This window comes from Telopea speciosissima, chromosome 7 (assembly GCF_018873765.1).
Source record: "Telopea speciosissima isolate NSW1024214 ecotype Mountain lineage chromosome 7, Tspe_v1, whole genome shotgun sequence".
Taxonomy (NCBI): domain Eukaryota; kingdom Viridiplantae; phylum Streptophyta; class Magnoliopsida; order Proteales; family Proteaceae; genus Telopea; species Telopea speciosissima.
This window is the reverse complement of record NC_057922.1, coordinates 51,413,407-51,557,585: the sequence shown is the minus strand read 5'-3', so window position 1 is coordinate 51,557,585 and position 144,179 is coordinate 51,413,407. Positions and strand designations below refer to the sequence as shown.

General features: G+C 39.8%; 5 protein-coding genes and 1 long non-coding RNA gene across 8 annotated transcripts; 2 read left to right on the top strand and 4 right to left on the bottom strand.

The window, feature by feature from the left end:
• Positions 1-1,160: 1,160 nt before the first annotated feature.
• LOC122669545 lies at positions 1,161-14,960 on the bottom strand. 2 transcript variants are annotated; one of them, XM_043866322.1, is made up of 6 exons: positions 14,825-14,960; positions 10,834-11,148; positions 9,474-9,675; positions 1,700-1,928; positions 1,338-1,507; positions 1,161-1,305 (listed from the first exon to the last, which is right to left on the bottom strand). In XM_043866322.1, exons 1-6 carry the CDS (start codon positions 14,915-14,917, stop codon positions 1,295-1,297), a joined length of 1,020 nt encoding a protein of 339 aa, XP_043722257.1. In that variant the 5' UTR covers positions 14,918-14,960; the 3' UTR covers positions 1,161-1,294. The 2 variants fall into 2 exon arrangements, with proteins under 2 accessions (XP_043722257.1, XP_043722255.1); XM_043866320.1 differs by having other exon boundaries at positions 1,161-1,507.
• A 13,083-nt stretch (positions 14,961-28,043) lies between these two features.
• On the top strand, positions 28,044-34,786 carry LOC122666543. Its single transcript, XR_006333673.1, has 3 exons — positions 28,044-28,306; positions 31,903-31,913; positions 34,610-34,786. It is a non-coding gene; the product is annotated as an uncharacterized LOC122666543 (long non-coding RNA).
• LOC122666542 (disease resistance protein RUN1-like) lies at positions 34,689-42,856 on the bottom strand. The gene is made up of 5 exons (XM_043862558.1): positions 42,286-42,856; positions 39,433-40,546; positions 36,232-36,522; positions 35,039-35,951; positions 34,689-34,824 (listed from the first exon to the last, which is right to left on the bottom strand). The coding sequence occupies exons 1-3, from the start codon at positions 42,798-42,800 to the stop codon at positions 36,463-36,465; spliced, it is 1,689 nt and encodes a 562-aa protein (XP_043718493.1). The 5' UTR covers positions 42,801-42,856; the 3' UTR covers positions 34,689-34,824; positions 35,039-35,951; positions 36,232-36,462.
• LOC122668667 (disease resistance protein RPV1-like) lies at positions 35,073-36,276 on the bottom strand. Its single transcript, XM_043865204.1, has 2 exons — positions 36,232-36,276; positions 35,073-35,951 (listed from the first exon to the last, which is right to left on the bottom strand). The coding sequence occupies exons 1-2, from the start codon at positions 36,274-36,276 to the stop codon at positions 35,073-35,075; spliced, it is 924 nt and encodes a 307-aa protein (XP_043721139.1).
• Positions 42,857-54,192: 11,336 nt separating the features above from the next.
• On the bottom strand, positions 54,193-55,119 carry LOC122669164 (remorin 4.1-like). The gene is made up of 2 exons (XM_043865851.1): positions 54,511-55,119; positions 54,193-54,439 (listed from the first exon to the last, which is right to left on the bottom strand). Exons 1-2 carry the CDS (start codon positions 55,105-55,107, stop codon positions 54,248-54,250), a joined length of 789 nt encoding a protein of 262 aa, XP_043721786.1. The 5' UTR covers positions 55,108-55,119; the 3' UTR covers positions 54,193-54,247.
• A 7,584-nt stretch (positions 55,120-62,703) lies between these two features.
• On the top strand, positions 62,704-105,443 carry LOC122667351 (putative elongation factor TypA-like SVR3, chloroplastic). Of its 2 annotated transcripts, XM_043863612.1 has the most exons (15): positions 62,704-62,711; positions 63,280-63,526; positions 64,802-64,911; positions 72,495-72,698; positions 91,035-91,211; positions 91,309-91,461; positions 92,586-92,675; positions 94,988-95,122; positions 95,260-95,376; positions 95,607-95,758; positions 95,835-95,919; positions 96,146-96,240; positions 98,916-99,081; positions 99,192-99,387; positions 104,904-105,443. In XM_043863612.1, the coding sequence occupies exons 2-15, from the start codon at positions 63,280-63,282 to the stop codon at positions 105,035-105,037; spliced, it is 2,061 nt and encodes a 686-aa protein (XP_043719547.1). In that variant the 5' UTR covers positions 62,704-62,711; the 3' UTR covers positions 105,038-105,443. The 2 variants fall into 2 exon arrangements, with proteins under 2 accessions (XP_043719547.1, XP_043719546.1); XM_043863611.1 differs by lacking the exon at positions 62,704-62,711 and having other exon boundaries at positions 63,156-63,526.
• The last annotated feature ends 38,736 nt before the right edge of the window (positions 105,444-144,179 follow it).

The window sequence follows — 144,179 nt, the reverse complement described above, 5'->3', positions numbered from 1 at the left end:
TTTCTTTTATGTCATCAATGAGGGGAAAAAAAGCTATGGATCAACTGTATTTTATTATTTATTTTTGTATGTTAGGGTAAAGTCTATGATACTTCATTTAATGACTTTCATAAGTTGATAGCAGAGTAGTCTTTTGGATTGGAATCTTACATGGTATTACAACCAAACTCATTTGTTGTTTTTCTTTAAGGGGTCATTTATTTGATAGGGACTAAGGTGGGGTGGGAGAATTGGGGTGGGAAAGTAGTGATGTGGTACTTCAAAAGACTTTGGTTATTGTTGATAGAAAAAGTAAAAATCCCATCCTTATTTCCCAGCCCACTACACTGTGGGATCTAGTCCCACAACATTCCCATCCCATCCTCCTCATCAAACAAACAACCCCTAATTATATATTCACGAGTATATTGAAGCTACAATTGGGGGGGAGTGTCGAAATGTTAGGAAATACAAGGATACAGTCCCACATCGATTATCTAGAATCATATCCATCTAATGCCTAAAGGTTTTGGGTTGAACACACACGCAATGATCATTTTTTGTCACAAAACAAAGTGGAACCAATGCCACTCTCTCCTCTATTAATCTCATATGGACAAGATGATTTGACATTTTGACCATCAGGTAGAAAATAAATTATAAGATAATATATTGCATGTGAAAATTTGATGATTTGACCTATTTAAGATGATTAAATGATGAAATGGACAACATGTTGATTGGCTTTCGACATAAATTTTAAAACGTTTTTGGTAGCCTTTCCTTGCCATCCACTTTAAAAGTTTCCTATTGGTGACATGAAGTGGATGCTTGTTTGTGGTGAAATACCTTATGTGTCATCGGTCAGCTTAAAAGCAAAGTCTTAGAGTAGGCAACTGATATCCCATCAATAAATCAACTCTGCCCGTACATTTGGGCCCAATCCAACCTGGGGGATTTTCACTGAAGTGAAAAAAAAAAAATCTCAAAATTTCAACAACAGGGGATTAGCAAGTTCAGTAGCGAAGCAAGAAATGAATCATGTGCTTGTGACACTTACTAACATGCACATTTGAGGAATGATCATGGTCTCTGTATTCCACCAGGTGCAAAGTGCAAGATTAAACCAATAAAGAAAATAGAACAGATTGAGATCAATTGCTTTATCAAGAAAAACAATCAATCAAATCTCTTAAATGCTCATATATAATTCAATTACACAATTCTACAGCCAGAAAACAGACCTACTGTCAATAATTTTATGTTGAAACACTCTGTATCTGAGGGCTTGGGGGATTATACATGCTCATCTTCTTCACTCTGAATAATTTCTACATGCTCATCTTCTTCACTCTGAATAATTTCTTCACCTTCATGTTGGTATGAACTAGTAGTCCCCCCTTCTGTTGAGTGGTTGGTCTCTGTTTCATTAACCACAGTCTGCTGCTTCTCCATCATTCCTGACAAAGCCAGTCTTGGAGACCACTCCAACACATCATCAATTATATTAGAGACCCGCTTTTGGTACCTGCAAAAGTAGTAAAGTTGGTAAGTGAGCCACAAATACATTTTGGTCCTTTTATACAGGCATTGATTAATTCCTTGAAGACCATTTGGGACTCTTTGTTTTCTTCTCTTTTTTGGGGAAACAAAAACAAATTGTCCTGAAAGTAAGGCACAAGTGCCTTAAACATGGATCTTTCAGAAGATAGGGACTGACCTGGCTCTGGCAGCCTCATCAGGAGCATGATGCCTAAGCAGTAATATGACCAGCACTCCCACTACTGCATAAAATAGCCTTGCAGTCCACTTAGGCTTTTCCTCTTCATCCTTCTTTGGCCAAAACCGGAATAATTCTTGCAATGTTGCTTCTTCTGCAAGGATATTTGGGAAAAACCAGACACGTTTTCCAAGAATGATCCACAATGTGCCAAAGATTAACGATCTAACTGTATATGACAGAAAGATCATAAGAAACAGAAACAAATCAATCGAGCATATTAAAATCTTCTCCACCCCAACACCCCAAAACAAAAATTGAACAAAGTTTCCATATACCGCAAACTAAAGATAAGAAAGCAAATGCAACTACAGATTTAAATTACTCCGAAAATAAGAAGGTAATGAAATAGAACAAGAAATTTCTTCTGAGGAGAACAATTAGGAGAGTAGGAAACAACACAACCTGAGAAAACAAATTCACCAGTGGCCAACAAGATCCAGGTTATTGACTTTAGCAGGTTCATACAAAGTAGGCAATAAAAAAGGAGGCAATTTTCTCTAAAGTAGCTTTTGTTTAACCAGATGATGCATAAGTTCTCTCGGAATGACAGATCTTCTTTGTTGACTTCTTGAAGTTCTACGCTAGAGCCCTAGAGAAGCTTAGAAACAAAAAATGATTGTGTTTATACACTTTGGGAGGGGCTGAATTCCTGTACTTGTCTATAGGCTCAAGTTTGATTCACAATATCTGAAGGGATAGCAATGTATTGCAACTTATCCACTATAGATAGATTGGATGTAGGTTGGATGAAGGACAAGCAAGTTCCAGGATTTGTCATTGGTGGTAATCCATTGCAATTTCTTGGATGTTCTTTTATGAGCTCCTTGTATATCATGCATAATTATTCATGTTACCTGTGGTTCTGTCCAGTTTCAAGGATCAGTGGATCCATTTATCAGCTGGATCGGATCAGAACAGTTAGTTTCAGCAAGGGTCAGTGATCCTTCAACGACCTTAAAGGTTGTGGATTGGCCAATCCAGATTTCATCCTGGATCCTGATCCCTCAAACCTTCCCAGCTGTACCATAGCATTTTCCAGTCTTACACTGACACCAAATCATTAAAGGGAACACTCGACTAATTTGAGTTTATAACTAGAATTAAAGATATAAAATAGAAGACAAATCATTCTCTTATAACCCATGATTTAAGCCTACTCTACTTCTCCCCAGAGTATATACAAAGCCTGGTATATGTAAAAATTCACGGATCTAGCAGAATGAAAAGAATTAAGCAAATTCGGGTATTAATACTACCTGATATTGGAACATGCCCTCTACACAGGAAGGATCAGAGGTCTGATCATGGAACCAGTCAATCCTATCTAAAGCCATAGTTTACATTAAAGCATGTCAAAAAACATTTTCCTCATCACCTCAATCCAGGGTTTTAAGGATCAATCCTTGTCTGGATTGCCCGATCCAGATCAGGATTGCTCGAGGCCAGTGAAAAAAATAGGTTAAGAAAAAAGATTTGTACAGATCTCCGACAAGAAAATCAACAGTTAAAAACAATTATTTGTTTTTTCATAGAATATGGCACATTAGAGCAGTTTTAACTATTTGCAAACATTATCATCGGAGGCCAAAAAAGGGGGTCATTGGGTTTTGTAAAGTCAAAATTGTCGACTTCCTGGAGTCCAAGGGTTTAACATAGACCTCTTTAGAAAAGCTGATCACTCTTGCAGAAAAGAACAATTCCATCCTTCACACAAATCTCAAGCTATTTAAAAAAAAGCATACTCTATGAGAAACATGTCTGACCTGATTGTGCATCCATGAAGAGTCTAGTGGCACGGTTCCAAAAGTTTGTCCTTATTAGGTGGGTTTTTTCAAATACTTCTGTACATATAGTAAGTAGAAAAACAAAGTTCCTGACCTTCTTTGTTTGCTTTTATAAATTATTCTTATAATATTAAAAGTTGTCAAACCCATTGGGTCTAACCTCCACTGATCTTAAAAAACAGTAGGAAATATATTTAAGCACAATATCAAGTAGTATGTAGTACCTATAATATAGAAGCTCAATTCAAGTAAACCTTATCTGAACTACTTGAGGTCATACGTGAATCTACTTCCCTAACCACTCCTTACAATTAATTTGAAGAAGAAATCCAATAAGTCAATCACCGATATAAGTTAAGCTATCAACAACAACATAGCCTTATCCTCTACCCAAAAAAAAAAAAACCATAGCCTTGTCCTCTACCCAAAAATAAAAAACATAGCCTTATCCAAACTAAACAGGGTTGGCATCATGGATCCTTGCTCTCCAATCAGAGCTATTCGAAGACATACATGAAACCAGGCCTAAGCTATGCATGTCTTTCCTCACTTCTCCTATGGTTAATTTAGGCCTGCCCCTGGCTCTTTTAGATCCTTCCATCTGAATCAAATCACTCCTCCAGACTGGAGCATCCCAAGGCCTCCGTTGAACATGACCGTGTCACCTAAAACAACTTTCTCGTAGCTTATCATGTATCAGGGTTACCCCCCAACTCAGCTCTAATATGGTCATTCCTTACTTTGTGTTAAAAAGGGCGTACCCAGTATACGCAGCCTTACCCCTGTTTTCACAGAGAGGCTGTTTCCAGACTCAAACCTGTGACCACTTGGTCACAATGGAGCAACCTTACCGTTGCACCAATGCCCGCCCTCTCCTTACTTTATGTGTTAAGCCATCACAATTTCTTTATTTCTAACAAAGAAAATAGAGCAGTACAGGGCCAAATGTGATAGCCAAAATAGCTATTCAAAGGGAAAGAATTCACAAATATAACCCTCCCCTATGATTACATTTATGTTTAGATGAACTTTCAAAGTTCTAAAGCTAACAGAAATCCAACCTATAACCCCACCCCCCCACCCCCACAAAAAAAAAAAAATTATATATATATATAACCTTGAAAAAAGGACTAAAGGTTCTTTGTGCCAATTGGAAGGGTGATGTGGCAACTCTGACTAGTCAGTGTAGAGATAGATAGGGGCCATACTTGGATTTCCCATGTATCAAATTTCAGAGCCAAATTCAGTTGTAAACCTTTCCATTATGGCATCTACCCTGCATTTCCATTCGTCCATTTGTCTTCAATTATGTCCCAATGCACGAGGCCCCTGCTACTGCAGGGTCTGGGAGGGGCAAACCTTACCCCCTGCTTAGCAGAATCGCAGGAGATGCTGAATCCAAGTTTTAAGTCCTTATTTTCCCATGTGGCCAATACTGTTTGGCTAAAAACTTGACATTCAAACAGGGGACACTGAACCCTATCTCCCAAAAATTTTCGGGCACCACATAATCTGTCACGCGGAAGATAATAGGACCATATAGGAAGGCCTCCTACAAGAGCTGTGTAAGAAACTACATCCCTACAATAATAGACCCAGCAAGCAAATTAAATGTAATGTGTCAAGCAACACACAGTACCCAGTCTAACCACATCACCAAGCAAGATATGTCCACCAATATGCATAACTCAACTCAATTAAGCCTCCTTTCTATTCTACCTCTCTCCCCCCCCTCCCCCACCAAAAAAAAGTCAACTAAGCTTTTCTGTCGAAATGCATCACTTTTGCAAAACACAAATCATATTCAGCTCACTGTTTTTGGTTCTAAACTTAACATGGAAAAATTATCCTCATCAACTCTGATGTTCTATCTAATTTCAGATCACATTGCAAATTTTCAATGAAAAATTCTCTTGCAAATTTTCAGAAGTGGAACAAATTCAGAAGCAAAACAAGATCAAAAGGAAAAGGTTTCTGATGTAGATAAAACATAGAATTGGACTTATTTTAATGGAAAGATAGGATACCTAATTAGTTAAGATAGTATTAGTTATAAGGGACATCTATTCCTATTATGGACGGAGTTTTCTATTTCAAATACACTTCACTTTCACTTTTACTTTCTATATATTGATGTAAAAGAAATAAAGCTCCATATGATTTTTTCTATTGAATAAAATAGGCTTTGTTGCCTCCATGTTTTGTGGGATTTAGAATATGCTCTATTGTGGGATGCAACAACAACCCTTGGTGAAATGCTAAGGTTGGCCAATGAGATGTTAACCTAGTTCTGGGGGTGAGATGTTTGGTTCATATCTTTCTTCTATTTCTCCATTCTTCTAGTCTATCTATCACTGATTCAAGTTAGTAATTTCTGATTTTCTGTTCAGTTATTCTTCATGTTCTAGTTGCTGGAAATTTCCGTCTCTTAGTGTTTATATCGCAGTTTTTTAAATCAAACTTTAGATTTGGTCATCGTACTTCGCTCTAAACCATCCTACAGTTGAAAAATCTGATCTTGCTGCTGTTATGATAGAGTCCTCCGTTATATGACTTGCTGGAATTATCTGATCTGATTCCTATTTTCAGTTAAACTTTTTCAAAAGCTAAGGTCGATATTCTGTTCCGGAACCCTATTTTATTATCCTATCCCTAATAGAGTATTATCATAACTTCAGATCAGACCATTGGATCTGAGCCAAACTTTGGAAAGTTGTTTCCCTCCATAAATCAGATCTCTGACCAGAGTTTTGCACCCTTCTAAGTTTATGATTTCAAGTTAATAACATTTTCTTGAATCCAGAGTTGTCAAGGTGTTGCCTAGGCGTCCTTTCCTGGAAGGGCACCTTGGTCGCCTAGGTGCATTTTTGGTGTTGCCTTGGTGTTTTTTTTTGCCTCCGCCACCACCTTGGATCGCCTTGCCGCTGTGACAACTATGCTTCAATCTGCTCTTTAAACAGATATCTGAAAGACTTTGCTGCCATAGAACAACAACATGATGGTTCTAATCCATCCCATTTGCCTGATATTCTTGGAAACCCAAAAACAGAGGAAGAATTGGCAACAAATTAAAATGCCAATAATACCATGAGAGAGTTCAGAGAGGAACACATAGAGTTCCTACGAACCAGCCGTCTTTTGAGGATACCTTGCATACGATATTTGAGAATGGCTTGAATAATAGGAATAATGATGATACCCAGAAGGTAAAGCTTGAATTGAAAAGTACTACAGGAAACTCAATCCCTACGTATTCTACAACTGGCTTGCTTGTCTGGATGACTACTTTGACCGGTTTACTCTGACAGAGGACATGAAAATGAGGCTTACACGAGCTATGCTGATAGGACCAGCAAGAAAGTGGTGGGGGGGGGGGGGAGAAATCACGAGAACACGATAAGGGTACGTGGTATAGTAATTACCGCACTGGCAGAGATGAAAGACGAGTTGAAGCACACATATCTAACAGAAAATATCCAAAAGAAGCTCTCTCTTCAACAAGATTACTACCAAAAGGCCTTTAATGCTGAAGATAACTTTAAGTAACCATCTATAAAATTCAATTTGCAAGTTCAAGAGTGTTGGAAGTCTGATAACAATTATTTTAAAGCACAAGCTGATCTCAAATTTGCACCTCCAAAGGAAGATAAGAGAGTACCAGTAAAAAAAAAAAGGAAAAAAGGAAACTTAGATCGAGGAGAAATTCCTTTGACTGAATAGACAAAGGAAGATCTAGCTTCCCCACTGACTGTAGATCAAACCCTTCGCAAGGTGGAAGACTTTCTTTCCTAGAGGCTACCGTGAAAGACGGTAGAAGAGGTCAAACAGAACAATGTTGAAGTAGTGGTGGAAGATGAGGCAAAAAGCGAGAACAAAGTCAAGAACATTCCACAAGAAACTATCAAGATTCATTGTGTTGTTATTGAAGCGATAGAATTGTCTTACCGCCTTGTTTTGTCGAAACGAAAGCTCCACGACATGAAGATTACATTCCTAACTACTATTGGCTTCCAGAGTATTATTATAGACCGAAGCTGGATGTACATCACACGAAGTTGATTCCTCAACTCTACAAAACTCAAAGTCGAGTTTTTTCAAACCGGAGAGAATTGATTCATAAAAAACAACAATTGGGTTTATTTTAATGGAAAGAAGCCTTAAATTAGGTTGGGCTTTAGTCCAGTGGATTTTCGTTGTAATAGGCTCCTTTTAATAGACCTAAAATATGTGTAGGACGTAGGAATATGCGATTTACTTTATTAGGTTAGTTTGAGATATAATATTTCATCAAATAATTGTTATTTCCTTTGTTGTTAAGGGATAGGATACAATATTTCCTTAATACAACTCATATTCCTACTTTGCATAGAGTTTCAATTATGTGGGACACCTATTATAACTAGTTAAGATAGAGTTTTAGTTATAACGGACATCTATTCCTAATATGGATAGAGTTTCCTATTTCTTTGTTTCCTATTTCAAGAACACTATTAGTTTCTCTATAAAAAACTCCATATGATTTTGCTGATTGAATACTATCGGCTTTTGCTGCCTCTACGTTTTGTGCGATTCAGAATGCTCTATTCTCAATCAGAAAATTTGGGGTTCATGAAAATGAATTCAATCGGCAAATTTTATGTGATAAAAATGCACTCAATTGGCAAATTTGGTGTTGGTGAAAATGCACTCAATCAGCAAAAATTCGGAGTTGGTGAACATGCACTCAATTGGCAATGGGATGTTAGCCCTAGTTCCAGGTGGGATGCTTGGTTCATATCTTTTCTTCTATGCTTGCCTTCTTAAAGTTATAGTTCGAACTCGGTCGAAACCACCAAGATTTCATGACATATTTCGGTTTCAATGAAGGGCAAAATGTAACTAGTTGCAACTTAGTAGGAATGCAGGGTTTCGACCAAATTTTCGGTTTAAACACTGGTTTCGGTACAAAACACTGTTTTGATGTGTGTCAATTACAATGCATCTATGGTGAAGATTTGCTGCATTTGAGCAAAATTTGTGTAACATTCAACTTAGAGGTAATACCCTTTTCCCCAAAAGTTTCATGCCTTCCCAGAACTCTCTGTGGTACTGACAAAGAGTTGGAGGAACGGTACATAGGGGTGCTTTAACCTTGGTTGTACACTTGTACACTTGTAGACATTGTGCAATATTACATGGGGTTTTTTTTCTCATTCCTAATGGATATCTTGGTTGTTTTCATAGAATTTTATGTGTTCCAATACTAAATTATATGTAGAATAGGCTATACTTGAGAAAGTATACAGTTGGGTATGGCATACACTACCAACCTAGGGTACAAAATCATACTACCATTTTGGGTGTGTTTTCTTACAATCCAAAGGTTTCAATATGTTTAGAAATGCTTAATTAGGATTTCCTGAAGTTTCAGGCCAAAATATGGTCATTTGACAACCCAATGGCCAGATGAAACATGCAGAGTTTCAGTCGAATTTCTATCGAAACCCTAAATATGGTCGAAATCTGAAATCTCAAACCTTGCATCTAGTCTATCTATCAGGGATTCAGGTTAGTAATTACTGGTTTTCTGTTCAGTTATTCTTCATTTTCTAGTTTCTAGAAATTTCTGTTTCTCATTATTTACATCTTAGTGCAGGTTGCAAAATCTGATCTTGCTGCTGTTATGATAGTCTTATCATTATATGATTTGCTGGAATTCTCAGATCGGATTCCTATTTTCAGTTAAAACTTGTTTATTGTTTCAGCTTGATATTTTACTGTTATTACTTGATTCCAATGCTGTTTGATCATCCTTTTAATACTGTTTTGATCCTATCATAAGTCATACAAGTACCTAGGTAAGATGGCAGAAAGTTCTCAAGGTTATGAGCTATAAAAACAAAGTCAACAACAATTTTAGGGAAATTTCTGGATACTCCAAAACTTACAAAAGAGCAAGGTGAATATAAGTAGAAGAGCCCCAGCGCAGGTGTAGAGTACTATAATCTTGCACCGATGAGGAAATACAGGAAACAAGCAAATTGCTAATGTCAAAACAGGCCACAGAAAGGAGAGAATTGTCTGCCACAGAGGCCGTCGTTTCACAAATGTCCATGCAAAGAAAGCATCATTATCGGAGAAAACTTGATCCTGCATAAACAAGAAAACAAGTTACAAATTAAAATTTGATCCACACACACACCCAACCACTCCCCCCCCCCCCCCGACCCCCCATCCCAAAAAAAAGAAAGAAAAAGGCACTTTCAATCTGCTACAGAAATGAGGAATTTATCAGACAGTCTAACACAGAAAGAGGCACATCATCGACTATGCTAGCAATAACTCAATCTGAAACCTTGGCATGTATTGCATACAATTTAGGGAGAATATGAAGTTATTGAATCGAATTAAGCTGAAAACCACTTACTATAATTATTATCATCACAATCTTATTTCATTAGTTTGTACCCATGTAAAGGCAAGAGTTTACAACACAGAGACTGCAGCAATGGGAGCCTGCACATTTTTGTTTTCCTTTTTCTTTTTCACATGGCCACTCAAGCAGTGATCTGAATTCACATGCATTGCAACCCTAACCTCTCCCATGCAAGTCTGCAACCCAGTATCCATTGGTAAAATGGAAAGCCTGACCATATTTTTGTATATCTAATAGAGGCATGTTTCCAAATTTTCCAATAGGGATGGCAAGGTCAAAGAAAGATGACTATTTTTTCTTCCATGTGGCCGAAGGCAAGAAGACAAGGGAAGAGCATGAATCAGTAAAATACATGCAGCCCTCAAATGAATACCATGTCCCCCCCCCCCCAAAAAAAAAGAAGTAGTCTATTGCCCTTGATGCTGTCCACTTAGATTGGAAATGGGAAAAAAAAATGTCAGAGAAGTTCCGATATCATCATGACCTCAAAATATTAAGGATCAAAAAACAAATCATACAATTTGTTCAGAGAAGAGCATGATTTCATTTGGAATGATGCAATAGTTAAGTCTCTTTGAAGTCGCTAAAACAAGCAAAACACATACGCCTTGTGATAAATATGTTAAGAAGAAAAAATTCATCAAGTTATGAACTTAAAGAAAAAATCAACCTATCACTTGGGTAAAAATAGGTCAAAATATTACACACTTCCTATCTGTTTATAAGCAACATAAGGCAGAACTGAACTAAGCCCCTCTAGGAAAATCCAACAAGGAGGCTGAATCAGTAACATCAGGACCTCCAGAGGTCCAGATGCTATTTGGAGGAAGAATAACTTAAACAAAGGCTGCAGTATAAAAAAGAGAACATACAGGGAATAACTCTAAATGAGCAGGCCAGGTAGATAACTTCCTCTTCCCAGGCCGTACAGTTTTCACGACACGATCACATCTCACTAAAAGATTCTTCCTCAGAAGAACATTGGCAATATCTTCCATATCCAAATTACTATCAGATTCCAGTACTTCTCTTAGCTCTGGATGGTTTTTCAAGAAGCTAACAAAACCCTTTCCTCTGAAATACTCCACTCGCGTTTCCTGTAAAACGGCCCATCTAGATTCTAGATCCTTATGGTCCCTCACCTTCTCAGCAAACAACTGAAATACATCCTTCGCAGCAGCTTGCTTCTGAAACAAGAACATCATGAAGAAATCAGAAAGGAGAAGAATTTAAATAATAAAAAAAAAATTGAGAAAATTGTTATGCCAATTGCCAAGAACATAAAACTGATGCTGTATCAAAGAACAAGACAGGGACCTGATTTCAGTCTTATCGATGGTGTTTTATTGTGCTGTTAGGAGTTCAATCACTGGTCAGATAGTGAATTAGTTATTTTTTATTGTCCTATAGCCATGACTGAATTTGAGTTAGTGTTTTCCGCTATGATTTTTTAGTCAGTTCAGTACGGTCCTAGTTGATATACTCTTAGATGGGTGATAGCAAAGTAAGCTCAGGTTTTGTTTTGGTATTGGTTTTTCTATGACTTTGGAAAAGGTTTGTCAGTCCAACTCAGTCATGGGTTCAGTTCAATGCAATATTACAAACAGATGTACAGGTATAAGCCTACCCAAGATTAATAAAATTAAGAATTTTCTATACTAAGCACTGTAGATTCAGTACTTGCTCTGAGTGGATTCCAGGGGGTTTCAGGAGGATTCCTGGCATGTTATATTTTCTATTCTATTATCTTCCCATCCTTAAATAATAGGTCACTTTATTCTAACTTTCGAACACCTGTGGCACCCCTGTTTTCTGTCAAACTTCCTGCTAGCTTGTTGTGATCACAGCTACCAGAATAGTGCTCAAATTTGTCTTAACATTTAGATAATAAGTTTCTGATTATCTATTCTGTTGGTTTCTGATTCAATCTGCTGAGGTTGAACTGTTGAAATATCAGATCTAGGTACACTTCTCTGTTTTCCTAGTAAACTAGGACTTCTCAGTGCAGTCCAAACTAGAGCTCTACTGGTTCAGTTGAGCTCTCGACTAGAAAAGAAACCGTATCTGATCACATTGCTACAAGTTATCAATTTTCTCTTGAACTGTTTTGTTCCCTCTATTTTGGTGATCCTGGTTCTGCTATTCAGTTAAAGTTCTTCTATTTGGAACCGATATTGCATAAAAAGCCATGCCAAATACAGCACATGCTTCACCATCATACAACCACAGAACCTTCGGACCAAATATCACATAAAAATTCAAGTGCAAGTACCATAACAGGAAAATATCAAGCAAGACCATTCATATTAGTGAAACTGTCGTGTGAAATAAAATCATGAAACCATAGAAAAGATAAGTGGAAGGGTAAAACCTCAGAGGCCTAGCCTCTCTAAGTTTTCCACCTTCTGGAAGCTAGGAATGTCATAATGTTTTTCATAATCCAAATTTGCAGGTGCTCCTCCTGAGATCACAAACAAATGTGAAGTTTTCAAAGTGTCCCTGTTTTCCCTACTTTCTTCTCCATATCATAATTCATAAGAGAAATCTCTCCCTTTTGAAACGAAAAGATTTCTTCATATGAGAGGGTGGCATCTTTTATACAACAAGACTCCTTTGCTGATACATGAACACCTAAATCAACCAATCCCTTCAGGCTTCACTAAAAAATGGCTCTTAGATTCTTGGTCAAAGAAATATTTCAAGAAAATATGAGTTTTGTCCATAGAAGCTCTCCCACTTCAAAACATGACATGTGTTGAGCAACTGAGTAGCCTGATCCAAAATCTATTCACATAACCTCTTTAAGTATTTTCACGTTTACCATCCATATTCTGTACATGTAGCACCCCCAGCCCCCAAGAAAAACCAAACTTTGATTTTCCCCATCATTCTTCGTATATTCTATTTAGATTGTCACCCTTCTTCCCATACATTTATTAAATATTAAGGGAAATGAATCTTAACACCAGAATAACTAAGTGAAATGCTTCAAGAACAACAAAGGGGAAAAAAAAGTAAAGGACAGAAGATCGCTGCCAGGCTTTGTGGCCCCTGCACAAGCATGGGGTCCAATGAGAGTACGCACAGGGGCATAAACGGGGATGGTATTTTTTAATTTCAAGGGGGGGGGTCCTATGTCTGGACGCAGGCTGCACGCAGCCTGGCAGGGATTTTTTTCCCAAAAGTAAAATACACAAGATACTCGATACTCAAAAATGGAAAACCAAAGAGGAAGAGGCCATGAATAGGTCATCTTGCGGTCTTCTAATTCAGAGGTTATAATTATGAACTGGCTCTTGCAAGGCGCAGGTCATGGTTTTTCTGCTTTTTTTTTATTGAAAATGGGCCCATTCATAGGAATAAAGTGTGGATAGAAACATAATTCTCAGACTTGTTCCTTATCTTTTAAAATTTCAAAAAAGAAAAAGATTCTAGATCTCCCTCTTTCCTACAAATATTTTCAAGCATGACAAATCTCACTTTTAGGAGATTTTTCGTATTGTGTTAATTATCTAGACATTTTTTCATAATCTTCAAAGTTACACTTCATAAATTTACTACCACTGTGTTATATTCTCCTTCTGCTTTCCCTTTAATGAGACCATCCTCTTTTCCCCCTCTTTTAATGCATAAACATGCTAAGGATAGCATAGTCAAGTAAGCTAATTTTAAAGCGTTTGATATTGCAATGGATAAAGATATTGGAAATAGAAAAACTCCAAAACAGACAGTCTTCGGGGGACTGAGGGAGTCTAATGCATGTTCTTCATGTTCAAATAACCTCAATTAAGTTGTTCCCTAGATTATGGCCAAGGGTTTTGAACTGGTAGTTTATGCCAATAGGCCCAATACAATCGACATTTAAATTCAAAGGCATAATCAATTCAAAATAGGCAGGCAACAGGCAGAGAACCAAATATTAAGGAGAGGATAACCATGACACAGACTGAGAAAACCAGCTCACAGGCATCAGCTTCTCGAAAGGATGCAATTCCCGATACCAATATTGGTAGAAACAAATGTGGGCTTTTCTGAGTGAAGAACCTTTTTCCTTGATATCTCAGGAACAATAGCCGATGAAAAAAAGGCAAACCTAATGCTTCCTTATAGCACAATTCGATGGACTTGCTGCCCTACATCATTGGCTCTCAATTTCTTATTGTTTGTCTTGAAAAGATTCTAGCACTACTAGCACAAAAATCTCAAAAGACCAAACTCAAATCAAAATTTTGGAAAACTTTAGACCCAAAAAAAAATTCTTTCAAGATTGCCCTCTCAACAATGTTTCTGTTCAAAGGAAACCCATTATTCTGCATTAGTTAAGCTCTTACTTCCTTACATTAATGCAACTCCTTTTGTCATGAGCCAACTACCAAGCACACACTCCTCTTGTATTAAACAGAAACAAAAAAAAAAATACACACAATGGCTGCTTTCTCTTGCATAATTCATCAGACATTTTTGCAGAAATCACCCGAGGATGAGGACGTCAAATATGACAAGAAACAAAACTACCAATTCGGTGATACAAAACATGAACTCAAAGAATCGTAATTGAAGAGTTCAGTAATTTGTGCATTTCATTTCAAAAATCTCTTTTGAAAAACAATTAGACTAATTTCAAATAGCATGCAATTAAACATGGCGTCTTCCCTATCTACCCTCTACATTTAAAATTCTATCGCAGAAACCAAACTCCATAGCGAAGAAAGATCATTAAGGCCTCTTAAGGAAACGATTCAAAACCAGTATGCATTCCATTGGCAATCGAAATGTAGAGTTAGATTGCGATTGCTTCCATGTGAAATCACAACGTAAACCTTAGATCGTTAGATCGAATGAGAGTGAGAGATAGAGACAAACCCTGGGAGGAGTACCGGTGTTGGAATCTCTAGGGCCGTTTTGGACCGCTGCAACTCGTCGGGCCCTTTTTTTTTCTGCGCCCGATTTCGTCATCGCTCGCTCTCTCTCTCTCTCTCTCTCTCTCTCTCTCTCTCTCTCTCTCTTTTCTCTGTGTCCTAAAAAGCTAAAACCTAAAAAAGACCTGTCTTTCTTTAAAACCCTTTCGCCAATTCCCCCTATAGGTAAAGAGAGTATAGAGAGCTCACACCCTGAGCACCAACATTCCCGTCCTTTCAGCCCATAAAACCGTTTTTTTCTTCTATTTTTGTTTGTTTTTTACTTCTCTGTATCATTTATTTTGCCATCTGTCTCTCTTCACTCTTTAGGCTATGTTTGGATACAAGAAAAGAAAAAAACAATTAATGATAAGATAAAGACGCAATGATTGAATTATATCTCTATGTCTCTCCTTAAATTTAAAAAATAATAATAATTTTTTTCTTTTCTTGACATCCAAACATAGCCTTAATTTCATATTATTTGGACAAGGGATTGTTGGTCTACCCGACAAATTAGGGTGTCAACTGATGGGTTCGAACCAGTTCTAGTCCTGGTTTGGATTGGTTTATTATCAGGATGACATAATGGACTTTTATCGGGTCATTATTGGGTTGCTATTGATTTGGTTTTGGTTTCTCATATATTTATAAACTAGTAATGCTTTTTTATTATTTTCAATTTTTGTTTGTTTCAATCCGGGTTTTATCGACTTCGGTTCGATCAGTGTAATTCGGTCTTGCTTTTCTACTAGTTTCATAAAGCCAAATCAAATTGGTAAGGGCTCGATTTGGATTGAACCGATAATTTCAATCAATCTAGCCAGTTTGGATTGGAATTTGACACCCCTACTGGCCATGATAGGGCATTTTGGGTGATATGTGTGTGGAGGATGCAAACTTTATTCTATTTTCATGGTCTATTGCTTCAAGCCACATATCACCTTATTTGCACTATCCACCTACAAACTATTGTCCTATTTCTTAGGGAGAGGGTTCCCTCCAACACCTGTGTACTAATTCCGACAAAGGAAGGTTCTCTCTTTCAAACTTCCCAATAAGGGTTTTTAGAGAGAGTGAGTGGGGAGACTACAACATTTTGTGTGTTGGCGTGCTAAAGTGTCCTGCACATTGTCGGTCTACGAAACCTTCTTCTCTATTTATAATTGGGGAAAAGATCGTATGAGCCGATCGTGGAGGGTACTCTCTCTCTCTCTCTCTCTCTCTCTCTCTCTCTTCACACGAAATGACCTCTCTACCACCTATGTATGAAAGTGTTGCATCGTTCCTCTACCTAGATGTTGCTTGCTCAAAGAACTATCTCCCTTCGTATTATACCTTCTTGTATTCATCCGCATGGAAAGAGGGATCCCCTCACCACTATCACCAGTCCCATCAGATTGGATTAAAAGAAGGGTTGGAATTTATTAATTTTTATCCTATACAGTTACTGCACGGTGCAGTACTGCATCGTGCGGTGACTACAGAAGCCATGTGCACCATGTGGGGCCCATTGTGCCACATGATTTTTGCTGTACCGCACGATGTAGTACTGCACCGTGCAGTTACAAGAGAGGATAACGATTCTGAAATTTATCATGGCACAAGAATCCATTCACAAGGTCAAATCACAAGCAGTGAGAGGATTCCTCCTCCATGAGCGAAGGAAGTTACCGTCCTTTCTTATTAGTTTCCTTTCTTTTCTGTTCCTTTTCTTTCTCTTCACTCTTTTGCACGTGTAGATAGATTGAGTAGTAATGTGCCATGTTAATATGGTTTTATGCTTAAAAGTTTTGGTAATGAGTAAGTGGATTGCAGGGTAAAGTCATGGGGAGTCTATTTTATTTTATTTTATTATTATTATTTTTTTATATGATGAATGATTGGGAGTCATATATTTAAGTTTGGATTTGTAGAGTTAGTTGATGGTTGCTTAGATTGTTTAGAGCTAGGAATACTTCTTTGAATAAAGGAAAATATATCAACCGGAATCGATCTTTGATTTTGAAAATTTATCGATTCTAGGGTTTCTTGACATTAAATAGTCATGTCGAATCGACCGAAATTAGGATTGCTCACGATCGATTCTAGGGTTTCTTGACATTAATCGGGCATTTTGGGTGATACATATGTAGATGATGCAAGCTTTATTCTATTTTCATGGTCTATTGCTTCAAACCACATATCGCCTTATTTGTAGTATCCACCTACAAACTTTTGTCCTATTTCTTAGGAAGAAGGTGCCCTCCAACACTTGTGTACTAAGGGTTCTCTCTTTTGAACTTCCCGATAAGGGTTTTAAGAGAGAGAGAGAGAGAGAGAGAGAGTGGGCAGACTACAATATTTTGTGTGTTGGCATGCAAAAGTGTTTTGCACACTGACCGTCTACGTAACATTCTCTCTATTTCTCTACTTACCAATTCTAGGGTTTCTTGACATTAATCAGTCATGTCAAATCGACCAAAGTTAGGATTGATCACGATCGACTCCAATCCAATTCTTGATTTTTGAAACCATGCTAATTCTACTCCTTTGAGGACTTATATCTTTACAACCTTTTTGCGAGATCTTTGTGGTTTCAACAAAAGAATCTCATTGAGGTATGTTTCACCTTGGGGTTGAACATCTAGGCAATGATGGGAATTGATCATATGTCAAATTTCCTAGTCAATTTAAATCGTTTACCCTTCTATATATGCCCATACATTCTCTTGCCATACTTTGAATAATCTCAAATTTTCAATACTTTATTTTGCCACTTGACAGACTCAATTTGGGTCAAAACTTGACATGTGAGCATAAGAATTTCAGATCTACCTATATGAAAAGTCTTAATCTTATCTGATCGATCACTTAACAGAACTCAGGGTGACAGTGAAGAAATACCCTCTGCACCTACCATTATAGAGAACCTTTGTCTCATAAATTAAGAATCATAAGAAGAATTACCCCATTTTCTTTAGAGTTGGGTGCAGATTGAAGAGGAATAGTTTACTCCACTTAGAATTCTTTCTCCCATTTAAGTTTTTCCTTCATTTTAAATAAAAAGAAAAAAAATTCCATATTTTGCTATGTGACAATGGATTAAAATCCTCTCCAATTCCTCCATGGTGTAGTGCGGTGTAGTTCGGGGTGGAGAGGTCGACACCTAGCAGGTGTGAAATCCAACGGTCCGAGCTGCACCGCCCCACTTTTTTATTATTCTTTCTTTCTTTCTTCTCGAGCTTGGCACCATTGGATGTTGCGCCTGCCAGGTGTCGATATCTCCATCCCGAACTGCACTGCACTGCACCGCACCATAGGGGAAATGGAAAGGATTTTTTTCCATGTGACAATGGTAATTATTGTCAAATGGAATTATGACATTGTTATTGGTGAAGCTTGATCTCAGTCCAGAAAGTGTTATGGTGTTCCTTTGGTAGGCCATTTTGCCTTTGAAACGCGCATAAATGGCTTAAAAGTGCATACATTAGCACTAAGGGCACATATACTTGTAGAGCTTGTCGAGATCTTCGATTTGATATGAATTTCGCCCTACTTTGGTTCAAATCTCGAATCAGACCGGATGGGTCTCTAGGGTCAGTTTTGTACTTTTTGGGTTAGGGTTTTCCTATATATTGTAACTATCTCTTTGAGACATGTGAGTGAGGATTTGTATTTACTTCACATAAATAGTGGATTCGTACTATCGCTCGGCCGTGAATGTAAATTCCTTCTTGGGGGTCACAACCCTAAGGAGATTACCCATTGTAGATTTATTAGTTAGTGTTCAATCATCGATAAGGTCATTGCTAAGTGTATGCCCAATAGATTGAAACTTTTATTGAATAGCCTAGTTAGCCCTTATCAAAGTGCATTTGTACCTTCATGGACAATCTTGGATAACATTTATGTCCTACATGAGGTGCTACACCAAATGGGCAAGAGTAAAAGTTAAAAAGGATACATATCTCTTAAATTGAATCTTAACAACACTTATGATAGATTGGTATGAAGGTTTTTTGAGAGGATTTTATCGGTATGAGATTTAATGATATTTGGTTTAAATGGGTTATGCAATGCGTGTCTACTATTGAATATCGTATAACATTAATGGTGGTGTAATTGATCAATTTAAACCCCATAAAGGTCTTTGGCAAGGGTGCCATTTTAGTTCCTATTTGTTCATACTTTGTCAAGAAGCTCTTTCGTAGGCTTTTCCATACTGAACAGACTCTCTATATTAGAAATTAAAAGAAGTAGACTTGGACCTAGAGTGTCTCACTTATTCTTTGCGGATGATTGTTTATTTTTTTCCATGACTAGAGAGTGTCAAGAAATTGTCAAATCCATTTCTGAATTTTGTATAGCTTTCAGGCAAGAGTTGAATTTGAGGAAATCTAGTATCACCTTTAGTCCTTACACCCCTTTGGATAATAGAGTGAATCTCAAATCTTTTAGGAATTTAGGAAGTGTTTGCCCATGGGAAGTATTTGGGTTTGCCATCTGAGTTTGCTAGAGCTAAAAAACTCTTGCTCTTTGGATAATAGAGTGACAATTTTTTTCTGGGTAAATTATACATCACCCCCTAGTTTTCAAATGAAACTCAGATCACCCCCTGGTTTTTGAAAAAATTCAAATCACCCCCTGATTTAGTCCCCAATATGACAAATTAGTCTCTATCGTTAGTTTTATCCTGTTAAGTGATGATGTCAGCTAGTTAAATATATTTAAATCCCTAAACTACCCTTGATCAATGTTGAAGATGAAGGAAGGGTAGTATTGTAAATTTAATTCTAATGTTTTAGTACAAGGATAAAATAGTCCTTTCACAACAATAACTAACAACAGACTAACACTGTTACTGTAGAGGAGGTGATTTGAGTTTTTTCAAAAATTGAGGGGTGATATGATTTTCATATGAAAATCAGGGGGTGATGTGTAATTTACCCAATTTTTTCTTGAAGCCTCATTAAAAAAATTCTTGCTCTTGGGCATGTCATAGTTTACTAAAGGATCGAGATTTACTGTTAAAGGGGTTTTGTAGGAGAATATGTGATGGTGCCACTACAAAAATTTATTCGGATGCTTGGGTCTCCTCCATTGCCAATAGTAAAATCTCTAGTTCACCTATTAAGAACAACCTACAACTTGTTTCTAATTTAATAGACTCTAGATTTGGTTGTTGGAAGACAAGGTTGATTAATAGCTCTTTTTTTGTTGTTGAGGCCTCTGCTATCCTTCATATTCCTTCACGCGTTACCCCATAAACTGAAAATTTTTCTGTGGAGATGTTGTTCTAATTCAATTGTTGTTAACCATTGTTTAGACACATCTCTCCTAGCCCTTTGTACCCTCTGTTTTCTCGGTTTGAGGAGACGGCTATCCATGCTTTGTTCCATTGTGGATTTGCTTCTGCCTGCTATGAGATCTTTTGTTGTATCTAAGTGTAGGATTGGTCAGAGATTTTCTGCCATTTCTATGGAAGTTGAAGTAATAAGGAATGGTATTCTACTGGCTCGGAGTTTGTTCCAAGGGAAGGAGAGAGAGAGAGAGAGAAAGACTACACCGATTCATTTTTTAGGGGAATAGGAGGTATCTGGCCTTCGGTCGACTAAATCCCTCAGGGCTTGTGTATGACCCCACAACACCACGAACTGTAAGCTATTGGGGCCCCATGTTCACCAGGGAGTTACTTCTCAGGCGGGTGGCCCCAAGGGGGGAGGCAGAGTCGAACTTAGGACCTTCAGCTTTCTTAGACTTCGTCCCTTGCCAACTGCGCTACCCCTTGGGGTTGAGACTATAGCATTTTTGTGTGTGTGGCGTGCAAAAGTGTTTTGCACATTGTCCGCCTACATAACCATTTTTTATTAGGAAAAAGGTGCATTTTGTGTGTTGGCGTGCAAAAGTGGGCACACTATCTGTTTGCGAACTGTCTCTCTATTTTTTATTAAGGAAAAGGTAGTATGAGCCGATCGTGGAGTGTACTCTCTCTCTACATGAAATGACCTCTCTACCACCTATGTATGAAAGTGTTGCTTAGTTCCTCTCCCTTTATGTTGCTTGCTCAGAGAACTATCTCCCTTCTTATTATACCTTCTTGTATTCATCTGCAGGGAAAGAGGAATCCCCTCACTACTACCACCAGCCTCATTAGATTGGATTAAAGAAGGGTGGGAATTTGTGATGGCACAAGAATCCATTCACAAAGTCAAATCACAAGCAATGACAGGATTCCTCCTTCTCCATTGGTGAAGGAAGTTACCGTCCTTTATTTTTAATTTCTTCTCTTTTCTGTTCTTTTTCTTTTTCTTTCTCTTCACTCTTTTGCATGTGTAGGTAGGGATGTAAATGAATAGCTAAAATCCATTTTCGTATCCGTGTCTGTATCCGTTTAGCACTATCCGAATCCTTCCGAAAGCTAAACGGATACGGATACGGATACGGATAGGTTATAGCTATCCGACAAGCTATATTTACATGTAAACGGATAAAATATCTGATGTATCCGTGTCCATATCCGTTTAGCACTATCCGAATTTGTCTGAAAGCTAATTGGATGCGGATGCACATATAGCACTATCCGAGCCAAATCCGATCCGTTTACATCCCTATGTGTAGGTAGGTTGAGTAGTAATGTGCCATGTTAATATGGTTTGATGCTTAAAAGTCTTGGTGATGAGAAGTGGATTGCAGGATAAAGTCATGGGGAGTCAATTTTATTTATTTATTTATTTATTTTTTTTTATGATGAATGATTGGGAGTCATTTAAGATTGGCTTTGTAGAGTTAGTTGATGGTTGCTTAGATTATTGAGAGTTAGGAATTCTTCTTCAAATAAAGGGAAAATATGTGTAAAGATAGATTGTTGCATGTTATCATGTCCCTGATCCATAAGTGTTAGAACAAACACCAACCAAAAACACGAACAAAAAACAAAACAAAGCAAGGCGACACAGAGATTTAACGTGGTTCACACACTAGTATGGTATGCTACGTCCACGGGCGAAGGCAAAGCTACTTTACTATGTAAATCAGAGAAAATTACAATGGAGATCTCTCAAGAACACCCAAAACGACGCTGCATCTCTCTCCTAGAAACCCTAAAACGAAAACCCTAAATTTTCACACTGTACAACAAAGCGGGTAAAGAACATAAATACTCCTCCAAGCCCTCCACTACCATCATAGATCTCAGATCTCAAAAAATGTTTCATTCGGATCGCCAACAAAAATGTCGGGACAGATCATTCTTCGAAACAGGTCCAGTAATTCGAGACATACAAAACAATGAGCCATAACTTGATCCAACAATGTGAGCATAGGTCCAAAACAGAATCATTGTAGTGTCTTGTAGTTTTGAAAAAACAACTATGGACATCCTTCATCTACATTCTCATTGCTCAACTCTACATTCTGTCGGGTACCATTTTCAATATGAGAAATGTGGGAATTTTTTTTTCCTTCTTCTTTTGTTTGAGGAGGGGTTGTTGGGGGCAGAGATTGCATTTGGGTGGCTGCTTTGTCCAAACCTCGCCCAACCAATTAGGCTCGGAAAAGGACCAACTTGGGTTGGTTTCCCCTTTATTTTCTACTGTTTGTTTTTGCTAATGTTTGGTTTTTATTGGGAGAACCATAATTCTTTGGTTAATAGCATGAGCATTATAGCGGTGGGTTTACCAAACCTTCTTGAGCCCGAGGAAAAAATAAAAAGGAAAGAGATGAGCATACCACAGTGGCGAATACAGTAGAACACACCATGAAAGGCTCGAACTGTGTTGGTTTTGTTTTGTGGTTGAGTTGTGAACTATTAGGGTTTAGGGTTTAAGCACAAGGTTGCTTAAAACAATACACACTGCGTATCAAGCTTGGAATAATACAGGTTGTTGCCTTCAGCTAATATGTATAGAAAAGACTAGGGTTTTTAGGTTAGATGGGTTCTATCTAGTGGGACCCACTACACCCTGATTCCTTATTCAAATAGACTTATATTAGAACATATATTAGAGTTATAGAATATACCCAACATGAACCACTGCTCATACAAATTAATGGCTCCCTTGTGCTAAAATAACCTAGTGGCATATTTCACGGCACATTACTTTGTATGGACCCAAAAATTAGATGCTAACAAATAAATCAAGTCCCATCTGTTCCAACCTCTACTAGTTGTTGTAGAATTTCAGATATCAATTGGAAAGTTCAGATTTTAAAATTGCAACTTTCATATTAGAACTAGTAACAGAACATAAATCTGAAACCAGACCTCAAAAATCAAAATAAAACAGAGAGTTTTAAGAAATCACACTTGAAACAGGAAATCTGGAACCAGACCTCAAAGATCAATATAAAACAGATAGTTTTGAGAAATCACACTTGAAACAGGAAATCTGGAACCAAACCTCAAAGATCAATATAAATCAATATAAACCAGAGAGTTTTGACAAATCACACTTGAAACAGGAAAATCTTGAACCAGACCTCAAATATCAATATAAAACAGAGAGCTGTGAGAAATCAAACTTGAAACAGGGAATCTGGAATTTGATAGAAAGATTGAATTTTGATAATATAATTTTAATTAGAATTAAAGTTGGAAATCAGAATATTGAATTGAAGATAGCCGGAATATAGAATCAATTAACTGATCTATAAACCAGCAAGCAAACAGACAAGGAAATAAGGTGTACACGAGAAAAGTTTCAAATCTGACATGTTTAATGAAAAAGAATAAAAAAGTTGCAACTATAATGTAAACTGTCCAATTAAAGAGTTGTAAATTACAGCAAAACCATTAACTGACCTATACATAAGATGGAGCTTGCAGCCCAAGCATTCTCAAATAAATAGGGGGGGGGGGGGGAATTATAGCAGAACCATTAACTGTCCTATATATAAGATGGAACTTGCTGCCCAATTATTTCTTGCGCTTCCGGTAGGCCTCATCATTCTCGTGATCGATATCCATGTAAATGTATATCTACAATAACACCTCACAAAAAGTTAAGATATAACTCAACTCAAACTGGCTTGTCCACAACTAAATGGGGTCAAGCCGACTTGGATAGAGGTACATTAACCAAATCACCCAAATCCCTAAAGAGAAAGGTATCTCTATGTACTAGTCCAATTCATGTATATACATATAAGTATTCTATAATATAAAAATTGTTGATGTAATACAATTGTATATGAACAAGTATTTAAGAATGGACCAAAGCAACATAAATAGCAAGAAGAAAAGTACTTTATACATCAATTCCCAGCAATATAAACACCTAAATATTAGGCTAGCAATAAGGTATTCAAGCTCTTACAACTCCAACAATATATAATAGTGCAAAAGATTGGGTTCTTTGAATGTCTTTGTTTAAGAAGATCATTCTTGTTTTTGTTTCTAGGAATAGGGGCTGGTTGACAACCCTTGGCAGATCTTCCATGGTCAAATTTTTGCAGTAATTTTTTATGTTTCTCGTCAAATCTTTGGCTCATATGAACAATGGCCCACATTGCATCTGTGATCTTATTGCTACTTACCTAACAAGAGAAAAGAAGAGAGGAACAGTACTTTATACATCAATTCCCAGCAAAAAAACCATAAAGGAAAAGATTTGTTAACAAATTAATCTTTTAGAGAGGAGGGAGAGGGGTATTGAATCATGAATGAAAGGATGGTTGGATACTAAAAATTAAATGAATAAATATAGTTCATTATTTTAGAGTGGAAGGTTTGTTAGTGATTTTGAGTATTGAAACATGTAAAAGGAAAAATAAGATATAAAAAAGCCGCCCACTATAGTAATGCATCAATTCAAAATGGAGATGTGAAGTAGCACATGGGCACCACACTAGCACTGGACCAAGAAGAGAAAGTACTCTCAACGGCAAATCCCTCAGTAATGCATTTGGATAAGGATTTGACACCCACAAAAACAAAAAATTTCAGTTTAATATTTATTGAATATTAGCAATGTTTGAGTTAAAATAATACTGCAAGCGTACGGGTTAATCGTAGCTACGGGTCGAACACGAGGAGATATACGCCACTCTATTTAATTAACTTAAAAGTAATGCAAAGTGGACCAAATTAAAGTGTTAAATTAAACTAATTAAACTAATGAAAATTAATGCATCCTAACTCATAAGCATCTAACAAAATTAAGGGATTAAATTGGCATCCTAACACATGAGCATCTAACCTATCAAACTAAAGCGAATTGAAAGGAATAACAAAAACATAGCCACACTTCATAATCACATAAAAAGAAATAAGAGAATAAAAGTGCATCCACATACCACAACCATATAAAAAAAATAAAAGAAATAGAGGGAGAAGAAGAAGAAGATAGAGAGAAATAGAGGAAAGGGAGAATGAGATTAAGGGTTTAGAGAATGAGATACCTTGATGTGCTTGAATACTTGAATAAACTCACCATGGCTTCCTCTTCTAAATCTTCATGTCTTGTCATCAACATAGGAACTTAGACTATGAAACTTTAAACTAAAACTATTACAACCATTAAACTAGACTTATGAAATCAAAACTAAGAACTTGAAATCAAAACTAAGAACTTAAGCCAAAAATAGGAAAAGAAGAGAAAATTTCACTAAGTGAATGAAATAAAAATTACACTAAAAAACTGAATTAAAATTGAACTAGAAACTAACTAAAAACTGAACTAAAAAACTGCTCACTCCTTACAACCCAGAGGGTAAGGGGTATTTATAAGAGGAAGAGAGGAGAAGAGAGAAGAGGGAAATGTAGGAGAAATATTCCCTAAGAAAAGAGAATATTCTCTTCTCCTTCCTCTTTTACAATGCCTTGAATCCTAAGAAAAAAGAAAAAAATAGAAAGAAGAAGAAGAGAAGATTGTTTACATAGACCTTCATTTCTAGAAAAGTAAACTTCCAATTCTAACAAGTGTTTCCTTTTCTTTGTAGATATCTTCTCCAAGCAATAAAATCAAAGCATCTTTGATTTTTCAACTTTCCATAGGTGAGAGAATATCTTTCAAAATAAATCTATCCCAAATAGAATTCCAGAAGTGCCCTTGAGAAGTTGGAGGAGAGAGAGAGTAAGGGTGATGACTAAGATTCCTTCAAGAATAAATAAAATACCCATTCTGTCCTTCAGAAAACGTGGAGCATGGGGTGCTTATATAAGCTTCACCATTGTGTTTCTTACGAAAAATCACCCAAAATAGACCCAAATTTCGTCCAATTTGGAGTTCGAGAGCCCAAGATATCTCAAGTTGAAGTTGGACTGTCCAGAGCCCTCCAAATGGAATCTTTCGGGTACAGGAAATATAACTTCTAGTTATTGCGTTAAGGCCCCTAGAATCCGAACTTTCGCTTCACTTTGTCTCCGGCCGACTGTCAATAATTGCAAATAAACTCCTACAGACCATTTTCGCGCTTCGTTACGGACGGCCGCAACTTCTTCATTTCAACTCGGAATCAAGTGTCATTTGAACCGTTACGAAGCTGGCTTGATGGGCTACACATCCAAGCCATTAACACCTTTAAACAGCTTAAAAACATTTCTTTAGCATCATCTCTTCCATTTTCTCAAGAATTCACCTAAAACCTGAAAAGCACAAGAAAGCACCGAGTAACTCTGTCCAATGTGGTAAAATGTATGCTTTATGCCCTAAAATTTCACACATAAATGTGCTCATCAAGCAACTCATACATAACCATAACATGATAATCATTATCTTTTTCATCAACTTTAGACAAATAATACATGAAATATGTAAATTTTGCTTTATTAGATCAGAAGAAGAGCAAGGAGAGTACAAAAGGCAGCAAAAGAACAGAAACAGTACAAGGAAATGAATGGAAGAAGATCAATTAGATTCCAGCAAGTTTGAAACTCCATTTTAGTCTCCAAAAATTTCAGGACTAGTAAAAGCTATTCTTGAATGCATATTCATAACTGAATTCTGAACTCTATCAATTGAATTAAGGCTTACATTTGATTGATTATAAATGGGTTTCTAGAAATTTAGTTGCATTAAGAGCTATATAAACTTTCATTTAACTCCTTAATTGGGAGAGGTTTCCAAGCCTTGGGCCTGTTGAATCGATTCAACAAGCACCCAAAATAGGATATCTATGGCTTGGGGTGCCTATGGATCAAATACTCTTGGTAGGGAATAATTTGGGAAGCGAGACTCTACGGTTGGGCTGCCTGTGGAAGGGCAATCTGTGGTCAGAAAGAAGAGAATGATGGAACAAGGGTGAGGGTGTGGGTCGATTGTACCTAAAGTGAGAGAAGAGAGCAAAAGAGAAAAGCAGATCTACCATTCTTAAGAAGAAAAACATGAGCGATCGTGAAACATGGTTCCATAAATCAAAATCTAAAATTAGGCTTTGGGAAATCTTACCACGATACCTCAGATCCGAATTCCGCAACCCCTAAAACCCTAGTTGCAAGACGAAAATCCAACTTTCTCTTCTATTTTCCCTGCAAAAATGAAATTGATAAAATTATTTTTATTTTATAAACAAAAGCCTCAACAGATTTGCAACCAAATCTGAGAGAGACAGAGAAATACAGAGAAAGAGTGATGAATTGCTTGAATTGTTGTCGACCTCTAACAACCGCTTGAATTAGTGTTGGCTCCGGAATCAACTTCTGTCTCATCATCCTTGCCAAGATAAAGTTTCTCCATAGCCCTACACAGCGCTTCATCCTCATTGTTTTCAACAATAATTCTCCCAATAGCCCTCAACAGCGCCTCATCCTCATTGTCAAGTAGATCACTCCCATCAACACTCAACCCTGCCTCTGTGTTGGAAGATGGACAAACTCCCTCATCATTCTCATCAAGAAGTGGTTTCCCAATAGCCCTCAACAACGCTTCTTCAACTTGAGAAGGACTTGCCTCATTCTTATCAACAACAACAAGTCTTTCATTAATAGCCGCCAACTCTGCCTCCTTGGGAACATTATTGCAGGGGAAAATTCCTCTAACCCCAACAACTCCACCATTAACATCGACACATGAGAAATTGAAGATATCTGCTACCATCATAGCACTTGAATGTTGATTAAGCATTTGTTGTTCACTATCCCTGCCGCTTCCCAATGACCAATTGATGAAATCTGTGTCCATCATCGTGGCACTCGAACGTTGATTAGCCTCTTGCTGGTCAGCTTCTCGGTTCCCAAATGAACAATTTTGCTGGTGAGGAGGTTCACTGTTCTTGAATGACCAATTGAAGAAATCTTCTACCATCATGGCACTTGACTGTTCATTAGGCTCTTGCTGGTAAGGTCCCCTGTTCTCGAACAGAAGCTTCCAGAGTTTAACTCTACAATTGGATCTTGACTGATAGCTATCGTAAGAAAGCTGGTGACGTAACTCGGATTGGTGAATGTGTAAATTGTCAATAGCATCCTTTCCATGCAAAGGAATCCCAAACCAGTCAAAGTCTTTGAAATAGTGAAGGTACATTATATGTGGATGAGTAGTGTTGCGTGTGAAAATCTCCGATGCTTGGTTCGCCCACGGATGAGCCTGCAAAGATCAAGTGATGAGCACAAGAGAGTCGGTGTGGCTTCGGCCTAGGACTCTCCGATGCTAAAGTTAGATCACCAGTGCAACAGCGTAACTGCTAGTAAAAGTGAGATGATGAATGGTGCTCCATACCTGGGTATTTATAGAGTGAGGATGAGATGAGGCGGTTGGGAGAGTCCTAGTATGGTAGGAGTCCTTCTTTTGGAAGGCTCTCTCGCGTAGAGCGGAGTGGAGAGCTATTTTCGGGGTCGGACTCTTATTAAGGTAAGAGTCCATGTAAATTGTGATTTCGTATTGCGCTGGGATCGTGGCTCGATCCTTATCCCGTGATTCTCGGGATGTGCTGACGTGGCCCCGTGATCCCCGGTGGGGCGCTATGGTAGCCTCTGTGGAGGAGGGCTCGGCCTAGGAGGTCGGCCTGGTAGGTCGGTCTTGGCAGTCACCTCGGCCTGGGAGGTCGGTTTGAGAGGTCGGCCTGGGAGGTCGGCCTGTTACGTCGGTCTCGGCAGTCAGCTCGGCCTAGGATGTCCTGTGTATGCTCGGTCAGGAGTTTATGGCTGACTTGTGTGAGCTCGGCCTTAGCCCCAGCTGACTTGTGTGAGCTCGGCCTCGGCTTCGGCCTCAGTGCTCGGCCTCGACTTCGGCTCTAGTGCTCGGTCTCGGCCTCGGCCTCGATCTTAGTGCTTGGCCTCAGCCCCGGATGACTTGTGCGAGCTCGACCTCGACCTCGGCTTCAGTGCTCGGCCTCGGCTTTAGTGCTCGGCCTCGGCTTTAGTGCTCGATCTCGGCCTCGGCTTCAATGCTCGGCCTCGGCCTCGGCTTCAGTGCTCGGCCTCATCTTCGACTTCAGTGCTCGGCCTCGGCCTCGGCTTCAATGCTCGGCCTCGGCTTCAGTGCTCGGCCTCGGCTTCAGTGCTCGGCCTCGGCCTCGGATTCAGTTCCAGTACGTTTACGTGGTAGCTTTTGGTTGGTTGGGGGATTTTATGACACATCACAGGCCCCCCACTCATCAAGGCTCGGCTCGTCCTTGATGAGTGTCATCTTTCGGTCCGCTTAACGGTTTTGTTCCGAGGCTAAGTCCGAGCTCTTTTCCTTTGGCGATTTGACGTTGTACTATCTATCAGTTGGGGTGTCTATGCCACAGTACTCGGCGTAATGATGATGCTCTGGATTTTGAACCGTCTTTTGATTTGGATCGTTGAATCACGCTGAACTCTTCCTCTTCTTTTTTTTTTTCTTTTTTGGTATGTACAGGGCCGAGCTACCTCTCTATGTATTGTGCCGAGCAGTCGGCTCTTTAATCAATGAAAATTTCTTTTCTCAAAATTTGTCTAACTGTTTTAGCTCGGCAATTTTAGCCTTCTTTTCCTTGTGTATGTTGTTCCATTTGATGTTGTGGCCGAGCAGCCTCCATAGTTGAGCATAATGCCTTAGCTTAGTTTTAGACTTTGTTCAGCTCGGCCATGGGGAGAGTTTGCTCTTGTTGGTTCAGACGTCGGCCAGTCTTTGTGGGTTGGTCTTATGACTTGATTGCCGATCTATGAGGGTCGGTCTTTGAAGTCGGCCAGGTCTATGAGGACCGGTCTTACGACTTGGTTGCCGACCTATGAGGGTTGGTCTTAGAGGTCGGCCAGGTCTATGAGGACCGGTCTTACGACTTGGTTGCCGACCTATGAGGGTCGGTCTTTGATGTCGGCCAGGTCTATGAGGACTGGTCTTACGACTTGGTTGCCGACCTATGAGGGTCGGTCTTTGAGGTCGGCCAGGTCTATGAGGACCGGTCTTACGACTTGATTGTCGACGACTTGGTTACCTTTCACCCTATGAGGGTCGGTCTTTGAGGTCGGCCAGGTCTATGAGGACCGGTCTTACGACTTGGTTGCCGATGACTTGGTTGTCGTCCATCCTTTGAGTGTCGGTCTTTGAGGTCGGCCAGGTCTATGAGGACCGGTCTTACGACTTGGTTGCCGATGACTTGGTTGTTGTCCGTCCTATGAGTGTCGGTCTTTAAGGTCGGCCAGGTCTATGAGGATCGGTCTTACGACTTGGTCCGCCCGACGTGTTGCAAGTACGCTAAGCAAGTGGAGAAAAGACTTTATTTCATTGAATCAAGAATGTCGAGGCCGAAGCCGAATACATAAATGCTTGTCATGAGCTGTGCCGAGCAGAATACTTAACAAAATTACTGAAAAAATTCTTCAAATTTTTTGAGTTCCAAGGCCCCGGTACCGTCTTTGTTGGGTCTTCATCACTAAGGGAGAACGGGATGAGGTCTTCCACGGGCCTTCTGCGCCTTTTGGTGAGCTCATCCCGCTAGTCTTCAGGGAGGTGCTCAACGCACATAGCCATTCCTCGGACATTTCCTTTGTTTTGCTCTACAAAGGTGGCGTAGCACTCTTGAGCTCTCTTTTTATCACCTCGGATTTCTCCGATGCCGTTCTCTGTGGGGAATTTCATCTTCAAGTGTATTGGCGAGATGATAGCTTGGAGGGCGGTGACCGATGGGCGACCAAGTATGGCGTTGAAGGCCACCACCGACCGTACCACCATGAACTTGACTTGGATCGTCGTTTGGTATGGAGCTTGCCCGAACGTGACCAGGAGGTCTATCGACCCCTTGATTGTGGCGGCGGCCCTCGAGAATCCATGGAGTGAGGTGGCTTCTGGTTTGAGCGCCTCATCCCCGAAGCCGAACTGTCGATACACGTCCAGCGACATAAGATCCACGGATGCTCCTGTATCGATCAATACCCATTGAATGAGTCTCCTCGCTATTTCTACCTGTACCACCAAAGCATCATCGTGAGGTAAACTTATACCTTCAAGGTCGGCCTCAGAGAAGGAGATCGTCGCCTTCGGCCTTTTGCTTGGCATCTCCGCCACTCCGATGAATCCTGCATTCGCCTTGGCTTTTCGGGTGGATTCATGTCCGGGCCCTCTGAGGATGGTGTATATGGGAGCTCCTTTCTCATTGCTCGGCCCGGATCCGTCATCCTTCTTTTCGGCTCAGACCTTGTCCGTTTCGCGCTCGGTCCTCCGGCTCTCAGACCTCGGCTCGGGCTTCCTTTGATCGTGGTCTTCGGGTCGTCGACTTCCATGTTCTTCTCAGCTCCCCTTGATGTATCACTTCAAGTGCCCAGCTCTGATTAGCTCTTCGATTTCTCATTTTAGCTGGTAGCACTCCTCAGTGTCGTGGCCTTCATCCTTGTGGAATAGGCAGTACTTGTTGGGGTTTCGGGATGACCCGGCTTGCATCGGTCGAGGTCGGCGTATGTACCCGTCGTCTTGAATTTGCATCAAAATTTCCTTCCGCGACCTGTTTAAGGGAGTGTACTCGGGACTCTGAGCTCGGTCTGAGCTCTCGGCTCTGCGATCAGTCTTGGTCCGCTTTTCATCCCTTCGGTCATCGGTCGCTGACCTTTTATTCTCTCCCTCGTTTTCATTCCCCTTGCGTGCTTGGAGAACGTCTTCCATGTTCGCAAACTCGTTACACCTGTTGAGGAGCTCGGCCATACTTTTGGTCGGCTTTCGAGCCAAGTCCTTGATTAGGTCTTCATGTGTAAGTCCATTGCTCATTGCGGTGTGAGCTGTGGCCTCATCCAGGTCTCTAACATCCAAGGATTCTTTATTGAACCGGGAGACGTACGATCGGATCGACTCGTTCAACCTCTGTTTCACGCTGAGGAGGTTCACCGTCGTCTTCTTATGCTTCATGCTACTTTAGAAATGCATGACGAAGGCTCGGTAAAGTTGGGCAAAGCTTGTAATAGAGTTCGGCGGTAGCCATGAGAACCAAGAAGTTGCCGCACCCTTTAGGGACGAGGGGAAAGCTCGGCAAGAAACAATCTCAGTCCCGCCGTACATGGTCAGCATTGCGTTGAAGTAGTTGATGTGGTCGGTCGGGTCGGTAGTCCCATCATACCGGTCAAAGGGAGGTGGTTTGAACCCTACTGGAAGCGATGCTGTCATGATCTCAGGCGGATAGGGGTGACGCCCGACCAGTGAGTAGGCATCCGGAGTTGCTTGTTTCTTAAGCCCTTCAACTTGCTCGGTCAGCTCCCTTAGCTTTTTCTCCATTTTAGACTCTGGAGCTCGGCCATTTTGTTCCTCAGCTCGGATGGGGTCTTGCGCTTTTTCCTGCTGAAGTAGGCCGTTATGGTCGGCCAGCTCATCCTGATGAGGTCGGCCAACCTGATCCTCTCGCTCGTGTTGACGAGCCCGACCATTATGGTCGGCTCGGCCAACATCACTTCGCCTAGTGCGCCCGTCATCTCTGTGGTCAGACTCATGTGGGCTCCTTTGTCCATCTCTCCGGCGAAGTGGGCTTCGTCGCCGAGGGCTATGGCGAGAATCCTCTTCTTCCCTTGTAGCGCGTCGCACTCGGGGCTCTTCACGTCGGTCTTGGTGTCTCCTCTGTCCTTCACCGTCACCAAGTCGTCCAGAAAAGATCAATCTCCGCGTAGCTGACCCTGCTGGCTCGATGGCCTCTGCGGCCCTCGGGCTTCGACGATGTCCTCGCTCATCTCACCGATTACTCCCACTTAGTCGTGGAGGTGGAGTTCTTCGGCCTCGGGGATGGGATGACGCGGCTCGGCTAAGCTCAGCCCTCTGTCGATCACAGTGCTGTCATGGATCTTCTATTTCACATGCAGGTGCCCGCGGGGGCACGACCGGTGGTTGACCCATTAGCCCGCCCTGAGCCATCTGGGTCATGAAGGTGCGCAACATCTCGTTAGTTTGAAGCATCTGCAATTGCAAATCCATGACCTGTCGATTATTCGTCGGCCCTTCAGGATCCAAACTCTCTGGCAAAAGTGGTGGCGGCGGCAAATTCAACCCATTCGGCTCGGCCTGAGTTTGGTCTACCGCCGCCGAGTCCAGTACACTTTCCCCATTGCCCCCGTTCACTGGTGGAGTGGGATTGACAGCGGTACCAGCATTGCGTGAAGCACCTCCCCCTCGTGGGGGTCTTCCTGCCGCCCCTTGCCGCGACGTCTCCGGGGGTGGCGATTGTCTCGCCTGCCTATTAGGTTGCAAGTCATCTCCTCGAGAGGTTGAGCCATGTTGACTTGATCTCGTGTGCACCATTATTGCTGCTCTTGAGGTTGGTAGAAACGACAACGACTTGCTGATGTCGTTCCCACAGACGGCGCCAAATCTGTTGCGTGTGAAAATCTTCGATGCTTGGTTCGCCCACGGATGAGCCTGCAAAGATCAAGTGATGAGCACAAGAGAGCCGGTGTGGCTCCGGCCTAGGACTCTCCGATGCTAAAATTAGATCACCAGTGCAATAGCGTAACTGCTAGTAAAAGTGAGATGATGAATGGTGCTCCATACCTGGGTATTTATAGAGTGAGGATGAGATGAGGCGGTTGGGAGAGTCCTAGTATGGTAGGAGTCCTTCTTTTGGAAGGCTCTCTCGCATAGAGCGGAGTGGAGAGCTATTTTTGGGGTCGGACTCTTATTAAGGTAAGAGTCCATGTAAATTGTGATTTTATATTGCGCTGGGATCGTGGCTCGATCCTTATCCCATGATTTTCGGGATGTGCTGACGTGGCCCCGCGATCCCCGGTGGGGCGCTATGGTAGCCTCTGTGGAGGAGGGCTCAACCTAGGAGGTCGGCCTGGTAGGTCAGTCTTGGCAGTCACCTCGGCCTGGGAGGTCAGTTTGAGAGGTCGGCTTGAGAGGTCGGCCTGGGAGGTCGGCCTGTTAGGTCGGTCTCGACAGTCAGCTCGGCCTAGGATGTCCTGTGTATGCTCGGTCAGGAGTTTATGGCTGACTTGTGTGAGCTCGGTCTTAGCCCCAGCTAACTTGTGGGAGCTCGGCCTCGGCTTTGGCTTCAGTGCTCGGCCTCGGCCTCGGTCTCAGTGCTCGGCCTCGGCCCCGGCTGACTTGTGCGAGCTCGGCCTCGGCCTCGACTTCAGTGCTCGGCCTCCGCTTTAGTGCTCGGTCTCGGCCTCAGCTTCAATGCTCGGCCTCGGCTTCAGTGCTCGGCCTCATCTTCGGCTTCAGTGCTCGGCCTCAGCTTCGGTCTCAGTGCTCGGCCTCATCTTCGGCTTCAGTGCTCGGCCTCGGCTTCGGTCTCAGTGCTCGGCCTCGGCCCCGGCTGACTTGTGCGAGCTCGGCCTCGGCCTCTGCTTCAGTGTTCGATCTCGGCCTCGGCTTCAATGCTCGGCCTCGGATTCAGTTCCAGTACGTTTACGTGGTAGCTTTTGGTTGGTTGGGGGATTTTATGACACATCAAGTAGTGAACTCAACGCCCTCAATTCTCAGCGTATGAACACAGCTGGTTGTTTTTTATTTTTTGGCGGATAGATGCGTAAATATAACAATAGATGGTTTGTGACCTGAAATCAGAGGGTAATTCCAAAACAAGGCACAGAATTAACTGCTTTTTATAGATCCCATCAATATCAGTCAAGGAAAAACTTCCTAATGGGTTGTCAGGTAAAAGTGTTCCCTGCAAGTTAAGAGGAAAGGAGCTGTTAATCATCAAAGAAATAAAATAATCGTTGTTTCTAAATACTTGCAAGGGCAAGAGATCACTGCCTGGTCGCGTGGCTCCTGAACAAGGTGGGACGGTAATTTCATGCGCTCCTAGAACCATGTGACTTGGTAGTGTTCTTTTTTCATAATAGTAATTAGAGTAAGGGAAAACAAGATAGAGAAAGGACCTGGCCAAGTATTTTCCTTGAAGGTACCGTCGAGTTATGGCATCCTCGGACATTGAGTTCTACCAAGTATAGTTTTCCCCCTAAGGCCTTGAATCTCTTCCAACTTTATACAACCCTCAAGACATAATATCGTCAAAGTTTTCAGCCTTGATAAATCCGGCAGTCTTACCAATGAAAAACAATCTTCACAACACAGCTGAACTAAACTTGAGAGAAGCTCTGGGAGGTATTCCAACTTCTCACACTTAAGAAGGTTTAATTGGTTCAAATATTCCAAGCGTGACAGATCTATCGGGAGGGATTGAAGCCTCACAGGCATTTTCAACTCAAATATGTTTGAATGCATTGGGAAATCTTCAGGAATTTTTGAAATACTGGTTCGTTTCAGGTTAATGTGATGCATGCACCTCATTCTCCCCATTGATCTTGGTAGCTTCACTAGTTTAGGACAACTAGAAGCATCTAATACCTCAAGCTTCTCTAATAGTCCAACACCATCAGGTAATTCCTCAATTTTTGAAACATTAGTCAATTTTAGCTTAACCAAAGATTTTAAATACCCAATGGACTCAGGCAACTTCTTGAGTGATCTGCAATCCGTAAGAACAAGTTCAACAAGAGAACTCAGCATGGAAATGTTGTCTGGGAGTTCTTCAATATTTGACCTTGACAAGTCAAGTTGGACTAGAGAGTCTAGATCACCAATAGAATCAGGCAACTTCTTTAGTGAGTCGCAACATTTAAGAATAAGATTTTTGAGTTGACTCAATTGCCCGATGGATTCGTCTAACTTATCCAAGGATATGCAGTATCCAAGATCCAATCGCTCCAAGTGAGGAAACCATGAAAAGTCTAGGCATGTAGCTAGATTGTTACTGTGACTAAGATTGAGAACTTTTAATCTTTGGAACCGCTGTCAAACAAAGAGAAAACATACTTATAGTACTATCTATAAAACTAAAGGGAAAAATTAAGCACGCTACTTGGTTGGGTGGCCACTGCGCCAGCGGCTGGGCCAATGGTAGTGGGTCCATGGGCATCAATCAGTAGAGCGGGATGGTCTTTTTGTATGCCCTTGTGAGAGGGAAGGCTTAGCGGGGCATGACTAAGCAACGTTCTTTCTCCCAAAGTTAAATAATCAATCAGAAAAAAAAAAACAAAAAAACAAAAAAACAAAGGGTTAAATTCTATACCTTATTTTCATCTAGAGCCTTTATAATCCAAGCTTGTTCAATCATGCTACATGATAGGTCGAGAGCATCCAGACTTGTATGATAAAAGTTGGCTGGTAGAATATTCAAAGGACAATTATCCCATTTGAACCACTTTAAGGTAGAAGGAAGCAATGGAAAGTCTCCCCTTAAGTGTATTGGATTAATGTGGAGAAATCTTAGATCGGGACATCTTCCCAAAGTGTTCAATATCTAAAGGAGCACTTCGTAAGCCAGGGGGGGAACGATCATGCCTTTTATTTTGTCAGTTCCCTACAATAGAAATAGCCAACCATGAGTCCATATTCTACTACGCTTGCTTGGTTCCATAAGGTTCTCTTCAAAGATAATTTTTCTTTCCATTTCTCGAATTTGATTATGCATCGTCAAGCAACAGTCACCATACTCATTATATTCAAATTTCATAAGAGACCTTTTATTTAGTCTATGTATTGCTGCTTTAGGATAATAACCACAAACTTCACATACAGACATTACAGTTTCTTTCTCCCATCCATTGAAAAAGCATGCAGCATCGAGAAATATGGATTTCTCATAACAATCTTGTAGATTATTGTAGCTTATCTTCAACCTTGTACGGAGTTTTTTATCAGGAATTTCTTTCAATTTTTTTAATGTATCTTCCCACACTTCTTTGTCATTTATGTTCGATAGGTAAGACCCAATCACCTCTAAAATTAAAGGCAACCCTCTTGAATAGCGTATCACATCTTGTGATAGTTGCATATAATCATCAGGAGGTTGGTTCATTGAAAAGACATAGGTTATTTTTTTTTAAAAGACAAAGCTACCCTTGTTATGACATGAACTGTGGATGTTTTTGTAATTTCACCTCCTTCCCCTTCTCACACTCCCTCTCTCTTTCTTCTCCGTCTCCGGCTATCATGCTCCTGCTCCGGCTCCATCCCTCTCCCCTCCAAAAATTCTGACAACCGTAGGTCATCTCTGAAAGGATTATAAGATTCCAAAGTCACAAAACTACGATTTCAATCAAGAAATGAATTCGATATCACGGAGAAACCCAAATTCTGTAGTTTTCAAATGCTCCAAAGGCACAAGAGCACCAGCTCAGGTACAAACAAACAGGGGAAAAAAAATGGCAGGGAAAGTGGGAAAAAACGAGAGAGATACCGCTAAATCCTCAGGCCTCTAGGCTGTTTTTGAAATGCAGAACGAGGTATCCGTAATACTGCTTGAATTGGTGTTGGCTCAGGAGTCAACAGTTGTGTCATCTTCCTCGTCAAGATAAAGTCTCTCCATAGCCATCCAGACTCCCTCTTCCTCATCGTTTTCAAGAACAATGCTCTCAATGGCCCTCAACAGCTCCTCATCCTTGTTGTCAAAGAGATGACTACCGTGAGCCCACATCCCTGTCTCTGTCTCTTCAACGGAAGATAGACAAGCTCCCTCATCATCCTCGTCAAGAAGTGGTTTCACAGTAGCCCTCAACAAGGGTTCTTCAACTCGAGAAGGACTTGCCTGATTCTTATCAACAAGTCTTTCAATAGCCGTCAACTCTGCCTCCTCAGGAACGTTATTGTTAGATCCTCTCACCCCAACAGTACTCGGTTTAAATGAAGGTACTCCACCATTAACATCGACACATGAGCTATTGAAGATATCTGCTAGCATCACAGCACTTGAATGTTGATTAAGCATTTGTTGTTCATTATCCCTGCTTCCTAATGACCAATTGATGGAATCTGCTTCCATCATCATGGCACTCGAACGTTGATTAGCCTCTTGCAGGTCAGTTTCTCTGCTCCCGAATGACCAATTGGAGACATATGCTCCCATTATCATGCCACTAGAATGTCGATTATGATTTTGCTGGTAAGGAGATTCACTGTTCCCTAATGACCAAATGAAGAAATGTTCTACCATCATGGCACTCGACTCTTCATTAGGTTCTTGCTGGTAAGGTCCCCTGTTCAGTGTTCCCTGCAAATCAGAGAAAAGGAGCTGTTAATCATCAAAGAAATAAAATAATCGCAGTTTGTAAATAGTTGCAAGGGCAAGAGATCGCTGTCTGATCACATGGCGCCTGAACCAACATGGGGGCCAATGAGAGGGTATAAGGGCATCAACATGGATGTGATTTTTTATTTCACAAGGAGGGTGGGGCGGTAATTTCATACGCTCCTGGCACCACGCGGACTAGGTAGTGTTCTTTTTTCATAATTGTAATTAGAGTAGGGGAAAACAAGATAGTCCAACACCATCGAGCAATTCCTCAATTTTTGAAACCTTGATCAATTTGAGCTTAACCAAAGATTTTAGATCCCCCATGGACTCGGGCAACTTCTTGAGTGATCTGCTATCTCTAAGAATAAGTTCTTAAAAAGAACTCAGCATGGAAATGTTGTCTGGGAGTTCTTCAATATTTGACCTTGACAAGTCAAGCTGGACTAGAGATTTGAGATCACCAATACAATCAGGCAACTTCTTCAGTGAGTTAAAACATTTAAGAATAAGAATTTTGATTTGACTCTCAACTGCCCAACTGACTCGTCTAACTTATTCTAGGATATGCAGTTTCCAAGATTTAATCGCTCCAAGTAAGGAAACCATGAAAAGTTTGGGGATGTAGCTAGATTTTTATCATGACTAAGATTGAGAGCTTTTAATCTTTGGAACCACTGTCAAACAAAGAGAAACATACTTATAGTACTATCTATAAAATTAAAGGAAAAAAAAACACTACTTGGTCACGTGGCCATTGCACCAATGGTAGGGCAATCATGCTAATCAAATAAGAAAAGAAAAATTCAAATACTATACCTTATTTTCATTTGGAGACTTGATAATCCGAGCTTGTTCAATCATGGTAGATGATAGGTCGAGATTAACCAGCTTCTTAAGATAAAAATTGGCAGGTTGAATATCCGAAGGACATTTATTCCAACTGAACCACCTTAACATAGAAGGAAGCAATGAAAAGTCTCCCTTCTGGAGAAATCTTAAATTGGGCATCTTTGCGAAGTCTTTAATATCTAAAGGAACACTTTGTAAGCCAGGGGGAACGATCATGCCATTTATCTTGTGAGTTTCCTGCAATAGAAATAGCCAAAGTAAATGGAAATTGGTGGACACTAAAACCCAAATAAAATAAAATAATAATGGGAAGTGATAAACACACACACACACACACATACATCTTACCTTGTGTCCTTCTAATACTTGTAGGATTTCATCATAAGACCATAATCTACTACGCTTACTTGGTTCCATAAGGTTCTCTATTATGACAATTGTCCTTCCCATGTCTCGGATTTGACCATGCATCCTCAAACAGCAGACACCATACTCATTATATTCAAATTTTAGAAGGGACCTTTTAGTTAGTCTCTGTATTGCTGCAGTAGGATACAATCCACAAGCTTCCCATATGGACATTGCAGTTTCTTTGTCCCATCCACTGAAAAAGCATGCAACATCGAGAAATATGGATTTCTCATGCTCGTCTTCTAGATTATCATAGCTTATCTTCAACATTGTTTGAATATGTTCATAAGGAATTTCTTTTAATTTTTGTAACGTTTTTTCCCACACTTCTTTGTTACTTATGTCCGATAAGCTAGACCCAATCACCTCTAAAATTAAAGGCAATCCTCCAATATGGCGTACCACAGCGTGTGAAAGTTGCATATAATCATTAGGAGGTTGGCTCATTGAAAAGGCATGCAAACTAAATACTTGAAGAGAATCCTTAAGGTTCAGCTCTTGAGGCCAGTAGATTGCGTCAACTTTAGCCATATGCAAAATGTGTTCATCTCTGGTTGTTATTATGACCCTAGTTCCTTGACCAAACCAATTGATTTCACCTACCAAAGCATCTAATTGTTCATAGGTGTCCACATCATCAAGAACAATTAGAACTTTTTTGGTACAAAGCCGTTGTTTAATCACATTTTTGCCTCTATGATAATCATCTATGTCAATGCTTATTTTGAGGACATCTTTAAGAAGTCGATTCTGCAAAGCCTGTAGAGTCATGAATTGCGTTGCTTCTCTGATGTCTCGAAGAAAACTGTGCCCTTTGAAATTCAAAAAGATACGATTGTATACAGCCTTGGCAATAGTTGTCTTTCCAATGCCACCAAGACCACAAACTCCCACGATTCGAACATCATCGGAATCACAATTTAATAAAGATAACATCTTATTAACATGGGAATCTAATCCAATAGGGTATTTGCATTCAACAAAGTGGATGCTACTTATCAATTCATCCAAAGCCCTTTTGACAACTAAGTCAACTAGTGCTGCCTGATTCCTGCAACCATTTCATATCAAGAGTACAAAATCATAACAATTACTGAGATGAAAATACCTACTAGAAAAAGACCAAATAAATTAAAAGTTTTTGAAGGAATGAAAAGCTGTGAGAACTAAACACTAACGAGAATTTAGTATGAGTACAAATTAGAAATATACATCCATGTGTACCAAGTAGGGGTGTGGCTTTTAATTTAGGCCAAGTGTTTGTACTTTTTTTATTTTTTTTTATTTTACATAAACATAGATATCATGGAGTAATAATAGAGCATCAAGACAATCTAGGTTAATTACTAGTTTATTTTAATACTAAGTGACTTATAGCTTTTAAATATTCTGCATCATAAGAGGAAAAAGAGGAAAATTGAATCTTTCTGATTAACCTAACCACCTTGAGCTTCAAACAATGTCAAGGATCCTAGATAGCATGTTTTGAAATGTCCTATTTCTTGAAAATTTTTGAAACACTTGAGATACAAGGGAAGGGTCTAAGACATAGATGACTATAACACAAAATTATGAATATGGTTTGATCAATAGGATAGCCCTAATCCAACATTGTGTGATAATAGTGATTTGTCCTCTAGGGATATCCTCTTATTAAGAGAGAAGGAATAAGGAGCCATCACCTAGATTGGGGTTTAGCATTCACATTCAAAATATTTGACTCCATACGAGTCATATCGACTTTGAGTCAAGTTGCAGACCAAAGAAGGTGTTAGATACTCCAATTAAACCAATCTTCCCATTTATTTGGGATTTTTATAAGACAATTATATTTCAAAACTAAACACAAATCGTGCCATAATTTAATAGAGCATAAAATTAAAGTACACAAGAAAATTAAATAAAAGAGAGAATGGAGACTTACCTCTACATGTGTGTGTTACAAAACAGAATTCGTATACATGATTTACAACATACAAAAATTATATATCCTATATAATATATTGCTATAAAAAAATAAAAAGGGTGGACCCAATGCACGAGGCTCTGCCACTGCAATAAAAAATAAAAAACCCAAATGGCAAACATGCAGCATTTATGACAACGCTATTCTAGAGTTGATCATGATATATTGCTAATTAATAGTTAAAAAAAATAGAGGATTTTCATATGAAAAAAGATATAAAATTTGGAATTTAACAAATATATGAAATGACTAAAATACACTTCTAATGCATGAAACCCTAAAAATGCTTCAAAAAACTGGAAAAATTAAGATAAATCAGAGAATGTCTAAGAAACGCCTAGTAATGATAATCCGATTAAAAAAAAACTCTAATTTAGATTCAAACGACGACCGAAGGATCTGTCAAGATGAAAACAAAGCGTTTTAGGACGGCATCGAATCCTCATCAAAACGAGACAATAATACAAGGAAAACAAATAAAAGCAAGCGAAATCAGAACCATTCCTTCATGCGCACTACTCATGCAAAGATGATATGCCTCAAAATGACCAAAATTCCCCTTTAAATGCATATAATCCAAAATAGTCATGCTAAAAAGTACATAAAATAAACAAAATTTCCTAAACTATCATTGAAATACAAAAAATAAAGCCGCCCTTGCACCCAGACACAGGGGTACGTGAAATGACCACCACACCCCTGGTCCTTTCCACCTTTGCAGGGGTGCGTCATTTAGCGCGCCCCTGTGTCTGGGTGGGTGCAGGGGCGACGTGCGTTGTGTGAACGGGTGGCGTTCCTTCTTCCTAATAATAATTGAGACTCACCCATTTGTGTCTTTGCTGAGAACCCATCCCTTTAGACTCCCTACCGCTGTCAAAGCTTCCCTCCAACTCTCCACGACGGGGGACTCAAAATTCTGTTCATGTTCCTGAAACGATCCTTGGAAACTTCCAGTTTGATTCCGAACATGCGATGGCTCAACGTCAAAGAATATGGGTAACACAATATGACCGTTGGATTTGTGGCAATTATGAATCTCAGAAAGTTCCTTGAGACACCACTTGCTAGAGGCATAGCCCTGAGAGAAGACAGGGATTGAGATTTTGGACCCCTCGATCGCTCTAGTGAGGGCTGGGCCGATAGCTGCTCCACTCCACAAATTTTCACTATCCATAAAGACATTGATTCCCTCTCTTTTCGGAGCTTTGTGAAGGAAACTAGTGAAGTTATTACGAGTGTCTTCACCCCTGAAATTGAGAAACACATCGTAATTATTGTAAGATGCAGATGAAGACGCTGAGGAGTAGAAGGAGGAGAAGGCTTCCATTGATTTCGCCATGAAACTGCAATTGCAACAGTTGAAGTTGCAGAGAGAGATGCTGAAGGAGCTTTCTTCTTATAAGGATAGCTATACCAGAAGGCTTGATAAGCTCTCTTGGTCTCAAAGTTGATTCCATGTGGAAAGTAACAGACAGTTTTCAACAACAAACATAGAATGTGAAAGCGCGTGGGTTCCACAGTGGATAAGAAAAAGACATGAATTAAGGAAGACAGCTTCCAAGAAACAGAGACTGTCTTTCTCTCCAAGTACCAAGCGAGCAGGTAAGTGGTAGTGATCAACGACTCAACGAGCGATAATGGGGGAGTGCATACTCGAACCCCACAAGCATTTATTTTGAAATTAACATTTTTAGCCCCAATGCAATGCTTTCATGATGAGTCAAATAAAATTCAATGGCAATAAAAAATTCAAGATATTTTCATGAATATATATATATACAAGAGATAGTTATGGCAGGCCGAGAAGGGCTAAAAAGATCCTGTCCAGCACCTTGCCCGGGCAGCATGAGGAGGCGGGGTGGGACTAACGAATTCGTCCATCATCTACAATTGTGAGTAGAATCGACCTTTTTTTTCCCACGGCCCGTAAATGCCGACTCTCTATTCTCTACGCATTGTGTTTGGTATTTAATTGATACGTCAAAAGTTCAAAAGCTGATGGAACACATTAAATCAAATCATTTAAACTATATCTTTCATATTAGGCTGATCTAATGTAATGTCCATACAATAGAGTGATCGGATCCCATTAAATACATAACACGTGGACCCATGTGACCGTGTGATTCCTTAATTCGTCTCTTCCACATCCATCCAGAAACTCCATAACCACTAGTCCGACGTCACTCTGCGTAGAAAAAACTAACTTTGAAGTCTCGATCATGATCTGATCTCACCAAGATTTTCCTGCTTTCACAACCCACACAAGCCATGCATCCCCCCATATTCATGAATGAATCTTGAAATGAAGACTACCCCCTGCTTTATTATTTTCACTTGTTTGCACGTGGGATGGGGTTATGTACAATAATTTCATGTGAAAACCCAGACTTATTTTTTCTAATGGAAAATAAAAAATTCAAGAAATTTTCTTCGAAACCTCCTCTCTTGTCTTAGGAATTGGAACTATTTCAGTATCGAATACTTAGGTTTATCCAGTGGTTTGGCTTTTTTTTTTTTTTTTTGGGAAGAATAACATCTCTCTCACCTTCTCCCATACATCTCATTATCATAGATAAAGAAGAAGAAGAGGAGAGAGAGAGAGAGAATTTTTGAAAGACTTTCTCTCTAAAAATTTATGACTCAGTGTAGGTTACTTTGGTATATGATTCAATAGGATTGCACCATTTGATACTAATAATCTTAATAAGCAAAGGAATTAAAGTTTAACTATATAATAACTTTACATGGAGTAAAGAGAACAAACATTTTACATTGCTCATAAATTTTTGAGAGAAAGAGTCTCAAAATCTGGACTCTCGCTCTCTTTCTCTCTTTCTCTCTCTATATGTATCTATATCTATCTCTCTAATAGTTGGTGATTATCATTGTTAGAGGAATGATTATGATGCATTCTTTTTTATCAAAGCGTTGAGTGAAGATCACACACACACACACACACACACACACACACACACACACACACACACACACACACACACACACACACACAGAGAGAGAGAGAGAGAGAGAGAGAGAGAGAACTTTCAAAAATTTGCCATTAAGGAGATTCTGAAGTAAGAGATGGAAACGAAGACTTGGATGCTGAGACAGAGTAAGTTGGCTGGCTTTCTATTTGCGGTATTGAAGGATGAAAACCAACCTTTAGGCTGCTAACTACAAGAACCATAAATTTCCAAGGAGGAGAGAGAGAGAGGGGAAATGTAGAATCAAGACGAAAGTTGGTGGAGGAAGAGAGTGGGTTCGATGGAGAAAACTTATTCTAGATTAAAAAAGTACCAAAACTCCAAAAAATATAAAAATAAATGAATAGAGATTAAGGATATTGAGAAAAAATGGATCTTTAAATAAGGGATTAGGGTTTAGGAGGGTTTATTTTAAGTAAAAAATTCTTTACCAAAAATTGGAAGTAAAAAATTTGCCTCATCAAAATTATTATTTATGTTTATTTTGGCACTTGATCGGCCTGGTTTATATGCAAAAATCCCTCGACTATCGAATAGGATAAGGATTCCCTCAGTTGGCCTCACAGATCCCCCGTAATCTTTTTTATTATTTCTCTTGGGTGAGCGAGTGGCTTGTTGCCCTCGCCAATATGATTTAGGACTGAGTCCCCCTTTTTTCAAAAAATAAAATAAAAAGGTGTGTGTGTGTGTGTGGAGGAAGTTTCTTAACCTGCAAAAGAATTCAACTTAAATTGCCATCCTACATTCCTACCCCTAGTAATTACTTCATATCGATATATAAAATAAAATAAAAAGAATAAAAGAATTGGTAAGTTAAAACTTTGAACAAAAATTTTCGCCTAGCCGTTGAGAAAGAGACCCAACCAAATTATAGATTCCAGTTCCACAAAGAGACACAACCAAATTATATTTCTATGTACCCAAAAAAAATTATAGCTTCGAATGAATGTATGTGGAAAAAAAAAATTCAATTCTACTAAACTGGTTGAATTGTTGTCGACCTCTAACAACTGCTTGAATTGGTGTTGGATCTGCAATCAACTTCTGTCTCATCATCCTTGCCAAGATAAAGTCTCTCCATAGCCTTCCACAGCGGTTCATCCTCATCGTTTTCAACAACAATTCTCCCAATAGCCCTCAAGCGCGCCTCATCCTCATTGTCAAGTAGATCACTCCCATTAACCCTCAACCTTGCCTTTGTCTCTGTCTTAGTCTCAGAAGATGAACAAACTCCCTCGTCATTCTCATCAAGAAGTGGTTTCCCAATAGCCCTCAACAATGCTTCTTCAACTTGAGAAGGATAGAGACAAACATTATTGTTGGATCCTCTAGCTCCCAACGTTGTGTTAAGAAACAATACCCAAAAGTAGCGATTTGCAGAAGAAAACAAAATAAGAAAGAGAAGAAGCAACACACAAAACGCACGACACAGAATTTACATATGAGTGAAAATTGAAAATATACATCCTTGTGTACCAAGTAGAGGTGTGGCTTTTAATTTAAGCGAAGTGTTTGCACTTTTTATTTTTTTACATAAACATAGATATCAGGGAGTAATAATAGAGCATCAAGACAATCTAGGTTAATTACTAGTTTATTCTAATACTAAGTGACTTATAGCTTCCTTACCAAAAAAAGAGTGACTTATAGCTTTTAAATATCCTGCTATCATAAGAGGAAAATTGAATCTTTCTGATTAACCTAACCACCTTGAGCTTGAAACAATGTCAAGGATCCTAGAGAGCATGTCAAAATGGTTTTGAAATGTCCTATTTCTTGAGAATTTTTTAAACACTTGAGATACAAGGGAAGGGTCTAAAACATAGGTGGTCATAACACAAATTATATATGGATATGATTGATCAAAAGGATAGCACTAATCCAACTTTGTGTGAGAATATAGAGTTGTCCTCAAGGGATATCCTATTGTTAGGAGAGAAGGACTAAGGAACCACCACTTAGATTAGGGTCTAGGATCCATATTCAAATATATGACTCCATACGACTTAGATCGACTTCGAATTAGGTTGCAAACCAAAGAAGGTGTTAGATACTCCAATTAAACCAATCTTCCCATTTATTTGGGATTTTTATAAGATAATAATATTTTAAAACTAAACACAAATCGTTAGGGATGTAAACGGATCGAATTCGACTCGGATACGGATCGGATGTGATTGGATCCAAATATTCCCTGACCAAATACGAATACCTCTAAACGGATTCGGATACGGATCAAATTCGGATTTTCGACCATCCGTTTAAACCTCTGCCTTGTGTAACCTGGATCTTCCTCCCCCTAACGGATATAATTCACTCTCAATCCATATCTCTTAGATCATGATTCTCTTGTCCTCATATTCTAGAACCTGTTGAATCTTAAAAAACCCTCAAGAGCATTATTTACTTAATTTTTTATTATAAAGTATTCGGATTTTTTTTCGGATATCTCTAAACGAATACGGATGTCCCTAAACAGATACAGATGCGGATCAGATTCGAATTTTTGAATATCCATTTACATCCCTACAAATCATGTCATAATTCACAAAAATAGATCATAAAAATGAAGTACACAAGAAAATTAAATAAAATTAAGAGAGAATGGAGACTTACCTCTGCGGGTATGCTACAAAACAGGATTAGTATACATGATACACAACAGAAAAAGAAAAACCTAAACTATTGCTATAAAAAAATAAAAAGGGTGTACCCAAAATAGAGACAAAATCCCAAAAGCCAGGATCTCCATAGGGCGTTCAAGAATACAATCAAATAAATAATTGAAAACAGGGATAGAACCACCAACCTTGTTTCGCATCCATGATGACGATGATCGCAGCGGAAAATAAAAACCAAAGATCTAGGTGCTTCCCTTCTATTCCCAAAGTAACTGGCTTGATGAGAATACCGAATGCACAGGGACGATGAACACTGAGTATCTCTCTATTTCAAGAATGCACTCCTCAATAGCAATTGAGAATAATTAGTTGTGATGGGTAGAGGGGGGACCTAGCTCTCTTTATATAGTAATTCCTATAGGGTCTGACTCATCACAGTCCCAATAGGAATCTAGCTGCCTACGCTAAAGCCAGTCCACATTAGACTTCTAATACAACTTAATGACCTCTCTAATTAGACCAAAACTCTAATTAGCCTGATTTAGGATAATTAATATTAGTCCATAAAATATTAGAATATTAATCCCTATAGGATTAAAATTTTAACAAGATGTACCCAAATTGCAAATATGCAGTTTCTATGACAATGCAATTCTAGATGTTAATCATGAGATATTCCTAATTAATGGATCCAAAAAAGAAATAGACAATTCTAATAATTATTCAAATATTCTAAACTAGCATCAAAACACTTAAATAGAGGATTGTATATGAAAAAATAATATAACATTTTGGAAATTAATAAATATATGAAATGAATAAAATACACTCCTAATGCATGAAACCCTCAAAATGCTTCAAAAGCAGGAAAAATTAAGATGAATCAAAAAATGTCTACGAAATTTTGCTACTACACTTGTAGCAAAAATGTTCCTGCTACAAGGCTGGCGGCCAAGGAAATGGGGTCTTAAAGGGTATTTTAGAAAATACTAAAACCTAGGAGGTATTTGTGAATCCATAGGAAAGTGAATTATTCAATTTCTTTGGCTGCTAGCCTTATTGCAGGAACATTCTGTTATATACAACAGTCCCTCATTGCCTAGTCATTGGTCCCGTAAGGGCTTGGATGTAGGCATATATTATATTGGGTTCCCTCCCCTTGCACCAACTCACCCTCATAAAAACGATTGTAAGGACTCATCCTCATAAACCGGCCTACAAGGGGAGGGAACCCAATATAATATAGGGTAAAATACACGTACCCCCTAAAATGCACCCAATATTCCTCATGCACCCCCTAAGGTTCTGATAAGGTGGCACACATGGCCTCTGCTGTGCCGCCGGATGTGCACCGCTGCCCCATCGGTACTGTAGAAGATTTTAATACACACTTAGCCTATATTTACTAAAACTACCCTACCTTAAACTTCTTTTCTGAAACTACCTTACTTTTAAACTTTCACATCTCCTTCTACCCTCATGTTTTTAACTACCCTACTTTTGTGAATCACGTTGTAGGTTAATAAAAAATAAAAAACATGGAAAGGTAAATTGAATAAAAAGAAGAAGAGAGAGAAGCAAGTGGGGTGCTTTGAAGAGAATCGATCTGTTCCATGATTTTAGTGCACGATATTGGAATGGGTATTGGTAACCTGTAAAATCGATACGATATCAACCTAGATCGGTTGTAACGGACAAAATTACCCTTGAATCTCCTTAAAAATGAGTTTACTGACCTTTTATCCCTTGTCCATACCGTGCTATCGATATGGCATCAGTGACTAGCAAAACCGATACGTATCGCTTGTAGACACGGGCGATATGATACCGATACTTAGAACCATTATTCGTTCGAAGAAGAACGATGAGGATGAAATGTTGAATAAAAAATTAATTAAATAAAAAAATTGAAGGAAAAAGAAACGAATAGAGTAAAAAATGGAGAGAGAAGAAGTGGGTGGGTGCTTTTATTTTTTACTATCTTAATGACAAAAATAGTAAAATATAGAAGAAGAATGGTAAGTTAAAGGTTATTAGGTAAAAAGGAAGAATAGTATGGGTATTTAAAAACATGAGGGTAGAAGTAGATGTAAAAGTTTAAAAACACGGTAATTTCAGAAAAGAAGTTTAAGGTAAGATAGTTTTAATAAATATAGGCTAAGTGTAGGGTAGTGATAGTAATTGCCCCTTTATTGAAGTCAGAATTATTTATTTACCAAAAAAAAATAAGTCAGAATTATTTGCATTATATATATATATATTTTTGGTAAACTGTTTACATTATATAACATTACATAATAACATAAATGAATAGGACTCTAGAAACTACTAGAGCAGGTGACGTGGACATACAATAGACCCAAAAGTAACTTGTAGTACCCTTCTCCTTCGATTCTAGAAACTAAAATCCTCTATAATGCGATTATCTTGTGATGTACTATAGTGCGGGGCGAGAGCTCTACATGTGGAAGAAGGTTCAGTCAATGGTGTTAAACTGGCGAGCTCAATGCAAGGCATTTTTTTTTTTTCTTTTTTCTCGAGTTTGTCACCGTTGGATGTCGCATCTTTCACGTGTCGAACTCTCAAACCCACACTAAAGTGCATCGCAGGATTTAGGCGGATTTGGCTCTTGTCCAGCCGTGGTGGGAACTGGACCGTCCAACACCCCCTTAAGATGGAGACACATGGCCTTTAAAACATCCAACGGTAAAAAATGAGAGTCTCATTTTAACCCATATTTACCCATCTTCCTCTCTTGCCCTCTCCTTTGACGAAACCCGACCCGAAAGGATTCAAAACCCTCGTTTCTCTTCCTCTTCCCCCCTTCATCTCCTCAAAACCCTCGCTTCTCTGCTACTTTTATCTTCTTTAAGGGATCGAGGACGGCGACGGTGAGGGCGAGGCTAACCAGGTAAAATGAGCATCTTCTTCTCTTTCTCTTCCCCCTTCCTCTCCTCCACTCCTGCAACCTCCGACCACCACTTCCACAGTTCCACCTCTGCCGCACGATGCGCACGGCACCACCCCCAGTACTGGGGCGATAATTCGAGAATTTAAGCAACTTAGCAGTGAATAAAACTGGAATAAGTGATTTTTGTTTTTCTAACAATCCCATCTCCTCCATTTTCACGTTTCACTATTTAAATTGAAAACCCATTCATTCCATATCTTAAACAATCTGATTGGCATCAATGACTGAAGGAAAGCATCTTCTAATCCATTTTAGAGGAAAATTTTTCAGGAGAAAGGTTGCAATAGCAGAAAATTTTTTTGTTCCTCAAATATAACTAATTTGATACAACTTGGCTTAGTTAGGATTTGTAGAGGAACCAAATCCTATTCGCTCACCCCTCAATAGGTCATACGCCTCTCTCAGCCTTGTGGCTGTGCCTCAGTGGGCCTTGTGGCCCCCTTTCACGGTTTCACCTTTGTTGGTTTTGCTTCTGGCTGCGAAGGGTATCTCTGCAGATTATCTGGTTAGCCTCGTCGTCACCGATCACCGTTTAAATGGGAAGATGGAGCCGTTCACCAAGGGTTTGAGCTGAGTTTCCTCCAAGAAAGATGGAGACTATCAGAAAAGGGGAAGAGCCAAGAGAAACTAGAAACGAGAGTTTTAATCTACGGGTTTCAAAATGGTTAAATATTTGGATCCGGGTTTCGTCAAACGAGAGGGTGAGAGAGGAAAAAACGATTACATTATGCCCATGTCTTTTTGGACCATTGGATGTATTAAAAGCCATGTATCTCCATCTTAAGGGGTACTGGATCAACCAACTCCCGCCACGGCAGGACAGGAACCAAATCCGATTTAGGCACCGTAGAGAATTTTTTATCCAAAAAGGGTAGACAGCTTCCAAAAAACATTCGGTTGGGAGAGCACGTGGTTCCAGTTTGCATTCTGGAATGGGTTGACTGACCCGAAGGTCGGTCATCGGTCTTCGTTGGGTTCGGCGTGCTTTGCTTTGTTTCTATTTCCTTGGCATCTACGTGGAGTTTCTTGTTTTGCTCTAGAAAACTTGGAAACCGATTTCAAATAAGAATCTAATTTTTCAGCAGAATAGAAAGCAAATTGGGTTGGTTTTATATTCAATTTGAACCTTATTTTTCTTACCCAAAAAAAAAAAAACATATTTTAGGTGTTTAGGTCAAGTTTTTGTATCCTTCATGAATAAACAAAAATCTTTATTTGTTAGGGATCATAATCCATCAATTTTATTTCCAAACGTTAAAAAATAATAAAATTTACCATCCACATTGATTAAAACACTAAAAAATATATGATTTATTTAAAAAGACTCTGTAATCTGTTGGGTTCCACCTTAATTTGAACTTCTTGTGTTCCTCATGAGATGGACCTGCCCGCTTAGGAGTTGGACTAGAGAATCCAATGTCTGCTGGGGTTATTTCAAATCTGCGGGGGTTATTTCAAATCTGTGGAAAAAGCAACCAAACCGTTCTCATATCGTTTTGGATGGTGTTGCCGCTCGTCTTCGATCTAGCTGAGGTGGATGACATGTGAAAGAAATAGAGAATGGTCGAATGAACCTGACGTTAACTTGTGATTAATCTCTGATGATAAAATTAGAATCAGGCAATAGGTAAGTAAGAGTGAAATATGAAAAAAGTTATAAATGTGAACACCTATCTTTGTCCATCATTGGTCCTTATATACTTTGGGTCGGTTTGTGCTACAACCCCACTTGAGTGGATGGTGAGCTGTTATTGCTCCATTGAGTTAGGTCAGTCGGTTTGACTTGCCTTTGTGTAAGTGAATGGAATACTTAATATCTGACAAATAATGCCCGGGTTCGTTACCATGACATTAAGATCAAAATGGACCGAGGATTTGGATCCTTGGCAGATAATGTTTGGCTTCGTCGCCGTGGCATTAAGAGGAAAATGGACCGAGGATTTGGATCCTCGGCAAGTAATGCCCGGCTTCGTTGCTGTGACATTAAAAGGAAAATGGACTGAGGATTTGGATCCTCGACAAGTAATGTCTGGCTTCGCTGCCGTGGCATTAAGAGGAAAATGGACTAAGAATTTGAATCCTCATCAGTGTTTCAGGTCAAACTTGAGAAGAGAGAGTGTCAGATTCTCACTGGGAATGAGGTTCTAAATAAAACCTCATCTATTTAAACACACAATTAGGAGGGGATGCTCAATGCTTGGATGGATTTTACTCCCCCTCCCCCCTTCTAGAAATCGTCTCTCCCTTCTCCCTTGCTTTCTTGGTCTCTTGAGTTTTGGGGCTGTTTTAGGGTTTTGAAAAAGAAAATTTTGGTTTGGTTTTGGGGCTTTCGTTAAGAGCTCGTTAGAGGAAGAACCATTATCTAGAGGAGGAGCAACACTTAAGGCTCAACAGGTTAGCAGATCTTGATGTTTATTTATTCATTAAGTATTATTAATTATTTGATAATCATGGGATGTGAAAGAAATCTGAATCAATTACTTTTCCGCTGCACATTCGGGTATGAGATATATGGTTTCTTCTTTCCATGGGATCGAAAGGAGAAAATTTTCTCCATTCTTGTGGACCCCATAATTTTATGGGACAAGAAAAGAAAACGTTTGGTAATAAGTTTTTATACTAAACCCTAACTGGGTTGCACTAGGGTTCCCATGGACAACCATTGGAAACCCTAAATTTTAAATACGATGTCCATGGGCAAACTTAGATTTCCAATTATTGTGAAACCAACATGATGGACAATTGATTCATGTGTTAGATGATCTCATGAACTGTAATTTGACTTTATGCTAACCCTGTAAGAATGTAAATATATCCATGACCTACAAGAAGGTACTTGGATTGATGCTGATGGTGAAGAGGTATGAATTGAATAGGCGTCAAAGCTGAGTTAACTGATCATAATTAATCATCTTCATCACATCCCACATAGATGAAATTATTTATTTGACTCAATGTTGGTGCATAGATGTTACTAATGGCTTCCACAAGAAGTGGATCAAAGACTCAATGAAGGCAAGGCACGTTTCAGACCATCTTTGTCTAAAAGTAGGTTTTAATAATTGGCTCAGATTTAATTTATAATTAAGTCAATTGATCTCTAAGCTAGTCATCACTAAATCCATTTCAGATCCAGTTCTACAAACCAGAACAGTCTGGTTAGTAATTGGGTCAGGTTTTATTTGAACAGTTGGTAACTAAGTCCAAACTTGGCACGATTTCTATTTCAATTTCGATTGATTTCATTAAATAGTCAACAAATAAATTTTCGGTCAAGAAATTGAAATTGTTTTGGTTGCATCAATCTGAAATATTTCAAGAATAAGAAATCCATTTGGTAGTTCAAAATCTAATAATTAATGCTCTAAAATTTCTTTAGGAGAGAGTGGTGGTGGCGGTGGTGGGGACAGGAAGGGGGTGGTGGTGGCGGTAGTAACGGTGGTGGTGAGACCATCCGGAGAAGAAGGGCAATGTTTTATTTTTAACATGAAATTACTGCTTTGACCATCAAATTAACCTTATGCTCGATAAAGAGCAATAATGAATTCAATTTCAATATCAAAAGTGAAACAAATCCTCAGCTATTTCAGAATTTCCATTCCATTTGATTTTATTTCACTGAAATAAGGTACACAAATCAAACCAAACGATTTCCAAGATAGAAATCACTCCAACATTGAAATACAAATCATTTCAAACCAGGCGTACGTTATTCACGCAGACTTGGTTCTGTGGATGCAAACTTACAACTCATGAAGTTTGATTATTAACTGATTCAGGTTAACTTGTGCCAGTGATCACTAAGCTAGTCACTTAAACCTGGTTTAACAGCAATTCTCTGATCCAACCTTTCATCAATACTATTCATATTTCAGGAGAGAAACTGGCTTTCTGGAGCTTTCCTGCTTTCTTGAAATTTTCAAACAGAGAAACTTAACTCAAACAAGTATACTTCAAAGTAAACCAATATACATGATGACTTAATTAAAATGTCAATCAGCTTGGAAAGAAACCCTTCTTCCCCTTCAAAATCAAAATCCTAACCACTAACATCACACTTAAAACTTTTGGTATCAAACATTTTTGTCACTAAATTGATAAGGGCACCCTTCAAAGTTCAAAAGCAAGAGGGTGCTCCAATCTAAAACTATCCTTTCAAAATTTATGATAACAGAGTATCTGCAACTATTTATTTCTAAGGCTTTAATTAGAAGAAGGAACGTTTGGTAGGAACCCTTCCAATGGCTCTCATCAGATTAGCTATCTCAACTATCTTAGCCACTTTTGTTCCCCTCTTAGCTTCAGCTGAAGCCCTCTTCTCCTCTGCTTTTCTATGTGCCTTTGCCACTTCATTTCTCATTTTCTCTACAGCTTTAGCCCTTTTCTCCTCCAGCTTCCTCTACACAAAGACAGTTGTTTCTTTTAAACATGAATTCAAACATCAGATAGGCTTAATTAGTTTCCACATACCTCAACTTTCTTCAAACCAGATTGAGCCTTCTGCACCTGCTCACTTTGACAACCCTTGATGATGGCATCTTCTCTCTTGAATCTGTTGTTGATTTTGGCTATCTTCGCCGTCTGCCATGCCGATATCTTCGAATCAATCTCCCCTTTCTTCACCATTTGCAGACTTGTAATTTCTTCAGTGAAACCCCCAGTTGCAGAGGAAGACCCATTAGTGTGGTTTAAGGGAGAACTGTTATCTGGGACGATAGCTAATGGGTTTGTTTCCTCTGGAATCTCATCATCTTCTCCAATTCTGGAAAGATTGTTATTGCTGGCGTTATGACCACTGTCATTTTCACTGTTAGTGTTGTCGATCGTCGCCCCTGCAAGTACTAAAGCATTGAATTCTCGACTCATGGTAGTGAAATTCTCGCCGGAAATGTTGCTACCGGTCTCCCAAGAGTCGGTCCGGTGAGCTCCATTCGGCGGCGGTGGGAGTGGAAGCAGCGGCCGAGGAGGTGTCAAGGGGTGGATGTCTCTGATTACTATATCATGATCACCTTCATCTTCTCCTCCTCCATTAATGCTTGTTAAAGCCCTTTGATTAACACTTGACATGTTAAGCTCTCACTATATGATGGAGTATATGATGGAGTAATACCTGAAGAACAAGAAGGGAATTGATGAGACTAAAGTGATTTCATCAATTAATGAGAAATGTTTGAGCCACACAAACAAATAAATCTCTGTTTAACGTAGAATTAGAATCCAAGAAAGAAGAAATTTCAAAGAAGTGGCTTTGATGAAAAATGAGACTGAGAGTGACACCCATAACGTTTAATTATTGGGATAAAGTCTACAGTTGAGATTTGAAAGATTTTTAAAATTTCAATGTCGGCTGGAAAGACAATGGGTATCCAACTCGGTTTAGGTAGTGAAGTGGAGCTCATGTAAGGTTCAAGTAAGCGAACCGGGAACCGGGAACCAGATCAGCTCCAGCTGGTTGGAATCGAATGAGAAGTGGCAAGAATCAGGATCGGTTCGGATAAGCAGGAATTGGGATCGGACTCAACCAATTCCAGTATTGTTTCAAGAATCAAAATCGATTGGAATCAAGATCAGTCATGGCAAATTCCAATATGAATCAGTCGATTTGACCAATCTAATCTAATCCAAAGTTGAATTAGTTGATTCTAGGGTTCTTGGGATCGATTTTGGCCAATTCTAATTTGTGATCCAAATTGACCTATTCAATCCCCGATTACATTTTGTATCGTTATATTCCAATTCAAATTGGCCGATTCGGCTGATTTGGATCAAAATCGATTCGATCCCTAATTCCATCTGGTTCAAATCGATCAATTCAGCTGATCTGATTCTGATTTTTAAAATCCTAATTTTATACCTCACCTAGGTGATGTGTTTGACATTTGGACAATCGGATGAGTGACATGTGGCATGATGCCCTAATGTGGTGGGTCCCACATGAAGGTCACGTCAAATATGTCCATGCACGACACACTTGGGTTGTTATGTGGAAGCCCTCCTTATCTTTTGGGTATTGATTTATGTTATTAATGTGTCTATGTCTCAAATTATAATAATATGATTAATTAAACAGTTATCCTAATTGTTTAATACTAATTAGTGTTATCTTTATCTTTTCTTTTACGTTGGAGATTTATATTTTATTTTTTGACCGCTAATTAAGGGGGAACACTTGGGTCACACACAGGTACTCACACGTGATCCACTATGAATAAGTAAAGGTTGTTTCGCAGTCCACGTGTTCTCTTTGGGTTTGACACGTATGCCTTTAGTACAGTTGGGTTATGTCACCTTGACAAGGATGGTTCCACTTCGGGTCGACCCAAAGATATTGGATCTCCCACCTGTTGAACCGTTCAGACTTGACTAAGGTAGAGAAAGTAACTTATCATATGAGACCGGTTCAATTGAACCGCTTGGATCAAATCAACTGAACCGACCAATAAGATTGACCAAAGATAAAAACCAGATAAGACCGATAATAAACCATTCTTATACATGAAAAGCAAGACCAGACCGATTATAAATCGATAAGAGGCTAGAAAAAGAATGGTCTAACTCAATATAGGCATTAAATCGGGTTGAACCGACCATTCGACACCCCTAACTCAATTGGATAACAATGGATTTGATCCGGACCCAGATTTGATTCCTTAACCACATTTTTTTAGAGAAACAACACTGCCCACAAAAGAAGCAAAACCGTGTAACACTCCGTCCATGTGCTTGGATCAGCAAAACTTCACCCATATATCTATATGAGTGGACCCTACGTGAGCTTTGAATATGCTCATGAGGTGGTGACATCCATTCTTACTCATAAAATCCATTACCTTTTGTCGCTCAAACACAATTTTTGCTCAACCGATGGATCTACAAAAATTGGGTGTTCGTGCACTTACTAGTTACCCGTTAATGGCTACAATGCCTTAGATCTGGTCCCTCTTGGCAATCTCCCCAAACACCTAACCATCACAGATCTCTCCCCAACCCTTATGCATGGCTCCCAGCTCTGCGTAGCTTACCAAGGCGTCCTTGGTGTGAACCGCATCGTCGGGCATCGAAAAAAGTTAACCAAACTACAGTTAATCTTTATCCATGTCGCGACTTAACAGACGGACACTAATGACCTGAGTCTTTTTGTTATAGATTATACACTGTAGAGAAGGGGGTGTAATAATCGAAACACCTAATCAAAAATAGGGAGGACGACTTTATTATAGGGGCAAAGTGCAAGGGGAGGGGGATGAAATTTCCCCCCCCAAAAAGTAAAGTATTTTGTGATAAGGTAGCATTGATGACCATTCATCCAACCCTAGTGAGAGGTGACTGTTTTAGGGAATAAAATTTTTTTTTTGGTAAATGTTTTAGAGAATAATTAATATAAGAAAAAATAAAATCCACATGGAACCTATGGATTAAAATTCTCTACAGTACGAACATCTTGCGGTGCACTGTAGTAATATTACCTAGGAATCTATCGTCACTATTATTCCCTCTTATTTGTTAAAGGTTCGAAATGTCCTTCACAAATTTCTATCAATTATAATAATAACAATCAAAAAGGGAATTCCACCTTCACCCTGATTTTAAGGATAACTCGATCTAAAAGAAAAAGTAAAAGAAAAAGCGAAGAAGAAAGAAAAGGGTAAAGGGAATATTACTCCTATTAAAAACCCTAATTGTAGTAAAAGCGAAAAGATAAACTTGATAAAGATTGCTTTATTTAGCTGATCCTTAAAGTAGGTCTAAGGGATGGACAAGTGATAAGTATGCTGGTCGGTTCCTTTGAGATTTTGTCTATGGCATCACCTTGATTTTTCTAAAGTTGTATTCAACAACCAATCACAATGTTTATGTACAAAAAAAATGGCAATATTTTGGTTGTGATCTCTAATCCTAAGAGAATTTAATAAAGGACCTATTTTTAGATGGGCCCTACTTAAGGAATGCAGCCATATACCTTTTTCCTCATCTTTCTTTTAAGGTTCTGTTTGTTTCAGTGTAAATTTTATCTGACAAATTTTATACGATAATTTTTATTTCGTAAATATAAAATTTTATATGTTAAAAATTTTCTAGATAAAATTTTACACCAAAACAAATGAAGCATAAGATATTTTTTTTTAACGAAAAAGAATGTTAACCGGTGTTATGTCTCGATGTGTACCTACGCCCAGACACAGTCCAACACGAAAACACTAGCCCACCCTAGGAAAAACATGATATAATACATTAGGGAAAAAGTTCTCTGTTCGGGAGTGTGGCCTACGCCAGCACTCCCATGAGTCTATTTCTCTTTTTCCCATATGAAAAGACACCTCTGCCCCCCTTGTTTTAACGATGAGAGAGATAGACACATGGGAGTGCTGGCGTAGGCCACACTCCCCTACAAAAAACTGCTTCCCAATACATTAATATACTAGATGATCTACAATATGTAATTTTAGACAAGAAACATGAAACAGTTATATAGTTATAAACCTAGAAACAAATAAATGAGTAGAAATTTTAAATGAATCAATGCTTATATGTGTTTAAAAAACATCTAATTTTGGGGCTTTTGGAGAGTGTGGGTTGTGGAAATTGTAAGTTTCCTTCATCTTTTTCTCAAAATTGGGGTGAGGGGATAAAGCGAAGAAAAAGACAATGTCTTTCCATCCTAGGCATCCAAACATCCCAACTTTTGAAAAACCCTAGGTGAGTTGTTGGACTTTTCTTCATTGTTTATTCCTAATCCAATATATCCCCGACGACCTAACACGGTCTAATAGATTATCTTTGTTCATTCAAGATATAATATTCAACTTTTCTTCTAACATATTTAACACATCAATTAACATTTTATGTATGAAAAGCTTACCTGCTGAAAAAGAGGTTCTTGATCCAATGAAGATCTAGATTTTTTTTTTCAAATAAACCAATTTGTTGCAATACTAATCAAATCTCACCAGTAGCCTTCCTCTCTTGTGCAAGGCCTGGAAATAATGTGTATTGGATAGAATAGGAGATTTCCCTAGCAAAGTGAGAGATTATTCTTGAAGACTTTACTTTGATGCAGAATGTTGAGGATTCTTAGTGCGTAGACAATTCAAAAGAGAGCCATAAAAGGCAAAGATAGGTCAATATTAAGATAGACAGAGACAAATGAAAGGGCCATAACCTAGGAAGAGATGTGAAGAAGGTTTTATAGGAATGGAGATGGACAAAGAGGAAGACAAGTGATAAGATGTTACAAAATAAGAGAGATGTGAGAGAGATTAGGCCAAGGAATATTTTTTCTTGGGTTTCTAGTTTCTATGTATTGTCTCTATGGGGAAAAGCCTAGAGGCATAACCAAAGAAGAAATCTTCTTTGGTTATTAAGAAATTAATCAATATTTCTTAATTAATTTCTTAATAAGCAAAGAAGATTTCTTCTTTGGTTATGCCTCTAGGCTTTTCCCCAGAGAGACAATACATAGAAACTAGAAATCCAAGAAAAAATATTCTTTGGCCTACTCTCTCTCTCTCTCTCTTCTGTATGGATGAATGCACAACCACGAAGAAGAAACCATGCCAACAAAAATATATGAACCTAAGGACTTTAATATGGGTCATCACGAAAGCTTAGATCCACCCAAGAGAAAAAGAGAAATTTACATAAAATTAGATAGGTAATATATGACTTACCTAACGAGCTAATTTTCTTGACAAGTGTGAGAGAAAGGGAGAGGAAGGGAGGGTCAAGAAATAAGTATTGAATAATTTCTTAATACGAGTAGGGGGAGCGAGAAAGAGTTGTTTTTCAATAGAAGAAAGTTTTTCTTTACTCATGGTATGTCTCTCAATAATCAAAGGTCATAATTACTTCCCCTCTAGTAAGAATTTTGAAATTCCCTTACATAGCCCAAGAGCCCCATCCAACCGCAATAAAGGTGGTGTGTGAAGAAGGAAAGTCCGGTCCTTTACAATATGACTACATTTCCAAATAGGGAACAACATTGGTGGATGGCAATCCACGGGCAAAAACAAAGGGTAGTGCTTAGATCTTCCATGTGGTAGATCATGTGGGACTCAAAGTCTCAAACTTTATGGACAGGTAGATCCCAAGGTCCCCTATTTCTGTGTAAAGTTTAGTCCAATCAAAGTTTGTCACATGGCAAAAAGGAAAAAATAAAATTAAGAATACCTAGAAGGTGCATAGACATATGAGGAAGTGGATGGAGAGTAAATATTTGAATTTAAGGCTGAAATTTCACTTGTGGACTATTTAGATTATTTTATAGATGCCCAATCATCAAAATTGCCAAATCTCTTTCCACGTAACTAAACAATTGTGCTCACCCACCAATTATGTACGTGGGTTGTTGAACACAAAATTTTTATCTTCTAGGGATAATGGCATAGGTTGATTCCCAAATAAAGATGAGAGAGAGAGAGAGAGAGAGAGAGATGCAGTAGTGTTTGAAGTGGAAAGGAAGTGGTTTATAGAAGGGGGAAAGAAGATTCCATAAAAGTGAGACGAATTTATGAGGAAATGTTTATGATTAGTTATAATTGAAAGGACCAAGTTTCCCTTCACTTATGGTGAAAGGAGAATTCCTTCATTGAGGGTCTTGGATGGCGTAGAAAGGACATTGGGGAATAGTGAGGGCATTATAGACATCTTACAATATGAGAGTAATTATGACTCTTAGGCTGCGTTTGGTATACATTCTTTGAATGCATTTTGGATTGATTTTACATTCTCGGATCATAAAAATAGTTGTTTTTATTGTTTGAGAATGCGAAATTGACCTAAAATGCATTCAAAATATGGATACCAAACACAACCTTAGATTATGGGTCTTTTATTCACCTGGGTGGCAGAAAACTTTCTTCTAGTTGAAATGACTCAATTCTTCACCATCAATACCCGAATCTGTCGTACCAAAAAAAAAAAAAAACCCGAATCTGAATCACACATGGTAAATTGTTGTGTTGTTTGATTGAATTTTTGAAAACTGAAAAAACTAAGAAAACAAGGTGAAGCAACCTTAAAAATCAAGAACCCTGGATTTTATTAAGGAAAGACCCTTTCCTCAAATAATGAATAGAGTTTTCTAAAGGAAAATTGTGGACAGACGAGGTGGGGTTATAATAGTCACACTCACCTTAGTTTTTAGTAAAGAGTTTGCTTTATATTTATACTGCATTTGTACATTTGAAATTTAAAAGTTTAGTACATGATACAATTGTGGATAGAATACAAGTTGTTTAAGAAATATGGAATGATGATGTGATCTGTTGATATTGCAATGATTTAGAGAAATTTGAATTTGGTAAACAATATATCTATAACAGATTGTGAGCATGTCTCGAAGAAATTAGAAATAAATATATGGCAGAAAACAGACATACTTAGGAGTCCATTCCATTAAATAAGAGAATAAATGATTGAATTTGAGGTTGAAATTTGATACATAGTCAATTTAGACTGTTTTCTATATATGTAATTGTTAGCTGTATATCACTCTTTTACGTGGTAGAATAGATGAGCCCACCCACCAAAATCTTTCTTGGGTTGCCAACCTCAAAAACTATCCCCAATTCAAGGGAGTTCCAATTTTCACTATGAGAGTGTTTTTGGTGGATGCAACTCAAGGGTATAAATTATGGATGAGCGCCTAGATCAGCCACGTGGCAAATAATTTAGGGTTGAAACTATATATATGAACAAATAGACCCTAAGGTACCTTGATCACATGTCAAGTTTCATCCCAATTTAAGTTACCACATGGGATAACAAAATACACTAAATTATGACCATAAAGAGGGTGCACGGACTACAAAGGGCTGTATGGACATACAAAGGAGTAGATGAAAGGGTAACTGATTGAATTTGATGCAAAGAGGGTGCACGGACTACAAAGGGCTGTATGGACATACAAAGGAATAGATGAAAGGGTAAATGATTGAATTTGACGCGAAAATTTCATGTATGGTATATTTGGTCATGTCCCAAATATCTAAGAGTCAAAATTACCACTCATCTTTTTACATGGCCGAAGATCTATGCCCATCCATCAACTTTTTGTGGGTTGTCAGACAACAAAAACTTCTACTTTTTTTTTTAAATAATTATTTTACAATAATGAAAAAGGGGAAAATGACGCTAACTAGTTGTATAGCTCTTGTGTCTAGACTTAGGAACACGCAAAGTTACCATTCCACCCATGTGGAAATCGAAAATCCCATCCATGTTGATACTTGTGCATATGCTCTCATTGACCCCCGCGCTGGTGCAAGGCCTACACGCCCAGATAGCGATATCTTGCCTGAATGAAAATATGTTAGTAGGCAATTGGGCCAGTTCAAACAGGTTTGTGTGGGCTAAGTGGGTTTGAATGCATTCTAGCTGAGACTGATTGAGCCTTGAGGTACAACGTACGACATACCAATCCTCCAGCACCCCAAATCCCAGCCCAGCTCAGCCCCTTTAAAATTTCAATTGGCCCATTATCGGAGGTGAAAATAGTGGGAACTTGTGAATTTGTGGAGAGTGGAGACTCATAGTTTGAGGAATCGGTTTTGGATCGGTTGATTCATATCGGTTGACTGATCCCGTATCAATCAATGGATTGATACGGACAAGGGTAAAAATGAAAAACAAAACTATTTTTTTTCATGAAAAAGAGCCGATCAAGTAGGGATGTAAATGAATAGCCGAAATCCGTTTCCGTTTCCGTATCTGTTTAGCACTACCCGAGTCTGTCCAAAAGCTAAACGGATGCGGATACAGATAGGCTATAGCTATCCGAAAAGCTATATTTACATATAAACAGATAAAATATTCGTTTCATATTCGTATCCGTATCCGTTTAGCACTATCTTAATCCGTCCGAAAGCTAATCGAAAGCGGATGCAGATATGACACTATCCGAGCAGAATCCTATCCGTTTACATCCCTATGATCAAGACCGATACGGTCAAATTCGATCGATTGATCCAGAATGATTCGAAACCAATATCGATACCGATTACTAAAACCCTGGTGGGGCGTGGAGACTCACCAGTCACCAGTAACCACATCCACTCCACGGTCTCCACCCATACACAGAGAGAGAGAGAGAGAGAGAGAGAGAGAGGTAAGCATGTTCGTTGGTCGAAATGAAAACCTATAAATAAAAGTCTCTCTCATCTCCCTTAGCTTCAATAACAGCCTCATTTGCCAAATCCCTATTTGCTCGCTTGCTCACTCGAGAGACTGCGAGCAATGGAGATGGCCAGTGGCTTCCACGGAACTCTCAGTCTCAAACAATCGCTTCTCACTGACCAGTCTCGCCGAACTTGTAACCCCAACCCTTGTAGGAGCTCCTCTTCTCTTCTTCTCCAAAAACAAATCTTCGGTCGGGGCTTCCCTTTGGCTCTAACAACTAATAAATCTCTGAATTTTTGCCATACTTCGAGTACTTCGAATCGTACTGCAATCAAATGTTCCGTCTCTGAGGTCACGGAAACTGCTACTGGTATTGTTTCTCTTGATAGTTTTAGAACTAGAATTTGCATTTTAATTTTTGTTAGTTGCTGCTGATTTAGAGCTATAACTGCGTTTCAGTGCGATATTGGGTTGGTTTATGAATCACTTGGTCTCTTTTGGCGGCTATGTGATAAATAGTTGACCTTTATTTACCAATTTCTTAAAAGGTTTCACCATGAATGACTGAATTCTTTAACGTGTCATATTTGAAAGTTCTCGAGTTATATATTTGATACATTAATCCTGATTTTGTTGGTATGATGGTAGTTCATAGTCTTGAATTTAACAGAAGCAAGAAGCAATTGCCAGATGGAGTTGTACTCAATATGCAAACTTCTTTTAAGAAAACTAGTGTAGGATGTAAATTCATTTGCTGTATGCTCTCTCTAAGAGAAAAGCAATTGGTTGGTGGTCATACTCGGTATGTAAATTTCTTTTCAGAGAATTAGTTCAGGAACCACTCCATTATTGAGTTCTGAAGTCTTGCATTACCACATGCCAAAGGTGTTAACCGACACTTGGATATCTGGGTGGGGGACATATGGTATCACGAGTTCGAAATTTCAAATGGGTCTTCACTGGTCCTGTGTCGTTGTTATCAAATGTTTTGACATGGGATATTTATTGTAGGCTTATCTGGATTTGCTTTGTATGAGATCACTAATGACTGTTTTTTTTTTTTTTTGTTATTTAACAAAATCTTAGAGAAGTTGCTGGAGGTAAACACATTTTTTTGTTTGGGTTGCTAGAAAAAAAGTTGTATTTTCGTTTTTTATTTTAAAATTTCTGCAAAAACTTTTTGTGAGACTAATACTTGTGACTCTACACCAAAATTGACATTTTAGCAGGAAGTTTGGAAACACCATAAAATTTAGAAATAAGGTCAAACCTAAACTTACAAGACCAACCAATATGAATATGAATAAGAAAACCCTAGCTCTGCAAAATTAATCCATTTGTTGTGATCCCTAAATTGCTGGTTGTGTTGTTTGGCGTTTGTCAGTGCTAGCTTAGCATGTTATCGAGTCGGGGAGGCTTTTCTTTCATTGGCAGATTTGCCTATACACTTTCATTGTATCTTGTGGATTTGGCACTGTCTTGCTTTGTGCCCTACCCCCCTCCCCAACCCAAAAAAGAAAAAAAGAATAAAGAAGAAGATCTCTAGCTATTTTGATCATGATAATGTAGTGTCCCTTGGGATGATTGCCTTAGTTATGCATGAGCTAATGAAAATGTGCAACTCTAAACTTTTCTGCTTATGCAGGCAAAAAGAATCAGTTAATGACGAGAAGAGATATTAGGAATATAGCAATTGTTGCTCATGTAGATCATGGGAAAACAACTTTGGTGGATGCAATGTTGAAACAATCAAAGGTAGCCTCAGAAGATCTCATGTCTTGAATGATCCTTGTTTTCAAGGTTTTAAGGATCGGCAAATCCTTGTCTGGATGGTAAAAAATAACTCCAGCCAAGGATTGGCCTATCCAGAACAATCTGGGTTGCGATCTGTCTGGACTAATTGGATCCATGATCCTTGCTCAGTTTATGTTCGTTTGTCACAGGAATTTGTCAGGTTACTCATTGATCATTATTCTCTTTCTATCTCTTTGTCTCTCTCGGTTATAGAAGCAAAGTTAGTAAAAACTTACAGCTGTACCAAATCTGGCAAGGAATTTTTCATGTTTCCATTATGCATCTCTATCTTTCTTTTCTTACTATTAGAGGCTAGGGATGGCAATTTGTGGGTTAAATTGGAAACCTACTGCCCTTCCTGATTGGACAGTTTTGCCCCCCCCCCTAATGTAGAAGGGGTTCAGCTAAGAACCACTCTACAATAGGATCGATGATAGATTGCAGCAGATCATCAAGTTAGAAGCAAAATCAGAATTAGTAACTTAGTAAATAAGAACTGTTAAAGTATCGAGTGGTGTGAGAATCTCGATTAGGCTATTCCTAGTCCTAATCGAGATTCTCTGTTTTGGCTTTTGTACTTAGATTAGGATTTTAAGTTTAGTCTGTTATTTCTAGTTACATTTTGATTCCTGATTGTAATTGGATTTTAAAATATAAATAAAGCTGGGGGACAGGAGAATGATCAGTTTGATCATAGCTTTCTCTCCTGTCTCTCTTCTCCAGTCTTCTTCTCCATCTCCTCTCTTCACATCTCTCTCGGTTCTGATGCTTTAGAGCTCTGCCCTGCTACATGGTATCAGAGCACAACCATTAGGTTGTTCTGATCTGCGATTCTGATTTGGTTTGAGAGTCTCCTACAGCTCGATTTTTTGTTAAAGGGTGCAGCACCCTATGCTGCATATGGTTGAAGATTAAACCCTAGATGAAGTTTTCAATTGAAAACTAGGTTTTACTTCTAATGGTTACCTGGAGTGAAGAATCGATTGGAGTTTATTCATACCTGCTGCTGTCCTTCTGACCCAATCAATGGATCTATATTACCCTTCGATCAATTTTTGTTCTTCCTGCGTTTCCCTGGAGAGGAATTTCTATCAAGCTGCTTTCTCCAATCGATCAATTCTGGTTTTCTACTTGAGGTACAGAGTTTGACTTCTCTTGGTTTTGCGATTTGGGTTTTTTGTTCTCCTGCTACTGCCGATATTTCTTCTACTGGAACTTCTGTTTTTTTTTTACCCCTGCTACTGCTGATAGCACTTCTGGAACTTCTGGGTTTTTAAAAACCCTACTGCTGATTGATCTGGTATTAACTTTTTTGTTTTTTCAACCATAATTTTGCTGGTTGGCTTACTGATGGGTATTTACTTTTTTACCCTCATGTGGTCCTATTCAAGTATCGGTTCTATCATTATTTCTGCTACTATTGTTGCCGATTAAGGCAATTATTCTACTACTGCTGCTTCTCCAAGGAATTGTGCTGGGTATTTACTTTTTTACCCTCATCTGGTCCTGTTCAAGTGCCAGTTCAATCAATATTTCTTCTACTATTGTTGCCGATTATTCTACTACTGCTGCTTCTCCAAGGAATTGCTAAGCTTTACTTATCGCTGATCCCAAAATTCAAACGGATACTGTCCAAGTTCAAATTACTACCATTAAATTATCTGGAGTTTCAAACTATCTGTTATGGGCACAGACAGTGCAAGCATATATTCATGCAAAAGGAAAAATAAAGTATATTATAGATGACCCACCTATTGTTGATCCAAAGGACCCTACTACAGTCAAGACTCATGATGAGTGGATGCATGAGAACTCAGTTGTTAAAATATGGTTATGGAACAGTGTTGAACCTGTGATTGCCTCTAATGTGATGTTCCACACTCTTGCTGAGGATGTTTGGAATGATCTTCGTGAGAGTTTTTCTCAAGAAAAGAACATCTCCCGTAAGTATGATCTTTATGAGAAGTTTTTCACTTTTCAACAGGGAGATAGATCTTTGAATGAATATTTTGCTAGTTATAAGGGAATGATTGAAGAACCCCAAAAACATCAGCTACTACTCACCACTAATTTGGATCAGTTAAAACAACAACGGACAAAATTTCATGTTGCAAAATTTTTTGGCTGGATAAAAGCAGGGGTAAGGCTGTGTACATTATGATCCTCCCCAGACCCCGCATTGGCGGGAGCCTCGTGCACTGGGTACGCCCTTTTTATCATGGAAAGATTTAGAGATTGCGAGAAGGATCTCCATATGGTCTTTACTCTTTATTGACGTAGAAAAAGCTTATGGCAGAGTCCCTAAAGAGTTAATCTGGCAAAAACTAGAGAAGAGATGTGTTTCAAGTAAATATGTGAACATATTTAAAGATATGTATGATAGTGTGGTGACTAGTGTAGGAACTGTGGGGGAGGTAGTGAATTCCCAATTACAATTGGGTCACATCAAGCATAAGATTTAAGCCCTTATTTGTTTGCGCTAATAATGAATGATTTAACTAGAGACATTCAAGATGAGGCTCCTTGCTGTATGCTTTTTGCTGATGATATTGTTTTGGTGGATGAGACAAAAGCAGGGATTAATACCAAGTAGGAGTTATGGAGATCAACCTTGGAATCAAAAGGTTTTAAGATAAGTAGAATGAAGACGGAGTATATGGTGTGTAACTTTTCTCTACACTAGGATGGATAATGAAGTAGTGAAAATTCATGAGAGGGAGATTCTGTAAAGTGATTATCTTAGGTATCTGGGTTCAATCATAAATAAAGAAGGTGTTATAGAGGATGATATTTCACAGAGAATTAAAATAGGATGGATGAAGTTGAGAGATATGTCCGGAGTGTTGTGTGATCGACGTATTCCTTTAAAACTTAAAGGAAAATTTTATAGGACAGTCATGCAACCAGCTATGATGTATGGTGTGGAATGTCAGGTAGTTAAGAAACATCATATAAATAAACTCAATGTAGCGGAGATGAGGATGTTGAGATGGATGAGTGGCAAAACTAGGAAGGATAAAGTAAGGAGTGATCATATAAGTGCTGATTTGGAAGTAGCTCTGATACATGATAAGCTATGAGAAAGTTTTTTGAGGTGGCACGACCATGTTCAACAGAGGCCTTTAGATGCTCCAGCACGGAAGTGTGATTTGATTCAGATTGAAGGAACTAAAAGAGCCAGGGGCAGAACTAAAATGATCTTAGGAGAAGTGGTGAGGAAAGACATAGCTTAGGCCTTGTATCAACTATCAAGTATGACCTTGAATAGAGCTGATTGGAGGGCAAGGATCCATGTAGCCAACCCCATTTAGTTGGGATAAGGCTGAGTTGTTGTTGTGTTCAGCTAGATGTTATTGAAAAGGAAAAGAAAAAGATACAGGAAGATAGCGTACAACAACAACTGATGGTCATATAAGCCAGAAACCCAATAGACAAGCTACTAAATATGATAGAACTAGGAACCTCGAGATTAAATAGAATATTGTCCATAGAGTTAGAACAAGGTGGATAAGATGGAGAGGTATGTTCGGAGTGTTAATGGTTTATGTGGATTATTCAAATTGATGGGGAGAGTTTCAAAAGAACACTATGTGAGGGCCATGCTTTGTTGAAATATAATGTTATCAGGAACGACATGCCCAGAGAATGAGCATTCCAAAGATGATTATGTTCAGAAGGATAAGTGGTGGAGTGGAAAGGGTAGAATTAGAAACAAATGCATTCGGGTGAACTTATGGTAGCATAAATGGTGTTTTGAGGGTGATAAAAATTGCGAGTTGGTAGTTTTCCCTCTCACCGTGATAGAGCTGAGAGTTTTGAATTTGAGCTCAAGAGATAAATCTTTGTGGGTACATGTAACATGTGTGATGTGTCAAGGCCAGATTTGCAATGATCTCAATCCTGTTTGGCCTATGGGGTCTGGGCTGGATGTTTCAGCCAGTTGTTTCCATCATAGTTGTCACGGCGGTTAGGCGACCCAAGGCGGTGGAGAGGGCCAAAGAGCAAGGCGACACCAACTAGGCGAACAAGGCGTCCAAGGTGCCCAAGTCGACCAAAGCGCCTGGACGCCTAGGCGACGCCTTGACAACTATGGTTTCCATACTTCATAGGCCTGCTGCTCTGTGAACCTGCACAGACATATAGGCCCATCTGGAGTGAACATTTCTTCCATTGATGGGGTCCATACGCTTATAGGAGCTGATCAGGTGTTGATTGAAGGGCATTTCTAGCTAGAATTTCCATTCCAATTGGACCCTTAAATTGGAAGCTGGAAGACTTCAAGACAAAAACATATTATTCATTTTTGGTCATTTTCCTGATCCTGACTAGGAAAACAAGGCTCGTATCTCTGCTCTCCAAGTTAAATCCCTTCTAGTACAGGTTTGATGCTGTTAAGATTGTCCAATTGGGCTAATTGGGCTTGGAAGATTTTATTTTGGTCCATGGTTGGGTTCTATAGACCTTGGGCTTCTTAATTTCGGGTTCATTAGTGTCATGGGTCTCTCTTCTAAGTCCATATTTGGGGTCTGAATTCTGTAAACGGGATTAAGTGTATGTAATGTAAGACTAAAACCAGAACAGGCAGGATAAAATAGGAAAACTTCAGAGAACAAGAAAGAAAACAATGGGATCCCAAAGAGAACAATGAGATCTCAAATTTGTTGGAGGATAATGGTGAGATCCCAAATTGATAACCACAAGAATTATAATCCACAAATTAATAACCTGTTGAAGCTGTAATTGAAGTTGAATGATCTCTTGAAGAATTATGTTGAACTCCCCAATAGAAGAAACCAATCAGAACAAGAGAAACTGAGATCGAGTAGCACTTAGGGTTTTGGAAAACCCTAGAGTTTCCTGGATCAATATGAGGAATGCTCTTGATGGTTCGGCAGATGAGATTACACCCTGGCAGCAATTGATAATCTTCAAGAATCTATGAAAGAATCTTGTAGAAAGAAATCCCAGCAATATTGGTAGTCTCTTGAAATCGAGTTGAACACAATTAGAACTGGGAGTCAATAATCGATGGAAGGGGATGGGGGAAGGGAATGGGCATCTCACCCTAGGTCTCTCACCTATCTTATCTCAGGATTTTCACTAAGGCTCAAACCAATATTTCATTAATCAAATTTGTGTACAATGCTGGCCTCCCTTACAAACTTATATAGAAGACCCAAAAATAGACTTAGACACTAAAAAAGAAAGGCTTTACCCAATCCTTAACTAATAAGGAATCATAAATTGACTAGGAAAGTGGAATAATTTAGAAAACAGACTCAAAATAGGATTCTAACTAAACTAATGAAGTAAATCCCGTTTTCCTACTTTCTACCCATATTTTAGGCTTACTAAATTGGCCAATTACAAAATAAACACATAGAATCGAAGGCCCAATACATACATAACCCATCCCAAGGCTTATTTCCACTAAAATAAGCCCTTTAAGTGACTTATCTGCATCAGTATGGATATGATTATAAGGGATCCATTAGTCATTAGTTAATATATTATTTTATTTTAAAACTGTTTTAGATAGCTGCCATTACATATTAGTGAGTAATGATCTTTTCACTTGATTGTTAATCTCTTCTGGCCCTGGTTGAGGAGCATGTTGAGATCTTCAACAAGGTTTTTTATGCCAAAAGGATTTCTGTTTTTAAACAGTTAATAATCTCTAAACCATAGGCAGGCAGGGGATTTTCGACCTGAATAAGGAAGTTGATTGTATTGACAACAAGGTTCGAGATTTTGGTTTCAACTTTGGTCGAAGCTGAAATACTTCGGGGTTCGACCAAAACTCTGCATGTTTTGGCTGGCCATTTCGGTGGTCAAATGGTCATATTTTGGGCCCAAACTTCAAGGAAACCCTAATTAAGTACTTTTAAACATATTGAACCTTAAGATTGTTATTAAATTTCTTTTTTAAAAAAAAATGGTAGTTGGGTTTTGTACCCTATGTTGATAGTGCCATACTCTGCTATATACTTTCTCAAATATAGCATATTCTATACATCATTTAGTATTAGTACACACACAATTCAATGAAAACAACTAAAATATGCATTAGGAATCAAGAAAACCCTTAATTTTACACAATATCAAAGTGTTACAAGTAGTTAAGTAAAAACGTACAACCTAGGTTAAAACACTCCTACGAAACTGTTCCTCCTTAATGGATTCCTTCTTAACTGCCCCTTCCCCTCACTCTCCTTCTTAATAGATTTCTTCCCTCTCTCTAACAGAGTGAAATGTTGATTTAGAACACGTGCTGATCGACCCTTTTTGATTGGGAATTTCAGTTCCAAGGTGAGTCCTAAAGCTTTCGTCTTTGCTTCATTTTCTTGTTGGTATGGTACTATTCTGCTTTTATTCAATTGTGTTTTGCTTTACGTCAATTATTCTGGGAAAGCTTGAAACCTTCAGGGAAAAAGGATATACCTGTAAGTTTCAATCTTATACAAATCTTGCTCAAATGCGGAAAATTGTCATTGTAAATGGTTATAGTAGTCCCCAACACTTTGTTCCACCAAGAAATGTAGATCATTTGGCAAAAAAATATTGAAGCTGTTTTTTTTGGAGTCTTCCCCCTCTAATGACGAAACCATCCAAAACTCATGAAATGGGTCGAAATTTTACCCATTTTTGACCAAAACAGTTCTTTTTATATCTATTATTTTGTATTGAAATCGAGTTGCTACCGAAATTTCAGTCAAGACCCTGCATTCCTATTGAATTGCACCCAGTTTCGTTTTGAACTTCTTTGAAACCGAAATATTTCACGAAATCTTGGTGGTTTCAGCCGAGATTTCTAACTATGATTGACAAGAGAGATGGTGTGGCCTCGATGTTTGTGGAGGAAGAAATTGCGGATGATGTTGAGCAGGTGGTAGATTCTATGGTTGAAGGGTTGGGAACTTCAGTTGATGCTGAGGAGGTTGTAGATCCCTCCATCGACATTTAAATAAAGGCTGAACTAGCTTATGATGAAGGTAAGAAGCTTAGCTTGTCCTTTTCTAAGGACCAAAAGCATACCATCAACTTTTATCTGAAAAGGATAGAACTTAGTTGCTATATTGGAATGGTGGCTGATAGCAGTTTGGTTTATGTGTTGGAAGTGAAGTAGTGTGGGGTTAAGGCATGACTATTTATGGCTGAAGAAACTCCTTTCTTTTTTAGGTCTGTATTAGTTGGGCTGGTCATGAGGGCATTGGGCCAAAGTCCCTCTTGTTCCTCTTACTATTTTTTTTTTTTGGAGGGAGCATTCTTTCCCCTCAAATTGTATTTCTCTACTAGTTTTCGAGCAATCAAGTATTTGTTTCTAATTAAAAAAAGATGATTCAGGGAACAAAACCTGAAATGTTTCTATAGTAACGGTTTCTCTCTTTCTAACTAAAAATCACCAGAAATATAAATCCATGGAACATTAAAATCATGCAACATTTCCTTAATTAGACCTTTTGTACTTCATAATGGCTACGTCTCATTCCAGATTGTTGTGGTGGTATATTTGGTAATAACCATGACTTGTCTGTTCTGTGCAGGTTTTTCGTGACAACCAGTTTGTTCAGGAAAGGATAATGGATTCGAATGATCTAGAACGTGAAAGGGGAATTACAATACTAAGTAAAAATACATCAATCTCCTATAAGGATATGAAGATAAACATAATTGATACTCCAGGGCACTCTGACTTTGGCGGCGAAGTGGAACGTGTCCTTAACATGGTGGAGGGAGTTCTTCTAGTGGCAAGTGTTATTGAACCTCTATTTCCTTTTATTTTGTTTTTGTTCTTTTTATATCCTTCTGACTCATAAGTATTAAGTAATGGTTAAATTATTTTGGTGGTATGTTTAATAGCAGCTCTTTTCCCTTTACTTTATTTCATCATTTTATTAATAGGATTCATTGAATGATAGAAAAGGATAACATATGCTCATAGTTCTTTATTTCATCATTTTATTAATAGGATTCATTGAACGGGAGAAAAGGAAGTAAGATATGCTCAGAGTTCTTAATCTCGGTTTCGACAGAAACCGAGGCAAAACCTTGCAACCAGTTTCGACCATATTTCTCACATTTCAGTAGTTTCGACTGAAAAATACCAAGTTTTGACCAATTGTGTCTAGCTTTGACTAGCCCTTTGGTAGTTTCAACCAGTTTTGACTTTTGACCAGCCCATGACATGTCGAGTTTGGCCCAGAAAATACTAGGTTTCGACCCTTGAAACTGATATTTAGAACCTTGGATATGCTTAAAAAGAGGAAAAGGAAATAAGAAATGCAAGCCTCCTGTGTACGATGATTTCTATGAAAAGTTCAATATCATCTTCAGCTAATGAGTCAAGCCCATGGTTATCTATTTATGGAATGACTATTCAAAAGATCTAATTCTACAGATCGACCATAGTTCTATCTGTGTCGTTGATGAGGCCTCATGACCGTCAAACCCTTTCACATTCTATGACTCACAATAGAATATTCTTCGTTCACCAAAATGATATATTTGCTACATAGCATGGTCTCTGCATCCTTATGTGCAGTTTTATCCATAAACAAGGGTTCTTGAGAAGAAAAGGCAAATGAAATTAGATTTCTCATTGTTGTTCGGTTGACAGACGAAGTCTGCAAAATGCATCTCTGGAGGCTATATTATATTTTCCTTACTTGATATCGTTTGACTTTTAAGAAAGTTTAAACTTTGGGGAAGTTGATTTTCCCAAGTAATTTGAACAAAACATTCTGGGGAAATAACTTCTACTGTAGGAAGAATCTTTTAGGGAAATCACTTTTATGGTAGAAGTGTTCCCTAGATAAAAAAAAGTTCAGGAAGGGAAAACAATAGATTTAGTATTTATCCAAAAAAAAAAGAAGAAAAAAACATCTAGGAAATAATCCAGGGACTTGGAAATGGTGTCAGAACATACTTCTTGCTGAGGAAATGATCTGGAGAAAGTGTTTGGGATGTGATATCCACAATTTCTACTAATATCATCTGCAGGATTGATATTTTGGTGATTAATTTTTTTTTTTCAATTTGGCAATTGAAGTTTTTCTTGTAGCAAGTTAATAGGGTCTTGAGAAGGAAATTTTGATCAGTTTTCGAAGTTGAGATTCAACAGACAAGGGTTAAAACTTACAGATTGTTGATTTTCATGGATATTGTAAGGAATGATTAGAAGGGTTAATTATGAAGTGTGGCTAAGAGAAATTGGCTTTTTGATAGGGTGCGAGAGGAGCAGCTAGGGAGGTGTTGATGTTCTTGAAATTCTGAACATTTTTTATGGAGCACCCATAATTTCTAACCCTAAACTAAAGAATTGGGGCTAAAATTAGGGAAATAGAACAAGAATTAGTGGATGAAAGATTGAGTTAGATCTAGGGTTCGAAAATTAGGGCTCTGAACAAGGTGAAACTCTGGTTGAGTTGGGGTCTTGATGGGATGAAAGGATGGCTGAAATCTCAAGGAAAAACCCCAAAGAGTTTTTGGTGCGATGGGGACTTCTCAGGTATCTGCCAGAACAGGGTATGGTGTCAATTTAGATAGGTAACAGGTTCTGGAATGGGATTAGGGTTACAGTCTGGAAGAGAATATGATAAAGGATTAAGTAATGTAAGGTTAGATTATAGGTAACCTAACCTCAAAGATACCCACCGATGATAAGCCGATCCCACATTCAACAGCAGTCAAAACACTGCAGCCGCAGGTCTATGTTATGCCTCTTTTTTTATTCTTACAATTGAATGTAAAATTAAGATTGCTTGAGGTTGAAATATAAAATATTTGCAAGAAAAAAAGCACAACTACAAATAGAGACAAGGATTTTTATAGTGGTTCGATTCTTCAAATCTACATCCATTCCTCTCAACCTTGAGAGAATTCCACTAGAGCTTCCCTTTCAGAGCAATAGGTGGGGAAACAATCACCTTTACAATCTTATTCTAAGGACAAGAGAATCCTATCTATTTTAAGGATATGAGGATCCTTGCACAACCTAAGTACAGTCTAGGTTCAATGTAAAACCTTACTCGTCTAGAGTTTCACCAAACTCAAGAGTAAGAAAACTAAAAGCAAATACAATGAGAAGGTTTAGAATTGCCTAAGCAAGAAGTGTGACACTTACTTCTTGCGAGTGAGAATGAAATGAATGCAATGAAAATGCTCACTCTTGGATGATTCTCCTTTGACCAATAAAGCTTTAATTGTTGATGTACTTCTTGGAGAATTTAAGACCTGAATAGTTGAGTCAAAGCTGTGATGGAGACTTCTCTTCAAGGCTGACTCAAGAGCATAGGAAATTGAGCTTTATATTGACTTTTTCTCATTTTCAAAAAGCACTCTTTTGGATTTTAGTGATAGTCAAAAGGTCTGACACTTCTGGTATTTTAGGCATTAATTAATGCTCAAATAGACATGTGTCAATTAGCTCTAACGAATATAAAACGGCTAGATTTTTTATCTACCGGTAGACCGCTAAGATGTATCAGTCGACCGCTGAATGTGATCGTTGGGGAAAATAGAGCCGTTGGAACATATAAGTGTCCTGCCGGTTGGTGTCCGGTCGACCACTGGAACGACCGGTGGGCTTTGAGTAACCGGACCAGTCTGGCCGGTCGTACTGGCAAACATTCCGTTTGCACCGGTTGAAAATGCCTGTGGGACCCGGTCGACCGCCAGACAGTTTGGTCATTTTTGACTGTCTATCTCTTTAACCTTTATTTTAAATGAATCCCAATCTACATTTAGGTCCATGAGGGGTACTCGACCTATCCGAAACGAAACGCACGCCTGATATGAAAAAATGTAATATTTCGAATATTTCGGAAATTTCGATGAAATTTCGGTCATCTTGTTTCGGAAATTTCGGTCATTTTTGGCATTTTACACCCATAGAAAAATACCATATTTCGACAAAATTTCGGTATCTCGGAAATTTCGGTTAGAATGAAACACCAAAATGAAACGAGATTTAGTACCATGGTCCTAAGTGCACATGAGTATCTATACAAAAGTATTGACATAGGAGAACTTGGGCCTTCATAAGTGATGTTCTTCAATCTTCAAATTGTATCGCCTTGAGAAAGCTTGAGTAATGGGGGACAGGGGAAAGGAAAAGGGAAAAGATAGAAATCAGAATTGCAGGGGGGACGAGAAGAAACCGAAGAAGAAGAAGAAGAGAGGGGGGGGGGTTGCACCACGCACAAACTCACTTTTCAATTCATTCTTCAATAAATCTCAAGGATGGGGGATTACATCATATATAAAGAAAATTAAAAGACTCCTAAAAAATAAAACTCACCCTCTAACTAAAACTTAACCAAAGGGGGAAACTAAAACAGTTGGAAACCGGACCCTCTCCTCTGGTATGTGAACTTGATTTTCCGGCAGCCTTTTCTTGGCTTGCCCTTCTTCCCTCTCCTGCATTATGGCCCTGTCTCCTTGTCCCCACTCCTACATTTCCCCGCACCCACCTGCTCCAGCTTCAGGGAGCTCTCTTGTCGCGGCAATTCATCCTCTCGCTCGATGGTCTACTGACTTCGCTTTGTTCCCCCTGTTTTCGTTGGCTCTGCAAGTAGCCATGTGTGCTCTGATCTTCCGGAATCCGAGGCAAAATTGTGGGAAGATTGCCTCGTTGGTAACTTCCTTGGTCGTCGTCCCCCTTTTCATGTTGTCAAGCTCTCTCTCTCCAAACAGTGGCGTCCACAGGGATCTCTTGACACTTACTTGCTGGACAATGGTTTTTTCATCTTCAAGTTCTCCTCTTCGCTTGACAAGATGCGTGCCCTCAAAGGCGGCCCTTGGCAAGTAGGGAAGATGCCGATTTTCTTGCGCCAATGGGACCGTCAGCTTCAGCTCCGGCGTGTTGACCTTTCCTCTATCCCTCTATGGGTTACACTTCCAGGGTTACCTCTGCACTACTGGTTCACGGATGGCCTTAGCACTATTGGCTCTGTGTTGGGGAAGCCTCTTTTCTCTGATTTGAGGACCAGGCGCAAGGATCGACTTGCTTTTGCACGTATCTGCGTTGAGGTCTCGGCGGCAGACCCCCTGCCCTCCTTTATCGTTGTCAACGAAGGGGATGATTTTTCATTTGAGCAGGAGGTGCACTTCGACTGGAAGCCCCCTCAGTGCCTGACTTGCAAGGTCTTCGGGCACGACTCCCACCTCTGCTCTCCTTTGGAAAAGCCCTGTGATGCTCCTGATCCCTCGGCGAAAGAAGTACCCGTCGGCAATGGTGGCCCTGGCCCCACCCCTTGCAGTCGAACACTTGCTGTTGCCGCTGTTGCTCGATCCCCCGCCAGTGGTAGATCTCGGCTCCGTTACCGGAATCAGCGTTGGAAGAAGAAGACTTGGCCGAAAAGTACCATTGTCCAGTCGCTTTCGAAGGAGCAGCGTTGGTCTGATGCTCAGAACCGTTTCAGTCTGCTTTCCGCCGAAGACGCAGAGGGTATAGAGCCTCTCTCTTGCCCCGAGAAGCCCCAGTTTGCAGTATTACCTCGGAGCAGATCTCGTTTGGCAGAGGGCTTCCCTTCTGATCTTTCCACTTCTGGCTTTGGAGTTGTTGCTCCTCCCCCCAATGCTTCGAGCGCTCTCAAATCCTCTACTGATCATTTGATCTCTTCTGTCTGTGCTTTTGAGCCTTCGTCAACTTCAAAAGCCTGTGCCCTGGAGTCTTTGTCTGCTAGCGATGCTAACCCCCTTTTGGCTTCAGCGAACCTTTTGAACCCACTTGTCGAGGCTTCTTCTGGGCTTGACTTGGTGGGCCACCCCACTCGTCCCTTGTCCAGCGGATCCCGGAACTGGCCTCTCCCCTTTGCTTCCTTCCGGGTCGGGTTTAGCCCCCTCTCACCCTTCCGAAATTTTACCCAGGTCTTCTCGTGGGTCGGGTCAAGCTCTTTCGCCCTTTACCCAAATTCTACCCAATTTCTCCTTTCGGTCGGGCCCTCTCTCTCTTCTTGGACCTTTTCCAACCTAATCTGTTCCTTCGTCTTCTTCACCCGATAGGCCTGTAGCTGCCACCGCTGCTCCCTGTGTGTCTCCCCTACACCCTCCTCCTGCAGCTGCCACCCCCCTCCTTCGTAGCTCGTACCGGCGCCGTCACCATAGCGAAACCAGGTCTCCGGCTGTTCTGACCAGGCTCCTTGAGTCTTCGCTGCCTCTCCTCCCCCTTGCTCAATGATCCGTGGCATCATTTGGAACACCAGAGGGCTCAACTCTTCCTCTAAGCAATCCGCTGTTCGCTCTCGTATTCGTTCCACTCATTCTTGTTTTTGCTGCCTTCTTGAAACTCATATCAAAGAGCCTAATTCGACCAAAATTATCAGCTCTATTGCCCCGGGTTGGTCGATTCTTTCAAACTACTCTCATCACACCAACGGCCGTATTTGGATTTTATGGGACCCCTGCAGAATCTCCATCTCCCTCTCTTCTGCCTCCTCTCAGTTCATGCACGCCATGTTCTCTGATTGCCTGGGCCATTTTTCCTTTTTCCTGACTGTGGTTTATGCTCTTAACTGCCCTGCTGATAGGATTGTCCTCTGGGCTGATCTCAGGTCTATTGCTTCCCAGATTGGTGCTCAGCCTTGGGGGTTAGGAGGGGATTTCAACATTATCAGGTTCAGCCATGAAAAGCAGGGTGGGGACCATATGGACTTGGAGGCTATGAATTCCTTTAATGATTGCATTGATGATTTGGGGGCAGATGACCTCAGATGGACAGGCTTTCCACTCACTTGGAGCAACAAGAGGGCTGGAAGCAATCGCATTGCCTGTAAGCTGGACAGAATGCTTGTCAATGAAGAGTGGCTGGCAGCCTTCCCTTCCTCTCAGGCCTCTTTTGATAACCCAGACATCTCAGATCATTCCCCCATATCCTTAGCCATTCAGCCTTTCACCTCTTTTGGCCCTAAACCCTTCAAGTACTTTGACATGTGGTCCTCTCACCCAAACTTCCTTTCTGTTGTGCAAGATGCCTGGAATAAGCCTGTTTTTGCCTTTTCTGCTCCTCTAATTGCTTTCTCTAGGAAACTCAAAAATGTTAAGGGTGCTCTTAAAGATTGGAACATCAAAGTTTTTGGCAACATTTCTCATCAAGTCCTGGAGTGTAAGGAAAGGCTTGCTGCCATACAGGCTAGTCTACAGTCTGATCTTCTTAATGCTTCCTTGGCCATTGAAGAGAAAGAAGTCTCCTCTCAGCTCTCCTCCTTGCTGGCTAGGGAAGAAAGTTTTCTTAAGCAAAAATCTAGGATCACTTGGCTGGATTTGGGAGATTCAAACATGGCCTACTTCCATCGATCGGTGAAAGCTAGGCTTAACACAAACTCCATTATTCAGCTCGCCCGGCCGGATGGATTCTTAGTTAACTCTGTGAAGATATTAAAGATTTGACAGTTCAGCACTTCCAGAGCATCTTTTCTAGTCCTCAGGAGAGTCTTGCCCCCATTCTGGACCAGTTGCTCAACAAGTTTATTGGCCAGGCCTCCCTTGATTCTTTGAGTTCTATTCCTAAAGAAGAGGAAATTGTGGAAGCTATTCACTCTCTCAAGGTCAATGGTGCTCCGGGCCCGGATGGCTTTAGCATGGGGTTTTTCTTAGCCGCTTGGAATATCATCAAATCTGATCTTGTAGCTGCCATCGAAAGCTTCTTCCTAAATCCTAGTCAAATTACTGGGATCAACAATACTTTTCTTTGCCTCATCCCCAAAAAGGAAGGTGCTATTGCCATGAATGATTTTAGGCCCATTACCCTTTGCAATCTCCTCTACAAGTTCATAGCAAAGATTCTTGCTCGTAGGCTCAAAGGTGTTGTGGATGTCTTGGTCAGTGACAACCAAACAGCCTTCATCCCTGGCAGGAGTATCTCGGACAACATCCTTTTATGCAATGATTTAATTCGAGGGTTTGATCGGAAAAATCACTCTCCCTCCTTCCTCTTGAAGATTGACATTCACAAGGCCTTTGACTCTCTTAGGTGGGAATTTATTACTCAGGTGATGACTAAGATGGGATTCCCTCTGCCTTTTGTAAATTGGGTTAGCTCTTGCATTTCTTCCCCCAAGTTCTCGGTTCTGGTCAATGGTAGCCCAACGGGTTATTTTGGTGCTTCTGTGGGGATTCGCCAAGGCTGCCCTCTATCTCCCTACCTGTTCACCTTGGCTTTGGAAGTCCTATCCAGAGAGATTCAGATTTGTACTGATCAGCAGATTATTTTGCCAATGCCCAAGTGTAAAGCCATTAAGCTCACTCATCTGGCCTTTGCAGACGATCTGATGATATTCTCAAAGGCCACAGTCACCTCTCTTCAGTGCATTTTAAGTTGCCTTCAGCATTTCCATGAGCGCTCGGGTCTCCACATCAACCCCTCAAAGTCTCTTATATTTTTGGCTGGAGTCTCAGAGGTTCTGAAAACAGCTCTTCTTGCCAGATCTGGCTTCCTAGAGGGCAAGCTTCCAGTCAAGTACTTGGGTATTCCTTTGATCCTGGCCAGGCTTACTGCTCACCATTGCACTCCTATGCTTGATTTGATCAGGAAAAGGCTTCAACTTTATAAAAGCAAACTTCTCTCCTATGCAGGCAGGTTAATCCTTATCAAATCAGCATTGGAGTCATCTTATATCTATTGGTCTGGGATTTATGGGCTACCTCAGGCCACCATCAAGTCCTTGGAAACTCTCATGGCCTCCTTTCTCTGGAAGGGCAATGATTCCTCTAGATTTCTCCATCCCCTAAGCTGGGCCGCTGTGTGTCTCCCTAAGACGGAAGGTGGGCTGGGCATCCGAAGAATCAAACAGGTGAACACTGCGGGTATCATCAAGCTTATTTGGAAGATTGCTTCCAAGAAGAAAAGCATCTGGGTTGATTGGATTTATTCGGGTCCTCTTCGAAATGACTCTATCTGGACGGCTTCCCCTTCCTCTGATGCTTCTTGGGTCTGGAGCAAAATTCTTGCTAGCCGACACCTTGTGCTTCGGATCATTCGGTCCCAGGTTGGTGATGGTCTCTCCACTTACCTTTGGCTGGACAATTGGCACCCTTTGGGGATTCTTCTCCATCAGGTCACTCCCCACTCTATTTATGCAATGGGTCTTCACAGGCTATCTTTGGTTGCTGATATTCTTGATCAGGATGGCTGGGCTCCCCCACCCTCTGGCAACTCTCTTAGCCTTATTTGGAGTGAGCTCCCCTCTATTCCAAGAAGGCGTATTGCCTGAGGAGATTGTGTTCTTTGGATAACAAACAGATCTAGCCTCTTCTCTTCTAAGGAAGCTTAGAACTACATTCGTTTGAAAGGCCAGCTGGTACCTTGGCGCAAGCTTCTTTGGTTCAAGCACCACATTCCTCGCCACTGTTTTACAGCTTGGAGGGTTTTCAACAACTGTCTCCCAACCCAGGCTTTTCTTCGAAGCCGCCAGATCCAAGTCTCTTCTGCTTGCTGCCTATGCTGGAACAATGCTGAAGACTTGAGTCATCTTTTCTTTGAGTGCCCTACCGCTGCTGCTATTTGGAAAGGCATCCTCCTCAAGTGCTGGCCGGTCCGTAGAAGAATTCTCCCCTTCTCTAGAGAGTGGATTTGGGTTGATATGACCTTCGCTGGCTACTCTATTTGTGATGTGGTAGGGAGGCTGGCTTTCTTTGCCACTATCAACCATATTTGGATGGAGCGTAATATCAGGAAATGGACCTCCAATTCTCGTCCTTACCAAAAGATTTGGGATTCCATTTCCTTTGAGATTAAAGCAAAGTTATCTCTTGTCCCCCCCTCTAGTTGTTTAGGCTCCCCAAGGAACAGGCTCATTGTTGACTCCCGGGGCCTCTCTAATGTTTCTCTTGTTTCTTCAGCCTCTGCTAGTTAAGGCTTTGGCTGTTTGTGTTTTTCTTGCCCCTAGGGGCCCTCTGTAATTCTTTTCTTCTCTTCGGTAATGATATTATTTATTCACCCAAAAAAAAAAACAGTTGGAAACCAAATATCCTACCTAAAATCCTAAAATAAACTAAAACACCCAAATAAGATAAATTCCTAAAATCCAAATGAGGGGGAACTAACTTCTAAAAATAAAGAGAGAATAAAATAAACTAAAACACATTATTTCCCCAAATAAGATAAATTCCTAAAATCCAAATGAGGGGGAACTAACTTCTAAAAATAAAGAGAGAATAAAATAAACTAAAACACATTATTTCCCCAAATAAGATAAATTCCTAAAATCCGACTAGATCCAAACATTCAAATTGGACCCGGTTCAATTGAGTTTGGGTTGGTCCAAGGTAGTGCACCGGTTGGGTCGGCCCGGTCCAAGATTCTCCTGCATCATTGAGTCTTCCCAGGTGATGTTCTACAATCTTCAAGCTTCATTCTTCTTTGTACAGTTGTGGTTGGTGTCTTGAAATTTGTTCTTGAACATCAATGGCTTTGCCTTTTGAGTCTTGAGCTTTCACAAAACATCAGTATGATCTTGTGTTTGTTATCATCAAAACCACCACAAGAGAGTGTATAAGAGAATGTATTTTCCAACAGTCTAGAAATAGGACTCAACACCAGAAAATTGACAACTTCCAAAATAGCAGCTACCCAACTTGTATGGGCCTGATATTCCTACCAAATAGAGGTCTAGTAGGGAGGATGAAACGCTAAAAATCTCAGCTCAAACTAATGTCTGGATGTAGAGATATCAGTAGGACACCAAAATGGAAATTAAACTCAGAATTAGTACTTGGTGAATAAAAAACCAAACCAACTGGCAGAACAACTCTAGGTTTGGATCGAGCGAAGAGGATGTTGAGAGGGATTTGTGCTCCAAAAATTAGCCAATTCCAATGGCTAGTTGCAGAGTTATTGAAATCTGAAGTTGCAGCAGATCTAGGCAGGAAACATGAACCACAGGTGAACAGAAGCTCTTCTATCGGCAGTGTGCAACAGCAGCAGACTTGGGTGGTGATTAAGAGTTGATTTAGACCTTCACAAGTGTTGCCGGCAGCAGTTTGTTGCAATCTCACAGTAGCAGCAGCAGAGGAGATCGATTGGAGGGTGAAGAAGAAGATGGAAAAGATAGTGTTTGCATTATTATGGAGTTCTTTTTTTTAGTTCAAGCTGGATCTTCTTTCTTTACTTATTTGTATAATCCAGCTTGAGGGGGAGTGTTGAAATATGTAATCCAGAATACCGTGGGGGTATTCTGGTCCTTTTGGGGTAATTTTATTCTTATGTTATGAAGTTTAAGTCGGCTATGTGGGTTTTAGTCCCACATCACCTATTTCAGTCCTTTTGTAACTTCCCCCTCTATTATAAATAGAGGGGCTTACCTATCAATGAATCTAAGTCATTCCATTCTCTCATTCTCTCTTTCTAACCCACGATTCTGCCAACATGGTATCAGAGCAGGTCTGATCTAGGTTGGAAAAAGAGGAAAAAACCCTACTCCTTCTCCTCAATCGACTTCCCTTCTTCTCCCTTTCTCAGTTTCTCCTTCTGGTTTTCTTCTTCTCATCCTTGCAAGGGGGCAGCACTAATGAGGTAAATAAAGTATCCAATGACTTAGTTGCTGCCCTCCTCCATTCTATCTATTTTTTTTCATTAAAATTCTGCTGGAACCATCTCTGCGATTTGGAGTTTCCCTCTTCTTTGGAGATCAGATCCCTATCACCATGGAAGGCTGATCTTCCATTATTGGAGCCTCCTATGCACCCTTTTCCAGCACCTTTCTACCCTACTCCATTGTCCTCTTTCCTTTTTTTCTTTTTCTTCATCTTTCATTATCCATTCTAGCCTATAGTACCCTAATCGATCTCAACTTGTCGGGGTTTTTTTCAAAACCCTGACTCCAATCGATTTTAGGGTTTCCCTTTTCAGATGCAGCTGATTTTTTGGGGGTGATTCCCTACTACTACAAACCCTACTCGACCTAAGTTTGGACCCTTTCTGATGGCTGGATTTGTTTCTACAACAAAAACTTTCTAAACCTACTAATTTGGTTACCTGCTAAAAACCCTGACAATATCCTGACTCCAATCGAAATTATGGTTACAAGTTTCAGCTTTTGCTGATTTTTGGAGGGCTGATTGCTTCCATTACTAGGACCACTCGACCTCAATCTTGCACCTATCCAAGTTTTCTAGAAGAGCCCTCCCCAATCGATCTCTATTTTTCAGGGTTTTCCAAAACCCTAACATTTATTGATTTTTTGGGTTAAGGTTACCTGTTGCTTCTAGAGTTTTTGGAGGTGTTTCTACCATCAAGAGAGACAATCTACTTCAATTATTCATGGCTTAAAGAAGTATTTTACCTAAGATAGCTACTGCCCTATTTTTTCTGTACTTTTTGGTGTTTCTCCCACTTGAAGATCAAGTCTCAAATCCTACAAGAGATTGGGTGTTCGTATTGGAGTTCCATTCCAGCAGCTGTGGACAACATCTATGCCAAGAAACCATCACACTTTGACAAGCATCAACATATTTTTGAAGTCCCCTTCCCCTAATCAATCTCAATTTCAGGGTTTTCCAAAACCCTGACAAAAATCGATTTTAGGGTTAGGGCTGTCCTATCAAGCTAATTTTTTTAGGGGAGTCTTATACATACCAGAGGAGTTCTCAAACCCAAGTTTCAGCATCATTCATGGATCTATTTTGAAAAAATTCAGGTTCACTCTTATGGCTCGGTTTCATCAACTATCAACCTATTTTTTTCTAGTTCCTATGTGGCTGGCTGCTTCAAATAGCTATGGATCTGTCGGGTTATTTATCTTATATTTGTTGGTTCTATTGAGCTTTACTACATACCTTGCTGGTTCTATTGATTGCCTTCTGTAAGCATGACTGGTTAACATGTTACTGGTACTTTTATGAGGACTACTGCTGCCCTATTATTGAGACTGAGTATCCTACTATTGGAGATCGAATTTCTTTCATTATTGAAGACTCGAATCTACTACCCTGGAGATCAACTTATTTGGGATTACAATAGTGTGTTCCATGGTTATTGGTTGCAATTACGAATCTATTCAGTTATGTGAAGCTTTTCTGGTTCATATCCGGCTTACTGTGGAGCTTGATCCTAGCATTGTTCACTAATTCAGATTTGATCCAAGTTTTTGGTTGAAGCTTCTTACATCAATTGCTGTCCAGATATCTTCGTCAGTCCTATTTCGCATGTGGGAGTTTATACATTGGAGTTTTTGCACACTTGTTCTTCCCTGTTTGAAGATTGATCAAACCTTGAAGATTGGAGCTTGTCCTTACTTCAAATCAGATCTGTATACTTATCAGATTTGAATATTGGAGTTAGGAGTTTCTCCCCTCCAGGAGTTTCCATCAAAAGGGTTTGTTTGACCGTTTGAAGATGGTTGAAAATTTATATGTTGCATTGTTTTACTCCGTAATTCATTATCCCACTGCTCTTTTCACTTCACCACCTCCCAAAACATACCTTTGGCATATACCCATAACCACTTTGGACGATAATGGTATTCTCTAATATGCCATTTCTTCCTTTTCCATACCTTTAGCACCTTTTTTGGAAAATTCTGGAATATTATGCTTTTGCCCTATCACTTACATCATCTCTGTTATGTCCTCGTGTACTACTACACGTGAGAGGGAGATTATGTACAGTACACCTGCAGACATTGGAGAAGCAGAACTTGTAGGAACACTTGGTGCAATACATAGAAGGTCAGAGTTTCCACCATTGCCATTGGGTATCTCCTTTGTTATGGGGGTTGAGTTTGCCGTAAGGGGGAGATTGAAGTATTAAAGTATTGAAGATGTTTGGTTATTGCCTGCCTATATGAGGTTCTACAGTTGGGTTGATCATTTTTGCTGCCTGATTTATTTGTTTCCGCTGCTTGCTGCCCTAGTTGCTTATCTTCAAGATTATCAGTCAGAGATTCATCACTGGACAGCTGTTGAAGATTGGTGAAAGTTTATCGATCAAGGCTGCCCAGGTTTTGGAATCAATTATTTCAAATTCTTGATGGTTTATTTGGGAGCTGCATTCATATGTCAAGCTGGATTTTGCTGCAACTTAGTTTCTTCCCATTTTGTTCAAGTTGGGCATTAGTACCTTGTATGCGCCAACTTGAGGGAGAGTGTTTGCATTATTATGGAGTTCTTTTTTTTAGTTCAAGCTGGATCTTCTTTCTTTACTTATTTGTATAATCCAACTTGAGGGGGAGTGTTGAAATATGTAGTCTAGAATATCGTGGGGGTATTCTGTTCCTTTTGGGGTAATTTTATTCTTATGTTATTAAGTTTAAGTCGCCTATGTGGATTTTAGTCCCACATCGCCTATTTCAGTCCCTTTGTAACTTTCCCCTCTATTTATAATAGAGGGGCTTACCTATCAATGAATCTAAGTCATTCCATTCTCTCATTCTCTTTTTCTAACCCACGATTCTGCCAACAGATAGAAAGGGGGAGGGGGTCGGCTTTCTCAGCCAGGCTCTCTGATGCAGAAGCGAAGTTGTTTGGCAAGAAATACTTTAAGAAGACTCAAGGGAAAAGGGCTGGTTCACTTCACCAACTAGTGGGCCAACCAACTTTAAGTTGGGCCAGCCCAACTGGGCTGGGAGTTGCTGGGTCTCTCAAACCCAGAATCTTGGGTTGTATAATGACAAATTTTTGTAATACAAATGAGGGCCAATTGTTACTTATAGCGGTCCCCACTTGTGTAGTTAGTTAGTAACTTATATTCCTAAGTTAGTCATTGAGTTATTAAGGCAGTTTCTAATTCTTAAGATTGAGTCAATAAGTTAGTTTCTATTTCTGTCTTTTCTTGGGAAGCAAGTATTGCTTTTATTTATTTGTAAGGCTGTTTTAGCCATCCCCACGATTGACCTAGTTGAATGACAAAATTTTTGCTTGTTGCAATTATGATTTCTTCTCAAGTTATGCATGGAACTTGAAGGGCTGCAGGAGCCTTGCTGGAAGAGCTAAATCCTCCTATCCTTTTACATTCTATTTTCTTATTCCCTTCTTCCAACTGTCTTCTACATCCAATGGAGCCCTACTTCTGCCGTGTTCTGTGACTTCTATTGTGAACAAACAATTGCTGCTGAAGACCAGAAGCGTTCCACCAATCAACCACTTGACTGCTGCTGCTGATCACCACCAGAAGAAGAATCAAAGCTCACCTCTGCAGATCCCTTTCTGCTCCTACGATCCAGTCCGGCTGCTGCAACTTGTGTGGATCATAACTCAGAGATCCCTGATCAGATTGGGTTGAGTTTTGGAGGGCTGACCCCTGTCAAGGAGACCGACACTCGATCCCAACCTGAGACCCTGCTGCTGGCTGGTTTGGCCTGTAGGCCTTAACCTTCTATTTTGGTGAAGCCTCTAGATCTCTCAATCTCACCATCAGAATTGATTGAAGTTTTCTGCAGTGCTTCTCCCCTATACAAACTCCTCTCGACCTGAGTTTGGTCCTATTCTATTGGCTGATTTGGCTTCTACAGATAAGTCTTGACCTTCTAATTTCGTGACCTGCTGATAACTTGTGATCTAGCCACCCTATTTTATTTCTGTTTGGAGGGTGTGTTGGGAGTCCTAAGACTTACACTCGACCTTGAAATCAGCCCCATTGAGTGGCTGGATTTTGACACACAACCTAGGCCTTACTTCTGAATTTCGGCCCTTGTTTACACCCTACTGTTGGGGTTATTCCAAACTGAGTGCTGAGGATTATTGTGGGTTAATTGGGACTATATCTGACCTAGATTAGTCTTACATTACTCTCTCAGCTTCTCAGCCTGTCAGGACACATAAATTGCCAAAGCAAGCTTTCATTCATCAACTAAATCGTGGGGAGGCTCCTAAGAGCTCATACATATTTATAGGCTGCAATACCTTGCCCCTTAAGAAAACAGGAAATAGAAACTAATACAAAAAGAAACTAAGAGCCCGCTTGATAACCTTACGGGAAACAATTTTTGGTGTTTTTCCATTCCGAGAAACGGGAAAACACCATAAAAAGCACTTGATAACGGCGTGTTTTTATTTAGTGTTTTTGGGAACAGAAATTGAAATTTATGGTCCTTGGAAGAGATTTGACAGAACATCAAATACATGTTTTGTCGTTTCTCAGCACAATTTTGAGAAAATTGTGCCCGATATTAGACATAAGCCTCATCTTCTCAAAGTCTTGTTTTATGCTTTTCATTAGACAGAAGCCTTCTTCGTCCTCTCAAAGCTCTGAAAACCCTCAAGCTCTGAAAACCCTCAAAGCTACTGCAGAAAAAGCGCCAACGCCTCACCAAGTACCTTTGCTCACTCTCGCTCTCTCTCTCTCTCTCTCTCTGTCGCTCTCTCTTTCTCTCTGATTTGTTCTCTGTGTGTGTGTGAAGCTTGAAAATCTTACAAAACCCCATTCTAGGGTTCAATGATCTGTGTAAGCCATTATTGGCTCGAAAATCTTACAAAATCCCCCATTTCCAGTGAAGATGCGTATTGTTGGTGAATCCAAAATAAGAAAATAGGGCATCCCACAGGTCTTTATTTGTCGTCTTTCCAATAATCAGAGGTAGGACCTCCTCAGAGAGGGAGGCGATGAGCAAGCTGAGAATGGTTGCATCTTGTGATTCTTGTTGCAACCAAAGAGTAGCAGCAGAGGAATCAGTTGAACCCTAGAATTTTGAAAATAAATGGGGTCCTGGAAACAGCTTTCCTCTTCGAAACCAGTTATTCATGCAACCACCGACTGACTCGAACACCCCAAACCCCAAAAGTATAGAACCTGCATTGAAGTGTCGATCCCCGTAGAACCCCATTAACAACTCCTTCCTCTCCTGAATTTAGGAAAAATTAATCATTTCTTAACGGTGGTTATGCAGTTTAATCGTTCATGACTGTATCACTAAAGAATTTTAAATTAACTAATCAGTTATGAATTTCTCCCCTCTTTCTCCCTTCTGAATAGCTGAGCCTGTCTTTCCATCTCCGGACTTAAAAATTAGAAGAGGGCAGAGCTCTAACCTAAAAAGCTGTATATGATTGGTTAGTACACCTCACAGAGCTCTTGAATTTTGGCCTCCATAGGCTTGACCTGCTTCTTGAGCTCATTGATCTCGTTCTAGATCGTCCTTACACGGCGCCATTGCCAACCCAGATACCCAGCCCATAGTATGTAGAAGAATACCCAGCCATTACTATAGGATGTCTCAAGCACCTGTGGTGTTCCAATTGTCTTCTGGAAATGTTTCCAGAACAGGTTTACCAAGCGTGTCAAAAACAGTTTCTCAGCACAGAAACGGAAAAAACTGTTCTGCTGTTTCTCAGCACAGTTTCAGCACAGAAACAGCAGTAAGGTTATCAAGCGGGCTCTAAGATCTTTAAAAAAAAAGGAAAATAATTCAGTTCTTCAGTCTTCTAGAGACTGCAAGAGTCTTCATGTGCACCGGCCAATCCATATAAGCTTGTGAACCCACTATTTAAATACCTCCATCAGCCAGCTAGAGAATCATGAAGAAAAGGACAAAATTTCCCCCCACGATTTGGGTTTGAGAGACCCAAATACTCCCAGCCCATGTGGGCTGGCCCAGCTAGGCTGGTTGGCCCTATGGCCCATTGGGTTGGTCCACCAATTGGTGAGATGGACCAGCCCCCTTGTGGTGCTTGCCATAGAATAATGCCCCACCTCCTATTGCTCTTATAAAATAAAAAATTGCAAACTTCTATTTTTTCAACTTGGCTGGTTACCAAACAATTGTAGTGACTCTAGAAAGAAACATATGTTCTATGAGTCGTAATTCATTCACTATGGTTGTAGCTTAAGTTTGTTATGTCAAAACCAGGAGCACAAGAAAAGTGATGATTTTGTGCCTGGAGGAACATGAATCATGACTAATTTGCTTTCACAAAGAATCCATTCTTTTTGCTATAGCACCTTGATGGTTTTCATTCACATTATAATCCCTCTAAAGCATGTCACAGATATAAAAGAAGAATAAAGTGTTCATCATATTTGAACCATTTGAAAAATGTTAAATTGCATGTGACTGTTAGAAGAACAAGGAACCAAGTCTCTTCCTTTAAGAAATCTAAATAAATTTACATGAGGAGCCCATTGGCCAATTAAAAAACTGCAAATTTCTGTCATTCGTGCTTGAGCCCTTAATATCCGAACAAAATCATTATTTTAGAAGTTTACAGCAATTTAGAGTTGCAAGCATGGACGCATGGTACAAAATTTCGCGATATATCGCCGATATATCGCGAAATTTCGGTAATTTTGGTAGGGCCGAGACGAGATGGGCTTCCAAAATGAAAAAAGTTCAAATTTCGGTATATTTCGTAGAAATACTCTGTATTGAGCAGTATATTTCGGTAAATTTCGGTACATTTCGGTAAATTTTGGTAAATTTCGTAGAAATACTTTGTGTATTGAGTATTGAACTATTGACTATTATGAAGTTTATGAGTTATGACTTATGCGCTTATGACTTTATGAGTTTAGAGTTTAAACTTTAAACTAAAGGCTACATTTGACTTTATTTTTGTTTCATTACTTTGTTTAAATTTCTTATTATGTTTTTCAGTACTTAAACAATATGTATTTAACTATTTTACACAACAGGGTCCGACCGTATACAGTCAATCAAGGGTGCAAACCCAAAACACCACTTTGAGTTCATTTTTTTTGCAATATGAAGGTTTAAATGTGTTTATTTAGCTTAAATAAGGGTGTCCATGAAGTATCAGACCTAGATATGGCCAAATACCCACCGAGATGGTCTCCCGAAATATTGCAGAAAAAATGCAATATTTCGGCGAAATTTCGCCAAATTTCAGATATTTCGGATATCTCGGTAGGCCCGGGATGCCGATATATCACGAGATATAGTACTATGGTTGCAAGGATTTGAGTGGAAGAATCAAGACATGAAGTAAAATTTGCACACATACCCAAACTTGAAGAAGTCCCTTGATGTCAATCTGCATCAGATTACCTCATTATTTACCTTCCTGAACATTGTTCCTTAAATAAATCATTTCCATTGTTGGCTTTTTTTCCCCTTTTAAAAAAGAAGCAGCTTATTTCCATTTATAATTTTCTTGGTTTAATTATACTAACAAATAGCTGTTGTACTGTCTTCTAGGTAGATTCTGTGGAGGGCCCAATGCCACAGACAAGATTTGTTCTAAAGAAGGCTCTGGAGTTTGGGCATGCTGTTGTTGTTGTTGTCAATAAGATTGATAGACCTTCAGCTCGTCCAGAGTTTGTGATCAATTCGACTTTTGAATTATTTATTGAATTAAATGCAACAGATGAACAGGTGCTTTCATTTTAATGAAGTATTCCAAGTAATTAGCTTGTCTCAGCAGTTACCAGATTTTGGTTTCTAACCTTAGGAAACTTTATTGCATATACAGTGTGACTTTCAAGCAATATATGCGAGTGGTATCAAGGGGAAGGCTGGACTCCTTCCAGAAGATCTGGCGGATGATCTTGGACCACTTTTTGAGGCTATCACCAGATGCATACCTGGGCCACGTATTGACAAAGATGGTGCATTGCAGATGCTTGTTAGTGGTTAATCTTCATTTCGCTAGTAGATTTGGACATCTGTCTATTGGATCTAATATTTAAATGCGAAAAATTAAGTTACTATTTCTATCTCCAAAATGTATACCTTTTGTTGGGTCCTTTTGTCTATCCTCAGCTTGGTCTTTTTTGACTTAAAAGTCTGTTAAAGAAGGAGAAGAAATGTTAAGAGGCTTAGAGCTGCAGGAAGGATAGGGATGACAGTGTGAGAGTCATAAACATGATGTCCCAAATTTACTTATGTAGTGAGTTAGTGACACAGGCTGACCACTGACCACATCAAAAGGGACACAAAGAAAAGACAACAAATAAAATAATTTTGATTAGGATGGGAGATTACGATTAGTAGATGGCTTGCAAACCTCACCTTCCAGCTTTTTGTTACGAGCTTTTCGTCTACAATTTTCAAGTGACCAGACTAGCAGAAACAAGAAGTTAAATTTTGTTACTGAAAGAATAAGTATAATAAATCGATATTTCCTTAATCACTTATTTTCATGAAAAAACAGTGAAGACTAGCCACATTAGAGGAATTGAGATCATTCTGATAAATTAAGAGATTATTGTAGGCAGAGTAAATAGACTTTGAACCTGTTCTCTAGTTAACAAGATTTAGATAGAGTTCTCTTTTATGGAGAAATTCTGAGCACACTTTTCCCTAAAGATACTGCGATATTAATATTTGGACTCTCTTACTTCCAACCCTATCATTGAGCATGAATCTCTTGATTATTTTCATTAATCAGCACTTAAAATACTGGGGATCTGATGCCATGTTTGATGGTTTTGGGAGAGAAGAAAACAAGAGCTTGTTTTATTTGACAATTGTAAGTCTCAGGTGCAGCCTTCAAAGACACTAACACATAGTAAATAGAATGGTTCTCATGTCCTGACTGCAGTTAGGAAAGTACACACAGACTGATGAGTTCTATAATTTAGCGATGTTCTTTCGGATCTTTGGTGCAGTTAAATTTCATGTAATTTGTTGCTTTTACTATAGATATCTCTTCATTATTGATTTTTCAAGTTGAAGATTTTATTTTATTTATTTATTTTTGGTATATCATTATACTGACACTGCTGCTGATGAATCTTCCATATTAAGGTAACAAGTACCGAGTATGATGAGCATAAAGGACGAATAGCCATTGGGCGCTTGCATGCTGGGTTTCTGGAGAGAGGAATGGATGTAAAGGTTAGGATCTTTTGGCTGCATATTATCTGTCAGCTAAATTTTCTTAATCCTTGTGGAGTTGCATTCAAATTTAATACTTAATGCAAGTATATGGTATAATTAAATTGTTTTTCAGTTAATTAAAACAGTCTTCACTATGTCAAACTGAGTTTGATGTTTACTAGTTTGACTCGGTGTGTCTGGAAGCAAGATTTTAATTACTTATTTCTGCTACAAGCAATTTACTTGTCGGGATATTTTTCGAACTCTTGATTTTATTGGACTTCAGTCCAATAAATCATGTTAGTTCTTCTTAGGGTTTTAGTAGAAGTGTAGAACACGTCCAGAATGCATGATAGTGCTTTTTCAATCTATTTGAGCCTCTTACTAGAAAACCTGTCCAGGTTCATACTGCCCTTCAGTTTTCATTTCTCATCAGACTTTCTATATTGTGTTTGTGCTTCACATGATAGATATGGGGTCACTATTGTTATCATGTTTGTTTTGTGCAAACTACCCAAAAATGAAAAAAAAAGAAAAAGGAAACATTATGTTTTTGCTAAAAACAAGAATGTCCTAAATCACCCCCACCCTTCTCCCTCCCCTCCACAACCCCCTCCCCCCCCCCCCCCCCCCCAAAAGAAAAAAGAAAAGAATGCCAAGAAAATTTTGTATTGAATCCCAAACTGTCCTGAGGTTGAGACCCAAAACCTCAATATCATCGCCTTGCATAGTTAACTACATGCTTAAAAAAGAATGAAGAAAAGAAGGGGATTGGTTGAGTTAAATATTAATTGCATTTTTTTTTAATGATCAAAAGAATATCAATTGCTTTTTTGTATTTTGGGGAAAAATATCCCTTCTTATGAGGTCAATTAGGTTTGGATTTTCTCTGTTGGGGGAAGTGGGAATGCTGGTTGGTAGTATATGTCTGGTAATGACACAACTTTCGAACAGACATCTATGTATTAACCCAGAGACTTTACCATCAACTTAACAGGCTGGAATGTTGGATTTTGTTTAAGCTTTCCTCCTATTAGTTGGTCTAATCTTTTCTGCGAATTGCACCTTTCTTCATCATTGGTTCGCAGCATGTCCCCTGTATCCCCCTGCCTTTTCTTTCCCTCCTGGCTGTGTGTGGGCCACGCTTCAGAAAGGCCCTACGGGGGTCCTTCACTTACTTGTGTGAGCCCCCTGCCCGCTCATGCTCCTTCCCAACAACCCGGTACTTCGCCAGAACCATAGTTGTCAAGGTGTCGCTTAGATGACCGCCTTGGCATCCAGGTGCCTTGACAACTAGTATCGCCTTGTTCGCCTAGGCAAGTGTTTTGGTTGGTTTGGTTGCCTTGATGGTGTCGCCTAGTGTCCAGGCTCTCTCCAATGCCTTGGTTCACCTAGATGCCATGACAACTATGGCCGTAAGTCCGTAACACACCATAGGTTGGTCCAACAACCAGTTGGCTCCTTGCTGCTGCACATTAGCAGAAAAAAAAGTGGGTGAATAGCCAGCCCCATGCAAGTTTCTCAATTAGTTTCCTTTATCCTATCGCATATTTCTGCAACTCGAGAAAAGAAAGGCTTCTATTCTTGTGAATTAGAAAGAAATGAGAAAACTTGTGCATAAAACTTGCTATCTTTGTTTTTAGTTTTTCCAAGGTGAGATAAACATTGAGTTAGAGATAAGATAGAGTATTCATCTCTATCTCTCTCAACTAATGAAAAGTAGAACACTAATTTTTTATTGGAATTAAAAGGCTCTCCGGGCCTTGCATCAGATTGGATGAGTTCTTAAATTCGCCTAAGGATTTTCCTTTCAGCTCTTTGAGAATTATCCAACTTGAGTTATGACTACGAATGATTTTTTTCCTTTTTCAGAATGAGAATAAAAAAACAACTCAAATTTTATAAACATGTTAATTTCTTCTCTTGGGAAGATCAAAGAAAGAACTTCTTCTTCCTCCGTAAAGAATTCTTCTAATAATTCCGAACCCAATCTTTTCAAAAAAAGTGCATACAGTACTTTTGTGTTTATGAGCCAAAGTTCTAGCACACGAAAGTCGAAGTATATACTTTATTTGGTACAAACTCTTTTTTTTAGGATCCGCTGTGATAATGAGAAATATTTTTGCATATCCACCCAAATCGATCGATAATTGTCATCTCTATTTTATTTTCCGTTTGGGGGTCAAATCCATTTTTTTGAGTAATATAGATATCTTTTTGTGGATATCAGTTCTCTTCTCAGCTAAATCAACAAGTAGCTTGATGGTCTCCTACCTGATACAATTTGAATTTTTATGATGAATAACAATTAATATATTGAAATTTTGTAGGTATGTACCTCAGATGAAGCATGCAGATATGGAAAAGTTAGTGAGCTTTTTGTGTATGAGAACTTCGGTAGGGTTCCTGTGGAGAATGTAGAAGCTGGTGATATTTGTGCTCTTTGTGGTATTGGTGATATTATGGTGAGCATTTTTCAGTTGTCTACTGTATAGCCACCAAGTCATCATAGCAATCTTGAGTTTTGAAAGTGTCTCTGTACAATAGGAGCCATTATCCTTTTCTTTTAAGATCTGGTAACTGTTTAATACCTTTTATGCAGATTGGAGAGACAATTGCTGATAAAACTTTTGGCAAACCTTTACCTGCCATTAAGGTGGAGGAGCCAACGGTGAAAATGGCTTTCTCTATCAACACTTCACCTTTTGTAGGCCGTGAGGTACTATTTGTACTACATGTCCAACTCTAACGGCTCTCTGTTGTCAAAATGTGGATGCTTATCCTGTAATGTGTATTCTCAAGTCTTATAGTTTGCTGCCGATGCAGTGAATGTGCTTCCATGGTCAATAAGTTTGGTTCATGCTAGTTTTTTGAATTAACATGTACTTTCCTCATATTGGTTGTGCCATTGGATATGAATTTTTTTCCTTTTTAAACATTTCTTTCCAGGGAAAGTATGTAACTAGTAGAAATCTGAGAGATCGACTATATCGTGAACTCGAGAGGAATTTGGCTATGAAAGTTGAAGATGGTGAAACTGCAGATACATTCATTGTTAGTGGGAGGGGTACTTTGCATATCACCATACTCATAGAGAACATGTAAGTTAAAATCTGGGTTATTTCACTGCTCTTGGTGTTTAAGTTCGCAAGTTTCTACAACTGCTGTGCCTTTCAGGAGAAGGGAAGGCTATGAGTTCATGGTGGGGCCACCCAGGGTAATCAACAAAAGGGTGAACGAGAAGTTGCTGGAACCTTTTGAGGTGATTACTTGAGATATTTTATGTTCAAGCCATGTTGAGTTTGAGACTTTGAGTAGCCTTTTTCTTCCCCACCTCTTCTTCCCTTGTTGGATGCTTATCATAAATTTTCATGGACATCTAATTGATAGGAAATAGAAAATTTTAATCTCATTTGAACTTGAAATAACTATATTCTCCAATCTCTATTGCATCTGAATTCAATCCGCCTTGTGCAAATTCCTTGCAGATTGCTACTGTTGAGATACCAGAAGAATATATGGGACCTGTGGTCGAACTTCTAGGGAAAAGGCGTGGGCAAATGATTGATATGCAAGGATTAGGGTTAGTAAGAACTCTTTGCTTCTCATTTGGCAGAAAAAAATGCTGTGTTCCTTCCAGATCCCTAATCTGTACTACTAGTTTCATTGTATAATTACCGACAATGCACCTCGTGGTTTAGAAAAGGAATAAGGTTGAAATTAGGCCTCTTTTCTTTCATAGTTTCATTTGGTGGTCCCCTTTCCGATGAGCACTGTTTTTTTTTTTTTTTTTTTAATCAATACTCAGTATGACGTGTTGAAGAAATATTTTAGGAATTAATTTCATAAACTCTTTGAAAATTGTCATGTTACGGCATATGGCCAGCTAATATAACAATATTTTATGTTCTGCAAATATGTGAAATGTGAATACTGTTACAACAACGACAACGACAACAACAACAACATAACCTTATCCCAACTAAATGGGGTTGGCCAAATGTGAATGCTGTTAGTAATTCCCTAAAGCCATTAGCACTTGCGTCATTAATTTTAGTAATTGAGACTGAAGGACAGCATGTTTAAATACAGTATTTTCCTTAACTTTTGATCTTAAGGTATATATAATTTGGGGAATTAATCAGTATATTAAAAGTATAAGCAAGTTGTATAGGGACTCAAGGCGGTAGGAATTAATTTTGGTGTTGCATTTAGTCAACCTGAATCCTACCCTGATCCTGTCTGACTTGTGGACAAGGGGAGATGGGAGGTCATGAAAATTTTTTTTTTGGGGGGTGGGAGGGGGGGGGGGACCTTCAATTGTTAAAAGTAAAAAAAACAAAATTGAATTGAAAGATTGATAAAGATGGCGTAATACAACAAAAAGCATTTCAAACACAGTGGACATTAGTACTTGGTTGAATGTAAAGAAAATTCTGTTCTATTAAACGTAGGAGAAACCTGAGGCCTTGCTGTGTCACTCTTTGCATTCTCTAAAATCAAGAATACCTTTCTGTTTATGCCTGCCATGATTGAAAAGCTGACTGTCTTAATAGTTAATAATTGTGAGTGTTGCAGATATATTAATTGGGAAATTGCCTTCACACAGCCCTGTTTAGGACGGGCTTCCTAAACGGTCTACCATTTTGAGCCATGTGGACAGATGATGTGGCAATTCTGACAATTGGATAGAGAGGACATGATCCGGTTAGCCACGTGTCAAATTTCAGAGCTTAATTCAATCAAATACCCTCCCTTGTATTGGCATGCATCCCCATGTATGTGTATGCAGACCTACAGTATTCCGACCACTACTGTGCACTTTTGCATGGTCCTGGATTTTCTCTATTTTTCCACTTAGCAAACTCCAATTGGGCTGAAACCTGACATGTGAATAGGGGACTTATGGATCTACCTTTCCACAAATTTTTGGGCCCCATCTGATCTCCGTTTAGGTAAGGCTTCCTAAGTGGACCATGTTGGAAACCTTTGCTGATATTAATTATATTCAATTTGTTGTTCTCTCTCTTCATATCGAAAAGTTAAATGAGGAAATAATCCTATTTTATATGTGGAGACATAGTCCAAAGTCCAAACCTTATAGTTGGCGTTCCTTGTCTTACAAACGATTTTAGTGGTAAGGTATGTGTTATATAAGTACAAGAGATTATTTACATATTTTATATTACATTTTCTGGGTTAACTAATGATTGTGGTTGGTTCCTTCAGTGACTCGAATCATGTTTCTGACAGCCAGTTTTTTATTTGTTTCATTTTGCTTGTGAACTCTTATTGGCATTGTTCAAGGAATTGGGAGCGGATCGGTTGAATCGGCCGTTCCGATCCCGACAAAACAGTTGATTCTTTGGCTTTTTCTAAGGTTCAGGCGATTCTGGCCGATTCCTGCTGGATCAGAATCGGAATTGGAATCGGCTTTGCTAACTTGAACCATGCTTGTGGAGAAAAATAAGATTTGGTTGATGTTTGACGGCTTTGCCTCTTGATTAGGGGCTACACAAACCTTAACAAAAGATCACGTGGGAATCCTTGTTAACTAAAGATCGTCAATGTTGAATTCACTTTCTCTATGGATATTGGATAATACACAAAAACTATAGAAAGGGAGATGCATTTTGTGATTTACGGAATAATAAAAACACCACATCGTTTGCATTTGTAGAAGAAGCTTAAATTTTAATCCTGTCAAGCTTTTCATAGGAGTGGTGTCTTCACAAAATGGCAAGGGAGAAAAATTGGCTGCATTGAGACTTAAATATATTGCTAGAGAAGGCCATCATGTGCAGTTTCCTAGAATTCCCCTTATTCTGTTAATGCATTGGATACTGAGAGAGAATTTGTTTACTGGAACATTTATGTATCACATGCTTGATACTGTGATTGAATTTTACTGTTAGTTTATAGAGAGGGAAATAGAAAACAAGAATTACAACAGCAATTAGCAATTAGTGAGTCATTACTGACATGAGCCTTTAGTACTATAGGTTTTTTCCTACAGGTGAAAGTAGGCTTGCATATTCGATTTGCATGCTGCTGATTACTTATTATGCCTATTGTTTATGGTTTGATCCTTGCAATACTTCTGATGGTGCACCAAGTTTTATTTGATATCTCATCTGTGGATTTTCTCTTTATCCATTATATTTCCTTATTATGTGGGTAAATTTTTTTTTACCTTACTTTTCACCCCTCTGGCCCTACTGTTGTTGGCCTGAGAATCTTAATCCTTTTGTTGACCAGGTCAGAGGGAACATCATTAATCAAATATAAGATACCAACTCGTGGTCTTCTTGGATTGCGAAATGCAATTCTAACAGCTTCTCGTGGAACTGCAATCCTCAACACAATATTTGATACTTATGGACCATGGGCAGGAGATATTAACACCCGAGATCAGGGTTCACTGGTAATTGTCACTCGGAAAATTTTAAACTCTTCTCAATACCTGATCATTTTTTCCATATAAATGCACCCGTCATTGATAACAATCAAGACTGAGTGAAAATTGATGTTCAGGTTGCGTTTGAGGATGGAACCAGTACATCGTATGCTCTTTCAAGTGCACAAGAGAGAGGTCAGATGTTTATCAGACCAGGTGAGGAAGTCTATAAAGGCCAAATAGTGGGCATCCACCAGCGTCCTGGTGACCTGTCCCTTAATGTTTGCAAGAGGAAGGCTGCAACCAATGTACGTTCCAATAAAGAACAAACAGGTAAGAAAAAGCTCTAGAACACTATTTAAAATTTGAAGCCTGTTTCTTCTTGTTAGGCTACTGCTGGCATAACATTACCTAAGTAATGAGAAGTTTATTTGACTAAGAGTCCTCATTACTCCATTTTGTTCCAGTGTTCATCGTTTTCATGATTGATTAGAGTGAGACAGGTAGTATATAGAGTATTACCCCTTTACCCCCCTTTCTTAAATGCAAAAGCATGCTTGGCCCATGAGGATTGTTCTTTCTACAAACATGCAATCTTTCGCTTTGGCTTTCTCTCGGCGGAGATGTACTCATCTGGAAATAGTTACATTTCTTTTCTTGTAAGAAAACATCTTCGTTAAAGGGTCGCTGAACCTCCACCTTAAACTTAATAGAGTCATAGAGCATCATCATGTTTTGAGTAATTGGGGTGGATCTCTATCGTTAATTAGTGGGCAAACAAAGGAAAAATGCTTTCCTGACTAAAGGATGGGAACATCAACACATAATGCCAGAATGTTCATCTGTAAGCATTGTTGGAAACCTGGTTTTGACTCGGGTTAGTCACCTGAGTCGAGTAAAAAATTGGCAAAACTTGGTCAAGAGTCATGTAGACTCGGCCAGTATAAAAAATGACTAGACTCGGTCCAAGTTTGTATGAGCGATAAGTGACTCGATGCTTGTACCTGAGTCACGTCAAACTTGCTGAGTCTGGTCACTACCTCAGTTCTCCTCACCCATTACCTTGTGTCCTTGATGCAGATAAAACACAGAATTGGGGTTATATTTGTGGAAATAAGCTTTGGGTTAGGTTATATATGTGTTGGGCCTTTCGTCCGAGGGATTTTCTTTGTAATAGGCCACTTTAGTGGGCCTAAATTATAGGTAAGAGGTAGGAATACGGGATTTACTTTATTAAGTTTGTTTGAGATGTTTTATTTCATTACATAACTGTTATTTCCTTGGTTGTTAAGAATAAGTAACGTAGTCCTAGATTGAAAGGAGACCAACTGGGAGCCAGTAAATTAGGATCTGATATGAATAAGTAGTCTAAATAGGTCAAAATAGGGTTTTAGGTCAAAATTAGGGTTAGGGTTTGAGGTGTTGGTTATAGGCAGGTGTAGGGGAGTGTATCAGTGAAGGTCCTGAGATGTTTTAATGAGCTTGTGTAAACTAGAATGGCAGCAGGTTAGGGTTATGGGTTTTGGGAAAGTGGAAATTGGAAGGATCTAGGGTTTAGAGTGAGGGAATTGGAACCAGGTTTGAATTGGGTGTTCCCGGGGGGGAATAGAGCACTCAGCCAGCTTTGAGTGAGGTTCTGATGGTTAGGATGGGCTGGGCAGAAATTAGGGTTTATGGGGTTTTAATGGAAGTGGGGTTTTTTAGGGTTTGAGTGGGAGTTTAGGACTCAAACTCAGATCGAGTTTCCCAATTGAGGAGGGGAAGGTTCGAATCAAATTTGGGGCAAAGATGATGGTTGTGTTGGTCTGTGGGTGATTTAGGGTTATGGGAAACTGAAAATAAAAAGGTGGAGAAGAATTAGGAGAAGAATGGAGGTGGTTTTGCGAATGCCAAGGTCTCCTTTGGATTTTGGGAGACAGATAGAAGCCCAGCTAATCAGGTGAAGAAATTTGGGGGATTCCTTTCCTTTCTACAGGAAGGAGCAAAAGAGGGATTCCATGGTAGAGATGGTGGATTTTGGAAGACCATAAATACCGCACCAGTAAATGTAGGAAGACTGAAGGACTGATTCGACTAGAACAATCCTACCTGCAAAGGAAAGAAGTTTGCCCTTCCAAAGCTGGAGCCTTTTACGAATGAGATCAAGCATAGGGGTGCAATGATGACTGGTCAACCTAGCAGGAATCAAAGGGAGATCGAGATATTTTACAAGAAGGGATCCAAGAGTGAACCCAGTAAAGAGAAGGGTATCCTTGTCCGAGTCCGAGACCCCAGAGAGTAAAATATGGGATTTCAGGAGATTGATTCGAAGACCAGAGATTCTCTCGAAAAGCTGCAGAGAGGACATAATGGCGGAGATAGAAGAGGAAGAGGCCTTGGAAAAGATCATAATATCATCAACAAAGTTGAGATGGGTAATGTTGAGGTTTTTGCACTTTGGAATGGGGGAGATGAGATGTTGGTCGGTTTTAGCCTGAATGCTTCTTGACAGGACTTCAAGGGCAAGGGAGAAGAGAAAAGGAGAGAGGGGGCAGCCCTGGCAGATTCCAACTTTGGAATGGAAGAAACCTGCTGGTGAACCATTGACAATGACTGAGAAGAAAGGGGAGGAGATGCGGTAGTGGATCCAATGGACAAAAACGGGCGAAAAGGACATCTGGGTTAGAACATCACAAATGAAATCCCAACAAAGGGAATCAAAGGCCTTGTGGATGTCAATTTTCATGAGGCAGCAGGGGAGTGTGATTTACGATTGAAACCCCGTACGATTTTCGAGCAGAATTTATGTCAACCATATGGTCGAAGTCAACATTTTCTGATGAAGGCCAGATTTTGATCAATTTCACAGACTATTAGAATAGATAATTCTCAAAATACTGCAATGTTCTAACGGTCAGGTTTGAGTCAACAGTCAAAACAGTGAATATCCAAAACTTGTAAACCTGAATTCAAGTGATTTCTTATATTTACAGATCCAGGGATTAAATCAGCATAAAAATTTGGTCGAAGGACACTCTAGGGCAGTCCCTTAATGCCCTGAAATGTTTCTTGAGTCTGATGGCTATATTCCCTTTAATGGGGAATCTTGATTCTGCTCAAAACCCCACCAAAACAGTCAGCCGCTGGTTGCTCTTGTAGGGATTCTGCTGTGTGTTTAACTAAAACACTTAATAACAATTAAAATAAATAAATAAAAACACTTAACTAATCTAATCCCGCATGCCTAGCCTCTACCCATATTATAGGCCCATTAAGTGGTTCATTACAATGAAAACACATTGGATCAAAGGCCCAACACATACATAACCCAACCCAAAGCTTATTTTTAATAAAATAAACCCATATAGGTGATTTAACTAGAGGGCAGGCCTTGGTGCAATGGTAAGGTTGCTTCAATGGCCATGGGTTCGAGTCTGGAAACAGCCTCTTTGTGAAAGTAGGGGTAAGGTTGTGTACATTATGAACCTCCCCAGACCCCGCAGTGGCGGGAGCCTTGTGCACTGGGTATGCCCTTTTTTTTTTAGGTGATTTAACTGCATCATCCTATTGGGCATCTTTTATAAGTTTATTTGATTGACCTTATTGAGGGCAGGCCTTGGTGCAACGGTAAGGTTGCTCCATTGTGACCAAGTGGTCACGGGTTCAAGTCTGGAAACAGCCTCTCTGGGAAACAAGGGTAAGGGCCTAAGGCTGCGTACGTTATGACCCTCCCCAGACTCTACAGCTTAGTAAGTTCGGGAGCAGCAATTGAACGGGAAAGGATATGTTTGGCAATTAAACGAACTAGACGGCAATAATACTTATAAAAAATCCAGCGTAATAAAATGCATACTGCAATAATACGATACGTGTTTAATATGGCCACTCTATAAGCAAAAATACGGGCATATATTCATTATGTAATAGACATGCACCATCTAATAAACAAAATAATAGCATATAGACAATGATTTTATCAAAAAGAAACCTCACAACTAAAATGAACACACTATAATATCCCCTATTACATCTCATAAGATTATCATTTAACAAATCAAAATCTCAATAAAAGTATCTCATCAGACATGAAAATAAAATAAAAAAATAATGTGTTGTAGAACTCATCTCTAAGATGAGCTCACATCAATGAATTCATCTCTAAGATGAACTAACATCACCAATGGAAGTTCATGTGCCTTAGTAGCAGGTTAAAACTTTATATAGTCATATGTAGAGCTCAGATGACCTGCTGCCAAGCTTGTGCTTAATGGTCTATTACTTCACATGGCATTAGAATTATAGTCAATGATCAATTGCATCAAATAGTAGTTTTGTCAACTCATGTTACTCAAATCATAGTTGTTTATGAAAATTTTGTTCCGTGAATTAAACCACACAAAGATGAAGCAGAGGAAAAAAAAAAAAAAAACAAATAGAGAAAAAGAAGAGGAACGACTTACAAAGACGAAGAAGAGAGAGCCTCAGATTGAGTGTTCCCACCAGGCCACTAGTGCAATCACCGCTGCTAACCGTTTGGCGAACGGAGACGGAGAAGAAGAAGAGGAATAGAGCTTGTCCGCCTATGCAATCACCGATTTACCTAGCTGCAATTAACCGACCACCTGAACCGAAATGGGAACAGATAATAGGAAGGGGGCAGGGGGTATTCAGCCTCAAAGGAAGCCTCGCCGACCACCTAAACTGAAATGCGAGCGGAGATGAAGAAGATGAGTGGAATGGGGGCAGTCGGCAGCTAGGGTTCGAAGAGAAGAAGACCAAAATCGTATTATGCGAGGGTTTTGTTTTGCATTTTTTCTTCTTTAAGTTTTGAGATTTTTTTTTAAAACAAAACTAAACTTAAGTTAAAAAGTATTAAACGCGTTTAATTCGTGTTTAATACATGTATAATACGGGTGCACTTGAAAAACGAGTTTTTTACCATATATATGGAAATATACGGTAAAATACATTTTTTTGAATTAAACGTTTGGATACGCGTATAATACGCGAACTTACTAACTAAGTTCTACAGTGGCGGGAGCCTCGTGCACTGGGTACGCCTTTTTTTATTGGCCTTATCATCATTAGCACCAACAACCTCTTGGTATCTAAAACTGCTCCTCCTTGGAACTTGGGACCTCCAAAGTAATTTGGATGGACAAAAACTAAGTTGATGAACCATGACTTGTTATTTTGGTTTAGGTATGTTTACTTTGGTTAGCATTTTCTTGCCTGTCACTTCTCAGCCACCTGTCACATTTGGTGCATATCTCAACCATATGACCCGCCATGTATGGGAATTCCCTTTTAATTTTTCAATGTTTCCTATTGAGCTTCTGTTGAGTTCACTTTCCTAAACTTTTTCACTCTTTCCAACCTCTTTTATGGAACTTGGGGATGTCAGATTTGTTTGAAATTTTGAGATGGTTAGATGATGGTGCAGACAATATTTCAACTGAATTATGGGCCCCAACTGAACTGTATGGGAGTTATTGTGGCGTAAGGTGAACCTTGGGACTCATGGATGTTGGAACTGCTGCTCCATTTATAATCATCTGTTATTTAATGGAACAAACTTCACAATTATGAGTAATTTGCATAAGGTCAATTACAAGAGTGCATTGACCTTGTAATCTTGCAGTTCAGAATATGACTCCACTGACTGGACACAAGCTGCAAACTCATTGTATAATGTCTTTTGTTTTTTCTACCTATACCTCGTTGACCAGATTGATATTTGCCTTCGTTAGTAGTTTAGACATTGTACTGGAACCTACCCATCTTTTAATTTGTTTACTAGTCTGTAGCAGCTGGGCTTTGTTCTCTTACTTAAATTGAACGCTCAAGGAACTTCTTATCTGTTTGTGCAGTAATTCTTGATACTCCCTTGGCTTATAGTCTGGATGACTGCATAGAGTACATTCAGGAAGATGAGATGGTTGAGGTGACTCCACCAAGTATCAGAATGTGCAAAAACCCAAAGCTTGCAAAGAAAAAGTATTGATTGTAAGAGAACCTTGTGATTTGTGAACATGCGATCTCAGCTTCCTGCGATACAGAAAACCAATTTAATTGGGGCAATCAAATGTATACTATTCCAGTTGGTGCAACTCCTTATGTGGGATTTCTCCTCGCAAAGATTACAAAGTAGCACTGGACATAGATTTTGTACGTAACTAGTTGTAAACTTGAATCGGTGAGGGATTTACAGGTGACGATGAGTAAGGTTCTCTTCCTGATGTTGTATATAATGGTTCAGAACCTCAGTGTTGTATAACTCAGGCTCTCAAATGTCTCTCATGTTTGTGAACTAATTCCTGATCCTCACAATGCAGCTCTTACACTATTCATTAGACTGGCGGTGATTGCTACCAAAATCATAGGAATTGTCAAAAAGGTTTTTGTTATTATTTTTGTGTTTACTACTTTTTATGGATGGACTAGATCCTAGTTGGATTGCAAGGGGCTCAGCCTCTCGACCCATTTGGTGAAGTAATGGTCGCCCACCACTACCACGTGCTTTGTTTCCGTCTGCGGGGTGAAGTCTCCAGAATGTCCATTCCCCACATAGCGAATGGGATTGGGCTCGCATTAAGGTCAACTTTGTTGCTGGTCGGCTTAGGATTGGTGCGAACAGTTGACACTTCTCGCACGTCTTCACATACCTCATGACCTCTTCTTGCATTCTTGGTCAATAGAATCCTTTAGCAGTATCTTATATGCAGAGCTCAGGCCACCCATGTGACTCCTCGCATATTCCCTCATGCACCTCGGCCAAGGCATACTCGGCTCCTTTCCGGTCCAAGGCATCGGAGAAGAGGGGCCGAGATCTCTCTTTTGTAGAGCACTGGGTTGATCATGGTGTACTTGGCCGCTCGGATCTTGACCTTTCTTGCTTCGTCTCGGTTCTCCGGGAGCAGGTTATTCTCTAAGTAGTTGACAATGGGGTCCAACCAGATCAGCCCGTCCTCTTCAATGTGCTTTACGCTTTCTTCTTGTAAGGAGGGCTTCTCCAAGATTTATATGTATACTTGATCACCTCGAGATATTGGAGATCGGCCTCGGCCAACCTGGACAAGGAGTCGACGCGACATTCTCTTTTCTTGGTATTTGAGTCATCTCAAAGTGCTCGAGTTTGGAGATCAAATCTCGGGCTTGGCTTAGATAGCTATCATCCTTTTGTCTTTCGCCTCATAGTCTCCATTGACCTGGTTGACCACGAGTTGGGAGTCTCCTCGCACCTTCAACCGCTTTATGCCCATTGCTTTGCCGACTCAAAGTCCAACTAGGAGGGCTTCATATTCGGCCACGTTGTTCGACGTGGGAAACTTGAACCTCGGGCATATTGGATCAAAACCCTTGGGGCTGATCAAGATTAGGCCAGCCCCCCGCTTCCTCCGGAGTTGCTTGAGCCGCTTGACATTCATGGTCCAAGTCGGGTCGACCGTGCCCCGACCTCTTCTACTCGTCTTTTCTTTCTCCGCCTCAAGGTCGGGCTCGTGCATTCGGCGATGAAATCGGCAAGGGCTTGTCCTTTATCATCCGATCCTCGACGATAGCTTATATCGTATTCACTCGGCTCCACCGCCTGGTGATCAGCCGTCCCCGAGACGTCGGGTTTGTGCAATATCTTCTTGAGTGGTGGTCGATCAAGATTTGATCGGATGAGCTTGGAAGTACGGCCTTAGTTTCCTTGCGTCGTAATAAGAGCGAATGCTACTTTCTCGAACCCGGAGTACCTTGTCTCGGCATCGACAAGAACGTGGCTGATGTAGTATATGGGCCTTTGAGTTCGACTTTCTTCCCTAATCAACACCGCGCCGACCTCAACAGGGGTAGCGGCTAAGTAGACTTGAAGCTCCTCTTTTGGTTTTGGTCGGCCGAGAAGAGGTGGGTTCTCCAAATATTTCTTCAGCTTCTTCAAAAGCTTCCGGCATTCGTCCGACCGGATAAAGTCTTTTGGGTTTGATATTCTTGAGGGCCTTAAAGAACGATAGGCACTTATCGCCCGATCTCGAGCATGAATCGTGCCAACACCGCCACTCGTCCATTTAGCCTCTGTGATTTCTCGGATCGTCCTTGGGGGCTCATCTCTTGATGGCCCTAATTTTTGCCGGATTGGCTTGATGCCTCGACGAGAGACCATGAAGCCGAGGAACTTTTCCCGAGTCACGCCCGAATGCACACTTGGTGGGGTTCAGCTTCATTTGGTTCTTCCTCAATATGCCAAAGGCTTCTTCCAGTCGGCCAAGTGGTGTTCGGCCTTCAAACTTTTCACCAACATGTCGCCCACGTAGACTTCCATGTTTCTTCCGACCGCCAATGAATATATAGTTCACGAGGCGCTGGTATGTTACTCCGGCGTTTTTCAATCCGGGAACGGCATGACCTTGTAGCAAAAATTTTCTTGGTCAGTTCGGAATGCCGTGTATGACTCGTCCTCCTCAAGCATCATGATTTGGTTGTAGCCGGAATACGCGTCCATGAAACTCAGCATCTCGTGACCTGCCGTGGCGTCAATCAAGAGGTCAATTCGAGGTAGCGGGTACTCATCTTTTGGACAAGCCTCGTTGAGATCGGTGTAGTCGACACACATTCTCCACTTCCCGTTCAGTTTAGGGACCATGACGACGTTAGCCAACCAGGTCGGGAATTTTTCTTCTCGGATGAACCTTGATCGATGAAGCTTTTCCACCTCTTCTTTGATCGCGGTTTGTCGATCAAGTGCGTAGTTCCTTCTCTTCTGCCGGATTGGTTTTCGACCTGGATCTACGTGGAGTCGGTGTTCAACTATATGCCTGGGTATGCCCGTCATGTCGGTAGCTGACCAGGCAAAGACATCGGCGTTCGCCTTTAAGAAAACTCCGAGCTGATTCCTTTGATTTTCATTTAGTAATGATCCAAGCTGGACCACCTTTGCTGGGTCATCTTCGCTGAGATGAAATGGGGTTATGTCTTCCACGGGCCATCCTCTCCTTTCGATAAGCTCATCCCGTTGATCCTCGGGGAGGCGTTCGACGCACATTGCCATTCCTCAGACATTACCCTTGTTTTGCTTGACAAAAGTAGCGTAGCACTCCCGGGCCTTCTTCTGGTCGCCTCGGACCTCACCGACACCATTCTCGATGGGGAACTTCATCTTCAAGTGTGTCGGGGAGATGATGGCTTGGATAGCGGTCAATGAAGGGCGGCCGAGTATGGCGTTGAAAGCCACTACTGACCGTACTACCATGAATTTGACTTGGACCGTCGCCTGGCATGGAGCTTGCCCAATCGTGACCAGCAGGTCGATTGAGCCCTTGATGGTCACGGCAGCTCCCGAGAACCCGTGAAGTGAGGTGCCTTCCGACTTGAGTGCTTCGTCGCCGAAGCCAAATTATCGGTACACTTTTAATGACATAAGGTCCACGGATGCGCCGGTATCAACCAATACACGGTGGACGGGTCTCTTCTTAATTTCTACTTGCACCACTAAAGCATCATCATGAGGTAGACTTATACCTTCGAGGTCGGCCTCGGTGAAGGAAATCGTCGCCGTCGGCTTGAGTTTCTTGGTGGGCATCTCGGCAACTCCAATGAACCGTGCGTTTGCCTTAGCCTTTCGAGTAGTCTCTTGTCCGGGCCCTCCGAGGACAGTGTATATGGGGGCTCCCTTGTCACTGCTCGGCCCTGACCCGTCCTCTTTCTTCTCAGCTCAGACTTTATCTTCCTCACGTGCGACTCACCTATTTTTGGGCCTCGGCTCGGCTCTTCTTTGATCCCGCTCTTCAGGCCGCCGACCCCCACGATCTTCTCGACCTCCTTTGACATATCGCTTCAAATGGCCTGCTTTTATTAGCTCTTCGATTTCTCTTTTTAGCTGATAGCAATCCTCGGTGTCGTGACCGGTGTCCTTGTGGAACTGACAATATTTGTTGGGATTCTGAGATGACCCGACTTGCATCGGTCGGGGTCGGTGGATGTACCCCCCGTCCTGTATTTGCATCAAGATTTCCTTGTGCGAGGTATTCAATGGAGTGTAGTCAGGGCTTCGAGCTCGATCCGACCTGTCAGCTCGGAGATCCGTCCTGGGCCGTTTGTCTTCCCTATGGTTGTCTATTGTCGGCCTTTTCTTGTCGGGTCGACCTTCGTTTCCCTTCCGGGCTTGGAGGACCTCGGCCATATTTGTAAATTCATTGCATCTCTCTAAGAGCTCGGCCAGGTTTCTGGTCGACTTCCTGGCCAAGTCCTTGATGAGGTCCATGTCGGTAAGCCCGTTGCTCATTGCAGTATGGGCCGTGGCCTCATCCAAATCCTTGATGTCTAAGGATTCCTTGTTGAAGCAGGAGACGAATGCTCGGATCAACTCGTCGGGCCTTTGCTTCACGCTGAGGAGGTTGACTGTTGTCTTCTTGTGTTTCATACTACTCTGAAAGCATGTGACGAATGCTCGACAGAGTTGAGCGAAGCTTGTTATAGAGTTCGGTGGCAACCAGGAGAACCATAAGGTCGCCGCGCCCTTGAGGGATGCAGGGAAGGCTCGGCAAGAAACGATCTCGGTTCCTCCGTACATGGTCATCATCGCATTGAAGTAGTTGATGTGATCTGTCGGGTCGGTCGTCCCGTCATATCGGTCGAACGGGGGAGGTTTGAACCCATTTGGTAGCGGCTCGGTCATGATCTCAGGAGGATATGGGTGCCGCCCGACCAATGAGTAGGCGTCCGGGGTCGCTTGTTTCTTCAACCCCTCCACTTGCTCCGCCAAGTCTCGTAGCCACCTCTCCAGCTCGATTTTAGGTGCTCGGCCAATCGGCTCCTTGGCCCGGGGTTGGTAGGGTCGGTCATCCCGTTGAGGTTGGCCATTATGGTCAGCTCGGTCCACACCATCCTTTCTTGTTTTTCTTTCTTCCTGGAAGTTGGACCCACTGGGGCTCCCCTGTTGTTCTTCTCGGGGAGGCGAGCTTTGACGCCGGGGGGTATGACGAGATCCTTCTCCTTGTCATGCCGCGTACCTTTCAGTCGGCTCTTTCCTTTGTTCTCAGACTCTCCTCGGCTGTTCGTCCTCTTCGAGCCGTCCGAAAAATATCGACCTCCTCGCTACTGAGCCGGCTGGTTCGATTTCCTGCCCTGTTCGCGGGCTTTGGTGATGCTCTTGCTCATCCCGCCGAGCGCCTCTACTAGGGCGTGGGGGTGGAGTCTTCTGACGAGACGGGTGTGAGGACGCGGCTCGGCTAGGCTCGGCCCTACGTCGGCCACCATTTTGCTGTAAGTTTCTCTCTGCGCGGACCGGAGCTGGAGGGGGCGCGACCAGTGGTTGGCCCATTAGCCCACCTCGGGCCATCTGGTTCATGAAGGTGCGCAACATCTCGTTGGTGTGGAGCATCTGCAATTGCAAGTCCATAACCTGCCGATTATTTGCCGGGGCTTCGGGGTCCGACTCCCGGCAAGGGTGGCGGCGCCGGTAGGCCCATCCCATCCAAGCTTAGTTCGGCTTGTACCCGGCCAGCCGCATGCGTGGTTAGCACACCTCCCCATTCCCACCCTTTGGTGGGGGAATGGTGCCGTGATGGGTCATGGCACCCCCTGCCCGAGGGGGTCTTCTGTTTATCCCCTGCCGAGAGGCTTCGGGGGGCGGTGATTGCCTCGTCTGTCCAACGGGTTGCGGCTCGTCCGTGCGGGAAGTCGAGCCATGCTGCCCTGATCTCGTGTGCACCATTATTGTTGCTCTTGAAGTTGGTAGAAACGACGATGCTTGCTGATGTCATTCCCACAGACGGCGCCAAATCTGTTGAGGGTGAAAACCTTCGATGCCTGGTTCGCCCACGGATGAGCCTGCAAAAACCAAGCGATGAGCATAAGAGAGCCGGTGTGGCTCCGGCCTAGGACTCTCCGATGCTCAAGTCAGGTCTCCAATGCAATAGCGTAACTGCGTAGTAAAAAAGCAAGATGATGAATGGTGCTCCATACCTGGGTATTTATAGAGTGAGGAGGAGATGAGGTGGTTGGGAGAGTCCTAGTATGGTAGGAGTCCTTCTTTCGGAAGGTTCTCTTGCGTAGAGTGGAGTGGGGAGCTATTTCGGGGTCGGACTCTTTTTAAGGTAAGAGTCCATGTAGAATGCGATTCCGTGTTGCATTGGGATCGTGGCTTGATCCTTATCACGCGATTCTTGGGGTGTGCTGACGTGGCCTGGAGATCCCCGGTGGGGTGTTATGGTGGCTTCAGAGGAGGAGGGCTCGACCTCGTAGGTCGGCTTAGGAGGGCGGCCTGATGGGTCGGCCTTGGCCGTCACCTCAGCCTGGGAGGTCAGCCTTGGCCGTCACCTAGGCCTAGGAGGTCGGCCCGAAAGGTCTGTCTCGGCAGTAAGCTCGGCCTCAGCAGCCGACTAGTTTGCGCAAGTCTGGTTCTGGCAAGTGACTTCTAGTGGAGATGGGGTCGGCCCGGTTTCCTGTTCGGCCCAACTCGGTTCTCGAGCTGAGGTCGGGTCGGCCCTGTGGCAGCCTCTGACAGGTGGGGCGTTTTATGCCTCATCAATACCCCCACTTTATTGACTTATAAAAGAGGCCCATTATAATAATAATAAAAAAACCAAAAAAAAAAAAGATTTCTAAAACTCGTCAAGATCTCAACCTCAGAAATCTCGACCTGGTCGAGACGAGATCTCATTTGTACACAGTTTCGGTCGAGTTTACCGAAATTTCAGCGAGATCTCAACTCTTTGTACCGTCTCGCAAAAATGATACTTTCCCCTTTATAAATAGGCAGGGTCTCAACCATTAGTTCAAAATTTCGAACATATCTTGCCAGTTTCGTGGTTTTGGACCTAGAGAAGGGGGAAAAACTTGGATCTTGATTTTTTTTGCCACATCATCACTCAATACTAATGGGATACACTCTTGGGATTGCCACATCACTACGAAGAGATCAATTGCTGCTTATTGTGGAAGATTTGGCTACATTCAACTATTTCGTAAAGTTATTATTCCCAACAACTATTTTTTGAAAAAAAAACCGACACATACTTGTTGCATGGAGGGGTAGATTTTTATATGTCGACAACGGAGGTGATCTACAACCTCACGGTGTTGAAATTTTTTTGTTTATATATTTATTTTTTTTCGGTAAAAAATTGGCTTTCCTACAACAAAAATGTGAAAAAATTAAGGCTAATATAAACTAGATGGGGCACAACTACATATGTAATCACCGTTGGCCGATCTACAGCCTCACTGTGTCAGAATTTATTTTCAGCACGTAAGGCATTGGCAGATCTACAGCCTCACTGTGCCAGAATTTATTTTCAGCACATAAGGCATTGACCGATCTACAGCCTCATAGTGTCAAAAATTATTCTCAACACGTAAATAATCATTTTTTATTTCCAAAAATTATGAAAATATTTAAAATTTTCAAAAAATAGGAAAATATTGTGATTTGTTTAGAAAAATAAAAGAAATTTATGGTACAAAAAATGAAGCACATATGAGGGTTCAAATGTCGTACTATATTTGGTTTTCTTGTATTAGGATAATATTTTAATTTAAATAAAATTCTGAAAATTATTTTTAATTATGAAAAAAAATATGAGGGTTAAGGGAAAAATAATAAATGTCTACATAGTTTTTTTAGTGGTCTCAGTTTGATGATTCTCCGTTAATAATAGCTTCTTTTTCTTTATGCAACAGTAAGGAGGTGAGATAATAGTACCCTGCACCAAAGCTATCTGTGTCGGATCTGCTGGCTGGACAACATGCAGAACCTTTCTATCTCTTAAACCTATTGTAAGTACCATTTACTTATATTGTATATTGTATTGTATTGATCAATTAGAGTTATAGGGGCAGATTAGTAATTTACCTCTGTGGAACCCCCGCATCTCCAGTGGGGAATTCAGTTTCCAGTAGTTACCCGTGTTTGGATTGCCCCTGATGTCATATGACATCATTTTATAATTAAAAGAAGATAATTAGGTACAAAATTCTAATTAGAATTAGTTTTAGGAAGTAATTTATAAAAACAGATTTTTCCTATTAAGGCAAACATGCCTAATTAACTATATAATCAGACTACAATTCACTAGTCACTATTCTAAAGCATACCAATCGATTCAGCCTTAGAGAAGAAAATAGTAGAAAGTAGAAGGAAGGAGAAAGGAGAACATGAAGAAGGGAAAAGAAGGCTGTAGACTTGGGGCTGGTTCTCTCTACCTGAAATTGGAACTTGGGACTGAATTTGGTCATCTTGCTGCATACCATTAAGCTGTCTACAAACTGAATTCAGAGTTGTACTCAAGTAAGCCCTAAATTCAACTCTTCCCATCTGATTAAAATAAATCGAAGTATAACGCTTAGCTGATTAAAAATTACAGTATATGAGTGCCTATTGGGGTCAAAATTAACCACGACACCAAAGCACCAAACCAGTGAACCAAACCGGTCCGAACTAATAATCTTTTGTTCGACTTATTTATACCAATTTGGCCAATACATTTTCATACCGGTTCGGTCTGATATGATTCGGCATTACTGTTTTAGGCCAAACACAAAACCTCAACTCCCGAACGAATCGGCACGGACAAATAAGCTTTGGTTTGCCCCGTTTACACTGGGTCGGCTATGGGGTCTTAGAAATTGAGACCAAACCGTGTAAACCGGCCCGAATCAAAATTGCCCGGACCGTGCCACATCGATGTCTTATTAGACGTGTTTCGGATTGCGGTATTATGACCCCGAAATTGAACTGAACCGCACCAGAAACCAACTGAAACCGGCTCAAAACCCGGACCAAAGCCAAACCGATCTACCCCGATACCAAACTGATAACAACCCAAAAGCCATTATAAAAATCAAAATAAATTTGTCCATAGTTTTTTTATAATTATATATGTTAAATCTAGGAGTATCACTGGAGCGGTTCGGGCCGGTTGAGTAGGTTTCGGAATGGGAATGGTGAGTCCTAAACCAATAAGGTAATTTCGATTTCGGGTTCTTGTAACGGTTTATTATCGGGGATGACTTTGGTTTAACATACGTATTTATACAAAAACTATAAAAAACAATTAGATTTTTTAATACGTTTTGGGTTTTTATCGGTTCCTTAACGGGGTAGATCGGTTAGGTTTCAGTTTCGGTCCGGGTTTTTTAGCCGGTTTTGGGTCTTTTGGTTTCCTGTACGGATCAGTTCGGTTTCGAGGCTGTAATACCCCAATTCGAAACCTAGCCAATAAGGCAATGGTTCGGACCGGTTTACCCGGTTCGGTTGACACCCCGAGGTAAACCGATCCCAAATGGGCCAAAACCTACCCTGATTACAAATCGATACAAGAAAGCAATACAACCCGAACCCAAATAGAAACGAACCGAAACTGAACTTACCTTACTGTGTTGGTTTCGGATTCACCATTCCCACACCTAAACCGGCTCGACCCGTACCGACCAATCAACACATCAGGGTTGGCCAATACACATCGTACCGGATCGGGTTGATTCGATATAGTTTTACCGGTTCAAGAAGCACGAAACCAAAGGCCAAACCCTAGACCCTGTCTAGATCTGACTAATACGATTTGGTTTGACTCGATTACACACCTGCTCCTGCCAATAGATTGAAAATTGAATAAATAAATTCCCTTTGTTTTTTTAAACAGAAAAAAAAAAAATTTATATTCCTAACTTGAATTTTAGAAAAAGTAAACCATATTTTAATTTTTGGGGTTTCTTATTTATTTCATGCAAAAACTACTAAATAGATGATTTTTATTTTAAACAAAAAACAAAAAATAAAGAGAATAATAATGCACCTGGTGGGACTCGCACCCACAGTACCAAGGCCTAATTGATAATCTTGATCAATTGAGCTACAGGAGTTTTCATATTAATTTATTCGTTATTTATCATCTTAAATAGAAGACTATTTTACTGGGAAAAAAAAAAATAAACACAATTATTTGCACCTGGTGGGAGTCGAATCCACAATACCAAGGCCTATTTCACCTCAGTTGATAAATTTAGAGCTATAGGCACTTCCATTACTTTAGTTTTGCGAAAAAAATAAAAAAAACTGAAGTATAACGCTTAGCTGATTAAAAATTACAGTATATGGGCGCCTGTTGGGGTCAAAATTAACCACAACCCCAAAGCACCAAACCCATGAACCAAATCGGTACGAACTAATAATCTTTTGTTCGACTTCTTTATACCGATATGGCCAATAGCTTTTCGTACCGGTTCGGTCTGATATGATTCGGTTTTACCATTTTGGGCTAAACTCAAAACCTCAACTCCCAAACGAACCGGCACGGACAAATAAGCTTTGGTTTGCCCCGTTTACACTGGGTCGGCTTAGGGGTCTCAGAAATTGAGACCAAACCGTGTAAACCGGCCCGAATCAAAATTGCCCGGACCGTGCCACATCGATGTCTTATTAGACTTGTTTTGGATTGCGGTATTATGACCCTGAAACTAAACCGAACCGCACCAGAAACCGACTGAAACCGGGTCAAAACCCGAACCAAAGCCAAACCGATCTACCCCGATACCAAACTGATAACAACCCGAAAGCCATTATAAAAATCAAAATAAATTTGTCCTTAGTTTTTTTATAATTATGTATGTTAAATCTAGGGGTATCAATCGAGCGGTTCAGGTCGGTTGAGTAGGTTTGGGCATGGGAATGGTGAGTCCTAAACCAATAAGGAAATTTCGATTTCGGGTTCTTGTAACTGTTTGTTATCGAGGACGACTTCGGTTTAACATACGTATTTAAACAAAAACTATAAAAAACAATTAGATTTTTTAATGGGTTTCGGGTTTTTATCGGTTCCTTAACGGGGTAGATCGGTTAGGTTTCAGTTTCGGTCCTGGTTTTTTAGCCGGTTTTGGGTTTTACGGTTTCCGGTATGGATCAGTTCGGTTTCGAGGTTGTAATACCCCAATTCGAAACCTAGCCAATAAGGCAACAGTTCGGACCGGTTTACCCGGTTCGGTTCACACCCCGAGGTAAACCGATCCCAAACGGGCCAAAACTGACCCCGATTACAAATCGATACGAGAAAGCGATGCAACCCGAACCCAAATAGAAACAAACTGAAACCAAACTTTCCTTACTGTGTTGGTTTCGGATTCACCATTCCCACACCTAAACCGGCTCGACCTATACCGACCAATCAACATACCAGGGTTGGCCAATACACATCGTACCAGATCATGTTGATTCGATATAGTTTTACCGATTCAAGAAGCACAAAACCAAAGGCCTAACCCTAGACCCTATCTGGATCTGACTAATACGATTTGGTTTGACTCGATTACACACCTGCTCCTGCCAATAGGATTAAAATTGAATAAATAAATTCCCTTTGTTTTTTTAGATAGAAAAAAAAAAAAATTTATAGTTCTAACTTGGATTTTAGAAAAAGTAAACCATATTTTAATTTTTGGGGTTTGTTATTTATTTCATGGAAAAAATTCTAAATAGATGATTTTTATTTTAAACAAAAAAAAAAATTTAGAGAATAATAATGCACTTGGTGGGATTCGAACCCACAGTACCAAGGCCTAATTGATAATCTTGATCAATTGAGCTACAGGAGCTTTACTATTAATTTATTCGTTATTTATCATCTTAAATAGAAGACTATTTTACTGGGAAAAAAAAATAAATAAACACAAATATTTGCACCTGGTGGGAGTCGAACCCATAATACCAAGGCCTAATTCATCTCAGTTGATAAGTTTAGAGCTACAAGCGCTTCAATTTCTTTAGTTTTGCAAAAAAAATAAAATAAACCTAAGTATAACGCTTAGCAGATTAAAAATTACAGTATATGAGCGCCTGTTGGGGTCAAAATTAACCACGACACCAAAGCACCAAACTAGTGAACCAAACCGGTCCGAACTAATAATCTTTTGTTCGACTTATTTATACCGATATGGCCAATACATTTTCGTACCGGTTCGGTCTGATATGATTCGGCATTACCGTTTTGGGCTAAACACAAAACCTCAACTCCCGAACGAATCGGCACGGACAAATAAGCTTTGGTTTGCCCCGTTTACACTGGGTCGGCTTAGGGGTCTCAGAAATTGAGACCAAACCGTGTAAACCGGCCCGAATCGAAATTGCCCAGACCGTGCCACATCGATGTCTTATTAGACGTGTTTCGGATTGCGGTATTATGACCCCGAAATTGAATTGAACCGCCCCAGAAACCGATTGAAACCAGCTCAAAACCCGGACCAAAGTCAAACCGATCTACCCCGATACCAAACTGATAACAACCCGAAACCCATTATAAAAATCAAAATAAATTTGTCCTTAGTTTTTTTATAATTATGTATGTTAAATCTAGGCTTATCAATCGAGCGGTTCGGGCCGGTTGAGTAAGTTTCGGCATGGGAATGGTGAGTCCTAAACCAATAAGGAAATTTCGATTTCGGGTTCTTGTAACGGTTTGTTATCGGGGACGACTTCGGTTTAACATACGTATTTATACAAAAACTATAAAAAACAATTAAATTTTTTAATGGGTTTCGGGTTTTTATCGGTTCCTTAACGGGGTAGATCGGTTAGGTTTCAGTTTCGGTCCTGGTGTTTTAGCCGGTTTTGGGTTTTTCGGTTTCCGGTATGGATCAGTTCGGTTTCGAGGCTGTAATACCCCAATTCGAAACCTAGCCAATAAGGCAACGGTTCGGACCGGTTTACCCGGTTCGGTTGACACCCCGAAGTAAACCGATCCCAAACGGGCCAAAACCGACCCCGATTACAAATTGATACGAGAAAGCGATACAACCCGAACCCAAATAGAAACGAACCGAAACCGAACTTTCCTTACTGTGTTGGTCTCGGATTCACCATTCCCACACCTAAACCGGCTCGACCCGTACCGACCAATCTACACACCAGGGTTGGCCAGAATACATCGTACCGGATCAGGTTGATTCGATATAATTTTACCGGTTCAAGAAGCACAAAACAAAAAGGCCTAACCCTAGACCCTATCTGGATCTGATTAATACGATTTGGTTTGACTCGATTACACACCTGCTCCTCCTGCCAATAGGATTAAAACTAAATAAATAAATTCCCTTTGCTTTTTAAAACAGACAAAAATATATATATATATTTCTAACTTGGATTTTAGAAAAAGTAAACCATATTTTAATTTTTGGGGTTTGTTATTTATTTCATGCAAAAACTGCTAAATAGATGATTTCTATTTTGAACAAAAAGAAAAAATTTAGAGATTAATAATGCACCTGGTGGGACACGAACCCACATTACCAAGGCCTAATTGATATTCTTGATCAATTGAGCTACAGGAGCCTTCATATTAATTTATTCGTTATTTATCATCTTAAATAGAAGACTATTTTACTGGGGGAAAAAAAAAAATAAACACAAATATTTGGACCTGGTGGGATTCGAACCCACAATACCAAGGCCTAATTCATCTCAGTTGATAAACTTAGAGCTATAGGCGCTTCCATTTCTTTAGTTTTGCGAAAAAAATAAAATAAACCTAAGTATAACGCTTAGCTGATTAAATATTACAGTATATGAGCGCCTGTTGGGGTCAAAATTAACCATGACACCAAAGCACCAAACCCGTGAACCAAACCGGTCCGAACTAATAATCTTTTGTTCGACTTATTAATACCGATATGGCCAATACATTTTCGTACCGGTTCGGTCTGATATGATTCGGTTTTACCGTTTTGGGCTAAACCCAAAACCTCAGCTCCCGAACAAATCGGCACGGACAAATAAGCTTTCGTTTGCCCCGTTTACCCTGGGTCGGCTTAGGGGTCTCAGAAATTGAGACCAAACCATATAAACCGGCCCGAATCAAAATTGCCCGGACCGTGCCACATCGATGTCTTATTAGACTTGTTTCAGATTGCGGTATTATAACCCCGAAATTGAACCGAACCGCACTTAAACCGCTCAAAACCCGGACTGAAGCCAAACCGATCTACCCCCGATACCAAACTGATAACAAGCCGAAACCCATTATTAAAATCAAAATAAATTTGTCCTTAGTTTTTTTATAATTATGTATGTTAAATCTAGGGGTATCAATCGAGCGGTTCGGGCCGGTTGAGTAGGTTTCGGCATGGGAATGGTGAGTCCTAAACCAATAAGGAAATTTCGATTTCGGGTTCATGTAACGGTTTGTTATCGAGGACGACTTCGGTTTAACATACGTATTTATACAAAAACTATAAAACACAATTAGATTTTTTAATGGGTTTCGAGTTTTTATCGGTTCCTTAACGGGGTAGATCGGTTAGGTTTCAGTTTCGGTCCTGGTTTTTTAGGCGGTTTTGGGTTTTACGGTTTCCGGTATGGATCAGTTCGGTTTCGAGGTTGTAATACCCCAATTCGAAACCTAGCCAATAAGGCAACGGTTCAGACCGGTTTACCCGGTTCGGTTGACACCCCAAAGTAAACCGATCCCAAACGGGCCAAAACCGACCCCGATTACAAATCGATACGAGAACGCGATACAACCCGAACCCAAATAGAAACGAACCGAAACCGAACTTTCCTTACTGTGTTGGTTTCGGATTCACCATTCCCACACCTAAACTGGCTCGACCCGTACCGACCAATCAACACACCTGGTTTGCCAATACACATCGTACCGGATCGGGTTGATTCGATATAGTTTTACCGGTTCTAGAAGCACAAAACCAAAGGCCTAACCCTAGACCCTGTCTAGATCTGACTAATACCATTTGGTTTGATTCGATTACACACCTGCTCCAGCCAATAGGATTAAAATTGAATAAAATAATTCCCTTTTTTTTTTTCAAACAGAAAACAAAAAAAATATATATATTTATAATTCTTACATGGATTTTAGAAAAAGTAAACCATATTTTAATTTTTGGGGTTTGTTATTTATTTCTTTGCTTATTTCTTGCAAAAACTACTAAATAGCTGATTTTTATTTTTAAAAAAAAAGATAGAATAAAATAATGCACCAGGTGGGAGTCGAAACCACAATACAAAGGCCTAATTGATGATCTTGATCATTTGAGCTACAGGAGCCTTCGTATTAAGTTAATCGTTATTTATCTTCTTAAATAAAAGACTATTTTACGTGAAAAAAAAAAATGTAAACACTAATATTTGCACCTGCTGGGAGTCGAACCCACAATACCAAGGCCTAAATCATCTGACTTCATAAATTTAGGGTTGAAGGCGCTACGATATATTTAGTTTTGCGTAAAAAATAAAATACGCCTAAATATAACACTTAGCTGACTAAAAATTACAGTATATAAGCGCCTGTTGGGGTCAAAATTAACCACGACACCAAAGCACCAAACCCGTGAACCAAACCAGTCCGAACTATTAATATTTTGTTCGACTTGTTTATACCAATGTGGCCAATACATTTTCGTACCGGTTCGGTGTGATTTGATTCGGTTTTACTGTTTTGGTTTAAACACAAAACCTCAACTCGCGAACGAACCGGCACGGACAAATAAGCTTTGGTTTGCCCCGTTTACACTGGGTCGGCTTAGGGGTGTCAGAAATTGAGACCAAATCGTGTAAACCGGCCCAAATGGAAATTGCCCGGACCGAGCCACATCAATGTCTTATTAGGCTTGTTTCGGATAGCAGTATTATGACCCCGAAACTGAACCGAACCACACGGGAAACCGACTGTAACAGGCTCAAAACCTAGACCGAAGCAAAACCGATCTACCCCAATACAAAACTGATAACAACCCGAAAGCCAGTATAAAAATCAAAATAAATTTGTCCTTAGTTTTTTTATAATTGTGCATGTTAAATCTAGGGGTATCAATCGAGCGGTTCGGGCCGGTTGAGTCGGTTTCGGCAGGGGAATGGTGAGTCCTAAACCAATAAGGAAATTTCAATTTCGGGTTCTTGTAACAGTTTGTTATCGGGGACGACTTCGGTTTAACATACGTATTTATACAAAAACTATAAAAAACAATTAGATTTTTCAATGGGTTTTGGGTTTTTATCGGTTCCTTAAAAGGGTAGATCGGTTTGGTTTCGGTTTCGGTCTGGGTTTTTTAGCCGGTTTTGGGTTTTTTCGGCTTCCGGTATGGATCAGTTCGGTTTCGAGGTTGTAATACCCCGATTCGAAACCTAGCCAATAAGGCAACGGTTCGGACCGGTTTACCCGGCTCGGTTGACACCCCAAGGTAAACCGATCCCAAACAGGCCAAAACCGACCCCGATTACAAATCTATACGAGAAAGCGATGCAACCCGAACCCAAATAGAAACGAGCCAAAATCAAACTTTCCTTACTGTGATGGTTTCGGATTCACCATTCCCACACCTAAACCGGCTCGACCCGTACCGACCAATCAACACACCTAGGTTGGCCAATACAAATCGTACCAGATCGGATTGATTCGATATAGTTTTACCGGTTCAACAAGCACAAAACCAAAGGCCTAACCCTAGACCCTATCTAGATCTGACTAATACGATTTGGTTTGATTCGATTACACACCTGCTCCAGCCAATAGGATTAAAATTGAATAAAATAATTCCCTTTTTTTTTTAAAAAGAGAAAACAAAAAAATATATATATTTATAATTCTGACTTGGATTTTAGAAAAAGTAAACCATATTTTATTTTTTGGGGTTAGTTATTTATTTTTTTGCTTATTTCATGCAAAAACTACTAAATAGAGGATTTGTATTTTTTTTTTTAAAAGATAGAGTAAAATAATGCACCTGGTGGGAATCGAACCCACAATACCAAGGCCTAACTGATAATCTTGATCAATTGAGCTACAGGAGCTTTCATATTAAGTTGTTCGTTATTTATCTTCTTAAATAGAAGACTTTTTTACGTGAAAAAAAAAAAGTAAACACTAATATTTGCACCTGGTGGGAGTCGAACCGACAATACCAAGGCCTAAATCATCTAAATTGATAAATTTGGAGCAGCAGGGGCTTCCATAGATTTAGTTTTGTGAAAAAAAAAAAAATACACCTAAATATAACGCTTAGTTGACTAAAAATTACAGTATATAAGCGCCTGTTGGGGTCAAAATTAACCACGACACCAAAGCACCAAACCCGTGAACTAAATCGGTCCGAACTATTAATCTTTTGTTCGACTTGTTTATACCGATGTGGCCAATACATTTTCGTACTGGTTCGATCTGATTTGATTCGGTTTTACCGTTTTGGGCTAAACACAAAACCTCAACTCCCGAACGAACCGGCACGGACTAATAAGCTTTGGTTTTCCCCGTTTACACTGGGCCGGCTTAGGGGTGTCAGAAATTAGGACCAAACCGTGTAAACCAGCCCCAATCGAAATTGCCCGGACCGAGCCACATCGATGTCTTCTTTGACATGTTTTGGATTGCGGTATTATGACCCCGAAACTGAACCGAACCACACTGAAAACCGACTGAAACCGGCTCAAAACCTGGACCGAAGCCAAACCGATCTACCCTGATACCAAACTAATAACAACCCGACACCCATTTCTAAAAATCAAAACAAATTTGTCCTCAGTTTTTTATAATTATGAATGTTAAATCTAGGGGTATCAATCGCGCGGTTCGGGCCGGTTGAGTCGGTTTTGGCAAGGGAATGGTGAGTCCTAAAACAATAAGGAAATTTCGATTTTGGGTTCTTGTAGCGGTTTGTTATCAGGGTCGACTTCGGTTTAACATACCTATTTATTCAAAAACTATAACAAACAGTTTGAATTTTCAATGGGTTTCAGGTTTTTATCGGTTCCTTAACAGGGTAGATCTGTTAGGTCTCGGATTCGGTCCTGGTTTTTTAGTCGGTTTTGGGTTTTTTCGGCTTCCGGTATGGATCAGTTCGGTTTCGAGGTTGTAATACCCCAATTTGAAACCTAGCCAGTAAGGCAACGTTTCAGACCGGTTTACCCGGTTCGGTTGACACGCCGAGGATTACCGATCCCAAACGGGCCAAAATCGACCCCGATTACAATTTGATACCAGAAAGCGATACAACTCGAACCCAAATAGAAACGAGCTGAAACCGAACTTTCCTTACTATGTTGGTTTCGGATTCACAATTCCCACACCTAAACCGGCTCGACCCGTACCGACCAATCAACACACCTAGGTTGGCCAATACACATCGTACCGGATCGGGTTGATTCGATATAGTTTTACCGGTTCAACAAGCAAAAAACCAAAGACCTAACCCTAGACCCTGTCCAGATCTAACTAATACGATTTGGTTTGATTCGATTACACACCGGCTCCAGCCATTAGGATTTAAATTGAATAAAATAATTCTCTTTTTTTTTTAAAAACAGAAAACAAAAGAAGATATTTATATTTCTGACTTGGATTTTAGAAAAATTAAACCATATTTTAATTTTTGGGGTTTGTTATTTATTTCTTTGCTTATTTCATGCAAAAACTACTAAATAGATGATTTTTATTTTAAAAAAAAAAGATAGAGTAAAATAATGCACCTGGTGGGAATCAAACCCACAATACCAAGGCCTAATTTATAATCTTGATCAATTGAGCTACCGGAGCTTTCATATTAAGTTATTCGTTATTTATCCTCTTAAATAGAAGACTATTTTACGTGAAAAAAAAAAAAAGTAAACACTAATATTTGCACCTGGTGGGAGTCGAACCCACAATAACAAGGCCTAAATCATCTCAATTGATAAATTTAGAGCTACAGGCGCTTCCATATATTTAGTTTTGTGAAAAAAAATAAAATACGCCTAAATATAACGCTTAGGTGATTAAAAATTACAGTATATAAGCGCCTGTTGGGGTCAAAATTAACCACGACACCAAAGCACCCAACCCGTGAACCAAACCGGTCCAAACTATTAAGCTTTTGTTCGACTTGTTTATACCGATGTGGCCAATACATTTTCGTACCGGTTCGGTCTGATTTGATTCGGTTTTACCGTTTTGGGCTAAACACAAAACCTCAACTCCCGAACGAACCTGCACGGACAAATAAGCTTTGGTTTGCCCTGTTTACACTGGGTCGGCTTAGGGGTATCAGAAATTGAGACCAAACCGTGTAAACCGGCACAAATCGAAATTGCCTGGACCGAGCCACGTCAATGTCTTATTAGGCTTGTTTCGGATTGCGGTATTATGACCCCGAAATTGAGCCGAACCACACCGGAAACCGACTGAAACCGGCTCAAAACCCGGACCGAAGCCAAATCGATCTATCCCGATACCAAACTGATAACAACCCGAAACCCATTATAAAAATCAAAATAAATTTGTCCTTAGTTTTTTTTTATAATTATGTATGTTAAATCTAGGGGTATCAATCGAGCGGTTCGGGCCGGTTGAGTCGGTTTCGGCATGGGAATGGTGAGTCCTAAACCAATAAGGAAATTTCAATTTCGGGTTCTTGTAACGGTTTGTTATCGGGGACGACTTCGATTTAACATACGTATTTATACAAAAACTATAAAAAAAAATTAGATTTTTCAATGGGTTTCATGTTTTTATCGGTTCCTTAACAGGGTAGATCGGTTAGGTTTCTGTTTCGGTCTGGGTTTTTTAGCCGGTTTTGGGTTTTTTCGGCTTCCGGTATGGATCAGTTCGGTTTCAAGGTTGTAATACCCCAATTCGAAACCTAGCCAATAAGGCAACGGTTTGGACCGGGGTACCCGGTTCGGTTGACACCCCGAGGTGAACCGATCCCAATCGGGCCAAAACCGACCCCGATTACAAATCTATACGAGAAAGAGATACAACCCGAACCCAATAGAAACGAGCCAAAACCGAACTTTCCTTGCTGTGTTGGTTTCGGATTCACCATTCCCACACCTAAACCGGCTCGACCCGTACCGACCAATCAGCACATCTAGGTTGACCAATACAAATTGTACCGGATCGGGTTGATTCGATATAGTTTTACAGGTTCAACAAGCACAAAACCAAAGGCCTAATCCTAGACCCTGTCTAGATCTGACTAATACGATTTGGTTTGATTCGATTACACACCTGCTCCAGCCAATAAGATTAAAATTGAATAAAATAATTCTCTTTTGTTTTTTTAAAACAGAAAACAAAAGAAAATACTTATATTTTTGACTTGGATTTTAGAAAAAGTAAACCATATTTTAATTTTTGGGATTTGTTATTTATTTCTTTGCTTATTTCATACAAAAACAACTAAATAGATGATTTTTTTTTTTAACAAAAAGATAGAGTAAAATAATGCACTCTGGTGGGAGCTTAGTTAGTAAGTTCGGGAACGGCAATTGAACGGGAACGGATACGTACGGCAATTAAACGGACTAGACGGTAATAATACTTTTTAAAATTCGCTTCATAAAACGCATACGGTAATAATACGATACGCGCTTAATACGTGTATAATACGGCATAGACGGCAATAATACTTTTAAAAAAAACGGGCATATATTCATTATATAACATGCATTCACCACCTAATAAACAAAATAATATCATGATTTTATAAACTAAAATAAACACAATAATATAATATCTTATATTACATCTCTAAGATTAGCACTTAAAATATCAAAATATCAATAAAGTAGTCTCTAAACGAGAGAGACCCACACCCCATAGTGGAGAAGGTTTTTTTTTTTTTTTGGTTGAACCATAGTGGAAAATGTGAGAATTTTCAACCAAAAGTGAAGTTGAGGTTAGATTTCCACAAAATTCCAATTTCAGACAATGAGAATAAGAATAAAACAGAAATAAGGAGACCTGCAAGGCATCTTAAAACGAGAACACAACAACTGAAGCTAAAAAAAAAAAAGGAAAAATTATGTGATTAACTACAAATGAGAATAGGGAAAAAAATAGGGAAACTTGCTGTTTACCAAATTAATTAATCCTTGTAGATAAGAGTGAAACAGAGGATAGGTGAACGTGGATTGTGGTGAGAAACTGAAAATAAAAAAGGTTTCCCGTTTCTATTTTCCATGGAGATGCAGTTGGAACTTGTGATTTTTCGTTTGATTAGCAAACAATACGAAATAGAGAAAGGGATACTAACCACAGTGGAAGAAGTTCTTCCAAGAACAACAAGTGGAAGAAGAAATAAACAAGGAGAAACGTCCGCCAGCTGCCGTTGCTGCCGTCGCTGTTGTCGCCGCCTTGCCGTCGCTGCTGCCGCCGCCGCCGTCGCCGCGATGTTGTTGCCGTCGAAGCTTTGACGATAGCAGGTGTTGAACGGAGATGGAGGGGCTGCCGCTGCTGTTGCCTTCTAGGGTTGGACTTTGGAGTGAAAACGCAAATCACAAAAGAAGAGAAAGTGAAATCGTGAAAAATTCTAATCTTTGGGGGTTTTTTTTTTTTTTTTTTTTTTTTTTAAACATTAGAGTAAAATTTAAAAAGTATAAAACGTATAATACCCGAATTATACGAGTATAATATGCGATCGATTAAAAAACACGTTTTTTATAAAAATACGGGAAAGTGCGGGACGGGAGTATTATGCGTTCAAAATTGGTACGCGTATAATACGATATTATACGCTAGATTTACTAACTAAGGGTGGGAGTTGAACCCACAATACCAAGGCCTAATCGATAATCTTGATCAATTGAGCTACAGGAGCTTTCATAATAAGTTATTCGTTATATATCGTCTTAAATAGAAGACTATTTTACGTGAAAAAAAAAAAAGTAAACACTAATATTTGCACCTGGTGGGAGTCAAACCCACAATACCAAGGCCTAAATCATCTAAGGTGATAAATTTAGAGCTACAGGCACTTCCATACATTTAGTTTTGCGAAAAAAATAAAATACACTTAAATATAACGCTTAGCTGACTAAAAATTACAGTATATAAGCGCCTGTTGGGGTCAAAATTAACCACGACACCAAAGCACCATACCCGTGAACCAAACCGGTCCAAACTATTAATCTTTTGTTCGACTTGTTTATACCGATGTGGCCAATACATTTTCTTACCGGTTCGGTCTGATTTGATTCAGTTTTACCGTTTTGGGCTAAACACAAAAGCTCAACTCCCAAACAAACCGGCACGGACAAATAAGCTTTGGTTTGCCCCGTTTACACTGGGTCGGCTTAGGAGTGTCAGAAATTGAGACCAAACCGTGTAAACTGGCCCGAATCGAAATTGCCCGGACCGAGCCACATCAATGTCTTATTAGACTTGTTTCGGATTGCGGTATTATGACCCCAAAACTGAACCGAACCACACCGGAAACCGACTGCAACAGGCTAAAAACCCGGACCGAAGCCAAACCGATCTACCCCGAAACCCATTATAAAAATCAAAATAAATTTGTCCTTAGTTTTTTTTTTAATTATCCTTAGTTTTTTTATAATTATGTATGTTAAATCTAGGGGTATCAATCGAGCGGTTCGGGCCGGTTGAGTCGGTTTCGCTATGGGAATGGTGAGTCCTAAACCAATATGGAAATTTCGATTTCGGGTTCTTGTAACGGTTTGTTATCGGGGACGACTTTGGTTTAACATTCGTATTTATACAAAAACTGTAAAAAACAATTAAATTTTTCAATGGGTTTCGTGTTTTTATCGGTTTCTTAACAGGGTAGATCGGTTAGGTTTCGGTTTCGGTCTGGGTTTTTTCAGCTTCTGGTATGGATCAGTTCAGTTTCGAGGTTGTAATACCCCAATTCAAAACCTAGCCAATAAGGCAACGGTTCGGACCGGTTTACCCGGTTCGGTTGACACCCCGAGGTAAACTGATCCCAAACGGGCCAAAACCGACCCGATTACAAATCTTTACCAGAAAGCGATACAACACGAACCCAAATAGAAACGAGCCGAAACCGAACTTTCCTTACTATGTTGGTTTCGGATTCACCATTCCCACACCTAAACCGGCTCGACCCGTACCGACCAATCAACACACCTAGGTTGGCCAATACAAATCGTACCGGGTCGGGTTGATTCGATATAGTTTTACCGGTTCAACAAGCACAAAACCAAAGGCCTAACCCTACACCCTGTCTAGATCTGACTAATACAATTTGGTTTGATTCGATTACTCACTTGCTCCAGCCAATAGGATTAAAATTGAATAAAATAATTCCCTTTTTTTTTTTAAAACAGAAAACAGAAAAAAAAATTATTTATAATTCTGACTTGCATTTTAGAAAATGTAAACCATATTTTAATTTTTGGGGTTTGTTATTTATTTCTTTGCTTATTTCATGCAAAAACTGCTAAATAGATGACTTTTATTTAAAAAAAAAAAAGATAGAGTAAAATAATGCACCTAGTGGGAGTTGCTCCCACAATACCAAGGCCCAATTGATAATCTTGATCAATTGAGCGACAGGAGCTTTCATATTAAGTTATTCGTTATTTATTCTTTTAAATAGAAGACTATTTTACGTGGAAAAAAAAAAAGTAAACACTAATCTTTGCACCTGGCCGTCGAACCCACAATACCAAGGCCTAAATCATCTCAGTTAATAAATTTAGAGCCACAGGCGCTTCCTTATATTTAGTTTTGCGAAAAAATTAAAATACGCCAAAATATAACGCTTAGCTGACTAAAAATTACAGTATATAAGCGCCTGTTGGGGTCAAAATTAACAACGACACCAAAGCACCAAACCCGTGAACCAAACCGGTCCGAACTATTAAGCTTTTGTTCGACTTGTTTATACCGATGTGGCAGATACATTTTTGTACCGGTTCGGTCTGATTTGATTTGGTTTTACCGTTTTGGGCTAAACACAAAACCACAACTCCCAAACGAACCGGCACGGACAAATAAGCTTTGGTTTGCCCCGTTTACACTAGGTCGGCTTAGGGGTGTTAGAAATTGAGACCAAACCGTGTAAACCGGCCCAAATTGAAATTGTCCAGACCGAGCCACATCAATGTCTTATTAGGCTTGTTTTGGATTGCGGTATTATGACCCCGAAACTGAACCGAACCACACCGGAAACCGATTGAAACCGGCTCAAAACCCAGACCGAAGCCAAACTGATCTACCCTGATACCAAACTGATAACAACCCGAAACCCATTATAAAAATCAAAATAAATTTGTCCTTAGTTTTTTTATAATTATGTATGTTAAATCTAGGGGTATCAATCGAGCGGTTCGGGCCGGTTGAGTCGGTTTCGGCATGGGAATGGTGAGTCCTAAACCAATATGGAAATTTCGATTTCGGGTTCTTGTAACGGTTTGTTATCGGGGACGACTTCGGTTTAACATACGTATTTATACAAAAACTATAAAAAACAATTAGATTTTTCAATGGGTTTTGGGTTTTTATTGGTTCCTTAACAGGGTAGATCAGTGAGGTTTTGGTTTCGGTCCGGGTTTTTTAGCTGGTTTTGGGTTTTTTCGGCTTCCGGTATGGATCAGTTCGGTTTCGAGATTGTAATACCCCAATTCGAAACCTATCCAATAAGGCAACGGTTCGGACCGGTTTACCCGGTTTGGTTGACACCCCGAGGTAAACCGATCCCAAACGGGCCAAAACCGACCCCAATTACAAATCTATACGAGAAAGCAATACAACCCGAACCCAAATAGAAACGAGCCAAAACCAAACTTTCGTTACTGTGTTGGTTTCGGATTCACCATTCCCACACCTAAACCGGCTCTACCCGTACTGACCAATCAACACACCTAGGTTGGCCAATACAAATCGTACCGGATCGGGTTGATTCGATATAATTTTACCGGTTCAACATGCACAAAACCAAAGGCCTAACCCTAGACCTTGTCTAGATCTGACTAATACGATTTGGTTTGATTCGTTTACACACCTGCTCCACCAATAGGATTAAAATTGAATAAAATAATTCCCTTTTTTTTTTTAAACAGAAAACAAAAAAAATATATATTTATAATTCTGACTTGGATTTTAGAAAAAGTAAATCATATTTTAATTTTTGGGGTTTGTTATTTATTTTATGCAAAAACTACTAAATAGATGATTTTTATTTTTTAAAAAAGTTAGAGAATAATAATGCACCTGGTGCGACGCGAAGCCACAGTACAAAGGCTTAATTGATAAACTTGTTCAATTGAGCTATAGATGCTTTCATATTAATTTATTCAATATTTATCATCTTAAATAGAAGACTATTTTACCGGAAAAAAAATTTAATAAACTCAAATATTTGCACCTGGTGGGAGTCGAATCCACAATACCAAGGCCTAATTCATCTGAGTTGATAAATTTATGGCTACAGGCGCTTCCATATGTTTAGTTTTGCAAAAAAAATAAAATAAACCTCAATATAACGCTTAGCTGATTAAAAATTACAGTATATGAGTGCCTGTTGGGGTCAAAATTAACCACGACACCAAAGCACCAAACCCGTGAACCAAACCGGTCCGAACTAATAATATTTTGTTCGACTTGTTTACACCGGAAAACGACTGAAACCGGCTCAAAACCCTGACCGAAGCCAAACCGATCTACCCCGATACCAAACTGATAAAAACCCGAAACCCATTATAAAAATCAAAATAAATTTGTCCTTAGTTTTTTTATAATTATGTATGTTAAATCTAGGGGTATCAATCGAGCGGTAGAAAAAGTAAACCATATTTTAATTTTTGGGGTTTGTTATTTATTTCTTCGCTTATTTAATGCAAAAACTACTAAATAGATTATTTTTATTTAAAAAACCAGAAAAACATAGAGTAAAATATTGCACCTGGTGGGAGTCGAACAACAATACCAAGGCCTAATTGATAATCTTGATCAATTGAGCTACAGGAGCTTTCAATTTATGTAATTCGTTATTTATCATCTTAAATATTAGACTATTTTACGGGGAGAAAAAAAAATAAACACAAATATTTGCACCTGGTGGGAGTCGAACCCACAATGCCAAGGCCTAATTCATCTGAGTCGTTAAATTTAGAGCTTCAGGCGCTTCCATATATTTAGCTTTGCGGAAAAAATAAAATAAACCTAAATATAATGCTTAGCTGATTAAAAATTACAGTATATAAGCGCCTGTTGGGGTCAAAATTTACCATGACACCAAAGCACCAAACCCGTGAACTAAACCTGTCCGAACTAATAATCTTTTGTTCTACTTTTTTATACCGATTTTGCCAATAAATTTTTGTACCGGTTCGGTCTGATTTGATTCGGTTTTACCGTTTTGGGCTAAACACAAAACTTCAACTCCCGAACAAACCGGCAGGGACTAATACGCGGGTTTGTACCGTTTACACTGGGTTGGCTTAGGGGTGTCAGAAATTGAGACCAAACTATGTAAACCAGCCCGAATCGAAATTGCCCGGACTGAGCCACATCGATGTCTTATTAGACATGTTTTGGATTGCAGTATTATGACCCCGAAACTGAACCGAACCACACCGAAAACCGACTGAAACCGGCTCAAAACCCAGACCGAAGCCAAACCGATCTGCCCCGATACCAAATTGATAACAACCTGAAACCCATTTATAAAAATCAAAACAAATTTGTCCTTAGTTTTTTACAACTATGTATGTTCAATCGAGCGGTTCGGGCCGGTTGAGTCGGTTTCGGCATGGGAATGGTGAGTCCTAAATCAATAAGAAAATTTCGATTTTGGGTTCTGGTAACGGTTTGTTATCGGGGTCGACTTTGGTTTAACATACGTATTTATACAAAAACTATAAAAAACAATTTGATTTTTGAATGGGTTTTGGGTTTTTAACGGTTCCTTAACGGGGTAGATCAGTTAGGTTTCGGTTTTGGTCCGGGTTTTTTAGCCAGTTTTGGGTTTTTTCGGCTTCCGGTATGGATCAGTTCGGTTTTGAGGCTGTAATACCCCAATTCGAAACCTAGCGAATAAGGCAACGGTTCGGACCGGTTTACCCGGTTTTGTTGACACCCCGAGGTAAACCGATCCCAAACGGGCCAAAGCCTACCCCGATTACAAATCGATACGAGAAAGCGATACAACCCGAACCCAAATAGAAACGAACTGAAACCGAACTTTCCTTACTGTGTTTGTTTCGGATTCACCATTCCCACACCTAAACCGGCTCGACCCGTACCAACCAATCAACACACCAGGGTTGGCCAGAATACATCGTACCAGATCGGGTAGATTCGATATTGTTTTACCGGTTCAAGAAGCACAAAACCAAAGGCCTAACCCTAGACCCTATCTGGATCTAATTAATATGATTTGGTTTGACTCTATTACACACCTGCTCCTGCCAATAGGATTAAAATTGAATAAATAAATTCCCTTTGCTTTTTTAAACGGACAAAAAAAAAAATTATATTTCTAACTTGGATTTTAGAAAAAGTAAACCATATTTTAATTTTTGGGGTTTGTTATTTATTTCATGCAAAAACTACTAAATAGATGATTCCTATTTTAAACAAAAAGAAAAAATTTAGAGATTAATAATGCACCTGGTGGGACTCGAACCCACATTACCATGGCCTAACTGATAATCTTGACCAATTGAGGTACAGGAGCTTTCATATTAATTTATTCGTTATTTATCATCTTAAATAGAAGACTATTTTACTAGGGAAAAAAAAAATAAACACAAATATTTGCACTTGGTGGGAGTCGAACCCACAATACTAAGGCCTAATTCATCTCAGTTGATAAACTTAGAGCTACAGACGCTTCAATTTCTTTAGTTTTTGCGAAAAAAACAAAATAAACCTTAGTATAACGCTTAGCTGATTAAAAATTACAGTATATGAGCGCCTGTTGGGGTCAAAATTAACCATGACACCAAAGCACAAACCCGTGAACCAAACCGGTCCGAACTAATAATCTTTTGTTCGACTTATTTATACCGATATGGCCAATACATTTTCGTACCGGTTCAGTCTGATATGATTCGGTTTTACCGTTTTGGGCTAAACCCAAAACCTCAACTCCCGAACAAATTGACACGGACAAATAATCTTTCGTTTGCCCCGTTTACCCTGGGTAGGCTTAGGGGTCTCAGAAATTGAGACCAAACCATGTAAACCGGCCTGAATCAAAATTGCCCGGACCGTGCCACATCGATGTCTTATTAGACTGGTTTCAGATTGCGGTATTATAACCCCGAAATTGAACCGAACCGCACCAGAAACCGGTTCAAAACCCGGACCGAAGCCAAACCGATCTACCCCCGATACCAAACTGATAACAACCCGAAACCCATTATAAAAATCAAAATAAATTTGTCCTTAGTTTTTTTTATAATTATGTATGTTAAATCTAGGGGTATCAATCGAGCGGTTCGGGCCGGTAGAGTAGGTTTCGGCATGGGAATTGTGAGTCCTAAACCAATAAGGAAATTTCGATTTCGGGTTCATGTAACGGTTTGTTATCGAGGACGACTTCAGTTTAACATACGTATTTATACAAAAACTATAAAAAACAATTTGATTTTTTAATGGGTTTCGGGTTTTTATCGGTTCCTTAACGGGGTAGATCGATTAGGTTTCAGTTTTGGTCCTGGTTTTTTAGCCGGTTTTGGGTTTTACGGTTTCCGGTATGGATCAGTTCGGTTTCGAGGTTGTAATACCCCAATTCGAAACCTACCCAATAAGGCAACGGTTCGTACCGGTTTACCCGGTTCGGTTGACACCCCGAGGTAAACCGATCCCAAACGGGCCAAAACCGACCCCGATTACAAATCGATACGAGAATGCGATACAACCCGAACCTAAATAGAAACGAACCGAAACCGAACTTTCCTTACTGTGTTGGTTTCGGATTCACCATTCCCACACCTAAACCGGCTCGACCTGTACCGACCAATCAACATACCAGGGTTGGCCAATACACATCGTACCGGATCGGGTTGATTCGATATAGTTTTACCGATTCAAGAAGCACAAAACCAAAGGCCTAACCCTAGACCCTATCTGGATCTGACTAATACGATTTGGTTTGACACGATTACACACCTGCTCCTGCACATAGATTTAAAATTGAATAAATAAATTCCCTTTGTTTTTTTAAACAGAAAAAAAAAAAAAAAATTTATATTTCTAATTTGGGTTTTAGAAAAAGTAAACCATATTTTAATTTTTGGGGTTTGTTATTTATTTCATGGAAAAAATTCTACATAGATGATTTTTATTTTAAACAAAAAAAAAATTTTAAGAATAATAATGCACCTGGTGGGACTCGAACCCACAGTACCAAGGCCTAATTGATAATCTTGATCAATTGAGCTACAGGAGCTTTCATATTAATTTATTCGTTATTTATCCTCTTAAATAGAAGACTATTTTACTGGGAAAAAAAAACAAATAAACACAAATATTTGCACCTGGTGGGAGTCGAACCCACAATACCAAGGCCTAATTCATCTCAGTTGATAAATTTAGAGCTACAGGCGCTTCCATTAGTTTAGTTTTGCGAAAAAAATAAAATAAACCTAAGCATAACGCTTAGCTGATTAAAAATTATAGTATATGAGCGCCTGTTGGGGTCAAAATTAACCACGACACCAAAGCACCAAACCCGTGAACCAAACCGGTCCGAACTAATAATCTTTTGTTCGACTTATTTATACCGATATGGCCAATACATTTTCGTACCAGTTCGGTCTGATATGATTCGGCTTAACCGTTTTGGGCTAAACACAAAACCTCAACTCCCGAACGAATCGGCACGAACAAATAAGCTTTGTTTTGCCCCGTTTACACTGGGTCGGCTTAGGGGCTCAGAAATTGAGACCAAACCGTGTAAACCGGCCCGAATCAAAATTGCCCGGACCGTGCCACATCGATGTCTTATTAGACGTGTTTAGGATTGCGGTATTATGACCCCGAAATTGAACTGAACCGCACCAGAAACCGACTGAAACCTGCTCAAAACCCGGACCGAAGCCAAACCGATCTACCCCGATACCAAACTGATAACAACCCGAAACCCATTATAAAAATCAAAATAAATTTGTCCTTAGTTTTTTTATAATTATGTATGTTAAATCTAGGGGTATCAATCGAGCAGTTCGGGCTGGTTGAGTAGGTTTCGGCATGGGAAGGGTGAGTCCTAAACCAATAAGGAAATTTCGATTTCGGGTTCTTGTAACGGTTTATTATCGGGGATGACTTCGGTTTAACATACGTATTTATACAAAAACTATAAAAAACAATTAGATTTTTTAATGGGTTTCGGGTTTTTATCGGTTCCTTAACGGGGTAGATCAGTTAGGTTTCAGTTTCGGTCCGGGTTTTTTAGCCGGTTTTGGGTTTTTCAGTTTCCGGTAGGGATCAGTTCGGTTTCGAGGCTGTAATACCCCAATTCGAAACCTTGCCAATAAGGCAACGGTTCGGACCGGTTTACCCGGTTTGCTTGACACCCCGAGGTAAACCGATCCCAAACGGGCCAAAATCGACCACCATTACAAATCGATACGACAAAGCGATACAATCCGAACCCAAATAGAAACGAACCGAAACCGAACTTTCCTTACTGTGTTGGTTTCGGATTCACCATTCCCACACCTAAACCGGCTCGACCCGTACCGACCAATCAACACACCAGGCTTGGCCAATACAAATCGTACCGGATGGGGTTGATTCGATATAGTTTTACCGGTTCAAAAAGCACAAAACCAAAGGCCTAACCCTAGACCCTATCTAGATCTGACTAATACGATTTGGTTTGACTCGATTACACACCTACTCCATCCAATAGGATTAAAATTGAATAAATAAATTCCCTTTATTTTTTTAAACAGAAAAAAAAATAAAAAATTTATATTTCTAACTTGAATTTTAGAAAAAGTAAACCATATTTTAATTTTTGGGGTTTGTTATTTATTTCATGCAAAAACTACTAAATAGATGATTTTTATTTTAAACAAAAAACAAAAAATAAAGAGAATAATAATGCACCTGGTGGGACTCGAACCCACAATACCAAGGCCTAATTGATAATCTTGATCAATTGAGCTACAGGAGCTTTCATTTTAATTAATTCATTATTTATCATCTTAAATAGAAAACTATTTTGCTGGGAAAAAAAAAAATAAACACAAATATTTGCACCTGGTGGGAATCGAACCCACAATACCATGGCCTAATTCATTTCAGTTGATAAACTTAGAGCTACATGCACTTCCATTACTTTAGTTTTGAGAAAAAAATAAAAAAAACTGAAGTATAGCGCTTAGCTGATTAAAAATTACAGTACATGGGCGCCTGTTGGGGTCAAAATTAACCACGACACCAAAGCACCAAACCGGTCCGAACTAATAATCTTTTGTTCGACTTATTTATACCGATATGGCCAATACATTTTCGTACCGGTTCAGTCTGATATGATTCGGTTTTACCGTTTTGGGCTAAACTCAAAACCTCAACTCCCGAACGAATCGGCACGGACAAATAAGCTTTGGTTTGCCCCGTTTACACTGGGTCGGCTTAGGGGTCTCAGAAATTGAGACCAAACCGTGTAAACCGGCCCGAATCGAAATTGCCCGGACTGTGCCACATCGATGTCTTATTAGACTTCTTTCGGATTGCGGTATTATGACCCCGAAACTGAACCGAACCGCACCAGAAACCGACTGAAACCTGATAACAACCCGAAACCCATTATAAAAATCAAAATAAATTTGTCCTTAGTTTTTTTATAATTATGTATGTTAAATCTAGGGGTATCAATCGGTTCAGGTCGGTTGAGTAGGTTTGGGCATGGGAATGGTGAGTCCTAAACCAATAAGGAAATTTCGATTTCGGGTTCTTGTAACGGTTTGTTATCGGGGACGACTTCGGTTTAACATACGTATTTAAACAAAAACTATAACAAACAATTAGATTTTTTAATGGGTTTCGGGTTTTTATCGGTTCCTTAACGGGGTAGATCGGTTAGGTTTCAGTTTCGGTTATGGTTTTTTAGCTGGTTTTTGGTTTTACGGTTTCCGGTATGGATCAGTTCGGTTTCGAGGTTGTAATACCCCAATTCGAAACCTAGCCAATAAGGCAACGGTTCGGACCGGTTTACCCGGTTCGGTTGACACCCCAAGGTAAACCGATCCAAAACGGGCCAAAACCGACCCCGATTACAAATCGATACGAGAAAGCGATACAACCCGAACCCAAATAGAAACGAACCGAAACCAAACTTTCCTTACTGTGTTGGTTTTGGATTCACCATTCCCACACCTAAACCGGCTCGACCTGTACCGACCAATCAACATACCAGGGTTGGCCAATACACATCGTACCAGATCGGGTTGATTCGATATAGTTTTACCGGTTCAAGAAGCACAAAACCAAAGGCCTAACCCTAGACCCAGTCTAGATCTGAATAATACGATTTGGTCTGACTCGATTACACACCTGCTCCTGCCAATAGGATTAAAATTGAATAAATAAATTCCCTTTGTTTTTTTAGACAGAAAAAAAAAAAAATTTATATTTCTAACTTGGATTTTAGAAAAAGTAAACCATATTTTAATTTTTGGGGTTTGTTATTTATTTCATGGAAAAAATTCTAAATAGATGATTTTTATTTTAAACCAAAAAAAAAATTTAGAGAATAATAATGCACCTGGTGGGACTCGAACCCACAGTACCAAGGCCTAATTGATAATCTTGATCAATTGAGCTACAGGAGCTTTAATGTTAACTTATTCGTTATTTATCTTCTTAAATAGAAGACTATTTTACTGGGAAAAATAAATAAATAAACACAAATATTTGCACCTGGTGGGACTCGAACCAATAATACCAACGCCTAATTCATCTCAGTCGATAAATTTAGAGCTACAAGCACTTCCATTTCTTTAGTTTTCCGAAAAAAATAAAATAAACCTAAGTATAACGCTTAGCAGATTAAAAATTACAGTATATGAGCGCCTGTTGGGGTCAAAATTAACCACGACACCAAAGCACCAAACCAGTGAACCAAACCGGTCCGAACTAATAATCTTTTGTTCGACTTATTTATACCAATATGGCCAATACGTTTTCGTACCGGTTCGGTCTGATATGATTCGGCATTACCGTTTTTGGGCTAAACACAAAACCTCAACTCCCAAACGAATCGGCACGGACAAATAAGCTTTGGTTTGCCCCGTTTACACTGGGTCGGCTTAGGGGTCTCAGAAATTGAGACCAAACCGTGTAAACCGGCCCGAATCGAAATTGCCCGGACCGTGCCACATCGATGTCTTATAAGACGTGTTTCGGATTGCGGTATTATGACCCCGAAATTGAACTGAGCCGCACCAGAAACCGACTGAAACCGGCTCAAAACCCGGACCAAAGTCAAACCGATCTACCCCGATACCAAACTGATACAACCCGAAACCCATTATAAAAATCAAAATAAATTCGTCCTTAGTTTTTTTATAATTATGTATGTTAAATCTAGCAATATCAATCGAGCGGTTCGGGCCGGTTGAGTAAGTTTCGGCATGGGAATGGTGAGTCCTAAACCCATAACGAAATTTCGATTTCGGTTTCTTGTAACTGTTTGTTATCGGGGACGACTTCGGTTTAACATACGTATTTATACAAAAACTATAAAAAACAATTAGATTTTTCAATGGGTTTTGGGTTTTTGTCGGTTCCTTAAAAGGGTAGATCGGTTAGGTTTCGGTTTCGGTTTCGGTCTGGGTTTTTTAGCCGGTTTTGGGTTTTTTCGGCTTCCGGTATGGATCAGTTCGGTTTCGAGGTTGTAATACCCCGATTCGAAACCTAGCCAATAAGGCAACGGTTCGGACCGGTTTACCCAGTTCGGTTGACACCCCAAGGTAAACCGATCCCAAACAGGCCAAAACCGACATCAATTACAAATCTATACGAGAAAGCGATGCAACCCGAACCCAAATAGAAACGAGCCAAAATCGAACTTTCCTTACTGTGTTGGTTTCGGATTCACCATTCCCACACCTAAACCGGCTCGACCCATACCAACCAATCAGCACATCTAGGTTGACCAATACAAATCGTACCGGATCGGGTTGATTCGATATAGTTTTACCGGTTCAACAAGCACAAAACCAAAGGCCTAATCCTAGACCCTGTCTAGATCTGACTAATACGATTTGGTTTGATTCGATCACACACCTGCTCCAGCCAATAAGATTAAAATTGAATAAAATAATTCTCTTTTGTTTTTTTAAAACAGAAAACAAAAGAAAATACTTATATTTTTGACTTGGATTTTAGAAAAAGTAAACCATATTTTAATTTTTGGGGTTTGTTATTTATTTCTTTGCTTATTTCATACAAAAACAACTAAATAGATGATTTTTGTTTTTTAACAAAAAGATAGAGTAAAATAATGCACTCTGGTGGGAGTTGAACCCACAATACCAAGGCCTAATTGATAATCTTGATCAATTGAGCTACAGGAGCTTTCATAATAAGTTATTCGTTATATATCGTCTTAAATAGAAGACTATTTTACGTGAAAAAAAAAAAAGTAAACACTAATATTTGCACCTGGTGGGAGTCAAACCCACAATACCAAGGCCTAAATCATCTCAGGTGATAAATTTAGAGCTACAGGCGCTTCCATACATTTAGTTTTGCGAAAAAAATAAAATACACTTAAATATAACGCTTAGCTGAATAAAAATTACAGTATATAAGCGCCTGTTGGGGTCAAAATTAACCACGACACCAAAGCACCATACCCGTGAACCAAACCGTTCCGAACTATTAATCTTTTGTTCGACTTGTTTATACCGATGTGGCCAATACATTTTCGTACCGGTTCGGTCTGATTTGATTCGGTTTTACCATTTCGGGCTAAACACAAAAGCTCAACTCCCGAACGAACCGGCACGGTCAAATAAGCTTTGGTTTGCCCCGTTTACACTGGGTCAGCTTAGGGGTGTCAGAAATTGAGACCAAACCGTGTAAACCGGCCCGAATCGAAATTGCCCGGACCGAGCCACATCAATGTCTTATTAGACTTGTTTCGGATTGCGGTATTATGACCCCAAAACTGAACCGAACCACACCGGAAACTGACTGAAACAGGCTAAAAACCCGGACTGAAGCCAAACCGATCTACCCCGAAACCCATTATAAAAAGCAAAATAAATTTGTCCTTAGTTTTTTTATAATTATCCTTAGTTTTTTTATAATTATGTATGTTAAATCTAGGGGTATCAATCGAGCGGTTCGGGCCGGTTGAGTCGGTTTCGGCATGGGAATGGTGAGTCCTAAACCAATATGGAAATTTCGATTTCGGGTTCTTGTAACGGTTTGTTATCAGGGACGACTTCGGTTTAACATTCGTATTTATACAAAAACTGTAAAAAACAATTAAATTTTTCAATGGGTTTCGTGTTTTTATCGGTTCCTTAACAGGGTAGATCGGTTAGGTTTCGGTTTCGGTCTGGGTTTTTTAGCCGGTTTTGGGTTTTTTCAGCTTCCAGTATGGATCAGTTCGGTTTCGAGGTTGTAATACCCCAATTCAAAACCTAGCCAATAAGGCAATGGTTCGGACCGGTTTACCCGGTTCGGTTGACACCTCGAGGTAAACTGATCCCAAACGGGCCAAAACCGACCCCGATTACAAATCTATACCAGAAAGCGATACAACCCGAACCCAAGTAGAAACGAGCCGAAACCGAACTTTCCTTACTATGTTGGTTTCGGATTCACCATTCCCACACCTAAACCGGCTCGACCCGTACCGACCAATCAACACACCTAGGTTGGCCAATACAAATCGTACCGGGTCGGGTTGATTCGATATAGTTTTACCGGTTCAACAAGCACAAAACCAAAGGCCTAACCCTACACCCTGTCTAGATCTGACTAATACGATTTGGTTTGATTCGATTACACACCTGCTCCAGCCAATAGGATTAAAATTGAATAAAATAATTCCCTTTTTTTTTTAAAACAGAAAACAGAAAAAAAAAAATTATTTATAATTCTGACTTGGATTTTAGAAAATGTAAACCATATTTTAATTTTTGGGGTTTGTTATTTATTTCTTTGCTTATTTCATGCAAAAACTGCTAAATAGATGACATTTATTTAAAAAAAAAAAAGGTAGAGAGTAAAATAATGCACCTAGTGGGAGTTGCTCCCACAATACCAAGGCCCAATTGATAATCTTGATCAATTGAGCAACAGGAGCTTTCATATTAAGTTATTCATTATTTATTCTTATAAATAGAAGACTATTTTACGTGGAAAAAAAAAAAGTAAACACTAATCTTTGCACCTGGCCGTCAAACCCACAATACCAAGGCCTAAATCATCTCAGTTGATAAATTTAGAGCTACAGGCGCTTCCTTATATTTAGTTTTGCGAAAAAATTAAAATACGCCAAAATATAACGCTTAGCTGACTAAAAATTACAGTATATAAGCGCCTGTTGGGGTCAAAATTAACCACGACACCAAAGCACCAAACCCGTGAACCAAACCGGTCCGAACTATTAAGCTTTTGTTCGACTTGTTTATACCGATGTGGCAGATACATTTTCGTACCGGTTCGGTCTGATTTTATTTGGTTTTACCGTTTTGGGATAAACACAAAACCACAACTCCCGAACGAACCGGCACGGACAAATAAGCTTTGGTTTGCCCCGTTTACACTAGGTCGGCTTAGGGGTGTCAGAAATTGAGACCAAACCGTGTAAACCGGCCCAAATCGAAATTGCCCGGACCGAGCCACATCAATGTCTTATTAGGCTTGTTTTGGATTGCGGTATTATGACCCCGAAACTGAACCGAACCACACCGGAAACCGACTGAAATCGGCTCAAAACCCAGACCGAAGCCAAACCGATCTACCCTGATACCAAACTGATAACAACCCGAAACCCATTATAAAAATCAAAATAAATTTGTCCTTAGTTTTTTATAATTATGTATGTTAAATCTAGGGGTATCAATAGAGCGGTTCGGGCCGATTGAGTCGGTTTCGGCATGGGACTGGTGAGTCCTAAACCAATATGGAAATTTCGATTTCGGGTTCTTGTAACGGTTTGTTATCGGGGACGACTTCGGTTTAACATACGTATTTATACAAAAACTATAAAAAACAATTAGATTTTTCAATGGGTTTCGGGTTTTTATCGGTTCCTTAACAGGGTAGATCAGTGAGGTTTTGGTTTCGGTCCGGGTTTTTTAGCCGGTTTTGGGTTTTTTCGGCTTCCGGTATGGATCAGTTCGGTTTCGAGGTTGTAATACCCCAATTCGAAACCTACCCAATAAGGCAACGGTTCAGACCGGTTTACCCGGTTCGGTTGACACCCCGAGGTAAACCGATCCCAAACGGGCCAAAACCGAACTTTCCTTACTGTGTTGTTTTCGGATTCACCATTCCCACACCTAAACCGGCTCTACCTGTACTGACCAATCAACACACCTAGGTTGGCCAATACAAATCGTACCGGATCGGGTTGATTCGATATAATTTTACCGGTTCAACATGCACAAAACCAAAGGCCTAACCCTAGACCCTGTCTAGATCTGACTAATACGATTTGGTTTGATTCGTTTACACACCTGCTCCACCAATAGGATTAAAATTGAATAAAATAATTCCCTTTTTTTTTTTAAACAGAAAACAAAAAATATATATATTTATAATTCTGACTTGGATTTTAGAAAAAGTAAACCATATTTTAATTTTTAGGGTTTGTTATTTATTTTATGCAAAAACTACTAAATAGATGATTTTTATTTTTTAAAAAAGTTAGAGAATAATAATGCACCTTGTGCGACTCGAAGCCACAGTACAAAGGCCTAATTGATAAACTTGTTCAATTGAGCTATAGGAGCTTTCATATTAATTTATTCATTATTTATCATCTTAAATAGAAGACTATTTTACCGGAAAAAAAATTAATAAACTCAAATATTTGCACCTGGTGGGAGTCGAATCCACAATACCAAGGCCTAATTCATCTGAGTTGATAAATTTATGGCTACAGGCGCTTCCATATGTTTAGTTTTGCAAAAAAAATAAAATAAACCTCAATATAACGCTTAGCTGATTAAAAATTACAGTACATGAGCGCCTGTTGGGGTCAAAATTAACCACGACACCAAAGCACCAAACCCATGAACCAAACCGGTCCGAACTAATAATCTTTTGTTCGACTTGTTTATACCAATTTGGCCAATACATTTTCGTACCAGTTCGGTCTGATTTGATTCGGTTTTACCGTTTTGGGCTAAACACGAAACCTCAACTCCCGAACGAACCGGCACAGACTAATAAGGTTTGGTTTGCCCCGTTTACACTGGGTCGGCTTAGGGGTGTCAAAAATTGAGACCAAACCGTGTAAGCCGGCCCGAAATGAAATTGCCCGGACCGACCCACATCGATGTCTTATTAGACTTGTATCGGATTACGGTTTTATGACCCCGAAACTGAACCGAACCACACCGGAAATCGACTGAAACCGGCTCAAAACCCTGACCGAAGCCAAACCGATCTACCCCGATACCAAACTGATAAAAACCCGAAACCCATTATAAAAATCAAAATAAATTTGTCCTTAGTTTTTTTATAATTATGTATGTTAAATCTAGGGGTATCAATCGAGCGGTAGAAAATGTAAACCATATTTTAATTTTTGGGGTTTGTTATTTATTTCTTCGCTTATTTAATGCAAAACTACTAAATAGATTATTTTTATTTAAAAAAACAAAAAAAGATAGAGTAAAATATTGCACCTGGTGGGAGTCGAACAACAATACCAAGGCCTAATTGATAATCTTGATCAATTGAGCTACAGGAGCTTTCAACTTATGTAATTCGTTATTTATCATCTTAAATATTAGACTATTTTACGGGGAGAAAAAAAAATAAACACAAATATTTGCACCTGGTGGGAGTCGAACCCACAATGCCAAGGCCTAATTCATCTGAGTCGTTAAATTTAGAGCTTCAGGCGCTTCCATATATTTAGCTTTGCGGAAAAAATAAAATAAACCTAAATATAATGCTTAGCTGATTAAAAATTACAGTATATAAGCGCCTGTTGGGGTCAAAATTTACCATGACACTAAAGCACCAAACCCGTGAACTAAACCTGTCCGAACTAATAATCTTTTGTTCTACTTTTTTATACCGATTTTGCCAATAAATTTTTGTACCGGTTCGGTCTGATTTGATTCGGTTTTACGGTTTTGGGCTAAACACAAAACCTCAACTCCCGAACAAACCGGCAGGGACTAATACGCGGGTTTGTACCGTTTACACTGGGTTGGCTTAGGGGTGTCAGAAATTGAGACCAAACTGTGTAAACCAGCCCGAATCGAAATT

Bases quoted from the DNA above. Each gene is read 5' to 3' on its own strand.
- LOC122669545 (XM_043866320.1), bottom strand. From the start codon at position 14,917: ATGACGAAATCGGGCGCAGAAAAAAAAAGGGCCCGACGAGTTGCAGCG. The intron at 1,929-9,473 runs GTAAGTTTTGGA...TGTCATATACAG, and splicing joins TATATTCACCTTGCTCTTTT to TTAGATCGTTAATCTTTGGC. The intron at 1,508-1,699 runs GTCAGTCCCTAT...CTACTTTTGCAG, and splicing joins GATGAGGCTGCCAGAGCCAG to GTACCAAAAGCGGGTCTCTA.
- LOC122668667 (XM_043865204.1), bottom strand. From the start codon at position 36,276: ATGATTGAACAAGCTTGGATTATAAAGGCTCTAGATGAAAATAAG. The intron at 35,952-36,231 runs GTATAGAATTTA...TTTGTTTGACAG, and splicing joins AGGCTCTAGATGAAAATAAG to CGGTTCCAAAGATTAAAAGT.
- LOC122666542 (XM_043862558.1), bottom strand. From the start codon at position 42,800: ATGGCGAAATCAATGGAAGCCTTCTCCTCCTTCTACTCCTCAGCGTCT. The intron at 40,547-42,285 runs GTGAGTCTCAAT...AAATGGTTGCAG, and splicing joins CTCAGCAAAGACACAAATGG to GAATCAGGCAGCACTAGTTG. The intron at 36,523-39,432 runs GTAAGATGTATG...TTTCTATTGTAG, and splicing joins AAGTATTAGAAGGACACAAG to GGAACTGACAAAATAAAAGG.
- LOC122669164 (XM_043865851.1), bottom strand. From the start codon at position 55,107: ATGTCAAGTGTTAATCAAAGGGCTTTAACAAGCATTAATGGAGGAGGA. The intron at 54,440-54,510 runs GTATGTGGAAAC...GTCTTTGTGTAG, and splicing joins CTGGTTTGAAGAAAGTTGAG to AGGAAGCTGGAGGAGAAAAG.
- LOC122667351 (XM_043863611.1), top strand. From the start codon at position 63,274: ATGGAGATGGCCAGTGGCTTCCACGGAACTCTCAGTCTCAAACAATCG. The intron at 95,759-95,834 runs GTAAGTTAAAAT...TGTGCCTTTCAG, and splicing joins ACCATACTCATAGAGAACAT to GAGAAGGGAAGGCTATGAGT. The intron at 99,082-99,191 runs GTAATTGTCACT...ATTGATGTTCAG, and splicing joins CCCGAGATCAGGGTTCACTG to GTTGCGTTTGAGGATGGAAC.